Source organism: Stegodyphus dumicola, chromosome 11 (genome assembly GCF_044657685.1).
Source record: "Stegodyphus dumicola isolate Sdum_Otavi_A_Nest chromosome 11, ASM4465768v1".
NCBI classification, from domain to species: domain Eukaryota; kingdom Metazoa; phylum Arthropoda; class Arachnida; order Araneae; family Eresidae; genus Stegodyphus; species Stegodyphus dumicola.
The window spans coordinates 82,402,490-82,529,115 of NC_140778.1; the positions used below are offsets into that span (position 1 = coordinate 82,402,490).

General features: G+C 31.4%; 1 protein-coding gene across 1 annotated transcript; it reads right to left on the reverse strand.

Annotated features, from left to right (window-relative positions):
- Nucleotides 1-3,973: 3,973 nt before the first annotated feature.
- On the reverse strand, nucleotides 3,974-90,437 carry l(1)G0020 (RNA cytidine acetyltransferase l(1)G0020). The gene is made up of 17 exons (XM_085826926.1): nucleotides 90,163-90,437; nucleotides 78,048-78,142; nucleotides 77,272-77,394; nucleotides 62,013-62,184; nucleotides 58,230-58,406; nucleotides 53,137-53,472; nucleotides 52,459-52,694; nucleotides 49,193-49,338; nucleotides 43,413-43,567; nucleotides 35,906-36,106; nucleotides 28,932-29,033; nucleotides 26,447-26,521; nucleotides 16,648-16,901; nucleotides 10,411-10,459; nucleotides 8,422-8,617; nucleotides 6,571-6,743; nucleotides 3,974-4,222 (listed from the first exon to the last, which is right to left on the reverse strand). Exons 1-17 carry the CDS (start codon nucleotides 90,268-90,270, stop codon nucleotides 4,076-4,078), a joined length of 2,745 nt encoding a protein of 914 aa, XP_085683052.1. The 5' UTR covers nucleotides 90,271-90,437; the 3' UTR covers nucleotides 3,974-4,075.
- Nucleotides 90,438-126,626: the final 36,189 nt, after the last annotated feature.

Consider the following 126,626-nt stretch of genomic DNA (forward strand, 5'->3'; position numbering starts at 1 on the left):
TCTATTAGCAAGATTTTAAAATTTCATTACATTACATTGATATTTTTAACACCCATAATTCTGTGAAAGGTAAAATATTTTACTTTTATCTTTAACTGCCTTCTGTCATGTAATTAAAATAGGTTATTTAAAATAAAAGTTAAATAACATCCATATAGGTTTTTATTATATATAAAACAACAGAAACTAAACCTATAAAAATGAAGGAATAAAATGTATCACAGGTGGTATTACATACCCATTATAAAAGGTCTGAAATTTTATTGTTTCTAAAAGATTATGCAATTAAATATTTCTTGACCTATTGGTCATTCATTTGTGGTTCCACTTTCAAAAATGAATAAAATAAGCTAAACTTTTGGACAATTCTGGCAATGTGAATTTATTTAATTAAACAAAAAATTCTAATTTTTATACATCTCTTCTACAAAGTTTCAATCAGCAAATCATCTTTTATCCTATCAAAAATCCTTTTCTGGAAAATAAAATTAACTACCTATTCACTAAATAAAATAATACTCTTTATTGAAGGCATCTGATCAACAGCATGCATGTAACATACCAACAATCACTGAATTTTTAAAGGTCTACAAAAAACTGGTTCTTGAAATGCATGAAGTCTATTAATATTTTCCATATTTATTTATTTTTAATTCTGCCAACAGGTGGCACCTTTATATTTACTTGTTGCAACATATATAAATAAACATTAATCACTTTACCTTCACTTGCATCATTCTCACTTTTAAGCAATCAAAAATATCCCCCCCCCCACATATAAACTAACATATGAATCACTTATGGCCTATGCGCTCAACCAATTGAAATAAAATTATAGATATTGTTACTTGTGTGCTCGAGATTGAGAGGATTTAAAACACTAGAGCTCTCACAATAAAGGTTACAGTGAAGAAAATTACAAAATTTTTGAATGGCAACACCTACTTTTTTTTTTTTTTTTTTCTTTCTTTCTTTTTTGTGCAAATTGATCAGAACATTAAAAAACTACAAATGGCATTGAAATGATACATGCATGACAAAAATTCCCAGCATAAAAAATTTGCAAAGAGCACCACTATAAAAGACTGACGATCATATAAGAGAGGAAAGGGAAAAAACTTTTATTGGAATTACGAGTTTTCAATGTGCCCATCTTCACAGACAATAACGCATTACATATGGGATATTGTTGACAACAATAGTAAACGTGACATCACAAAAGGAATATATAGCTTCATGTTTTATGAAATTTTTCAACTCTGACAAATCTCATGGATTTGATGTATACACCTTCAGGTAAGAACCAGAATCCATCAGGAGATTACAGTGGCCACAAAACTCAAAGTTCATATCTTTCGAAGTGCTGTTGCAGCACTTACCAATCACATAGAGGGACATGTGGAGAGGCACCATCTGCATTCATCTAACTAACGATAGTTTGTTGCTGAAATTGCATAATTCTGCAACACTACTGTATACAGAGCACTTGTGCTGGAGCATGTTTTCATACCTATGGAAGTGACCTCTTCAAAGAAGTACGGACCAAGAATGAATGTGCTTGTGATGCCGCACCACAGTCATTTTAACTGCATGTAAAAGCACTGATGCCATATCATGGAGATTTTCATCAGCCCAGTGAATGCAGTTCTTGGAGTTTATGCTCTCCGCTAAGGAGAAATGCACCTTATCCAGCCATAATATCGGCCACCTGATAGTTTCACAATATCTGATGAAGAAGGTATTTGCAAAACAGTTGCTTGTCTCCTGGTTGCAACATCTGAATGCACTGGAACTGATAAGGAAACATCCACAGAACAGAGTGCTGAAGCTTGAGAAGCTGAGAGGGCTTTTCGGTACATCTGGAACTACGAGTAATACTTTTTTCAGTGTGCAATGTACCTACAATAATCGTTTTAAGGAATTTTGGAACAACTTCAACAGAACTGTATGGTAGTCTGGATTGTGGTCTATCTATGTGTGCATCCAGTTTCTTCATAATTTTTTTTTGGGGGGGGTTATTTTAATTATGGCTAAGCACACTAGGGCTCTTTTTTTTTTTTTTTTACCAACACGTTATGATTTTGTCAATAAAACTGCACCATTTTGGCAGCATTTCCCCCTTCAGATAAAACAGCTTTATCAATTTACCTCATTGTTTCCCTGAAAATATCATCTTGTTTAGCAGATTCAAACACCTGATTGTAGAAACAATCTTCCCACTCTGCTTATTAAAGTTTTTCCTGAAATAATGCTTTTACACATGGTGTTCTGTGAATGGTGCTTCTACTGTCTAGCACTGTGAATTATGCAAAGTGCATTTTATGCATCTCCTTTCTATGTTGTCATCGGTCCTTTACAATGCTCGTCTCTGCAAATGTTTTATACTCACAATTTTTGCCATACATTATACATTTAGGTTTTCAGTGTGGTGACTGATTTGCACAGGGAAAAAAGTGAGCATTGCTATTTGAAATTTTTGAATTTTTTTTTACTTATTGTAACCATGAGAGTTCTATTGTTTTAAATCATCACAATCTCAAGTGCATACCTTCAAATAACAATATCTGAAATTTCATTTTGATAGTTTTGAGCATATATTGTGAATACATTGAGCATTAGAGGTTCATATATTGGGAAAGTTTTTTTATGACCACCCTGTATATACTAATTCCCCTCTCACAATGTACTAATCAAAACTGTTTTCATAAGAAAAAGAAATTGAATATGGTAAAAATATAACAATATTTATCATGCCCATCCTCTCTTTTCCAACAGTAAGTATCAATAAGCTACATCCAGCATGCACTCTTTAACTTCTAAATAATGATTTCTCCAAACTGATTGAACTAAGCACATACAATGCACAAAATGTTTAATTATCAATGAAAGCAGACTTATGTCAAATTATCTCTCAAAGTACAGAGAGCCTTTTCTTTTAAAATCAAAGACAAATTCAAGCTGAATTTTCTTCATTTTAAAAAACTTCAAGTATGAGGGCAATCCCAAAAAAAAAGGTCTCCTATATTTTTAGATATACAAAGAACAGTTTATTTTCTATAATTGCTACATCACTTTAAGGATTGAAGAATGCTTTATTTTTCAACATAATCGCCATTTCGGTCGATGCATTTTTGTAGACGCTGTGGCAGTTTTACGATGCCCATGTCATACCAGCTTGCCGCCATGCCCTTCAGGAAGTGTTGAGGAGCTTCAGGAGCATCCAGATGATCCTCCGATCTTTACGCATTTTACGAACTCAACAATCGCGAAACTCAAAGAATACGAACTCACTCGTCGGCAATTGACGGCCTCCCGCTCCTTTCTTTGTCATGAATTTCATTACGACCGGCTGTAAACTCTCTACACCACTTGCGAACGCTTTTGACATCCATGCATGACTGTCCATACACTTCCGTCAATAGGCGGTGAATTTCAACTGTTTTTAACGCCTTTTGCGTTCAAAATCGAATAACTGCGCGCACTTCGCACTTGGCGGTAACGTTTATCCGAAGCTCCATTTCGAATGGCTGCCAAGCCAAGACTGAGAATCCGAGCGAAGCGCCTGTGCGTGCTTATCTGGTAGCGGAGAAGGCACCACTCACAACAGTGTTGCCAACAACCGTATTAAAACTATCTCTATGTCCCCAAAAAATAGGAGACCTTTTTTTTTTTTTTTTTTTTTTTTTTTTTGGGGGGGGGGGGATTGCCCTCGTACATGAGCACAAGCTTTTAAAAGTCCCAATGTTTGTTAAATTATTTTAATTTAAAGTTTAAATTTATTTGTTTTTTCCATATTTAAAATACTTTAAAAAAAGCATGTAATATTTTTAAACTTCAAGTTCATGTAAATGAGCACGAACATTTAAAAGTCCCAATATTTGTTAAATTAGTTTTTTCCATATTTAAAGTACTTTAAAAAAACATTAAGAAAGCATGCTTATATAAAATATTGTATTATGAATGAAATAAAAACTGTGGTCCAAAAATAGTTTATTGGCAGTTCTACTATACATATAAAACATTTTACAAAATTTACAGCATAAAATATTCAAAATTATATACATAGCTCAATTTATTATTCTTCACATAAATGAAGAATAGAGTCTGCTACTTTTTTTATTGCTGAACCAAAATTTTCTTTTACTTGTTTTACAGTTAAGTTCAGATCCATTGCTACTTCTTCATAACTTCTGTGCACAATTCCAATAGAAAACAATGAAATCTGAAACATTTTAAAGAAACAGCAATTTAATAATGTGTCAGATATATAGAATATTTTTTACAATATGTTATTTTCATTGTAATTTCCACTAGCTAAGCCCACATTTCAGTCATTCTGTTATAAATGTTCTGAAATAATTACATCGCAGCACAAATATAAGTTACTGAAAAGATAAGTTCTAAACCTGAAAGAAATTCATTATCACTGCCTCTAGTGGAAGCAATAATTTATAATTGGAGGGAGAACACATATTAAGTGACTATGGAATGTTAATTAATAAATATCAGAATCTAGCAATTAAAGCATATTTCTTAAGATCAATCACTGAACAGAAGATGAAAAGCATCATGTCTAGATTTCACTTTGAATATAAAAATATGAATGGAATATTTCATTGCAGGCCATGCAACATTAAGTAGCAAGATATAAATCCCATGAAAAGTTATATTAAAAGAATTTCTTGATCCTCTAAAAAAATTACATTGTTTTAATAGCATGGTGTAATAAAGATCATAAGTGCAGCGAAACCTTTTTAAGCCATCATACAAATAATATATATGCAGGGTTGCCACTTAAAAAGGAAAATGAAATTCTCTGACTTTTCCTGGTGTGTTTTAAGAAAATTGCAGTCCAGTAGTGCACACTGGCTGTGCTGAGAGTAAATTAATTATGGTACCACTTGAAAACACAAAAATGTAATGTTAATTATGTATGACTTTGATTTAAAAAAAAAAGCTTTTGAATCTCCAGAGCATTACTATTATAACTATAATACAGTCAAAAGTCTTTAATCCGGACTCGTCGGGACTTCGGCGATTCCGGATTAGAGATCATCAGTTTAAATCTGGTAAGATGGCATGCAGAAATTATAAAATTAAAAATATGAAAGCGTAATTTATAAAATAATGAGCAATTATGATCAAAAGGGTATCAAAATTTACAAAAAAAAAGAAGCTTAATATTTATTTGTTTACTTTATTAAACATTTCTTTCAATGCGCGCATGCGTGCCTTACGCATAGCCGAAATTAGAAAATTGCAACCAGAAAACTATTTGATTTGTATTCGTGATATTTATAATGACGAGGAATTTGATTTAAATCATATCAAAGACGGAGTACATCGAAATTAAATACTACATTTAGTAAGGAATTATAAGCCGAATAAAATAAAAACATCTGCCCTGAAGATAACGATAGTGCTGACAGATCAAATTCCAGTTCATTGCGCGCCACATTTCTTTTAAGCAATCAATTATATCACAAAATTAGTTAAACCCAAATAAATTCCCTTTTTAATTACATGAAAAGTGTTTATAATACCGGATGTCATTGTTACCGCATCTGAAATATCTGCAGTCACAGACATTGAAATACATTCATAAAATGTCAGCATAAATATAATTAGTTAAAAGTATTCCCTGACTTTTTTTGGTCAATTTTTGAATTCCATGACTTTTCCTGGTAGCAAGGCAACCCTATATACAGCCTCAAAATCCTAATTATTTGAATTCATTCACATAATTACTCACAGAAGATCCCTGCTTATTATGTCACTTGGAGCTCCTACTCCATTTTATTTTCCTTTATAGCAAAACAATTCAGTTTTTAAACTTTATTCACTCAACACATTTCAACATCATATGAAATAATCTTTGAATCTGAATTTTCTTTTTTTCTCTTTCCAATGTCCTATGCAGCTGCAAGAAAATTGAATTTTAAGAACATTATTTTAAGAAATTTGAGAAGGATTTTAATTACTGTGGTAAGAAAATGTTGATTTGGTTATATTTTTAAGCTTTTAATATTTAATCTAATCCTATATTTTTCTCTATTAAACACTAAAAATACCTTAAAAGTTATGTCTAAGAAGATGAAAGCAACATGGAAATTAACAGAAAAAGCAAATATAATTCACATTTTTTAAAAGCTTCATTAACAGAAGTTAATATGCTAAGCCATGCTGCATACCAAGGACTTCTTTAAGCACTGTTTTTATTCTTAAACACGAATCTTTCAATTCACTGAAAATTTAGAATAAGGGGCAAAATGCATATTTTTAAACAAATTGAAAGCATTATTCCTTCAAAGGTTTAAACAAGAAAAATCAACAATAGTCCAATTTTCTAAAAATGCTTCATGTAACTAAAATCAAACTGATTAAAAATGATAGCTATGCAAAAGAAATATTATTATTCTACAGATCAAATATGAAATTAATGAAAAATCCTAAATAAGACCCAGCTGTTAAATTATTTTTCAATCAATCTTGAAAGTTACATACAAGAAAGGTTTTAATACAGTACAAATTTATTTTCAGTCTACAATTAGTAAATAAAATACCACTTACTGTTTCACATTTGTTAAGATGGCACTCTCTTATACGATGGGTAAAATAAAATTGTGCAAGTACAGCTGTAATGTAATTGGGAGGAATTCCAAAATTCATGTCATCAGAGAACTTTTTCAAGAGATCAAAATCAGGAGGCCTCAAGTATGCAAATAATTCAGCTTTACTTATACCTTAAAAATGAAAGAATATATTAAACAATAGGCCAAAAGTTTAATAGAAAGCATTCATAACATAGGTAAAGCCTATCAGTAAAATATATCTGAGAATTTCACACATCAGTTACACTTATTTTTTTAAACATTTATATCATTAATATACTTAGAACATATTTTTAATATTACTTTCCTACATAAGTTTTGCCTTAAAGTTTAATATGATGTATTTTGGGGGAGGACAAGTCTTCTGAAGTACAAAGATTATTCTCATTAAATGTATTTTGAGAAAGTTGTACAACTTTCAGTTTTTGATTTAATATAAACCTTTTAAACAGTTTTTTAACTGTAGCTTCTTACAAAGAAGTTTATTAAAACCATTAATATTAAAATATCTACAGTTATTGATACAGCATGTCCAAATTCCTTTAGAAAAAGATATGAACACCTGTAGGAGGCAGCACTTATGATTGCATCATAAGTATCTGCTCACTTGATATCAATATTTTTGCACAAACCCATGTACCTCTTTTTTTTTACTGTTATAAAGCAATACACACCACACAGTTTTCTTTCATTAAAAACTCAAATTGCAGAAATTGAATCATTAACACATTTCAAAACTGGTTTAAATATATTTAACTATTTGTTCACAAAATAAAATCAACTTTAGTTAAATATAAAAATATACATAACTGTCATTGATAGCATACACAAAAAGAATATAGAATATTTACACACGTAATAATGTAAACACAAAATTTTCTGAAAAAATGACATCCTTTTTTTATGATGAAGAGGGCAATAAAGTGTTTTAATTTCAGTTTTTAAGCATACAAATAAGTTTTTTAAAAACATCAAATTCAAATGTTATTTCCCCCCTTGTATCTATTTTCTTCAGAAAGGCATGACCTTCCCTAAAAACAAAAATACAGTAAGCTTGAATTCTTCGCCTTATGTCATTTAAGGCACATTCATATTTAGGTATCACAAGTGGCAAAAATGCATATTTACTGCAAAGCAATGACACAGCATTAATTTTCTAGTCAAAGCACAAGGTATATGACTTAAGCATTAAAAAAATTCAATTTTACACTTCTTATGTAAAACACACAATCGCAATAAAGTACATGATGCTATCTTTAAGTCTTTTAGGACTGTTCTCATTGACAGCTTGATTATCTTTCATAATTTGTGTTACTTTTATAAAGTTTGATGGTTTTTTTTGGGGGGGGTGGAGGGAAAACATATGTGTGTATAAATTAAGGAATTTTTGAATGTTTGACTATGGAAGCAGTGCATTTTGTTTATTACAAATTGTTAAACAAACAATGAAAATTTAGAATTAGTGTGGAAAGGATACAGTAGATTTGTGCAGAAATCTGTCACAAGCAAGTTTACATTTCTGCGACTGTCTATGATGTAAATTCCATTAATCATGTCATTAGAATTAAAATTAATGCTACACTGTAAATACACCTTAACAACCTTTCTCATAATGAGTGAAATTACTTACCTTTAATTAAGAATATTTTACTTGACCACATTAGACTGAAATATATATTTCTATATCACACTGTTATTCAAAATAATATTTTATCATAAATTATAATAGTATAAAAATTGCTAATATACAACCCAAAGTAATTGAAATAATTTTAAATATTCCACTTATACTGAAATTAAGATATAGTACCTGCAGGTCTCTCATTGTTAAAAATGTCAATGGAGATAAGATCCAATGCAAGTGAATCTGCCAGTTTGGGATATGGTAAACACTGAATAATCTTTTCACAGAAATCAAACCAAAACGAAGGCAACCACTTCGACTTTGTAGCAAGTCCTTTTAGCTGTTTCAGCATTATGCAAGAATGCTCTCCAGTAAGTTGGTTCTGAAGTAAAGGGGAAATTTTAAATGTTAATGCTATTGAAAAACAAAATAACTATAGAAACAGAATTAAATACTTGCAAACATCTAAGTACAAAGCTATCATAATATATTATTTTAAAATTCAAATATATATCACGATCTTTCAGAATTAGAAAATTAATATTATCACTACCAGTTACATTAACACATTATGAAAATGAATGATTTCATAAGATTTGTGTCTAGCAAAGGTATCAAAAGAAAAAAAAAAAAAAACTGCAAAGCTATTCATCTCATGCTAATTTAACAAACTGTGCATAAATAAAATGTTCCTAGCAAAGGAATTGGAAACTATATTGTTCATCACAATCTAATGGATAAAAAAATTAAAATAACAGCAAAAAAAGGAGTGTGATTTAAATAGGGCACAATGTACAAAAAAAGTGGACCTCAGTGGGTACACACCACTAAACACTGGTAGTTGAACTTAGGTATAAATCCTGGTTAAAGGTTTGGTTGCATGGACATTTGCATTGTTTGTACTATGTGAAATATGAATATGAGCCAGGTTTCCTAAGAAAGGCCTCTGCAATGGCATCTCTTCTTTTATGTTTATAGTGTTTGAATGCTTTGCCATAATCAATTAAACAATTAATATGACTGTTTTCTCTCTCTATTTAGAATAAAAAACTAAACATTTGTCTTATTGCATTATCATCAATGAATATTAAAACAATTATTAGCCAATGTAAAGCTAAAATAAACATTCTAAATACATCTAAGTGGCTAAAGCAGCAAGAGGCTACAAAGCTATTGTCTTTACATATACTTTACACAAAAGCAAAAAACACCTATAAGGTGAATTATAACTTGAATGGATGGTATGGATTATATATAACTATTATAACTTGAATGGATGGTTAACATGTCCAACACAGTCATGTGTTTAATGATATATTCAGATGCTATAATTAATTTTATATACTATTTCTTATTTATACAGTTCTTAAATAAACAAATAATTATTTTGTTATGCACTATTTACTGCACTTTTATGAATATCAATTGGCTACTGAAGTAAGTAAAAAATAGAACACTAAGTTAAAAATTTGGCATTTTTTGTTGCATTTGAGATTTATATTTAATAGCATACTTTTATGCTATACATGATAGAAAGCAAATTAAAGAGCTATGTGACTAAATTTCAATTCTACTTTTCATTTATATCTGTAAATATATACTGTATTTATACTTTGAATGTATTTTCGTTATTGACTGCCCATATACATGTAAGAGATGGTAAGGGGAGTTTCAATTATTCATTTGACTATGATCTCAAGACTGACACATAATCTGAATTCTACCATATGATAATAAAAATATTTTCTTTAATTGTTCATTATTCAACTGATTCATTTTATTATCACATATTAAATTTTAGAATTTACATCTTTTCCATACCTGGCTAGAGAGATACAGGATCTCTTTGGGATTTGAAATAATACTAGGCTTTGAGTTAAGTCATCTTCCTTTGCACCAATTTAATCGTTAGAATTGCACTGTATTTTAAATCTTTCAGTTTTATCAATTCAATTAATCTGTTAGAATTCAGATGAAAAAAAATTTCTTATATTAAATGGAATATTAAGAAAATTAAATGGCTGTTCAATAATTCATATATGAAAATTTTACCCTCTGTATGTCTTAAAACATTCAGTTGAAGATTAGTATGTTAATGCAGCAGAAACATATGATGAGAAAAATAGGTTTACAAGAATATAGAATTAACTAGTTAAATATTTTTTAAAAACTTACTGGTGTGTGGCCTAGATAAACAGCACAAAAACGAGCCTTTTTCCAAAATCTGGAAGGAAAAAGTTCAATTATTTGCATCATTTAATTACAAAATAATAATACTAATAATGCAATCAAAACTCCATCAGACAGCTAAAGGAAATAATGAATGCAGCGACTTACAAAGAAAATATGCAAACCATGTCTTTAAACTTCAACATAATACATAGGATGATGAAAACTTGAATAAGCCTTTATAGGCTGAGCATCGGAATGGCTATTTGTATGTGTTTGAGCAGTTAAAGTCGTTAGGTGGGTTGCCTAAAATAAAAGAACCACAGCAGCTGAGTTGTCCCATGCTTTATTAAATAGCCCTTACGATAAATTAGAGAAGTGTGCCCGTCTGTATTACACAATGAATAATTATAAAGTTCCTGATCTGTGAAAATGTGAAACCAGCCGAAATTTACCACAAACTGCATCCTTAGTTTGGGGAAGTTACCCTTCCAGGAGTAAAGATTTGGTGCAATGAATTCAAGCAAGACCATGAACATGCTGCGAATCAAGGTCGTCCTCACACCAGTGCGACTAATGAAAGCACTGAACGTGTTTGTGACCTTATTGAACAGGATTGATGCTGCGTAGTGCTTCAGATTTCGCAAAACCTTCGTGTCAGGTATGGAATTGTCCAATCAATCATCAGAAAGTAGCTGAACTTCAGAAAATATATCAGTTCATTCGGTTCCAAATGTGCTGAATGATGATCAAAAAGCTGCACGAGTTCAAATTCTCAATTGCTTCAAACTCATTTTGAAGAAGAAGAGAAAGCTTTCTTGAATAAAACTGTCACCTGTGATGAAACATGGTTGCATCCTTACATCCTCTAATCAAAGCATGCAGGCATGGAGTGGAGGAGAAAAGGCGAAGAAATTCCCATGAAAGCCAAAACTCAATTGTCCTGCTGAGAGAGTGTTGGCCACAGTTTTCTGGGATTGGAGTGGTGACCTACTGGTGGATTTCTTACATGGACATCAGAATATCAATGCAACTTACCACTGTGATCTCTTGGCTCAAGTTAGGCTTCACTATCGATGCAAAAGACGACATTGTCTCATGTGCAAGATACTAATCCTTCACGACATAACCAGGCCCTATACACTAAATGTAATGCAGCAGAAACCGAAGGAAATGCAATAAAAACGTTTGATCATCCATTTTACAGCCCAGATTTATTGCCATGCGATTTTCCATGTTTGGACCTCTCAAAAAATCACTTGGAGGCAAGCGACTTGAGACCAAAGATAAAATGCAAACATTCGTGTGCAACAAGTTAGATATCAATCCAACTTCATTCTACGAAAATGGAATGAAAAAATTACCAAAATGCTGGGGAACATGTATCACAAAAGGTGGAGATTATTTAGAAAAATAATTATTTGCAGAAATGTAGATGTTCCCTATAAAATAAATTTCATTTAAACAAAAGGCTCATTTATATTTGATTTACCTTCATACAATTATACTGAGAAATATTTTATAATTACAGGAATTTTGGAACAGATTACGATTAACTAAGCGCATATCCATGACGATGAAAATAAACTTACATGTAATTCCAAAAACACTGTTATTGGAAAATGAAGAACAATCAGTCTTCCCATTTAGAAATATTTTACCTAAATGGCTTATACTTGCTGGTTGAGCATTCATTGGAAATTATGAGCAAACCCATTATTCATTCAGCCATCTCATGATCATGAAAAAGGCCCACCAATTAGCTGAGCGATAAAGTCGTTGAACACTGGTAGTTTGGTCCATGGTTCAAATTCTGGTGAACAGAATGCATCGGCATTTCCATGGTTTTCCCACATTTAATGTGTATACGGGGCAGTTTCCTTTAAGACGTCCTCCATGAAGGCACCCCCCTTCTTAGATAGCCCTTGAATGCTTTGCCATAATCAAATAAACCAAGCCATTGTTATCAAAAAAGTTCAGCATGCATCACAAGTCTATTTACTTTGCTTTTGATATACAGAATACGTTTTAAAAAACCCATAAACCAATACTACAAAGAATAACAATACTCTGATTTATCAGATTTTAAACATTATGAATACCGATGCATTATATTTCAACAGTGTTAAATAATTCTTTTTGTAATACAGAGAAAGCACAAAACATTTCTTCAAAACTGAGTATTAACTCCAGCTTTCTTGTACAATTGCAATGAGATCTGCTGTTAATTAAACGTGTTCAGGTTTGATGGCCTACCTTAGCAAATGATAAGACACTATATAGATTGTTGCGAACAATGATGAGCATAACATCACAGGAAGAATCTGTATTAACTTCACCTTTTATAGCATCTTTCAATTCTGATCAGTTTCATGGACTTGATGTGTACACCTTAAATTTCAGATAATTGCACAACCGCAAATTCATTGAAATGAAGTCGGGAGATTGCTGTGGCCACAAAATTGCAAAGTTACAGGAAATGATGCTATAATGAAACACTGTACCGATTGAAAATTTGTAATTCTAGTAAAAGTTTTGTCCCTCTCTCATGCCTTATGCAGTCATTGGTCTTTCATAATGCTCTTCTTTGCAAAAGTTTTATACTGCAAATTATCATCATGTACACTGCTCAAAAAAAAAAAAAAAAAAAAAAAATGGGGCAGTGCTATATCTCCTGTTCTACTGGGGCGATTCACGAAATTCAAATTGCGTTCTTCATATCTCGAAAGTGCGACTTAGGATATATATTAGATTTATATATAGCACTATTCTAACATAGGTATTTTGACACAAAATCGGACTTTTTCTGAAATAACATACCAATTTTTTTACATATTTCGATTCTACGAATCAAATTATGCCAGAATACCAAGTTTTGTAAAAATCGTATGAGTAGTTTTTGAAATATTAGCTCTCAAAATTTTAGCTCCTCGATGTTAATTGAATTTGGCAAATATTTATTTATATCTCTTTTTTTATTAAATTTTTTTGATTTTTTCTCTCACATTTAGAAATTTAGGTTCATTCCAAATAAAATTTACCCATTTTTTGTGTTTTATTTTTTAAATTTCTATTTTTAAATAATTTTTATAAATTTTTCAAAAAAAATTTGTATTATAACCTATAAAATTTTTACCATCATCTTAAAGTAGTTATATTTTTAAGCATATCTGCAAAAAATTAGACTTTTTTATTCAAAATTTTCTAAGATATACACAAATTTACATATTTTTGAGTTTTGAAATTTGGCATCTTTTTTCTGAGCGATAATAACGCCAAATGTGGTCTATGGATTTTTGTTACACTGTATTGCCACAGCTATTTTTAACCTTAAATTTCAAGTAAAATTTTACGGAGAATTAATTATATGACATTTTTTCCCTCAATGATGCGTAATAAATATTTATTAATACTAGATGAAAAGCTATTTTTTTAATAAATTTGTTAATATTTTTTTTAAATTTCTCTCTATCTTTTTTTTTTTTTTTTTTAAATAAGAGTAAATTTTTCTAAGAGTAAATTTTTACCTTCGGCGTTTTATCATCTGCTACTTTACTTCGTTTAAATCGAATTGTTTAAAACTGAGAATTTTCGTTTGATGTTTATTTGAATTTTATGACATTAACTGCACAATTTATTTCTAAACAAACTGATGCTTTTGAAGTGGCTGAAAGAGCGGCTGGTACTATCATCCATATTTTTAAAGCACAGTATATTTTTATAGAAACATAAGATTTAGAATAATCATTTTTATAAAAGTCAAATTATGATATAAATATACAACCCTCTAGAGACTGAATTAATGGAAGTTCAATGGTTATGTAGAAATAATCTGCAGCTACTTAATCGCTGGATAAGTCAGCAGATTCCGTGGACAAGTAAGAATAATTATATAAACGACACCCAACATTCTGAATTCAATTAACAACGAGGATACGATGTTTATTAAATGAATTCAAGAAGTTTTAAAACATAAAAAATCAACTCATTTTTTATCCTAAAATGTATTTTTGTGCGTAGCGTATTTTCATTATTCTAATTTAAAATTCTAATAATTCTTAAAATTCTAATTTAGAATGTAATTGTCAATAATTATTACGGTTATTAATAAATCCTTCTTATAAAGTAATTGCAAATGTTTCAAAAAACATTCTGTCTGAATGCAAATATTTTTCTGTGCAAATAATTTAAATTTTATATTAATCAAGACTGCACACAATATTATTTATTTGCACTTCAATTCTTAACGTCAGTTCTAGTAGAAGTTACAAATCAATTATATTTAATTAAGGATTGGATTGGATTATTTAATTATGGCAAAGCACACGAGGGCTATCTGCCTAAAGGAAGGGATGCCTTCGTGGAGGACTTTCTAAGGGAAACTGGCTCGTATACATGTTACACATCGGAAAAAACACGAAAACACCCATGCAACCAGCCCGTTCACGGGATTCGAACCTCGGACCGAACTACCAGTGATCAGCATCTTTACCGCTCGGCCGTTTGTGGGCCTTTATGAAATGGAAGGCGATAACTTTATTTAAAATGATTGTCAGAAATACCAAAATGTTTCGAAACGTTGGATACTTTTTAATATACTTTCAGAATGCTTAAAGAAAAAGAGAAGAAAAATTAATTTTTTCGTAAAATTTAGTATTTGTATTTTTTTTAATTTAAAACTTTTCAATGTTATGATATTTGATTCTTGCAATTTCAAAAATAAAATGTTTGACTACAACATGAATAACATTTTAAAAAACCAAATGTAGGATAAAATTGTGTAAAGCAATGGGCACAATGAAAAAACTGTTTAAAGCAGTGTATGCAAGTCATCCTAAGTTAAAATGTCGGTTATACATCTCTCTTATTTATATATATCTTCTCTGAACGGAACATTGAAAGGCGTGTAAAACTGTGCTTTACTGTATTTTCTCTTTTAATATAGTATGCAGTTTTCAAACTCATCGTAGTCTGAGTTACAAAGTATTCTTCCGAAAGAAACGCAATTCAAATAAATAAAATCAAATTCTGGAAAATTGATATTAATAAATATATTTAAAATGCTCAGTTCGAAAAAATAAATAGAAAATTTTAAAACAATTATCTGAAGAGACAATGCAACACAAACAATTAAAATAAAAGTATAAAAATTTTAAAATTACCTAAAATAATAACTATGACGAAAAATATATATAAAGAAAAGTATTTGAAAAAAAATAAACGCTGCACCTTTATTTACGCAGTTCGAATAGGTAAATAGAAATTTTTAAAACAGTTATTCGGGGGGGGAAACGTGCAACTTAAACAATTAAAATGAAATTCGAAAAAGAAAAAATTACTTAAAATAATAAGTTATAATTAAAAATATAATATAAAGAATATTATTTGGAAAAAAGGAACGATGGTGACTTTTTTCCTCTCACGGGAAAGGAAACTAGGTTGCCATATATTAAGAAGTTTGCCAAGTGAAGTATTCTTGGCGCAAACTGACAAAAAAGTGCCAACATAAATTTGTGAATTTCTCCGTAAATTTCGCACCAAATTTTACAAAATTTCATATTTAGGCGTAATTTGAGTCGTAGAATCGAAATATGTAAAAAAATTGGTATGTTATTTCAGAAAAAAGTCCGATTTTGTGTCAAAATACCTATGTTAGAATAGTGCTATATATAAATCTAATATATATCCTAAGTTGCGCTTTCGAGACATGAAGAACGCAATTTGAATTTTGTCAATCGGCCCAGTAGATCGGGAGATATAGGACTGTCCCTTTTTTTTTTTTTTTTTTTTGAGCAGTGTACATATTGTTGCAACACTATTTATACTTTTTCAATGCACCAATCCATTCGTGCACGAAAAAGTGGTCATTCGAAAATTTCAAAATGTTTTCAATGTAACCTTTAACCATGACAGCTCTAATGTTTTAAATCATTACAATTTTAAGCATATGCCTTCAAATAACAATTGATGAAATTTCACTTTGATTGATTGAGTGGATAGGCCACTACAGATTCAAAAATTGGGGAAGATTCTTTTTATGACTGCCCTGTACACATTACGCATAGCATTCAGAATAATCCGTTTTTTATTATAGCCATGAAACATACAATTCGTTAATACAGTGGCCATTATTTTACCAGCCTCAAAAATTGGCAACATGTATTAACACAGAACAGAACAAAAGCTAATATTTCATGATATTATTACTAGGAAAAAAAAATAAATACTAGTGAATCAGTTTACCTCAACAGATCATTAGATAAGCCATACGATACACCAATATAATCCAAAATATCTGGATTTAACTGATTAAGTTCAAAAAGTAATGGTGGCAATGAAGTTCGGGGTTCTAATCTTTCTTCTAGAGCATTTTCGATTATTTCAGCATCATTTTCTACAAGCTTTGGAGTCATGCTTACAGGAGCAACAGAATGAGAAACATGTTTTCCTTCATAAAATTCTTGTAGCAATTTCAGGGCTTGCAAGCCATAGCCTTTCTGAAATTTAAAGATACTGTTATGTATTTGTATACATGTTATTATTACAAATGATTGATTATTTATCAGAACAAACTTTTTCATTTCTCATATTATGTCTACAAAACTACAATCAATTAAAATTATAACTACTCCATAATCTCAGTTTACCAAGGAAAAATTTTAAGTATTTTATTTCAATAATTTGCATAGTCTTTAGGAAAATTCTACAGGAAATTTGAATAGAAATGCGTTTTTCCCCCATGACATTTTTAGAATGAGTAGAATTTTCTGCTATACTTTATATAAAATTCCTTATGCATAGCAGATCTCTGTTTGATTAATAAATTTGAAAATTATGCCAATTTACTAAAATTAGATAGTTCAGTTACGTACATTTTATTTAATTCCTACATCCAATTATACACTCTGTCTCTGAAAGTCCTTACACAGTCTTGATTTTTCAATCATTGGTCGTAGATATATACTTCCAGTAATAAAAATGTTTTAAATAATGCAATGATTCAAGTTCTGGCACTTTTAAATAGAAAGATATCCATTTTGTAAAAAACATACAATTTAACATTTCACATGCCTCTGCGGTACCTATACTTACATTTTAGGTATTATTAAAAAAAAAAAAAAGGTAATGTGTTGTGTCATTTAGAAAAAGATTCCTTGTATTAAAAGATTACATGATGAGGATTTGTATGCAGATTACAGTGAAAAACATTGATCAATATACTTTTTTTCTTTCCTTTAGAACAAAGATCTCATTTATGTAATCTTACAGAATTTGTGTTCTAGAAAACAGCAGCAAGCTTCAGTATTGGCACATAGCCAAATTGTAACAATATTTGCATTAACTAAAAATGAAAAATATTTGTATTTAATAAATTTTTTTGTGGTTATCAGAATATGATTCTAAAATAATAAAGCTTCACGAGAATATCAATAACATATTTTTAAACTTTAGAAATTCATAAATTGCCTTTGTAAAAATAGTTTTGGCACATAAATTTAACAAAATTATAAATAAAGAAAGTAGTAAATCACTTACTGAACGGAATTTAAGTGGGAATCAACCTCCAATTATTCCAATTTATTTATTAACTGACCCCTCAAATGCAAATTCAAGATACCATTAAATGTTGCAAATTTTGAAATAAAATATCTTCATCAATTTTTTTTGTCTACGAGTCAAACATTTTGTATTTTGTTTTTTATAACGGGTACAAAGTTTTCCTAATTATAAATATAGGGATCGGAGGAAAAGTGTAAAAAGTTACATTTCATATTTTAAAAAATATAATTTATTATTATTATTTTAAATTTAAAAATATGAAAACACGAATCTTTGCATTATTTAAAACATTTTTTAACTGAAAGTATACATCTACAATCAATGGTTCTGAAAATATAGGCTGGGGAAGATTTTTGTAAACATAATGTATACATAAAGGTGATCATATCTGAAATCAAGTCATTAACACCTGAAAGCTTCAACATTATATTAAATTATTACACTGAACATCAGATAATATCTTTACAAAACAAATCAATTTTTAAAATAATATGTGCCTAGTTTTTAAAAGAATTTTACATTACTTTATTCTTACCTCCTCCTACCAAAAAAAATCAGAAATACTATTCATTTACAGATTTATTAACATTTATATTCAAATCATATATGCTCTTTCTTTTATCTTTTATTCTTTAGAACACTATTTCAAATTCACTTTTTTCTTCTCCCACATATTCTTTATGTACATAATCTTATGAACACAAATGACTTTCTTTAGTTTTTTCCCTTCTTTTCTTTTCTTTCTCTCTCTATTTTTTAGGGGGAGGGGGGGCATTTATCGTAGTTACCTATATATATATATATATATATATGTATATATATATATATATATATATATATATATATATATATTAGTTATAGTAGTAATTTTGTTACCAAACAAGAAATTAAAAAAGATAAGAAAAGCACATCATACTATTTCCCAAAAAATTTGATTTTACAAAAAAAGTCATCGAAAAAAAAAAATTTGAATTTACAAACTAAGTCTGCAATTATTTCAGAAATGCCAATATCACTAGAAAAATACAGCTATACAAAGTGAAAAATGACAGATTTCTCACATAAAAAGCAGTAACATGTATATTATTAAATTATGGTATACCATAAATATTCAGAACGACTTTCTATCATTTCACAATAAACTGCTGAACACAGTAATAGCCTGGAAGTTTTTTAGCATTTTTGATAAATTTTTTGTCTTAAAAACTGGTTTAGTTATCATTTTATATGGAAGTTTAATTTTAAAAATTAACTTTAAAGATGATGTTAATTGTCAATAATGTTCCTAGCCATGCTCTCGGATTTTGAAATTTTTACCTAAAAATGAAATTCCCCCTCCCCCCTTTCATCATCTGTCAACTTTAGCTGATGGATCAAGTAGTAATCAAAACATTGAAAGCATATTACATGCATCTGACATTTTTTGCATGTTTGAATGCAGTTAGACAACAGCATATAAACTGATAGCAAAGAACTTTTGGAAACGCACCAGTGTCTTGCATGCAATCACAATCGCTGCACCCAAAACAATAAAAGTTGCTGGGATGTACAAAAGTGCTTCCCCACTACACATATCTCTGTGGGGGGGGGGGGAATTAAAGGAGTCATTAATGTTAAAATGAAAATGAAATGAGCTTCTATGGTAGTTAATTCCATGGCTACCACAGAAGCTCATTCTATTCCAACAGGTGACTTGCTATTGGAAAAGACCTTTATTGGAAACCTGATTCTGAACATGGTCATTCTGAACGTGTCATGAATTCCCAAGAACAAAAACTCACGTTCAGTAATTTTCTGGAATTTAAGGGTCAAGATGTTTTACAAGAAACTGAGTAATCAAACTCTGAACATGTAAAAAAAACCACGACAGCTTCAAAATTAAGTGAAAGATAAAATTTTATCAAATCTGGAGCAAAGATCATTGAAGTAACTGATTTGAATAAGCTATGAATAAACAAAACAAAAATAAATAAATAAATAAATAAAAATAAAATAAAAATTATTCTCACAGTTATCAAAAGCTTTAAAAAAACTGTAGCACAAGATTTCTGCCAAAAACTTACAACAAAATCACTTCAGTTTGAATTATAGTCCAACACCTTCCCGAAATAGCTACAGAAAAAGTTACAAAGAACTAAAATCTTATAATCAAAGGTTACAAACAATAAAACTAAGAACAAAAAGACCAAAGTGCTTGCTTAAAGCACGCTCTTGCCTCCCAGTACCTTAATTCTTCTGTAAGACCATAAAGAGCCCTACATCGGAGCAGGTGGTCTCTGTTAATTTCTTCCCCAGAATCACAAAGAGGGAAACAGAATCGGTAGTTTGAATTATAGTACAACTATGTATTTCTGTGAGTATTAATAACTTTTATATCAACCACAGTTACCATAAATTTGAATTTTATTCATATTAGAAATTATACTAAGTATATAAATCAGTATGATTTCTATTTTCGTGATCATGATGCAGTTATTTGTCCGATATGAGTCTTCCTATTTTTTCTATGAATTTATAGGAAAAATTATTTGGCCTTAAATGTAGCCTCAACTTCAAATGTAATTTGTATGCAACTACAGAATATTATTATATTACACAAAATACTATACAGAACATTCATTTAATTATATTACATACAACATCAAAATAAAGAAGGAGAAAAGTGCCTGGGATAACAATAATAGCATATGATGCCCTGGTATTTGGCAGCTGTTTTTATCCACACTATATAATTCAATTGTATATAATCTGAAATATATTGTTAAATCATTGGCTAAAAGTACACTGGTAATTAAAATTAAACTCTTAAACTTAGGATTCCAATACTTTGGCCACACATGTCTGGGTGGTTACAGAACCACCTTGAAAGATATGCAACTCAAGAAGCCATTTGTCATGAAGCCTCCCCAAACTATTAAACTGCAGTCATGGAAATGAAATTTTCACAGATAAAGTTAGGCAAGTTCCTTCCTCTCTTCTGAACAAAATATGTCTAGAGTCACTGTTCAGATTGCATCTGGACTCATCAGTAAATAATATTCGGGTCTTGGCTCCACTGAACATGACAATGGCACCAATTTAAACAGGCGTCTCTGGAAGCTGAAGTGAACGGAGCACAAACAATTGGTTTTCTCACACAGAGTCCAACTTCGTTAAGCCTTCATGCAGAAGCAAAACAGCTAATTCGAGTTCCTGTGGCACCTGAAGGTCTAAAACCAAATCTCGTGTAGTTTTGTGTTGTTTTGTGGTTTCTTCAAGCCGACAAGGATAGAAAACAGTCTTCTGATGCAATTGTTGCTCTTGATCGCCTTTAACACTTTTCGACACACCCAAAAAATTCCCTCAGTACACACAGAAAAATTGAATGAAAAGGCTTTATAGGTTTCTTTTAACCTTCTTTATTAATATTATAAGGCAACACTACACAAAAAATCCATACATCTAATGTATCCAGAGTGGAATCACTGAAATACCAGACCAACAACTGAGTCGCTGTTTCACTGCAGAACTTTCTTCGGTAAGCCGATTCATAATAGAAAGGTGGCTGCACAACTGTGTTTCAGTTCCTGTTTGTCATTTGTTTTGTATTTTAGGGGGTTATAAACTAAGAAATTGTTGGGGTGATTTTCTGAAGGTCAGGGGTAGTTTTATCAGTTAGCTCTTTGTTTTTCACTACAGCAGTTCTCTTTTTTTCTCTCGCTTTCATTGAAAGAAGTTTTCTTGGTTTTAAGTTGCGAGTGTTTAATAAATTGTATTTTATAGTTTATATTTTCTTAATAGTAGATATATATATATATATATATATATATATATATATATATATCTACTATTAAGAAAATATATATATATATATATATATCTTATATTGAAGAGGGCTGACCATTTCAGAAGTGCTGAAAATGGTAAATAATTGCTTTCAGATAAGGAATCCAATATGGAAATCAGAGAGATACTTTTTTGGGGGGTTGGGTAGAGTAACAGGCCTCCCCATGGGGTGCCCGCCGATAACATCGCGGGTGAAAACGTCGTGCTACAAAACATCGCAGTTCTAAAACATCGTGGTACAAAATATCGTCACCGAAAATAAAGCGCTTCAAAAACTTCGCAGTTTAACCGCTTCCCTTACACATTTTTTTGAAAAAAATTGCAAAAAATCATCACATTTTTTAATTTTATTATTAAATACAAGGAAATGAAACAAAACAAAATATATAGGTTTTGAGTTGAATTTTTAATTTTTTACAGGTGTAAAAGCATTTAGTTTTAATATTAGTTTACTATCCCGAGTTATCTCAGGCAAATAAAAAAATTAAATATTAGTCATTATATGAGAATTTTTGAAACAAGGGACAACACAAAGTGATACCTGACATTCTTTACACTGGTTAGTCTCTTTTCTTACTGGCTTACCTCTGGAATCTCTTTTACGGGAACACAGAGAACACTGTCTCATTGGATTTGATTTTTTTTCAGTAGAAGGAATAACATCTGGAAAATGAGTTGAGATTATAATCACTATCTGAAAAATCATCGCTTTCGCTATCTTGCATCATCGCCATTATTTTACTTTTTTCAACGCAACTTTCATTCTTTATACATTACTAATTCACAAGCCGACGTATACTAGACAATAGGGAAAACGGTTGACCAGTCACGCCAAAAGAATCACGAAAACAACAAAACTTGGCGAACTGCTAATAAAAGCTGAATATTTCTTTCCATTTCCTCCAGACTGAGTAAAACCATGATAAAACAAATCGTACTGACAAATTCTGCTTTGCCCGAGTTTTCTCGGGATAATAATTAACTGCAGTATGTACGAAACTGGGATAACTCGGGATAATCAGGCAAGCGGTTAAAAACATCGTCGTCAAAAATATCATGGTAAAAAATAAAGTATCAACGAATCATGGCAGGATGATAACATCGCAGACCTGCTTTTTTCAGGCTTTAATAATTGTAAATGGATATTCCCATAATAATTTGTGAGTGTGAGATGGAAAGAAAGATAATTTTTACTTTCATATTTTTTATTAACTAATAACTTTTTGCTGAAAACGTAAGAAGGAAACTTAATACTTGAGAATAAACTGAAGCAGAACAAGAAATAATTTTCAATATAAGAGTATTAGATTGACAAAAGTGAAGAAAATAATCTCATAATTAGCAATTTTTTATAGATAAGGTCATGCAGTTAGGTAGCTTCCTTTTTCTAAACTTTTTTAGATTATACTTCTAATGAAAAATTACCAGTAAATTTTTTATGAAAAATGATTTATTAATGACCTTTGTTAGCTAACTAAGCAGTTTAAAATTCTATTAAGTGCTATAAGTTGCCTTAATTTTCTATGCTTAAATTTCCTTCTTGCTTTAAAAGAAAAAAATTATTAGTTAATAAAAATATGAAAGTAAAAATTATCCTTCTTTCCATCTTGCGCTCACAAGTCATTATGGAAATATCCATTTACAATTATTAAAGCCTGAAAAAAGCATGTCTGAGATGTTATTGTCATGCAATGATTTGTAGATACTTTATTTTTTACCACGATATTTTTAAACTGCGAAGTTTTTTAACCTCTTTATTTTGGACGACGCTCTTTTGTAGCAAAACAGCCTTGCGCTGTTTTCTCCACGATGTTTTCGGCTGTAACCCCCATGGTGCCCTCTGGGTAATGCTAAATTTGCTACGATAATCAGAATCTAGTGATTTTTAATCACAGGCAAAATCTTTTACTCTGTTACACACTTGCTAGCAATGCTCGCTTCATTCAACACTCTTTTCGAAGCTCCATTCATTCAGTGAACCTGCCTCTGGCACACCCACAAAAGTAAAACAGTAAGTGATATTTTTACAAAATTTTACATGTGTATTCCTCTAGGCCTGATTAGATTGCCTATCATTTCTTTGTTGAAATTCTGACTTTAAAAGATAGCATGCCAGAATGAGTTAACCAGGCTGTCTATCAACTGATCTAGTGCTTAAAAAGTGAATCCAAACTCTTAATATGACACTTATTATTATAATATTCAAATCTTGAACAACCTCCATTTGTGTTTGATCTTCCTTGATTCTACCAATTATGTGCCGTTTTTGGCCTTTGCTTAAATGATGCCTTTGGGCCATAACTACTGAATGCTAATCACTCTAAGAGAACACATTCACTTTAAACAACACTACAGGTCAGAATTCCTGCAAGTGTCGATTGCACACAACATTGTCAGTCACTGAATTTGCATATTTCTTAACACTAACATATGAACTGAAGTGCAATTCTGCATTCAACTGTATTTAATTAACATAAATAATTACAGCATAGGGCATTAGTTACATTAACTTAGTAAGCATAGTTTTTCTCATTATCCTTTTATTTTGACAACCAGTGCAAACTGCTTTATCTTGAAAATATAACAAGAGTAGAAGATCAAGACTCCTATCAAAATAAAATAGTAATATAAACATGAAGAATGAGAAAGAAAATGCATGCACACACTTAAGAATTTAAAATTTCTAAATAATCTTCTCTCCTGTGTACTTCAACTGCCATCAGATTAATAGTAATTTTGGTTAATCATGGATATCATCCTCAGTACAGACTCCAGTTAATTGAAGTTGACTAATTTGAAAAAGGTAAAAATATATAGGCTATTGTTGCATTTTTATATACTTTTGCCCCTAAAAGTTATTCTAAAATATTATAATATAGCTTGACTCTTCATATTTATTTTAATGTTTCCCTGGGTGTAGTGGCAGACTTAATCCAAACCCTAGGATTAAATTCTGCACAAGAATTGGTTGTTTCTGTGTATCTTCCACATTCTTTGCATGTTATATTGGTTCAACCGCTGTGGTGCACCCTCGGTAATGATATCTGGAATGAAATGGCTAAATGATTGATGGGTTTGGCCATTCTCTGTGAATAATTGAAAAAAAAAATGACAATTACTTTCCTTACATTCTATATTATCAGTAACATGAATTAACTGCAAATTTACTAGCAGACAAAAGTCTTCAAAACTTAAATATGAAAATCCTACTCTGCCACTTTAATAAATTTATAACCTTATTTTTATATTTGCTTTTTGCAGACTTCTGTTGAAGAAAAATTCATCAAGCATTCCAAAATATACATTTGAATTTCACTGAAATTTGCTTTATGCTAGTAACATACTTTTAAGTAATTTAAATATATAAATATCTACTTCATATAAATAATACTTTAATATAAACTTTGGAGACCCCAAAAAATCAAAATACTGAGTAAAAGAAACAGTTATATATATATATATAAATTTAAAAAGGCTGTATTATCACCATATAGGAGCAATAAACAAAAAAAACTAATAAGAATTATTCTTTTTCTCTTAAAATGAACATATTCTAAAATTATTAATACAGTCAAAAGTCTTTAATCCGAGCGTCCATAATCCAGAATGATCTATAATCCGGACCTCAAAAGCTACAAACTTTCTGCGCATGCGTAAACGCATTGCATGCACATATGTGTTTACGCATGCACATTTAATGTATAACGGATGGTATAAGGTAAGCTAAAATTATCTAATTATCTATTTCAATTAATGTTGCAGATTGCGTTATTCCTTAATTTTCTAATTGGATCCGGCTTATTATTTTTTGCAGGCTGTTAGAGCAATTTTATAAAAGTAAACTTTAACTTTCGATTATGTCAAAAAGAATTTCCGATTCTATAGCTGCCAAAGGATCTAAGCTTGAACTTTCGATTATGTCAATAAGAATTTCCGATTCTAGAGCTGACAAAGGATCTACAAAGCGATGTCCAGCAAACAAAAAGTGGAATTGCTGCAAAAAATGGATAAAGGCATATCGTTTGTTTCTCGAACCATTCCGAAATCTGTTTATCAATTTCACATTGCTCTGCGGGGAAGGGGGGGTGTAGTGAACTGGAAGTTGATCTGTCAGCACTATCCTTATCTTCAGGGCAGATGTTTTTAGTTTATTCGGCTTATAATTCCTTACTAAATGTAATATTTCATCTTGATGTACTCCGTCTTTGATATGATTTAAATCAAATTCCCTGTCATTATAAATATCACGAATACACATCAAATAGTTTTCTGGTTGCAATTTTCTAATTTCGACTATGAGTAATGTATGCTTTACACATGCACGCGTTGAAAGAAATGTTTAATAAAGTAAACAAATAAATATTAAGCCCTTTTTTTTTTTTTTTTGGTAAATTTTGATACCCTTTAGATCATAATTGCTCTTTATTTCATAAATCACGGTTTCATGTTTTTAATTTTATAATTTCTACATGCCATCTTACCAGATCTAAACTGATAATCTATAATCTGGAAAAACTGATAATCCGGAATCGCTGAAGTCCCGACGAGTCCGGATTAAAGACTTTTGACTGTATTATTATATTACAATTAAGTCCAACAAAAATACCCAAAGTTTGCATTTTAAATTTTTATTTATACAACAGTTAAGCAGATTTACCCTCTGATATTCAGGATGAGTAGCTATTCGAACAATACGAGCGCCAGCAAGAGCAGGAAAATCTTCTTCTGAAAACTAAACATGCAATAAAAATTTGTAAAGATAAATAATAATTTAATAAACTTATGAAATCAAAACTCGTTTTTCACACATGTTGAAAAAGTATATAAATTTCACATATCATTAACTATTTATCACAATATTTTTTGTGTCATCTGATAATATTCCCTTAAATAAATGTTTCATTCATGACAAGTATACTTAAATAGTTTGGTACCATTCGTTTTTGAGGGCCGTAAAACATCGCCAAACTATTGTTGATGCCAGTGCTGCCAAAAATAATTGCGGCAACCCTAATGCAAGAAAGGAAGTTATAATAGTAAATAACTAAGATTGATCTTTTAATTTAGATGAAAGGTTAATTTCATATAATACATTTTTATTATTATAATTTATATAAAAAAGGCTACACATGATTGAATGGAAGTATAAGAGTAAATAACTATTTCAGATCATTATTATAATTTATATAAAGATTGCTAAATATAACTGAATGGATGCCTGCATTGCTATTTCGCTACCAAGTTATTGCTGAAGCATAGTTTCATTTCGTTGGTTGTTCAAACATAATATTTTATAATGAATGATGCCTTTTCTTTGAAAAAATTCTATTGCAGACTTTTCGTCATGGGCAATTCCCAAATTGTTAAATCCATAGGATATCAAAAAAGAATTTAAAAATTAAACTAGTATTTCAATCGCGTCTGAAGAAATATAGAAATACAGTTACGCAATCTGAAATCAGCACGTACGCTAGATTTGGCGCTTTTGCACATACATTTTCGCTGCAATTTTTTTACGGTCCTCAAAACAGAATAGTACTAATAGTTTTTACACCTTTCCCAAAAGTATATACAGGGACTACTTAGGCATAGCATTTTCGAGGTCTCTTTTTGCAGCTTATGAAAAGAAATTTTGGTTTTCCTGATTACCTGCAATCCCCTCCCCAAAAGTTTTCAGCCACTGGCGATTGATTTTCCACCAAGCTCATATATGAAAGGTGGCAACAAAGAAGTCTATAAAAAGTGACCAATCAATAAAATTAAAAAAAATAAGAATCATCTGCAATAAAACATAGTTTAAAAAAATACTTTTATCACTTTTTGCACCTTCTCCCTGTGTACATCAATTATTTTTTTTTTTTTTTTTTTTTTTTTTTTTTTGCTTAAAGAAATCAGAGAATAGCATGATTTCAGTAATCCTTTCATTTTTATCAGTAATCAAACTCCATAGTCCCATTACAACTCATTACAAGAAAAAAATGTACTCGATGCAAAAAGATCAGAAAAATGACCACTGGAATTTGGAGAGAAGTGTGAGGCTGTGCATACCTGAGATCATTTTGGCAATACAGTGCATTTCCTCATGAATACACTGGTGGGGAGGGGGGAGGGCAGATAACAAAAATGAACTGAAATTTTTAATATACTTTTTATTAGTTTGTAATTTTTCTTACTATTCATTTTTATAAATAAAAAGGCATATAATCTTGCATGAATATTTAGGACTTTAATGAGCAGTATTTTACATAGTTCATTTTAGAAATTATATATACATTTCTAGAAATACATAATGCAGCTGAGCTCCATGCTGCTTAGCACAGAAAATATTTTAAGTCCAAAATAAAAATCTGATAGTACATTACATGGAAACTCTATATATTACTATCTCCTAAGCTAGATTAAAAATATTTCTAGCTTAAAGGCCACATGTGGCCAATCCTGGGAGGGTACAAACTGATTCACTTTACCAAAAGACAGCTATTTGCACTGTAATATCCATTTATATATCTATTAAGTTGCTTTCAACTGAAAAACACTGGCTGATTGGTTGAAATGTAATGATATATAATAAATTATTCCCTTGCAATCTAATCAGTCATATAACATCCAGTGCCCAAGTAGTTTTAATAACAACAACAACAAATCAAAACAAAACAAAAAAAAATGAAGTTTATTCTAGATTGATTTCTCTTGGTGTACAGAATTCCACAGTTTGTTGTAAGTGCAGCATTAACATGAGTCAGTATATCCCTGAATATTCTTTGTAGTTCTTTTTTCTTGAATATTTTGCTGCAATTAATTGCATCTCCCCGTTTTTGTAAGAGTAGATTTGGACACCATATGCTTTCATCCAATACATTTTAAAAATATTATTATTTTATAGTAAAAAATATAAACTATTACTGGCAGTTTTAATATAAAAATAAATATATAAATAAAACTCATTCACATCTCAAAACTTTAGGAAACCTAGAGCTCACATGGACAATCTGCTTGCTTCATTACTTAAAATCTGAATGATAACAAATGATTCAGCTGTATTTATTTATTTAGTAATATTCATTCATTTATTTATTTTGTGAAATTAATTTGCTTTCCATACCAATAAAAACATTTAACATATAAAGTTTTAAACTGGATACCTCTTGTGAAATAGTCCAAGGTATAAGATCTCCAGCCCCCCGCCTACCACGATTGAGTTCTTGCTTCACTGTGTTTTGAGATAATTTACCTTCCATGCAAACCTGCAAGCAAAATAAAAACTTAATACAACATATAAATTATTAGAAATAATATAAATTTGACAAAAATTCATTAAGAAAATAAACTATTCGCTGAAAATTTTACTTCCACCTGCGAAAAACAGTATTAATAATGTTGGAGGTTAAAACAGTACTGCACATTTAGTATCTTCTGAGCAGTTGACCAAACACACAGTTCCAATTTAAAATGAGTCAATTAAGTTACTCTTTCAGAGTATAATATTTTGCTGACATCTTTTAATAAACATATATTAAATTTCAATTTTTAAAATGGTCTACAGATAAAGATATTCATAAGTATTTCCTCATCTCATTATGTATGTTTTAAAAAATGAATGAAGTCAAATCTCTAATATCTAGCCTCTATTTATAGCTTTTTTCAGTATCAATGGCCCTGATACTAGCCAATTTTTTGTTTCTAGTTGTGGTCAGCCATTTTAACTTTGCTTCGTCAATGTCTTCATAAATGCATGTTTTTCTTACTTTCAGCACTTGGATTGGTAGAATCAAAGCTTGACGAAATTTTGTCCCAATATTTTAGGCTGTTAATAAATTATTTTGCAGAATACAAAATTTTATGGTGAAGCCTTTCTTTTCCCTTTTGTCCACTATGTTGAGAATTCTATTTATTTTTTTAAGGGCATTAGAAATTTTTGTTTCAAAATGTTTATCATTCATGCACAACTAACTTTAAAAATGATTTGCAGTACAAAACCATGAAAAGCAGAAATAAAATAACATGTAGCTGCTACTTAACCTTAAGCTAGTTTGCAAAACAGGATTGGTAAGGGAATTTTCAACAGAAGCGTGAGTAAATACTTTCTCTTTGAGCATCTCCCTCCCCCCACTTTTCCCCTCATTTTTAATAGAATGTGACAACAGGTAAAACGAGCCACTTGCTTTTTGTCAGGACCACAGCGGTGCACACACATACATACCTGCCACAGCAAATGAATACATAATTTTAGAGTAGAAAAAAAGTTCTTTCAAAAAATGTGTTAAACAGAGAGTGGATATTCACACCTTGGGCAGAATCCTGCTTGCTAAACAGAGGAAACAAACAACAGTGTGTTTCATTAAACAGAGGTTTGACTGTATTTCTGTAATATGCAAAATTGGTCTTTTAAAATAGTGAAAATCATATGAATCATATGATCTAATTTTATTGAATGATGAAAATAAAGAGTTCACAGATTCTACAAAATTTTATTTTATTTCATGCAAAATTTCAAATTTTATTCCTGTTGTTAATAGGAGTTAAAATTGAAAGCCTTTACTTCCCAACAAAAAATCATTTTTAGAACATTGCATTTTTAGAACATTTTGAAAACTTCTATGTGTCTTTACTGTCCAGAATGCTATCCAGAATTTTGACTGACGACTTCTCAGGTGATTTTGATTACTGATGGATTTCTCTTACCTGACTAATTCGATCATAGAAATTACTTCTGTTAACAATACTTTTCCCTACAGACCCTGTGTAAAAATTTAATTTATTTCCATTTTCATTAAAAGTGTCCTGTGATTCAAATTACTGTCTTAAATTTTGTCATATTGATTCATTTTTTTAAACTCATTCATTGTTATGACTATAGTATGTTACTTTAGAACACAAACTTCAAAGTAATTTTCCACCACACAATTAGCCTTGTAACCATGGGAAATGGAAGTTCCAGCTGATTGTTCAGAATGGCAATGGCCTTGAAGTACTTTAACCTTCCAGAACGCATGCGTGTGCAAAATTTATGACAAATTCAGTTTTCAATGCACATTTTTCACATATCGAAGTTGAGGCGTCTGATGGCCATTTCTATTCCACCTTTCTACCCTTCCCCACATCATGGAATGTGCCAACAGGAAGTCATTTGACTTTTTTTTTTTTTTTTTTAACTGGGCACTACGTGGCAGTTTTTATTACGTGGCAGTTTTTTCATAAAAGTTACGTGGTTGTGTTTTAAAAAATTCGGAAAATACTTTTTTTTTCCTCAAATACTTTATAATTTTGTGTTATTATTTTAATTTGAATACATTTGGCTCTGTAAATTTTATATCAGTTTTCATGGCTAAAAAAAAAAAAAAAAAAAAAATGTGCAACCAGCTGATTTTGCTTGGATTCTTCAAGAATTATCTGATGAAGAAAAGGAAGACAAGGAAACCTTTAGATGGGAGAGCAATAGCGATTCCCATTCCTTATTTTCTTTTATTTCTGTTTTTTAGAAATAAATAAAAACATTAAAGTTTGTTAAAAATGCATTTTTGTAACCAGTAAGAAGTAAATTTCTTTGTAGAAGTAAGTAATGCTAAACTCCCTTTTTTTTCTACCAAGGTGTTTTCCTTTTTTATTCTCCATACTTATCTTTGATGAATATTAAAATTAGCTTCAATTTTAAAACATAATTATTAAATAACAAATTTAAAATTTTCTATAATGAAATACATCATTGCATTTCCATCTCACTAACATAAGAACTTAAAAATAATTTACCTATTTCTGAATGTGATATCATTTGTATTTTGCAATAATAAGATTAATATTTTATTTCTTTACAAATTTATTATCAATATTAGCTCATATATGTTGTTTTTCATGCCAAAAATGGTAAAATAATGGATGTCATAAAAAATAGGACGTGCACGTGCTCATTTAAAATTGCCAAGCACACATGTTGGAAAGTTAAACAGGCTATAGTAGTCAGCATTCTTTTTCTTATTAAGAAGAAAATACATTTAAGTTGTTATTTTCATGGACCTCTATTTTAATTCGCAAAATATAAGTGTACTTACGGAAAAGTAGCTTCCGCAACAACATAAAAGGGAAAGCTGGCTAAAAGCTTCGTCTTCGTCATGTTTTTTTTTTTTTTTTTTTTTTTTTTTGTTTGTTCGTTTGTTAGGATAAATATTTGGTAAAAATGAAGCTCTCCCAATCTAATATTTTTTAATTTTAATTCCAATATAATTAGAGTTTTATGTGATATCTATAATACAGGTAAATCAAATTGGTCTCTAAAGTTGGAATCCTGAAACTTGCCATAATAATCATAGCATTAAAGGTGGACTATGGGTATGTAAAAACTGCAGATATATCATTAGCTCGAATGTAATGTGATATTTTTTATTAATAACGTCCCATTGTGCTAAATTCAAGGTCTAGGTAATGGAATGTAACAACTCTTCTTATTGGTTCTATGGTGAAGATGACATTTTGTGGGAGAGTGAAAGCATGGACAAGCATACTCACGATACCAATGCTACATCAAAAAGTTCTAATTCTGAAAATAGGTCATATTCTGAATAAACATTTCTATGTTTTGATTTACTTCTTTTTACTTCCCTAATAATGTCTCACATTACTTAATTTATTGTCATGAATGTATAGCATCTAGTATGCTTAAGAAGCATACACTAAATGAGCTCTAAAAAGACTGTAGAAGAATTATCTTCAAGTCTTATGATATAAACAAAAGCTAGAAGAAGGGTGTGTAAGACCCTTTTATTCAAATACAAAGATTTTCACAGAGGGCTCCACTTAAGCTTACATAAGACACAGGAACAGTCTGGTTTGTAGAAAACAGGCGAGACAAGCTAAGCCAACACTTCTGGCTAAGTAATGTTGAACTACATTTAATGCTCACAGGAAAAGGTAATGCACAGGAACAGTCTGGTTTGTAGAAAACAGGCGAGACAAGCTTGCTATTTAATGTTTAATTCATAAAATTGCTATTTAACAACATTGCCACAAATAGGCAGAACATGCTCTAAAATCAACTTGCAAAAACGTTGTTTAAATAACACTTTTTTCTTCCTCAACCTGAATAAGCACTTGTTATCTCATTTATATTCTGGCATGAAAAGCATAGGTGAAAAGGAAGTCAACAGAAAAGTTAACTCAAAATTAACTATTAGTCAAAGATAAATAGATAAATCATCACAAATGTAACCAGTGTTATTAAATAAATGCTTATCTAACTGAATTTTATTTTATTTGAATTCTTTTATGAAATTAATCACATTAAATTTATAATATCATATTATAATATTAAAGTCAAAAACAGAACCATTTATACATGACATATTTAGTCTTGCAATTATTTTGAAATACTCTGTATATTCATTATACCATAATGAATATAAAAGAGTAGTTCCCAGAAACAATGTCATGTGAAATGCTTGATTAGTATGCTTATGATTATTTGGTATGTAAATTACAAGAACTGATGCATTTATGTAAATTACATTAATACCTCAATGTAATTAAATAAATAAATGTATCAGTATCGTAAATGTATCAGCTCCTTAAATTACATCCTTTTAAAAATTTAATATTTAATAAAAAAACTGAATTATTACATAATAATTATCAACTGCAACCATATACTCTCATCAATGAGATATAACAAAATAAAGATATTTTATAGAATCTCCTAAATATAGTCTTTCACAGAACATAAAGATTATTTGTCAATTAAAATAAGACATAAATTACATTATCAAAATTAGAAAAACTTATTGAGAAACAAAGCACTTGAATAGAAATACAGGCTGTAAACCCTTCAAACAGTAATGTATACTTTATTCAGTTAGCTGGACATGTTTAAATTTTATTTTGATTTATTCCTCCATTTTTAAAAAAATTTTCTTGAATCCTAGTGCAAATATGATACAGAATGCAATATTTTATATTATCATGTATATTTCAGTTGAAGTCATTCAATAATTAATCAGTTTCTTCAGTTTCAATTTCTTCAAAATCATAAATATTTTCATATTTGTTTTGTAATACAGTCAAATACCGAAAATTCGCCGACCTGAAATCCGCCAACTCCTGAAATCCACGCTGCCTCTCAAAATATAAACATTTAGCTTATAGGTTCTGGAAACTGCAACATGGAGTACGGAATATCAAAGAAAAAATACTTACTGGATAATGACGTCATAATTACCGAATAATAATGAGTCATAACGGAAATGCCAAATTATTGACATCATGATAAGAGTTTTTTCCCCTCCAATCTGTATCGAGGTAAAAAAGCAGACGATTAACTCAACTCTTCTTTCAAGTTCACACTTCACGTTGTTGTACTTTCTGATGAAGGCAGGTGCTACTGCTCGGTTTATAGCAGAATCGTATGGAATTGCGACACAGACTGTGTATGATATATGGAACAATAAAGAAAAGCTTTTGAAATTTTATAGCAACAGTGATTCTAATACCGGAATCTGAAACTGAAAATCTTTACGAGGCGAAATTGGCAAACCTCGATGCTGTCTTGTATGAGTGGTTCGGCAGCGACGAAGTGATGGGGTACCTCTTTCAGGACTACACCTGAGCAAAAAGGGGAAGCAGATTCATGCTGATTTAACAATTTATATATGTAATAATAATTTAATGCATATAATTAATTTTTGTATTGATGTATATAATAATTTAATTAAATGTATTTAATATGCCTTATTTATTTTGCACTTTTAGTCTGAATATTATCTTTTCTGTCCTGAAATCCGCAAAATCCTAAAATCTGCACAACTTCTGGTCCCAAGCATTGCAGATTTCTGCACTTCTACTGTAATATTTTTTCATTTATCATACAGAACTATGACATAAGAATAATTTAATGAAAAACAAATAAGCAACTGCTTTTCATTGAATGCATAAATTTGTATCCTGAATTTATTTGGACACTGAATATGATAAATAAGTGTATTTAGTGCTAAATTTAGCAGCATAAACAGTCGAATCCTGATTTAACAGACTTTTTGCAAACGGCGAAGATTTTTATTAAATCAAAGGACATTAAAATAGATATGCAAATACATAAAGGACACAAAATTACATACTCATATTAATATAAAAATCATAGAAGTAAATAAAAATTTTTATATAAATAGTTTTTAATTTTTTTAAATTTATTTTCTGAATTTTTTTAAAATTTCATTTTAAAGCTTTTGTTTTGAATACTTCTCAATCTTAATTCCTTTATCAGTTTTATTTATTTATTTTTTTTTAAGTAATGAAATATACTGTGTTCTACATGAATTTTAAATATATAATATTTCTTAATAAAGCTTACTTTTGTAAAACAGATGTAGAAATCTGAAGTAAATACCACATAAAATCATGTTTAGAGATGCTTTTTAGGACTAGACACTTTTCAAGATAAAATCAGATAAAGCATCTGTGGATGATGATAATCAAATTATTTTTTGCATAAGCAAAAGTTCTGTTGCTGAACATAACAAATGCCACACATTATACCAATTTATACCAACTTTCCAAATTTCTAACTATTCATAGTATATCTGTCAAATTTAAATATGAAAAAGGGGAAATTATCACATGCCAAAAAAAGGGGGGCTTCTTGGAGGTTTTCATCCTGTGCCACAATTTCAAAAGAACTTAAAATTGACTTAAATTCACTTTATAATGCATGACTCAGATGACTGAACTATTTATGGTGTGATTCTAATGTTAAATATTTAACTATATATTCTAAATTGTATGCCTTTTACGTAATTTTATTTTGTACTTCAGTTACACTTTTATGATGAGAAAATTTTGAGTAAGGATGCAAACTTTTATATATATACACATATTTTAAGCATTAGCTGAAGCTTCATGATAAGTTCTACAAATGTCTACAGCAGACTAGACAATCCAGATTAAGTAAAATTTAATAAGAAAAATTATGCTGAAAATTATTAATGGCATTTCCGTAATTTTGATTCAATAAATTTCCTTTATTGCTAGAAAATATTTTTTAATAAATTTTTGAGAGATTCAATAGGAAATGTGATGAAAAACCAGGAATGTTGGCAACTATGTCATAGACATCACACATTTTATAGAAATTTCTTACCTGTACAACACAAAGAATTTCAGGCAATTTTTTGGTAGAAGGAGCACATAAACAAAATATATGATGAGCAGGAGCATCTGACATTATCAGCAAATCATTCGGAGAATTTTTGTAATGAGAAGCTACAAATATAGCAACCAGTTTGCGAAGAAAACGTTCAGCAAATTTATTGTGGCTGAAAAGAGTGTCACGACTGACGTAATATGTAATTTTTGGATTAAGGAAGAAAACACTTTCAACTATATCACATCATGCAAAATCTTAAAATTATATATCTTGGGGCATTAAGAACTAGACTGCAAGATAATATATTATACTTACTTTAATAACTAACACTATTAAAATAATAAACTCACTTTAAAATACAAATACAAAAAAAAAAAAAAAAAAGTCTTAGAATTGCAATTTAAATCAGAAAATAGAAATATAAAGGTTGTTCAGGCATTTTTTGAATGAATTTGATTACACAAATAAGTAAAATTAATAAACCATACAAAAAAAATTGGCTACAGTTTTTACATTGAAGGATAAATTACTGTCAGCTGCAGTCAACATTTTTGTGCAAATACATTTAGATAGAAGGCTATGTTTCTATACTGCTTGGAGAAAAACAGACTCATTTTTCAATAAAAAAAAAAGATGCAAGACTTTTGAAATCAAAATATTTAAAGGTATAATAAGCAATATTATTAATTATGCCTTTAAATGATTTGATTTAATAAATAATACACAGAAAAAAATCAACAATCAACATTTCTCACAGAAAACAGAAGGCAAATATTTATGTAATATAAAAGTATATTGTGTTCTATGAGTTTGTGGATCCAGAGTAACTGACAAGTAACACTTGATGAATTAAAACGTAAATTTATTTGCCAGTAAGCATTATTACACAGGACAGTTCGAAAGATATGTTTACAATGATAAAAAACTATGATAAGCACACTGAAACAATCAGCAGCACAGCCTTCAAGCTATGATGGTGAAGACAGCATCTAGACAGCACTAAAGTACAGCTCCTGACCTGGTCGACTGCCCTCAAGCTGATCTCTGAACTCAAGTCACTATTACTGCAAATACAGGCAGGATATATATAGCTTCAACCTATGCCTCAGAATATTATTCTGAAGAAAACCACTAAGAATGCATTCTAGAATGTTTTCTGTCTATGGCATACCATCAATTTTGTCCCTAAATGTTGCCAAATGCAGCAATCCTACCTTTCCCTGCCACTTTCTGGCAACGTAACCTCACTTTGCTGGGAGGCTATCTCATCACAGCTTGGCATTTTGCAACAATATATTTCAAAGACCACTTCAAAATTAAATTTATGGTCCTCAAAGAGAATCCACCAACTCACTGTGGTTATCATCAGATTTAAAATGCCTGGCTTTTGTTGATAAAATAATAAATAATAATTGTTGTGACTTATCTCATTTGTCTGACAGTAATATCAGAACAAGCCCATGAATTTCATCAAGCCTAGATGTGCAGAACTGCATCTGGTTCGACATGGGTCTTGAGCACCGTATAGATAACAGCATGACATCTAGTTTTATTGCAGTTTTGAAGCAGAATCCCCCAAAGGATGTATCTGTGGTTCTTCCACACCTCTTTCTCATTCACCAAATAATTCAAGAGGATGTTTGACTCACTGCATATTTTAAGTGCACCCTGCCACGAAACACTACATATTTAGAGACATTCAAGTTCCTACAGGATTTAAATCTGAGCCCAACAATACAACAGACAGCAATGCTAACTATACCTATCAGGGTGGCAATAAAAAATAATATAAAAAAGGATATTTGAATGATTTTAAAAGAAAGTGGTCAATTTATTACTGTAAAAGTCGATTTTAAAATTTGGTTTCAGGAGTTTCAATAAAAGTTTTATTATAATAGTTTTACAGACAACAGGAAAACAAAATTAAACACACAAAGAAATGTTGAAAAGAAAAGAGTTATGGGTTATTAAAACAAACTTTTCACTTCCCTATCTAAGTAAGGAATTCAGTTCCATTATCAAAATAATGTATATAAAAAAAAGTGAACTCCATCAGAATAAAGATACTAGTTATAAATAGTACAGAATGTATGACTTTTTTCCAGCAAAATCTTCTGTTGTAGCATCACTGGACTACTGAACCTCAAATTTGCTAGAAAACACACTCTTTACACATTAACCAAATACAAATTGTAGACTTTGTTCACAGAATTCAAGATATAGTTAAATTAAAGAAGATACAATACAGAGTTTAAAAAAAGTATATTATAATTATTTTGCTACATAAGAAATATTAAAAAATTTTTGAAAACATCCTATGCATATGTAATAAATAATACACTGTTGGCCACCCAAATTGCAACACCAAGAAAGACAAGAGATATCACATGAAAATTTATTTAGTAGATAACATGTTGACCAAGTATCAAATGATTAAATTTATAGACTTCTGTGAAATGCGGTTCCTTCCGGAATCAGTAGCCAGAGTAGCCACCATTGTAGGAGATCACTACAGCCACACGCCTCGGCACTGATTCAAAGAGACTTTAAATGTGTTCTTGGGGTACAGCAGACAGTGGCATAGCTAGGGTGGGGCAAGGGGGACATCTGTCCCCGGGCACAGCATTCAGGGGGCGCCAAATTGATGTTACGAAATTTTAGAATGAAATGTTTTCCATTCTTGGCACAGAGAAAGGTTGTCCCCGAGTGCCGAAAACCCTAGCTACGCCGCTGACAGCAGACCAAGTAGCTTCCACATGTTGCCACAGTTGATCTGGTGTGGCAGCTTGGAATGTAATCTGGGTCAATCGTTCAGCAACCATCGACCAGAAGTTTTCTATTGGCGAAAGATCCGGAGAGCGAGCCGGCCAGGGAAGCAATTCAATCTGGCAATTGACGAAGAACCCTTGGACAATGCGTGCCACATGTGGTCGTGCATTATTCTGTTGAAATATGACTGTGGGCAAGCCCTGAAGTAAGGAAGGACAATTGGCTCCAACACCTCGGAGATGTAGTGCTGGCTGTTTAAAGTACCAACAATGTGTACTAGAGGAGTGCAAGAGTGATATCCAATATTGCCCCATACCATAATACCCAGTGCAGGACCAGTGTGGTGGTGCATAATGCAACTGTTCAGCATCCTCTCTCCATGGTGTCTCCAGACTCGAATCCGACCATCGTGGTGTTGCAGACAAAAGCGTGACTCATCAGTAAAGACAATTTCATTTCATTCTGAAGTCCACATCCTTCTTTCATCATACCATTGACGGTGGAGATGTCTGTGGTTCTGCGTCAAGGGTAGACAAAGCAATGCATGTCTTGTGGACAGACCACTCTGCTGTAAACGGTGCCGAATGGTACGCGCAGACACTGGATGATGCGTTACAGACTGAATGTGTTGTGACTGAGTGATCCTTCACTGCCATGTGCACAATGTTCCTGTCATCACAAGAAGTTGTGCACTGAGGTGGATGCAATCGAACACGTTGGTCCGTCGTACCCTCCTGCATCCAATGGTCACATATCCGCATTACAGTTGTTTAGTTTCTTCCAACACGACTACCAGTTTCCCTGAAAGATAAATCCACACTCTCGGTAGGCCACTATTCTTTCTCTGTTGAACTCGGATACTTATTCAAACTTTGAACGCTTTTTACTATGAGGCATAATTGATCTTTTTTTTTTTTTTTTTTTTTTTTTTTGAAAAAACCACAAGAAAAACACAACTGTCGAACTTGAAATCGTCGAAAACTCCAAGCCTTAAATAGTGTTTTGAAGTGGCGCCACGGGCGCACGTTATGTGCGCCTGTGCTAAAATTCTAATCATTTGCATATCTCACCTCTGCTAACGCATGTTGTAAATTTCATGTTATTTGCATGCTTCCTTCAGGGTGTTACATTTACGGTGGCCAGCAGTGTATATATAACATACTACAAGCAGTGTTGTAGTACCTAAAAGGCAAACCTTAAATTGTTTCCTAGCAAGGTGTTTTAGTTCAGACTGATTTATCAGTTTTGATTGATTTATCAATTACCTATACTTAACACTTATTATGAAACCTTGGTAGATTAGAAATCCCCTCCTTTCTCTCGTTTTAGCCCAAATGGGCATTAGCCCAGATTAGTCTTGAAACAGCATTTTGTATCGAATCACACTATAAACGGCTGTATCACTTTTAAAATTGTTGCCGCCAAATATTTCACCCTGTATTATATTTAAAGAAACTACATGAATGTATGTATGTTTCTCACATTGGGAAAAAAACAACGGCACCTAGAGTCATCAAATTTTCAATAACATAATCCTTACCTGAACATGGGCCCCTGGAAGGCCAAATTTGGAATTTGTTTTACTATCTATTTCATATTTTGTAAAACTTAAATGAATTTTTGATTAAAAAACTCAACAATTCCTATCTATCGGAAATTCTAAGAATATGCTGTTTTTAAATATTTTAATATGTGGCATTAGTCCAAATGCTCTCAGAATATGTCCATGTATGTAAATGAAAAAAAAAAAAAAAAAAAATTGCCTGTTTGGGTGTAATATAGAATCTTAAGGCTTTCAGATTTTCTTTTTTCATTCATAAACATTCATAAGAAGTTTGACAGAAAACTGGATTCATTTCATTAAATGCCTTATATTTCTGAAACATAATTTCTGTTATTTTAATCAGTTACAATAAATTTGCATTCAAACATACTTTTCAAATTTGCTTTCAAAATGCTTTTATAAATTTCCTTTAAATCAAATAACAGAATTATTACCTTCTGAAAGAATATAATTAATCCATTAATATATCTGTTCTCAAACTACATTTTTAAATTGATATTTTTAATTAAAAATTACTAAAAATAAAATTTTTATCCAAAATATAAATCTAAACATTTCCATATTACATACTTGATACCTAACAGAGTTACTGAAATTAACATCCGTAATGAATTGAAAAAGGTGGTTGCTTAAATTAACACAATACAATAGTTTGCACTAATTACATGATTCTCCCTCTCTGTTGTATTAAGTAACTGAAAAACATGTCATTTTTGAGATCTACTCTGGTATTATACTAAACATGTCATTTGTATAATACTAAACTAATTTATTTTAATGGTATGATTCCTAAAGCATTTCCTTAATTTTTAAATTATGAAAATAAATAAACCTAATAATGAGATATCTTAACTTTTTTAGAAATGACCAAACAAACATAGAGTAACACACCCGTATCCATTGTTCACAACAAATTCCTTTAAAGTTTTCAAAACATATGCCAAGTGATAAACAGTCTATTGCCAAATGTGGAATACAGCAGCTTAAGCAAGTCAAGCATTTTACACTCACAGTAATGTCAACTATATGTGCATGCATGCAGTTTCTTAACATATGTAACTAAATGCGACAGAGAGTAAAAAATGGTAATTTTCAGAACCTTATGCATGTTCTCAGGTTACAGATCACTTCTCAGAATTGATCTCTCTTCCATAAGGGCTAAAAAATGTCAGCAGGAGACCATGGATATCAGTGGTCAAAACATCCAACCCCTTTCCGTCCTTCACATATACGGATTTTCACATTATGTTTTTTGCACCTCTGTTTTTAGCAATCTTATTGTTCTCATTAACAACATTCTACCACAGCTCCTGTGATCAGAAGTTTTTTTACTCAGGTTTACAATAGCTTCTAAGCGTAAGAGTAGGGAAACTACCAATGCTTCTACAATTAAAAGAAGCTGTATTGTCTTATCTGTTAGTTAGAAAGCAAACATTTTGAAAAGTAAACTTTGCATATTATTTTATTAGCAAATAGTATATGAAGTGATATAGAGTACAGTACATTTTAATATTATTAATACTGATAATGCCTTAGGGCGCATCAATTAAACTAATTAAACCCTCAATATTACTTGTGAAAGTATAAGTTACTCAATTATATACTGTATTTTCTGACCTATAGCATACACCTCTGTATAACAAGCATGCATAATTTCAAGCTACACTTTTTAATTTTGAAGTATATTCACTGTATAACGTGCACCCAATTTTTCACGAAGAAACTTAAAATATACTTGTGCAATGTTCTTATCTTTTGCGGTCACTTATTCGAACATTTGTCCTACACTTTTGAATAATGGTAAACCACACTAACAAGTGATAAGAGGAATAATATGTGTGTGGGTTAAATGCTTGAGGGAGTAAATATTCCGAAAAAGAGGATGGATTCTATTCAATGCAGATGTCCAAGAGATTGCTATTGTAGAGCACTTCCAACCTGAATGAATTTGTGGAATTAGGAGTCAGATGTTTTCTATTTCTCTAGCCATTTTATTCTGAAGTGAAAATTAAAGGCATTAATACATCGCATTTAGTTGAAATACAGTTCATCTAAACATCACTGCTCCTTTTAGTAGCAAACATGGCTCCCACAAAAAGAAACAAACACAGTGCTGGTTTCAAATGCATCATTTTGCAAAAATTGTGCCACAACAAGGATGGTGTTGATGAAAGATGGAATGGATAATGATTATTTATTTATGGATCAAAATAACAATGATGATGAAGTTGAATCAAAATTCAATGATATGCCTGAAGATATAATGGAAGACGAACATAGCAAAATTTTTATGCTAACCGATTGTGAAAACGTTTAATTGCATAAGGTATGTCATTTCTTTTCAGATAAGCAGCATTTTACTGCATGTAAAAGCCTAATTGTTTCCTTATTTTTAAGCTGCCATTTCAAATCCAGCATATGATGCACATCCGTAAATTTTGGCCCTATTTTTTCATATTAAAATTGTGCCTTATATCACTGTTATACGGCAAAATATATGTACATATCTTACATGGATATCTTGTTTTACATAGAATTCACTGTTATTTGGAGTACATCTTGGAATGAATGACCAGTAGATATACTATTATAATACTAAGACAATGGATTCACAAAAAATAATTGAGATACCTAATAATAACAAAGAAGCAAATAAAAAGGTAATATAGGTAACACTTCTTACTTTTTCTGAAAATAAAACTTGTAGTTTAGAAAAGGCCTTCATTAAAACTTTAAACAAATTTGCAAGTCAAAAGTCTTTTCCCACCTATAAGATTTTTATTACTGAAAAACTGTTGGAAAAAAAAAAAAAAAAAAAAAAAAAAAAAAAAAAAAACTTTCTTGCTCTCAATTACAGAGCAACCAGTTTCTACCCTTGCAAAATTAATATAAATTTTTAATAAATTCTACATTGGTTACATAGAAAAAATTTTTGTGAAAATAAAACTTGTAATTTAGACAAGGCTTTCATCAAAACCTTAAATAAGTTTACAATCCAAAAATCTTTGCCCAACCATGAAATTTTTCATTACTGAAAAACTTAATTGAAAATTTACTTCCTAGTTCTCAATTAGACAACAGTCAATTCTAAACAGTTTTACACAAAATAACATCTACAAAATAAAAAGCTATAACAAAACATAATTTAAGCCAATGCCAAGTTAAAGGATATAATTTGCATTCTGTAGCAGGAGGTGGAGTAAGCAATTTTGAAGCATGTATAGTAGCATCTAGACATAACAAACGATTTAACCAATCTTCAACTTTGTCTCCATTTCTGTATCGAATGGACTCATTCAATGTTATCTCATGCAAAACACGTTCTAGAAAAGGTAAAATTTTAAATAAGCTAATGAATGCCTTCAGAACTTTAACAAATAACATTTAAATGGAATGCAGCATATATTTTTAATGACTATGTTAAAAAAGTACTTACAGTTTTTAACACAATTAATCTAGGTAGTTTGAAATACACAAATATTAACCAAATTTAAAAAAAAAGAAATTTTTTTAAAGATTTTCAGACAACATTGAACAGAAGAATTAATTAGAATAATTAAACTACAGAAAACTGTCTTTCTAACTGATGTGAGAACCTTTTATCAAAAACAAATATTTGCATTACACAAGGAAATGCTAAAATTACAGCCCATATTGGCACCTGCTGCTGTCAGAAATCAAACCTAGGCTACAAATATTACAACTTGATGACTTCAACAAGTACACGTTTTTTTGAAGGCACTGGTTTTATACTTATATTACAAATGGCATAAAACACTAAAATGTCTTTGCAGAGTCATGCTAACTTGAGAAATAGAACACAGGATAAAACTTAACAGTAATATGCAGTTTTAACATTCCTCACATTGATAAGCATTGTCCTGTATTTTTAGATGAAAAAATGAAAACAGTAATATTGTTTACATTGTTCAATGCAAAGAAATGCAGGGCACTTTCAAAAGTACCTTCCCTTGTGATTTGTTGGAAAAAAAAAGGTATTAATAAAGTCTATGCACATTCTTGAGAAATATGTTCTAATTGCAATATGTTCTAACTGCAGGTGATTTGAAAGAATGCTATCAACAGAGGAAGGAATAGCCATTCTTTGTACCTGTGCACATGGATTAACGTATCAAAAGGTGCAGGGGGACTTCACCGGCAAATTCAGAAAACAAGCTACTTACCAGACCAGCTATTAAAACCTTAATAAACAAATTCAAGCGATCTGGTAGTGTTAAAGGCGAAGACTATTCTGGGTTGCCTCAAGTTGTGCAAAGTATACAAGAAGTGATTACACGTAGCCTCCAGGCATCTACATGAAGACTCAGCTGCGAACTCTGTATTTTGCATATTACTGTTTGAAAAACTCTATGCTATCATTTAAACAAGCCTGCCTAACACATTCAAACTGTGCATAAGCTTGAAGCCAAGGACCATGCAGCTCAGCAAGCCATGTGCTATGACTTGTTGGAAGCTGTGAAGAACGAGAACTTATTGGAGAATGTTCTCTTCAGCAACAAAACTACATTCCATCTCAGCAGTCATGTTAATAGGCTAACTGCCGAATCTGGGCTGATGAACAACCAAATGTGTTATACAAATCTCAGCGAGACACACCTAAAGTTAACGTATGGATTGGAATAACTAAGCTCCATGGACTTTTCATGTTTGCAGAAAGGACCATCACCGGAGATATTTATCCAGATATGTTGCAACAATATCTTGAGCCACAACTAGTATCAGAAGGCATTATTGACACTGTTGTCTACCAACAGGATGGGGTACACCCCCATTTTGCCATTACTGTATGTAATTACCTTAATGAAACTTTTCCTGAAAGGTGGATTGATTATGGTTCTCAACGGTTTTGGGCTCCATGACCATCAGATTTACGCTGCGTTTTCATGTAAATAATTTATATTTCAGAATAAAGTCTGTTTAAGCAGAAATGTATAGAAACTTCATAAACACTCTGTATTAAAAAATTAATAATCAATTTCACTTCCAAATCTGTCAACACACGGCATTTCTTGAAACGCAACCTAGTTGCATAACATAGCAGAATTTTAATAATCCAGATACAGTGAGAATAAGGATTATGTGGATTAGAAAATTTTGTAGATTATAATCTACTGAAAATGTCTTGAGTTTTGCTCAATTCCCGCTTTCCTTTTTAACTTTTCCCATTAAATTTGGATTATTTACACATAAATAACCAACCAAAACATACTCATTGCAAAAGAATCATTTAATCAAGGTTTACTAATATAAAACTATTATGTTTTTAAATACAATTATATGCAAAGAAAATAATGTCATTATATGAGGGGAAAAGGATAAAGGATAAAAACATCTTTTCAGCAAGCAAAGAACTCTTTTATAAACACGCAACAAAGTTTTTTTACACAAGAAAGATGTACAGAGTGAGCACTAGCAGTCTATCTGCTCAATCAATAAAAATGAAATTTCAGATATGGTTATTTGAAGGTATGTACTAAAGATTTTGATGATTTGAAACAACAGAGCTCATACTGTTACAGTGACAATGAAAAAATTTTGAAATATTTTAATGGAAGCACCCACTTTTTCCATACTCAAATTGATTGCTGCATTGAAAAGCCATAAATGTTGGAACACATATATGATGAAACTGCTACCATAAAACATTTGTATAGAGAAAAATTGTAAAGAACCAATGTAAACACAGAGAGGAGGGTCCACTGATGCACTTTGCATAATTCACATTGAATAGACAGTAAAAACGTTTCTTGGGCTGACAAAAATCCTCAAAATGTGGCTCCGGCATTTTTACAAGAAGCTCAAGTGGAAGTGTGGTGCAGCACTGCAAGCACATTTGTTCTTCAGAGAGTCTCTTCCACAGGTATGAAAATATATCCCATCACAAGTGGTCTGTATATAATACTTTTGCAGTATTATATAATTTCAGAATTACAGCAGTGAAATGTCATTAATGACGTTGCATGGCTGCAACATGGTGCCCTCAACACATTGTCACATATGTGCGGCAAGTACTGCAACAGCACACTTTGGAGATATGAGTCATCTTCCGTAATTTTCCAATTTTGCGGCCACCATGATCACTGATTTCACTCTGACAGACTTCTAGCTCTGGAATTATCTGAAATCTAAGGTGTACACATTAAATTTGTTACAGTTGAAAGATGCCAGAAAGCAGATTCCTCCTTTGATGTTATGTCTACCATTGTTGTTAACAATCTTTGACATACAATGCTTTATTGTCTGCAAAAGTGGGCACATTGAAAACTTGCAATTCCAATAAAAGCTTTTTTCCCCTCTCCTCTCTAGTGTTGTTCTCAGTCCTTTACAATGCTGTTTTTTGCAAATGTTTTATAGTAGCAGTTTTTATCATACGTTTATGACAGAAACTACTACTATAAAACATTCAAATGCCACTTACGTTTTTCAATGTGGCAATCAATTTGTGTAGGAAAAGTTTGTATTGCCATTTAAAAACTTCAAAATTTTAACACTGTAACTGTAATTGTTAGAGTTCTAGTGTTTGAAATCTTCAAATAACAATATCTGAAATTTCATTTTGATTGTTTAAGCAAACAGGCCACTGGAAGTACATAAATCAGGGAAGTTTTTGTATGACTACACTGTACATACACCAATGGAATTGCTTTTGGTGTAGTTTTACTGCTCTTAAACAAGAGAGAAACTAAATATATTGTTTACAAAAAACTCAGCAATAAAGTTACGCTACTGAAGGGAATATGCTTCATGCCTGCACCATTGGATTAATAACAATATTAGCAGATACCAAAATTGCTAGAATTATTTTATTTATTTATTGACTGATTAATTTTTTCTTTGGGTTAAATAACCCAAAGCCTCTTTTCATTATTGTCCACACAGGACTTGCAATAAAGAAGCAACTATGTGCAGAAATCCAGATGATATGGCGCTCTCTCTCATTATTTTATTCATTTATTTATTTTTTAAATTTTTCCTTTGGATTATTTAGCCTCTTTTCATTATTGTCCACATGCAATAAAGAAGAAACTATGTGCAGAAATCCAGATGATATGGCCCTTTCTCTCTGGGAGACTTCCATACAACGATGACACACTGCACTTTGTTCATCTAAAAGGTGGAAGGCCTTACATAATGTTATGTACCTGCTGAATTTTGTCATTTGTGTGTATGTATTATTAGTACTTTTGAGCAATCAAAATGCACTTGAAAGCTAAAAAAAGACTGTTAATATTTCAAAAACTTTTATTTTTGCAGCACCCTGATCCTTGACCTGACAAATATCAAGGGATGCCTGTAACTGAAATAACATATATGCATATAATGCAAAATAATAAATAAAATAAAACAAAAAGTAATTGTCTTAAATCTTGGTCAAAAATACATTAATCTGCTTAAATGCCTTTAAAAAGAGCTGCAATTTTTTTTAATAATCACCTGGAACAATACTAAATAAATTAAAGGCTGGTCAAAATATCAGTTAGAAGATTTGCATAGCAATTGCAGAAAGTGATTAATTAACTTTCAGGCATTCAACTTAATCATCACCTTCAACCCCATTATGCAAATTGATAATAATCAAAGTAATGCAAAATAATACTAAGACATATACAGGTAACATGCTCACTACAGGTAATTATTAAGTGAATACAAAATAAAATCTTGTGCTCCTTCTCTGGTGGAAATCATGAAAAGTGGTAAAAATTTTTGATTATAGATGATTTATTTTTCCTACTGAGATGACTTTCCTCCAGCTCTGCATTTTAAGATGACTTTGATGATGCTGTTTTTTATCCAAATCCTGTTTATCCAATTATCGCACAGTTAAGTCGATAAATAATCAATAACTATTATCCCACAACCTAGACAAGCTTTTTAAATATCCATAAATTGGTAAAATTGTATCTGATATTGGTTATGGACACCGAGTATGAGTACTGACACTATAACGTCAGTTCCATCTCCTTCAAACATAAATATCCCACGCAAAGAAATTAAAGGATCATGCCCCCTTCTTTTTCTGCCAACTTTTCAAGATAACTTTAAGAACCATCAGTTTTAAGTACTCCTTATTCCACAGACATTATAATTATAAACATCCATAACCTTATCTCAGTTCTGAATGCTCAGCTAAGCACTATACTAGTTGAGTGGCCTACTTTTCATCTCACACTATCAAGAACCAACTAAACAAAGATCCACAAAAATTGGGCAAAAAACCTTGTATTTAGTAGAGATTTTAACCAAGATTCTATCAATTTAAAAGCAAACTGGTACAAGTCCATTCATCAGAAGCGAAGAAGGGAGAAGCCACAACCGCAAAGAGACGATTAAAGGATCGTGGCCCTTTCTTTCTCTGCCAACTTTTCAAATTAACTTTTCGAACAAGTTTTAAATACTTCTTATTCCACAAACATTATAATCATAAACATCCATAACCTTTATCTTAGCATATCACAGTAATCTCAGCAAACTTATCTCAGTGGCATAATTTTCATCACAGCACCGTCAAATGGCACTACCTTTTTGTTTACTTTCCTTTACTTCATGTTTGCTTTTGGCATAAATATGGCTGCGGCTCTACCCTTCTTTGCTCCAATGAACAGAGACCTGTACCTATTCACACTCAAAATCAACAGAGTCTTGGTTAAAACCTATGCCAAATACATGATTGTTGCCTTGCCTAACTGTATGTTTTACTTTGGCGTGTTTCTCTTCTTTCTTAAATAGAGTTAAATTTTTAAAGACGATAAGAAATATGGTAACATGACAGGTAAAAAACATAGAAACTTAGGAAAAAAAACAGTTTAACGATGCAAAAGTTTTCTAGAAAAGGAGATAGAAGAAAATGATAAATTTATTTTTACCATGTTACCTTGTTTCTTAAGAAAGTAAATTTTAAAATAATTTATTAAAAAATAATGTCATACCTGTTACAGAACATCGTTTTAAAGATGCCTTTGCAAGTTTATTTTTGCTTGACTCTAAATCATCATCTTTAACTTGGTTATTGCTTGACTGTTTTCGTAATTGATTGATTAGTTTAAGTGAAAGAGATCTGCCAGTTCCTTCATAACTAATAAATTAAAATATATATATATACATTTCTTGAATATCATCACATTTAGGTTAAATCATCATCACATTTTATATTTCTATACATAGTACAACAGAATTAAAACAAAGATGTACAATTTTGACAATACTTTTTTTTTTTTTTTTTTTTTTTTTGTATATAGTTAAAAAATTATCACTCTGAAAAATTCTTTATTTACAGAATAGTGTTTTTAATCATACGAAGAGTTGTATTCTATAAGTATCTATAAGTGAGTGATTTCAATATTATTATGCTTATACTTCTCCCGTAAAACAACTTTCAGCTAATTCGGAAATGCATCATTAATTAACAAATATGTAATTAATGGAGATAAAAACATATTCCTTTTTTTTTTTTTTTTTTTTGTTATAAAATTTTTATTTTTGTTATTTAAAAGAGCTCACATTTTTTAACCAAGAATAAGAAATATGACACTGACTTCTTTCAGTTCCCTTATATGTTACAATTCTCTCAATAAACTTTCTATTAGCACAATATGAATTATATAAAGCAAGAATGCGGTTTCCACAATCAATAATAATAAAAGAATTTTTTTTTTTTTTTTTTACCATATTACTCACAATTTTTTTTCTCTTTTTATTAATTTTACTTTTTGAATATTAAAAGGGGAAAATTACATATCATGTTTATATCATGGAATATCATGTTTGAGGGAAGGGGTTAAAAACATCTATAAAAAGTGTATACAAACAGATGTATTAATATTAATGCTTTTCCTATTTTAAAATTACAGATTAATTATTAAATTTAATAATGTTCTTTTTACTAAAACAGTTTGCTTTTCTATCTATGTATATAATTTAATTGTTTCAATAAATGAAAAGTTATGCTGTAAATCGTATACTGAAAAAGACAAGCAGAAATATGCAAGATGCTAGAAGTAAAGAATGCAACTAAATAATTTTTTTCACTCGTGATTTACTACAGAGCCACACTTTTAGTTAATATTAAATTAAACTATCTGCTTGTTCAATTATCTTCTCATTCTATGCTCTTCTTCACTGCAAACTATATTCAAGTTACTCCTGAATCATAAAATGATTTTGAATTATCTATTAAATATTATAAGCAAATTACTTTTCAAATGTAGTGCTCAAGTTAATTAATCTTTATAAATTTTTGTGTCTAAGTGTAGAATTATGCACCTAGAAATTAAATGAAAACTGTAAATGATAATTAAGTGATAGACAGTGAGACTGAGAATAATAACCGAAACTAAGAATGACATATAAAAAACGGAAATGTTTCTTTTATGGATATTTACTTAGCAGATCATTTGAGAGCAAAGTTTTCAATCTTGTGAACAGAAAACCTATACATATTAACAGATATCTAGACTTTTAATATGTTCTGACTTAAATGCAACTTCCATGACTCTATGATAAATTTAGTGATAAAGATGACATCATTACAAACTTATCACAAAATTCCGGTTCTCAAAAAAACCATAAATTATAGTTTACTCTCAGAAGGTCTGCAAATGAATATTTTCATAAAATAAAAATTGTCACCATCTCCTAGTCTCAGAAATCACCAACGATCATTAACCAACTGTTTTCATTTAAATTTTAAGTACACAGTTCTATATTTAGCTAAACAAACTTGCAACTAAAAGGCATAGTGAATTTGCTCATTCTTAACTTCTGAGTCTTACTGTGTAAAATATCACTTTAGAATTAATATGCAACAAAATCAGTTCCTTTTTAAAAATTATGTGCTAATTTTACTTAGTTTAGCAGAAATTTTTGAAATAATTTTGCCTTATGATTAAAATTTTTCTTATCCGTATCTTCAAGCTAATGAACTCTTGCACTGGTCATTTCCTTTTTCTCTCTCCTTAAGCTGTATGAAAGAGCTTGAGAAAAAAGGAAATGAGTAATCATAGAGCTAATCCAGAATTTTAGATAACAAAAATATCTGCATTGTTTGCCAGAAAGCAAGAAGGCATGCGGAAAGGAAGGAGAAAATACCTTACATACTCCCAACTTTTAAAAGGCAACTGTGGATGACAGGACCCAGTTGCCAAATCCTGGTGGTGATAAATTATCTTTTTTTAGTTTGGGTGCCACTTGCAAAGTCATTAAGATTTTTTGATTCTGGAGACATAAAAAAATGTGCAATGCTCTTGCCGCCACATGAACCGTGGACCTTTCAAATACATATCGAGTGTGCTTCCAGTTATATTATTACGGCATGCAAAAAGGAGGGAAAAAATAACTTAGAATGCATATCATGAACATTTCCCTATTCACAATTGTCTCATTATTGATAAAGGCATGTGAGTAAATAAGTGGTGCATGAATCGATAAACTTCTCACTCTTGAACATGTACTTAATATCAAATTAATATCACAAATATTTCAATATATTCATATTAATCACATTTTGCCTTTCAACTTAAGTTGATATAATTTCTTCTACGACGAAAGGATGAAAACTGGCTTTGTTACTTTAAAATACAAGTGGCATCTCACTACTGATAATGTATCTAAAGCTCATGATTTGTCACCACCTATCTGCTACCACCACACTTAATTCAATGCATTTGTATTAACTATACTTTATCTTTCAACTTAAGGTAATAAATTTTTTCCTAGAATGGACAAAATAAAAGTTCTAACATGCTTTAACATTATTTTAGAAGTCACACAACAAAAATCAGCATTATATCTTCAAATTTTCACAGGACTAGGTTTGATGGTTTTACTGAACCATCATCCTCAGCTGCAAAAGCGCGAATGAACGAGATAAGATATAATAATTAGATAAGATAAGAAAGCCTGGACAGGAGATAAGCCACTGGCGCCATCTGTTGATGAAACCAGAACTAAAACATAATTTCTTTAAAGGCTGAAGGCAAAGATGGATTGGAATTAGCTTTAACATATTCAGGAAAACAGTTCAAATTAATAAAATATAAAATTGTTGAGTGCAGTCTGTCTCACACAGCAAAATACTTTAATTATTTATACTGAATAAAAAGGCTAATAAACAAAGAGAAAAATAACTTAGATGATTTTTTCCTAAACTTCAGATAATTAACATAAAAATATAAAATTTCACAGCTTTTGTAATTACCCGTTAATAGTAGAAGCCATAAAAACTAAATATGGACCTAGTAAACTTTTTACGAAAGGAAGAGGAATAGCAGCTGCTTCATCTATTACAACCAGTTCAACAAGCCCAATTTTTAAGTTAGAAGATGGACTAATATATTTAACAGTCTGTCGATGCTTCTGATTCACAGTGACTTGAACTATAGCTTTGTTAAATTCAGGGTTTGTAGACCTTGTTTCTTCATAGTCTGTTGTTTTCTGAAACAAATAAATTAATTAATTGAAATAAATGTTAATTAATATTATTTTCAAAAGAATATAAAACAATTTATAACAATTTTAAAAGTAACGCAGTCATCACAATCACAAAAAATACTTTGCTTTTTATTTTAATAAAAAAACTTAGTTGCCCCATCATACTATTTCTGTTATCATAAGTAACTCATTCAAAGTAAGGGTTAATAACAAATGTCTTTTATATTTTACTCATGACTTGAATTATAAAAACACTTTACACTTTTTACATTACTCATTTACACATACACACACACACACACACACACACAAAAAAAAAAAAAAAAAAATCAATCAATGAAACAGCAAATCCTACAAAAACTTTAAATGGTGTGGAAAAGAGAAACATAATAAATAATGATAAAAACTACATTAATATTACACAAATAAGTGTTTAAATACATACCTCATATCCCAATGCATCCAAACCCTCTAACAAAAATTTAAAAAGAGTTTTTAAGTTTTCAGGATGTGGTGATGTTACAAAAATATTTGTGTATTTGAAAGCAATTGCTCCAGCAATGGCAAGTCCCAAAGCAGCAGATTTTCCTCTACCTCTTGCAGAAGTGAGCGTTACAGTGCTTCGAAGAGTTTTTTCTGACAATGATTCTACGAATTTTATTACAGCTTTTGCTTGATCAAGTGTTTTGCACAATTTAACAAGCACACCCACAGGTTGTGAAGAATCTACTGAAGATTTCAAACTAATTAGTTCTTCTTCTTCAAGAGATTTTGGGCCATCCTGAAAGAAAAAAAAAAAATTCTAGAATAAAAGTGCTATTTCAAAAATAAAAATTTTGTGCATAATTGTAGAATTTAATGAATATTGCCTTTACAGTTATAGCAGAGAAGAATAAAAATGCTAAATGAATAAGTATTAACATTTGTCAGAATAATAAACATATTAAATTAACACAATTTGTTTTAATAAAGCTGAAGCATTATTGAAGAATGGCCTATTGTTACAAATTATAAGCCATTTTAGACTAAAATCAAAGTACTAATTTATTTAAATATACTAGCCCCTTGCACAGTCAACTGTCTAAAAGAGTTATCATAAAAAAGAAAAAAATATATTCTTACATAGCATAATTATTTTGACGAGTCCAGCTAGTCCAATTTCAAAAAAATACTTGGTAATCTTGTAGTATGCAATCTACCTCCTTTTTATTTATTTGTCATTTCTGTTTGCCATTACTGTATCACCCATTCGAATGAAAGCTACTCAATATTTTATTTTATGACACAATTATTATTATTATTATTATTGAATTATAAAACTCCTGAAATTTAGATTGGCTAAAGTGAAGAATAAGGGGCATGATAAATTTAGCAACTTTCGTGTGAAGCAATGCCTATCCTGGTAATCCTACTCTTTTATAGTTTCTTAATGATTTTATTTTTTAAACATTTTTTTATAACCAGAATTGATGGGACTGCAGAATATTTCTACATTGTGGGATATTAGAACAGGAATGCATCTATATAATGTTTGACATTGTACAATGCCAAGTTTGTGCAATTCTTTGATATTTTTCAAGTGAAAACAAATCGCTGTGCACATGTGCAGACGACAGTGATGGATGTAATATTACACATAAGTATAACATTTAGCATATACAAAGACAAGTTTGTGCAATTCTCTAACATTTTTGTAAATGAAACACATCGCTATGCACATGGGAAGATAACAATAATGCATATAATATTATATATAATAAACAATTTCATTAATCATAATAAATTGCCTAATACTTGTGGTAAAGCTACAAAGCAATAAAATAATAATTTCCTAATAGATTATTTAATATATTATCTCCTTTGACAAAGAACTTAAATTGAAATTATGTAATTCATTAGCATATTTAAAAATTGAATCCGGAATAAATTTAAAATGGAAAAATATGCTAATGAGTTACATAATTTCAACAGAATTTTCACTTTTGTTAAAGAAGATAATTTACTAAAAAATCTTTTAGAAAATAAATTATATAGTTTATAATTATATATTAGGAAAGTTATAGTTATATATTAGAAAATAAATTATATAGTTATATATTATAATCAAAGAGTAAAACCCTTTAAATTTATATTATTTAATTATATTCATAAATGAAACTTTTACATTACAATAAAATATAAATAAGTATACTATGATATATATATATACTCAAAATATACTCATAGTAATACATACATACATACTCAAAATTTCTTAATTAAATTTTTAATTTATATTATCTTTTTACAAACAGAGAATATTTGTTACATACTTATAGTATATATACTATGAGTATATAATAATATAGCTGTACAAAGCAAAAAAAACACATGAGTCATGGGGCCAACATGGACATAATACGTTTAAAACAATATATACATTCTGTCTTTCTGACATTTTAGATATCACAAGGTTTAAAAAAATGGTGAATGTTGTGAAATTTAGTAAATTTTCTAGGAAAAGTTGTCATTTCAACATTAAACCTAGAGATGTAAAAGTCAAAAACTTGAAAAATACAGTACAAAGTCTTTAATCCGGACTCGTTGGGACTTCGGCAATTCCGGATTAGGCGTTTTTCCAGATTATAGATCATCAATTTAAATCTGGTAAGTTGTCATGCAGAAATTATAAAATTAAAAATATGAAACCATAATTTATGAAATAAAGAGCAATTATGATCTAAAGGGTATCAAAATTTACCAAAAAAAAAGCTTAATATTTATTTGTTTACTTTATTAAACATTTTTTTCAATGTAAGTTGTTTCGTTTTATGTGCTAATACTTTCTCTTTAATTCTATAAACAGATGTAACAGATATAATTATCTTCTTCAGTTACAAAGTTCCGCTGTTCAAGTACTGTAATTGTTGTGCCGAGAATACCGACTAACTTGTCAATCAAAATTTTTTCGTTTTCACTAACATCTCTGTCACTTTATTCATGCCTTTATCCATTTTTTGCAGCAATTCCACTTTCTGTTTGATGAACATCGAAACATGCTTTCGCTTTGTAGATCCTTTGGCAGCTCCAGAATCGGAAACTCTTTTTGACATAATCGAAAAAGCAAGCTTACTTTTTATAAAATTGCTCTAACAGTCTGCAAAAAATAATAAGCCGGATCCAATTAGAAGATTAAGGAACAATGCAATCTGCAATATTAACTGAAATAGATAATTAGATAATTTTAGCCTAGCTTATACTGTCCATTATACTTTAAACGTGCATGAGTAAACGTATTATGCACATACGTAAATGCTACGCATGCGCAGAAAGTTTGTAGCTTTGAGGTTCGGATTATAGATCATTACAGATTATAGACGTCTGGATTAAAGACTTTGTACTGTATGTGTTTCTGAATAATAAAGATTAAAATAAAATAATAAAATAATAAGTAAAAATTGTACCACTAAAAATATTGTAATGCACCACAGTTTGAGAACCACCTGTGGACTACAGGATCTAGTATGCTTCGCCAAACTCCTACATGGCAAGATTGCCTTATATTACTACTGAAAGGATCCAGCTGCTGCATGAGATGATTTTCCATACCATTAGCGCTGAGAATCATAAAGGTTTGCCACTTGAAACTTTGTACTTTTTTTTGTAAGGTTTGCCAATGTGAATGAAAGCATTGTAAAAGCCCCCCACACACACACACACACAAAAACAAAAAAAACAAAAAAAAAAAAAAAAACTCATTTATCTGCACAAAGGTAGAAGCAGAATTCTTCATTAAAGATGATACACCTTTAATATTCAGCACCTTTCAATAAACTTTGGGCACAGTATCATTCTAGATATAGCTTATACAGAATTTTTACCTTTCCCACATCGTGGTGCTGTATTATAACTGGTTGCACATCTGACTAACAACTGGAAGATCCAGAATTCAAATCCCAGTGAGAGCACAAAATATTTCTCCAGTTTCCTGCCTTCTAAAAATTCTGATGCCTCTACAGCACCCAACTAAATTCTGATGGATAATAATTTGTCACCACCAACACTTGGCTAATGAGATCGTGTGTCCTTTTCCCCAGTGACCCTTTAAATGAGAAAATACAAAGAATTTCTACTTCTTCACTGTATATTCTTATTGCACAACTAGTAGCACATCCAACTAGCAACCAAAAGATTGAGAGTTTATTTCCCAGTGGGGGCACAGCTAATTATCTCATGCCTTATATCTGAAATAATCTAACAGTTTTACAAACTGATGACATCCAAGTAATGACAAGTATATTAATGGGTGGCATGTTTCCCTCAATAGTCTGTTAATGATTCAGGAAGTAAAATGCCAAACCACTGACAATATGCCTAATTATACTGAAAATAATAAGGTGTTTGATCAGTTACAACTTGTCAGATTATCAGTTTATACCCTCTATTCATTGCCAATCCTTCCATAGCCTACCCTTCTATTCTTATTAAGCACTCCATTCTGAATCAGATAAGATTCACAAGTTTATTCACCTACATGACTTACAACATCAGATTAGGTCTTTTCAGCAGATCTTAAAGCATGAAGGCAACACAACTAAATAAATGTTGCTCAGTAGCTTCATGTTTTATACTTGGTACAAATTGGAAAAGTTTTAGTATCACAGAAAAATCTGAAGGTCCTTGAATGTCCTGAAGTCAAATGAGTCGGAGCCGTTTGGCCCTTCCTGTCCCCCTTGAAACCAACAGCAGTACCAGGACCTGCACTACAATCACGAAATTACCAGTGGTTGTCCCCAAAATGTGTTAATTAACACCTTTCTTCTCAAGTACAGCTGAAGGTTGGTCAAAAGTGTAGCATAGACCTGAGGCATGGAAGTACCTCCTCTGTCTCTCAACTACGTTATTATATTTTAGATTTACACGAGATGGTATCCATATTAAACGGGGGGTAGAAAACATGGACAATGTTCTGAGAATTCAATATTCTTCCTAACATTTAGTCATCAATATTTGTTAAAGACATTGTAGTTACTTTCTGGAAATAACAAAGTGCAAGATGATAGCAGTTTATCAAATAGCCCAACTACTTTTCCTTAGCCCATTACACAAACTTCTTTTAAAATTGCTCAGTTACATATATACTGTTTTAGTGCATTATACGGTTTTTTGGTAATAAATGATAACAACACATCCTAAACAATAAAAAACAATTTTGGAAAGTACCGAGACCTCTTAAATAAATCTCTCAATACAAATTTTAGAAATGTCCTTTACATTTCCTGGCATCAAATTTTAATCATTTGTATTACACTATCGAGCAATTTACATTGCAAGCTTCATTTGGATCAGACAATGACTTCCAGAACTTTCTGATTTCTTATTACAGATCAGTTTAATATAGGCAAATGTTAAATAACTTAAAATTTAAACATTCATTCTAAGCATTTTACTCTTAAAGTGTAATCTAACTTTGAATTTAAGATAACTTTCATTTCAAATCACAAACATATTCAGTTGTATATGCAAAACTAATGTCGACAAATAGCATTAAAACTATACCAGAGATTTTGGTGGCAAAGGTTTGATACTCAAAGCATTAGATGATATTGGCAATATGTTGAGCTTATCATCTAAAACTAAACAGTCAGAACACGTAGGCAAAGACAGAATAAAACGTTCATTAAATCTGCACACAACATCTTGGTGAGCTTCTGTTCTGTAGCGTGCATGTACATCCTAAAATAAAAATAAATGTATGTTAGAAAAACAAAAGTAACACATACACAAAGACACATATATAAAAATAAGTCTTAATATCTCAATATTTCATTTTAAGCAATCAGCGATTAGTTCGTGAGTAATGGTTTAACTAAATATCAATAAGTACAGTATAGCTTGTAGTATACAATTAAATACAATTATATTACATGTATATTATATTACATGTATAATAAACAAAAACTAAACAAAAAATAAACATATATAATTTAATATAATGAGAAGCACAAGATTTTTATTATATTACCTGATGTGATTTTTATTTTTAGATATTAAGTTTTATTTCCACCAGCTTAAAAGGATGAATAAGTCATAATCGCTTCTAAATTTTACTATCACTTAAATGGATACTGAAAATTCTTCTTTTGTAATACATCATTACTATGCATAACACATCTGGTCATTCTTATGAACAAAAGTTTGATCATGTTATTATATAACTAATTTAGTGTATAAAGAGTAGATAGAAATATATCAGTTTCATTCCCGAAAAATATCACAAGACTGCATGCATTAATTTGTTCCCTTTTCTTTGTCTGCAACAGATTTACCCACGTAACAGCAAAAAATTATTCAATGAAAGCAACTAGTGAAATGTGTTATGGCCTCTCAGGAGCCCTGATATATATTTTTAAGTGTGATGTATATGGCTGGAATGCCACTGAAGATTTTAAAACAATAACATTTTTTAGAGGGTCTTTTTTTTTTTTTTTTTTTTTTTTTTTACAATATTTCTTTGCTATCTTCATCTTTGGAATAAAATGAAACACAGTCAAAAGTCTTTAATCCAGACTTGTCAGGACTTCGGCGATTCCGGATTATTGGTTTTTCCGAATTATAGATCTTCAATTTAAATCTGGTACGATGGCATGCAGAAATCATAAAATTAAAAATATCAAACTGTAATTTATGAAATAAAGAGCAATTATGATCTAAAGGGTATCAAAATTTACAAAAAAAAAAAAAAGCTTAATATTTATTTGTTTACTTTATTAATCATTTCTTTCAACGCGCGCATGCGTAAAGCATACATTACACATAGTCGAAATTAGAAAATTGCAACCAGAAAACTATTTGATGTGTATTCGTGATATTTATAATGACAAAGAATTTGATTTAAATTATATCAAAGGAGTACATCGAGATGAAATACTACATTTAGTAAGGAATCATACGATGAATAAAATAAAAACATCTGTCCTGAAGATAAGGAGAGTGCTGACAGACTTCCAGTTCATTGCGCGCCGTGACGTCCCCCCCCTCCCCGCAGAGCAGCGTGAAATTGATAAACAGGTTTCGGAATGGTTAGAGAAACAAAGGATATGCCTTTATCCATTTTTTGCAGCAATTCCACTTTTTGTTTGATGGTCATCAAAACATGCTTTCGCTTTGTAGATCCTTTGGCAGCTCCAGAATCGGAAATTCTTTTTGACATAAACGAAAGTTCAAGCTTACTTTTATAAAATTGCTCTAACAGTTTGCAAAAAATAATAAGCAGGATTCAATTCAAAGATTAAGGAACATCACAATCTGCAACATTAACTGAAATAGATAATTACATAATTTTAGCTTAGCTTATACTGTCCGTTATACATTAAACGCTCATGCGTAAATGTATTATGCGCATGCGTAAAGGTATTATGCGCAGAAAGTTTGTAGCTTTGAGGTCCGAATTATAGATCATTCCGCAATATGGACGTCCAGATTAAAGACTTTTGACTGTATATATATATCACCACAGGAGCGATGACATTGTGAACTCATACATTGAGGAACCATTATTGCATCCCCAAAAGGTGTTGATATTACCAAGCTGGACAAGCAACTCATCAAAGCTTCAGATACAAAGTTAGCACCAGAAATTGTTTTCTAAATTAGCATCAGAAAAATATCAAATCAGAATTCTTTATTGCACCTCCAATTAAAACCATAACAAATTAGCCATAAATTCACAATTTGGGGAGACTTCTTATGCTTCATGGGTTCTGGGTAATCCTAAAATTCGCCATCATGCGAAACTTCTTTTTTCATGGGAGGTGGGAACTCCAAAGTGACTGCAAACTGGATAGCAAAATGAATGTCCCTTACAGTGAACATATTTGACACTCATCTCATAAAAGGGGGGGGGTATGAATAATTCAGAAGTGCAAATTCAGCACTTCTGCAAGGAAGAGTAAAAAATTATATGAAATTTGAGGGGAGAGGAGCACAATAAATGTTCGGTATGATATCAATTGCTGCTAGTGCCTTTTATGACGAAAAACACTTGTTTGTAACACCCTGTCTTTATATGTAATAATTTTGAATTTATGCCATTTTGGATGATGCTGATGAAGTTTTACCAATATTTACAAAGAAGCAATATAGTAATCTCCCTTTCACTAATCTGAAACAAAATGATTGATTCACATTACTAAATTTTATTTTATATTCCAGAGCATTGATTTATATAAAGAAATATTATTTCCACAGAAATATTGTACAATATGAAAAATAATGTGTACTTTTTCATGCTTTTTTTAATCTCCTATCCCATCACAGTTTTTGCAAAAATTAAAAATAATAATTTATAGTTATTTGGTTCTAAGCACACTTTCAAAACATCAAATTTGTAAAAAATTACAACATTTTATATTAGATGCAATTTAGAGCAGACATCCCAGTGCTATTTTTAAAATGCACCGTTTCCCTTTTTTGTTCTCAGCAGGAGTAAACAACAGGATTTTTAATATGCAGCTAATTAGTTAACAGCAAGATTATGGCCTGTACATTTGAATCTATCTGAAACACACTTTTTTTTAGATATCTTTTTTCAGATGATCTCTCCCCTCCCTTTCCATAGAATATACCAAATAAATAAGGGAAAGACTGTTAAAGCTTCAATGAATATAATGCTTTCTGTAATTGATTTTCATGCAACTACTTTTTGTTAAAAATACATTCATACATAATTATTCAAATGCATTATTTATACTTGTATAATTATTCAATTCCAAATTATTTAATAAAATTTAAAAAGTTTTTAAAATTATAATGCATACATTCCTCTTATCTGATGTTTTAAAAAAAATAACATATTCTAAAACCTACACTACTAACATTTCACACTATCTTTTATTTCATCCTCAACGCTGCCAAGGTTTTGGCCCCAAAACTCTCAACTTCCCAAAAAGGCAAGATTAAGATGGTGTTTCCCTAATTATAATTCAAATTTGACCCTCCAATTTTGTACCATGCCTTTTTTCCTTCTAATACTTATGCTAGCTTAACTATCTGAACACATTTCAAGATGTGTGTCTGTGTACTTAAATTTACCATGACAAATATTTTTTAATGCATATGGCTACGGCTTGGCTGCTTGGAGGGTTAGTAATTATACACAAAAGATTTATACGCTGTTAACATATTCATAAAAACAAATTCACATAATTTTTTAAATAAAGCATACCATATTACTGCAAAATGTATTTTTGAATGTTATCTCCTTCTCTGAAATTAATATACCAGTAATGGACAGAAAAAAGGAAAAGTATGGTAATTTCTGATAAAAAAAAAAAATAATACCATAGTCATTGTGTAGAGCTGTTTTAAAGATGTTAATGTCTGCAGAAGAATAAGAATCATTCCACCGCCTTCTACAGTCTCTACAGTGCGAGCAAGTAAATTAGGTGTCAAAGCTTCAAAGTCTTGCAAAATTGTCATTCCAAACGTCTGACCTAATATTGAATGAGTCTCACTGAAAAAGAATTACAATATCGTTCATAATAAATTAAAAAAACAACACAGAAGCATTAAATTTAAGAAATTATAAATACCTTATAAATTATGTGAATTTTCAAAATGCATGTCAATTTATCAAGCAATATTTGTGCAGCATTGACACTGAAACAACTGCTTAAATTCTATGCCATACAAAAAATTCTGATATGTGTTTATATCAAACAATAATTAACAGAAAGCCTGCAGGAATGGCAATTTAAGAATGACACTCGTACAAATGCCACTAGTTAATGCATTATGTCATGGAAATCTAAATTTTTTTCATTTCTCCCCCTGGAAGGAATTTTAAGGAAAATATACTTTATGTCCTGAAAGCAAAACACAAGAATTTTTGTAAATTTTGAAAATGTGCTGAAATTAGAGAAATGATTCAGATTTTTGGAAGTTCAATCTTTACAGCAGACATATGCAGAATACCTTAAAAAAAAAAAAAAAAAAGTGTTCCTTTTATATCTGTATGAATCTATAAATGCTAATTTATTATATGGACAGACTTCTCTATGCTCATCTTCTGAATGATCCAAAATTCCTCGTGACAATTTTTATGGTTTTAATATTATTGTACATAATTATTTTCATCACTGTTTTTAGTTCAGGAATTAAAAAAAAAATATCCTAGTGGCAAGTATGGTGAATAGAATAAATGTTAAATAACAGAAGCTTGTTTCTTTGCTTAAAATTCACACACTGCAATAGACAATGAATGACACTCGTACAAATGCCACTAGTTAATGCATTATGTCATGGAAATCTAAATTTTTTTCATTTCTCCCCCTGGAAGGAATTTTAAGGAAAATATACTTTATGTCCTGAAAGCAAAACACAAGAATTTTTGTAAATTTTGAAAATGTGCTGAAATTAGAGAAATGATTCAGATTTTTGGAAGTTCAATCTTTACAGCAGACATATGCAGAATACCTTAAAAAAAAAAAAAAAAAAAAAAAAAAAAAAAAAAGTGTTCCTTTTATATCTGTATGAATCTATAAATGCTAATTTATTATATGGACAGACTTCTCTATGCTCATCTTCTGAATGATCCAAAATTCCTCGTGACAATTTTTATGGTTTTAATATTATTGTACATAATTATTTTCATCACTGTTTTTAGTTCAGGAATTAAAAAAAAAATATCCTAGTGGCAAGTATGGTGAATAGAATAAATGTTAAATAACAGAAGCTTGTTTCTTTGCTTAAAATTCACACACTGCAATAGATTTTTGAGGCAAAGAAATCTTATGTAACATACGAAATTTTCAGATTGATGAATTGAAGCCTTATTCTAAGAACTCTTTTTACAACAATAACACTCAACAAGTGATTTTTAATTTAATTCGCTCTCCTGGAATGAGTTTGTAATTAAAATACCTTTCGAAAATCATATTAACATTTTTTTCATTCATATGGCTTCTGAAAATGCCAATCCCCTTACCACTTACTCTATATTTTTTGAAAGGTTTTGAAACTTTATCTCTAATGCCTTTAAAACATCATATCAAATCACCAATAGGAATATTTAATTGGTTATTCAAACATGACAAAGCACATGAGGGCTATCTGCCTAAAAGAAAAGATGCTTTTGTAGAGGATTTTCTAAGGAAATGAGGGAAGTATCCATGTGACACATGAGAGAGACCACAAAAGCCAACCATATAGCCAGTTGGTTTGTCTGAGATCAAACCCAAGTTACTCTTAGCCTTCAATGGTCTTAATTACTCAGTTCCTGATTGGGCCCCAATGGTAATAAAATCTACAAATTTGGGCATTCTTTTCTCAGTCTCTTATTGCTCTATTTTGATTTTGTAATGATTTGCAAATCAGTGTTGCAATTTTGGGCCACATTTTTAGTAGTTCCAGGTTTACCCAAATTTTCGGCATAAAAAAAAAGCCATAATGCTAGATTAAAGGCAAGGTGTATAAAAAATAGTTTTAAATTTATGCAATTCCTCTTATTAGCAGAATAAAAATATACACCATCTACTATGTACATTACAAGTACATGGGCACCTTTTGTTACAACAGCATACATCCAAATAGTAACCAGGTTCTAGTTTGATCAGTATCCCTAGACATCCATGCCAAAAAGTCAGATGTGCTCCCAAGTAGTCATGGAAGATAAACCAGATCATTTTATAACTCCACAAAAACAAATCATGATGAACAATAGCCACAGAACTTGAAACACTACATGAGCATAGTCCAGTGGCCATGAAAAAATGATATATAGTAAATTTCCAATTGACCGGGGTTAATACTAGAGATGGCATTTACAGGTTAATGCATAGTTAATCTGACAGTTAAAATAAAAAAGCAAAAAAGTTCAGGAATAATGAATAACCTATAATATTAATTAACAGAAAATACTAGTAACAATTTACCTGCATCTTTATGCAGTTTAATTTGGAGAATAAGTTCCCTTGATTATGCAAATTAAATCAGTCTTTAAAACTACAACACATTTCAAAATTGAAAAAAATAATGTTTTTTTTTTAAATATTATTGTTGTATTTTGATAGGAGTCACTGAAAAATATATGATTAATGGTTGTATACTATTTTTATTTTCCTGTGAACTAGGAATTTAATTTTAGTGGATGATTTAACAATATTTAAATACTCATATAATATAGTACAGTTAAATTACATATTGTTGTAGATAAAAAGAATGCTTAATACTATTATATCATCTGCTATTACTGCTGCTATTTCATGCATTTTCTTCTCCTCTTTGCTCTTCTCCTAAAACATTTGCTGTATTCTGATGGGCTGCAACTTAATTTTTCTATCCCTCTGCAATAAATAAACATAACTTTTTGTTGTTGTAGTTGGTGGTGGTGGTGGTATTTGTTCATGATATTCATCACTATGGTACAAACTTTGCCATTGACTTTCAAACTATTGTCTAATAATCTATTCAGCTCACATTTAGCACACACACCAGGGTTGCCACTCAAACAGGAGAATGAAATTCCCTGACTTTTCCAGGTTTTCCAGGTGTGTTTCAAGAAAATTCCAGTCTATCCGCATAATGTACGTTGGCTGTGCTAAGAGGTAAATTAATTATGGTATTACTTGTATTGTGTAGCAAATTCACTTAATTATTCAATAAATCCCAGGACATTTATTCTTAATTATTCTTGGTATACTTTGATAATTTTGTCTAGTTTTCCACTTAAGAAACTTAATAAAATTTAAGATATATACATTGGATAACAAATGTATGTTTTATTTAATTAATACTCATGATCATCACCAGTTCAACACGAGGCTAATCCGGTCCTTATAAATCACAACGCAATGCTAAATAGTTAGGTTAGATTTTAGGTAAATTTAATTTGTGTGAGGTATGTTCTTAAAAGGCACCTTAACACTTGAAAACACAAATATAATAGTTTTTGTTTTCTCCACTGAAGATTGAGATTAGAATCTTCCCAATCTGGAATAAAATAAGGCTTTTTTTGCAGACATTCTGCAGCTAAACGAAAGAAATCTATTTTAATAAATTGAGGTATTTTATATTAATTTCGCAGCATACATAAGGAAAAAATATGTGCATTAAATTTCGTGATGGTATGTCATCATACTGCTATAATTAATTTCAGGATTATGCCAGAGAAAATATCCTGAAATTTGGAAATATTATTTACTAATAATAAATAAATTTAGAGGAAGAAGCAACATTAAATTATATGAATAACATAAAAATAATTACTTAAAAATTGAATTATAATAATCAACGATATTTTAGCGAATATAGTTATATTACATGGCTAGCCTAGATGACTGATTACTATTTTTTTATTTTACTGCAAAATGGCAAGGTATTTATTAAAAAGAAAAAAAAAAGGTTTTAAAAAGATTTTGCGGTAAAATTCTAGTATACGGTAAGGCTTTGGCACGATTTTGAAAATTGTCGCCAAGACCAAAATGACCCGTTTAATGCGCATCATGATGTCGCCAAATCTTATTATTATTCTAACCAAAGAACGTCTATGTAAAGAAGAAAAGGTTCCATACAAGTAAAATGCTATTACGCCGCTAGAATGCGGAGGGAAAATTTGCCAAGGGATTTGCGACGGAACCTGGCGGCCAGAATTTCCCTCTCCACGATGTGTACAGGAAATTGAGAAACACGTGTTAAGAAGAAACGCTCTTTGACAAAAAGAAAACTACGAAAATCCGTTTTTAAATTATTGCGAAAAATCCAAGAAGAAACGTTTTATCAAAGGGCGTTTCTTCTTGGATTTTTCGCAATAATTTTAAAAACGGATTTTCGTAGTTTTTTTTTTTCCTGAAAATAACTAATCCATGAATTAATTTACTTGCACCAAAAAATATTTTCTTTTCCTTTACAGTTTAACCACTTGCGCTAAGACTAAACTTCACGGTTGCGGTGCCATGCGCTACAATATAACAAGCGGTAAAGTGTCTCATTTACGCCGCTCCGCATCTGCGAGTGCAATCCAGAGCTGTAACTCGAGAAATAAACAATCTCGTTGTTAAGCGACGTGTGCACCACGTTACTTTCATTTTCGCGATAAATGCTTATCGACGTAGTGTTCACGTCGCTCGCGGTTTGAGACAAAAGCATCTCAACGTGCGTGGCACGTCTTTTTTGCGCAAGTGGTTAAAGAAATTTTAAACGATATTCATTTTATGAACTCTTGATAACGTGACCTTCGAACTTCGACACCGGTTTCAAGCTTTGGCAACAGATATATCAGACATGCACAGCTGTTTCCCTCTATGATGGAACGGAGCCACAGCCACGTCTGTTGCAGAGAGGTTTTCCTTCTTTACAATACATATTCTTTGATTCTAACCTCCATGGTACCGTATACTAGGATTAAACCCATTTTGTTTTATACGAGAACAGGTACTTTCTTTAATTCATGCACTGCACATGCGATTCTCGAGAATACTGGAAACCAAAACTTGCAGGAAAGTTGCTTTGCCTTTCTAAAAGACAATCAAATTGGAGCTGCGAAAATTGGCTCTATGCCAGCTACCCGAATGACACTCACGTGATACATAACTCGCCAAAAAAGTTATCTCTTCCGACGTCGGCGCAAAAATCACTTTTTTTGGCGGGATCGTTGTATGAACTTCCCTGACTTTTCCAGATTTTGACAAAAATACTTAAATTCCCTGAATATTTTGGTCAATTTTCGAATTCCCTGACTTTTCCCGGTTTTCCAGGTAGCGAGGCAACCCTGACACACTCATTGTGGATTGCAATACAATGTGGTTCAGCAATATGTTTTTCTAAATTCGATTTACATTTTTGAAAATTTAAGGATTGATAAGCATTCAAAATTATTTGCAATGAAATCTCCAATGCTGTTTTTAATTTTTCCATGGCATAAGTTTACATAAATTTTCCCTGGCATTTCATTTTAGATGATTTTCTTAATTTTATTATGGTAATGCAATATTATATTCTTTTATGGGACTTTATGGCACACAATATTACATTCTTTTATGGAAAATGCTAACATCCAGAAATATATCTGTTGTAAAGATTTTAAATTTTCAAACTTTAAAACAAATTCTTTCTCTTTTAAAACAAAAATAATAAAACAGTAATAATTATGCAACTTTCTGATTTTTTTTTTTTTTTTTTTTTTTTTTTTTTTTTTTAACTAGACATGTTTTTAAAAACTTTTATTTAATTCCCTCATGCTGTTTGTCAATGCGGACAAATATTTGAAACTGATTTTTAAACTATTTCATGGCAAGCTAAATTTGCTTACACACTCATTGTGAATAAGTATATATTGAAGTAATGTTTTTTAATTTTGATTTAGATGCTTTAAAATTAATCTTAAAACAATTTTTTTGCATATATCTTTGTTTAATGAGAAAATTAAAATTCACATAATTTTATTTTTTGCACCAACAGATAGGAGTAAAAAAATCTTTCAAATGTAGTTCACATGAGATTTTTAGCATCATTTCTTACTTATTTGAAAAAAATCTCTGCAAGATTATTAACAGAATTATTGGAAGTAAAAGAGAGGTTAGTTATTGTTGAAAAACAATTTTTCAATTCAATAATATGACTGCATGTCATTGAGACTAAAAATATAAAAATTAAAAATACAAAATAATAAAATGAACTAAAAAGAGAAAAATAATTTGTTATATAGTTTAAAGGTAGCATTAAAGCCTAATGGTGCAGTGGCTAACGCATCGTGCAGCAGCACCACAGGTCCGGGGTTCGATCTCTGAGCTGGGCAAGGTTGACTTAGCTTTTCATCCCTTGAGTGAGTCGATAAAATGAGTATTGAGTTCACTTGAAGACTAAGAACCAGGAATCTTGCAACAAGCTGATCGCTTGCCCAGGGCCCATTGTCAAGAAAGCAGATATCAGGGCACTGTAGGGCATTGCTCAATAAGGGCTGTTGCACCACCAAGTACGGCAGCAATAGTTTAAATAATTCTATTTACAGATTTCGTCGATGATTTTATATCACAAATAATAAAAGGTTGGGCACCTAAATAATGGAATTTAATCATTTAACCTGGGAGAACATGTCCTCCCTTCTCACAAACAAGGATGCATGTGAGGTATATTTGACCCCATGATCAATATATCCTTTTCTCAAATTAGAAATTTGAAATATCCTGAGAGCAGAACAGTGCAACTAAAGTATTTCAAGAGATGCTTCTACCACTTCCTGAAGAGCCAACCATTGACCCCACCCCCCAAATTTAGTTTTTATAACCACTAAATTTTCATTAATCTTGGAAAAATCAGATGCAATAATTTGAGACTAATGTCTGTGCCTAATAATACCTGAATGTCAGAAAGATCATCCTATATGCTTGAAAAGTTTGTTAAAGAGATTCCTGTTTCCTTCAAACTTGTACAAAAAGCCACATCACTAATTTTAGGAACATAACTACAGTAAAAATCTTGATGAAGTACATTTACTTCACACTGAAAATCAGAGTCTAAACTTGCCAATAAAAGCTTATAAACACTTATGATATATGGTATAAGCTTATGATGTAAGTGCAGTCTTACCCCAAAATAATTCTTGTTGAGTATATACTGCAACTGTAGGTTTCAACTTTAATTTTCTGGCACAGTTCTTGGTAATATAATTTCTTTGTGAGCTGGAATCACATAATACTAACTTTCTTGGTAATATTTTCACCAACTACATTAACAAGTAAAGTTTGTAAATAAGTAGTCTCTTTCTGAGACTTTGTTAACACATTATGGGTATTTTCTTTCAAAATAGTTTCTTCATCTTCATTCAGTATCTGGAATAATATTGGATAATGTTTCTTTTGCATGCAGAACACTTCACAAAAACTTTACACTTAGAACTAATATGGCCTTGTTTCAGACAGCGAAAACATGCATTTTTTTCTTGACAATCAGCTGCCTTTCTTTCAGAGAAGAATTAATAATAGCTTCAGAGTCCTGTGAAGAATGTGTCGAATTATTACAAAAGAATACACAATGTATCTTGATTTACATTATTATTAAGTGAAGAAACTAATGCTGCAGCATTCAGTAAAGTATTTGACAGCTTATTTTTACATGCAACCCATTAACTAGATTTATGTTTGTTAGATTCAACAGAAATATTTCTTAATTTTACCTGTTCCTCTCCTACTTTCACAATTTTCAATAACTCACATAAGCAATCACCAGAGGTTTTGGTAGAAGCCTTTCTAGTTACCTGGTATCTTTCCTAGACTTTAAAAATGTTTTCTAGAATCACTGACTCAACTAGTGGAAAAAGGATTACTACATATTTTTAGTTATGAAAAAAGATTATAAAGTATGCAATTGTAATTTTAGTTTGTCATAAAGTTGAGAAATTAGAATATTTTTTTTCCTCTTTTGTAGAACTAGAGAGAATAATTCATGAGCATAGAATTCTATTAAAAATTCTTCCTTCTCATATCTGGATTTTAAAAGTTCTATAGCTTTCTCATAATTGGTGGTGGGATTAATTTATATGTTGATGACTCAGGTTGCATACTAAGTATCAAATATTCAAATTTATTATCAGTGAATAAAGAATAATCACTATGAATTTTTGTAGACTGGCCACAGTAACCAATCCAGTTTCTTAAATCTCTGTCAAAGTTTGTTAATTCTATCTTAGGTAACTTTAGCTGGGTTTTGAACCCAATCTGAGATTCATTTTCAAAATTTGAAGATACTGTTTCAACAGAAATTGGTTCTTTAATCATAAGAAACCTTAATTCATACTCACTGCATATCGCCATTTCTTCTTCCACTTTAGCGTTTTTATCTTTCATAAATTCTTCTAAGTGAGTGGAATTTAGAACAATAATTTTTTCCTACTTTATTTTCAATGCTTCAAATCTTGCTTTGAGTTCTGTTTTATCCCCTCTTCTGGAAATAAGTTCTTCTAAACTCTTTCCCTCAATTGTAAATAATCAGTGAAGAATTTTTTGTTCAATTGTATTTATTGTTTATCTTTGATTTGAAATAGTCTTGTCAATGAATGCTAACCATAAAATCAAGCTCTGAATAGCATAAAATTAAAAATAAACATCTATTTACAAATAATAAAGAAATTTAGCATAATAAAAAGCAAATTATAAAAATAGCCAGTGGCAATCTCCACGTACTTAGCTAGAACAGAACTACAAAATTTGTGAACATGATTTCTATTGCCAAATTTCTACAGATGAATAAGTTAAGGCTCAGAAATAGCATTTTTAACAATAACACAGTTTCTGTAATCTGCAGCACAATGATCACATATTTGTCTGAAATTGTTCCAAATACATTCAAAATAAACCAGCATATTAATTAAAAAAACTAAAAAAATACTGCAAGCAGATACTTTTAATTTTAATTTTAACTACTTAACTTTCAAATTATCAAATTTTCATATTTTAAATATATATCAGACATTACAAGCATTTTACAAAATTCAGCACTTTTGCCATGCTAATCAAATGTTATGCACTGATGAAATATACTACTAAAGATCTTTTCATTTTAGGGGATTAGCCAAGGCAAAAAGCACACAAAACAGAATTTGCTTGTGATTTTTAAAGTCATGTGAAATTCAATTGTAATAAGTAAAGTAATGATAATAAATAAAAAGTTATTGATTTCAAGAAAATCTGATATTGCCTTCTTCTCAAAAAACAAAAATATAAAAATACTTTTGCAGCGTAAAACAGACTGAACTTCAAATTTTCTTAAAATGCACAGTTTTCATTACGATTAATCACAATCTAAAAGTAAATTTTATTTAATGTTCAAAGTTAGCATACTTCGTTATACTTAATCTCTTTTATATGTCAAGACAGTTTATACAAATATTTTAAACAGATGCATAGCACAAATTAACACACACATAAAAAATATGCAGTACTAACTTAATACGATACTACACTAGAGAATAGAAACATTATGATCCAAGCCATGAAGAAACCATACATGGAGTAATGCTTCAACCTCTAGAAGTAATTTGAATTCCTCTATAAATATTAAGAAAAATCTCTGAAAGTAATGCTTAGAAAAACTGTTAGAATGAGGTCCGTGACACTCGGCCAACAATCACATAGCTGACAAGACACTCAACCGACAGTTGTTAGTTGGCAAATCAATTATCCAACATGGACAGTTAGCAGACAGAACATTTAGCCAACAAGACATTTAGCTAACACAAACATTTAGACGACAAAACATTTAACTATCAGCTGGTTTGACTGACAACACATTTAGCCAGCAATATGTTTAACTGACAATGCCTGCACTTAGAAAACAGTATGCCCCAAGTACTATGTCTTCAAAAAATATGAAATATTTCTAACAATCACAAATTTCATCAAATTCTACATTAATTCACTTTTTAAGTCTTTTTTTTTCCCCTCCTGTCATGAAAAATTCAATTCTTAAAGATCCCATCTCTGTGAGTATGTTTATATGCGTATGTACTGAATTTACTCGCATAATAGTTGCCTTCATGTAATAGTAGCACCTTCGTTTTAAAGAAAAAATCATCTAAAATGTACAATATTATACAGTTGATTTCCCTGCACAATAGTCGCACCTAGACTTTCACAATGAAAAATTGGCAAAAAAAAAAAAAAAAAAATGCTACTACAGTCAAACACCAAAAATCCGCCAACCTGAAATCTGCGTTGCCTCTCAAAATATAAACATTCAGTTTATAGGTTCCAGAAACTGCAACATTGAGTACGAAACATCTAATAAAAAATACTTACCAAATAAATGACGTCAAAATCACCAAATAATAATGAGTCATAATCGAAATACCAAATTATTGACATAAAAAAAGTTTAAAAAAATAAGATAAAAGTTTCTTCCCTCTAAGCTATGCATCAAGGTGAAAAAGCAGACGATTCACTCAACTCTTCGTTCAAGTTTACGATTCACGTTGTTATATTTTCTGAGCTTTGTTATTTCACGAGATTGTTTAGTGCTGCCTTTTTTTTTTTTTTAATCCTGATATTTTGTGGATAAATTAAGAATATTTTAAATTTCAGCCCTTTTTAATACAATGACAGATAAGAAATGCACTCATTTTAATGCTTGCAACACTGAAAAACGTATACACGTTGCATTGACAGTAACGCAAAAAGTGCAAATTCTGCAAAAGACGAAGGCAGATGCTACTCCTCGATTTATAGCAGAATGGTATGGAATTGCGACACAATTGTGTATGATATACGGAAAAATAAAGAAAAGCTGTTGAAATTTTACAGCAAGAGTGATTCTAACACCGGAATCCGAAACCAGAAATCTTTGCATGATGCGAAATCGGCAAACCTCGATGCTGTGTACATATAATGCAATGAATAATATAATCAATTTATATATGTAATAATAATTTAATGCATATAAAAAATTATTGCAATAATGTATATAATAATTTAATTAAATGTATCTAATACGCCTTATTTATTTTGCACTTTTAGTCCAAATATTATGCTTTATCTTTTCTGTCCTGAAATCCACAAAATCCTAAAATCTGCACAACCTCTGGTCCCAAGCTGTGCGGATTTCTGGAATTCTACTGTATTAGGTGAGTAAATACAGTATATATATTATGCAGCTTGAAGCAAAACAAATATTACGTAGCAAAAGGAGCAAAAATAAAATTTATGCTCCTTTTGCCTCGAAAGAAGGGGTAAGACATCAAACTCTAGTCACAAGTCATTTTATTTCTAAACATATTACTAAATTATATGAAGTAGGTTCTCATATTAACAGACTTCTTTGTGTGCACTAAAACTTAAGGAGTCACCTCATTCTGCTATTTATATGCTAAATAACGCAAGTCTTCGTCACCTTTGTGGGACTGAAAGTCTTGGAATTAATCACATGATTCTGTAACATTTTTTTTTTTAATCGACCATGCCTCTTGCTTTAAATACTTATTTAGGCTAGTTTTTATAACTGTTGCATAATGCTATTTAAAAGCAGAATATTTTTTAAAGTTTTGTTTCATTCAGATATGAATACATTTTTGCAAAAACTAAATTTTCCCTCTTCGCATTTCATAAAAGGAGCTGAGATCAGGATCATTACTTTTGATGATAGCATCAATTACTTCCAATTTAACAAGAAATTTCAATAATTTTGCCCCGAAGCCACTCGTGGTAATTTAAAGTCATTTAAGCTACCTCAAAAGAAGATATCTAACTCTAACAGAAATTCATTTAATTTCTAAAAGTAGGTATTTCTAAAGTAGGTGCTTTAATTTCCGCCTATTAACAAACTTCATTGTATGCAGTAGCACCTCTGTAATAAGGAGATGTATTCATTCTGCTATTTTTAGGGTAAATATAAGGAAATCTTCATCACCTTTGTAGGATTTAAAGTCTTGGAATTAAATGCAAGATTCTGTAACATATTTTTTATTGGACACGCCTCTTACTTAAAATGCTTGCTTAATGTTTATAGAAATAAATTGTTACATAATGTTAATTTAAAAGTAAAATATTTTCAAAAGTTTTGTTTCATTTAGATCTGAATATATTTTTGCAAAAACTAAATTTTCATTCTTTGTATTTCGAAAAAGATGCTGACATCCAACTGCAGCTATACTTACTTTGATTTTCTAAGCCTGCCCACTAAAACAATTTGGATCAGGTTGCACGGACACATTTTGAGTATTATTTACTGATATGTGATGGTGCACATTTCTGCAACCTGTAAAATATATGTGTAATTCTTCTTTTCTTAATTATTTGTATATAATATTATGTATTATGTATCCCCATGGTGATCCTGGAAATGGCCTCTGGTCAGCAAAGTACAGATACCTTTTTGTTCAAACAGTTTCATAAATTAGTTTAGATATATTTTTAGCTAAATGGCAGTATCTGCTAAATTGACATGTCTTTTAAATGTCCAGTAGGTTGAATATTTAATAAAGAAAAATTTGCCAGTAATAAAAATTTGATGCAATAATATCCATTTCAGTTAATGGATAAATATCATCAGTACTTAAGATTGTTGCTAGTGGAGAAAATCCTTTTTGGAATATTGCACCATTTGCAATTAATATGTTAATTTTGCTGATTGAAATGCAGAAATGGAAGGTTTATTTAACAGAATAAATATAATCAAATCAAAACTCTGAAATAAAATGCTACTCCCTATGTTTCAAGATGCACTATTTGTAAAATATAACCTAAAAAGGGAAAGAAATTAGCTCAAAATCAAGCTTGTACTACCAATTTTAGATTTGTTGGTAGCAAATTCTCCACTTTGTTTACTTTCAAAACATATTTTTTGCTGTTAAAGTGCATGAATAGTTATAAATTTTTAAAACATATTGACAAAAGTGAAAAAATTAATACACCTGATTATATTAAAAAATACACATCAGGACTTGCAAAATGTAACACGCAATATTATATTAATTAATAATAATATTTTTAGCACCATCGAATTGATCCAAGTTGTTTAGTGGGTGCAGTTAGAAAATAAAAGTAATTCTAGCTGGAGTTGGATGTCAGTACCATTTTCGAAGTACGAAGAGTGAAAATATATTGTTTGCAAAAACTAATTCAATTCTGAACAACAATAATAAAAAAAAGACTTAATTAATATTATACATCAGTTTGTTTCTCTAAACTTTAACCTTTCTAGGTAATGTTTTAAGAGAGAGGCATGGTAAATAAAAATGATGTTACAGAATGGAGTATTTAATTCCAAGATTTTTAGTCCCACAAAGATGAGACAATTTGCTTATCCTTAGCTTAAAAATAGTGGAATGAAGCATTGCTCTATTACAGTGGTTAAGAAAACAGAACAAGAAACAGCAAAGTGTGTTAATAGGTGGAACCTAATACATCAGCTCTAGGATATATATATATCCTAGAGTTGATGAATGATTTTATATATCAAAATCATTTCCTGATTCCAACACTTTAATGGAGTTGCTAATTTTTGTCTTAAAGACAGCAGAATGAACTGTCTTGTGACAATGTGGTGACAAGAAAATCTAACCTAAAATGCAATTTTCATTTGAGAAAATGGGTTATGGGTTAATTAAAACAGACACTCTACTTCATGACAGGGAAAGAAAATTTCAGTAGTGGGAGGAGAGAAACGATTTTATATGGAAAAGAATTGTAGCGTGCGAGGGAAAAAATAATGAAATGTGAAAAGCTTAGATAACAAACATTTGAAAGCATTTTGATTAAATTAATGTCATTAAGTAAACAAGAAAAATTATTGATAATGTGAAAGTGTTCAAAAGAATTCAGTTGATTGAATGAAGAAGCTTTACAAATAATTATTGCACATCGAAAATAAAAATGAAATTAGTGACCTATTATAACTACCTACCAAAATTTCCTTATTCCTTTTAAACAAACAATTCACATTCCTTGACAAGAAATTTAAGACCTTTTACAATTTGGCTGATATGATATATATTAAACTATGCTAAATTCCACGAGAATAAAAAGCACATTGAAGAATCGAAAAATGTGTTTTACTGATAGGTGAAAAAATGCCTTAAATATTGAGAGAATCAGCAGGAACTTTATAACTGATAGTAAGTTAAAATAATTATTGGGTATGTGTCGGCTGAATGTCCTGTTGGCTAAGTGTTCATGTCAACTAAATGTCTTGTCAGGTAAATGTCCGTGATGGCTTTTTCCTGTCAGAGAACTGCTATCAGTTAAGTGTCCATGTCAGCTAAATGACCTGTCAGCTAACAGCTGTCGGTGTCCACAACTGGTCAGAATTGTCAATCCTCTCACCCAAAACTGTGGATTTTCTGAAATCCCCCTCTTTCAAAAAAATTTATATGATTCTATACAGCCTCCGACACTTTTTACCCAGACTCCTCTCAATATACAGTTTTGAACACAGTTCAAAAATCACATTTATGTACTTGCTTAGAGATATTCAGAAAAATACAGTAGAATGTATATACAGTACAAAGTCTGCAATCCGGACTCGTCGGGACTTCGGCGATTCCGGATTATAGATTATCAATTTAAATCTGGTAAGATGGCATGCAGAAATTATACAATTAAAAACATGAAACCGTAATTTATGTAATAAAGAGCAATTATGATCTAAAGGGTAACAAAATTTACAAAAAAAAAAGCTTAATATTTATTTGTTTACCTTATTAAACATTTCTTTCAATGTAAGTTGTTTCAGTTGCTTTGTTTTTTTGTGCTAATACTTTCTCTTTAATTCTATAAACAGACATAATTTCTTGTTCAGTTACAAAGTTCCACTGTTCAAGGTTCTGTAATTGCTCTGTCAAGAATATCAACTAACTTGTCAATCGAAATTTTTTTGTTTTCAATAACCTCTCCTTCACTTTCTATCGAAAGCGTGCATGGGTAAACGCTTTACGCACATGTGTAGCGGATGCGCGCATTAAACACGCATGCATAAGCTTGTGGCTTTGAGGTCCGGATTATAGATCATTCCGGATAATGGACATCCGAATTACAGACTTTGTACTGTATGCTGCTTGCACTACTAGAAAGTTAAAACATATTAAAACAGTTAATAAAATCATAATTTTTAAAATTACCTATAATAACAATATCGTATATTAGTAGATGCTAAAAAATATTCAAATGAATCATTCTCATCAAGATGCTGCTTTCCATGCAGTGCCTGAGCTTTCTTCAAGCGTTTTCTCTTTTTTTTATTCCTATAACATAAAATTCAAAAGCATAAACATCATTTTCATAAAAAAAACTCTGGAGTTAATAAATAACACTGAACAAAAATATTTAACTTATTTTTACTTCAAAGATGGGTTCCTAAATTATATCACTTTCACAATATCAAATAAAAATGAACATAAATATTTAACATAGTTATACTCCAAAATCTGAAATATAAAGTTCAATAATTTATAACATGTGTAAAAATATAGAGTTTAAGAATTATAAAAAATCTCAAGATTTAACAAAATTTTCCCATCACCGCAAATATCATCTGCGCAAACAGTTCATGTTGGCTTGTTTAATCTTATTTTGCCAAATGCAAACATGAATACACATATACATGCATACATCTCTGAATATCTTCATGATAACAGAAAAGTAACCAAAATTCTTAGAAAAGTTGCAGCTAGTTCGCAGTTACCAAAAATGATTGTTTTTATATTATTTTACCCATTAACACTACATCTGCAAAATGAGAAATGATGAAATATATGAGTAGAAAAAAATTGCATACATATTTTTTAATTTTTCAACAAATCACAAAATCTTTAAAAATTATGCAAATCATATTATATTTTTATGTTTTATATATATAAAAACTAATTTAAAATTAGAAAATTTATAAAATACATACGTAGAAAATCCCAGATCTTTCTTATAACACCACAAGACAGTTGATGCCCTAGCTCTTACTTCAGCTTTAGAAAGCATTTCATGTAATATGATAACCTATATGAAAACAAAAATATACATTTCACACTAAATTACATACAAGAAGAGATTTTAAAAGATAACTACAAATTTCATATGATCTTCTAACTGATGTTTTCAATACTTAAAGATGACAAAATAATAGAATGGTAGAAATATTTTTATAAAAAAAATATTCAAATATATTAATACATTAAGTGCTTGTTAACATGAATTTCAAGACACTGAAAAATCTAAAGTTCATGTAAAAAAAAATTTGTGTTAACTGGGAACTAAAATTTTATTTTTGGAATAATTTTTTGGTGCTTACGTATTAACACTATCCCGTTGGCACAATATCATGATTTTTTATATATAAAATGCTAAAAGCTACTTATAAGGTGCAAGCTGGTGGTTTTTGTAACTTTTTTTTTAAAAGATTCCCAAACTACTGATATTGGTAAAGAATATCAATATATGAAAGGAAAACATGCTCTAGCAATTTAAAATAGAATTTCAAATTATTAAATAAGGACTACACGATACATTTAAAAAATAAAACATATTTTTCTTCGTATCTTTCTGAATTTTTTTTTTTTTTTTTTTTTTAATTCTTCCCCAAAGTACACAGTGATATGTTTCTGCTTACAAAAAAATCACAGAATTGTGGAGACTTGGGTTCATGCAACCCTTGGTAACAGCAACTATCTAGGAAACACATTTTCTCTTTGTTCTCCATTGAAAATTTTTATCAAAATCCTGTAAACTAAGTTTAAGGGAAAAATATGATTATCTGCATACAAAAAACATTTCAACTTGGAATACAATTAAAAAGAACGCATAAGAAAATGGTGGCACTGAAATGACTATTATGAGCAGTTATTTATTATGTTGCCACAGTCTGGCAAATTTTGAAAATTTGGCAATTTCCACTGGGTGCATTAATACGTAAAATCCCACAAACTCGACTCCCGATATCTTCACATTTCTTATAACTCTACCACTTTTTAGGAACTCTTTTAAGATATCTCTAGACCAAACAGAAAAAATATTACATATTCCTGTTTTGTTCAAAGATTTGAGTGTTCTTTTTCTGTAATTTTCTTAATTTCATAAAAGCAGAGAAGAAACAGAAAATTGTGAAATATTTGACTTATTAAGAAATTTCCAAGCTGCGAAGAAGTTACTGATGGTGACATTGAAGAATGGATGGGACAAGATGAAAATTGTGAAATTTAGGACATGCAGAAATAGTTGCACTGGTGAAAGACAACGTAAATAAAAATGAATCAGAAAACGAAGTGATTGAAGACAATGGAAAAGCTAAAATGATGAAGCCCATAATGAAGAACTGAAGGCCACTGAAGAAATGCTCCATTGTATGGAGGAGCAAGGTACATCTAGTATGGACATTTTGTTCCTCTGTCGCCTATGAGATAAATCTACACGACGACGGAATGAGTGTGAGTAACAATCTACCATCACACGATATTTTTCTACCAAGAACTACAAATGGTTTTTCTTCATTTTTGTACGTAAGTTTTCTTACTCAATTACCTTACATTATTTGTTCTTTTTATGACTCCTATTGTGATAGAACTTGACATAAAAAAATCAACATTAATTTAATTGTATGCTCTACTTTTTCATGTCCAGTATTGTGCTAAAAATGTCTAGAGTAAATTACAGTTAAATATTAAATGAGTTCTGAAAAACCTCATTCTGTAAAACTCGACTTTTCAGAAATTCGAGAGTATCTCGGTTCATAACAAGTCAAGTTTGCAGGACTCTACAGTACCATTTATTCTACTCATTAACCATCTACAGTATATAATTACATAAATATTATATATTAAGCATGTCATCATAGAAAACTTTACAGTGCTACATAAATTAGTGTACTAAATTGGAGAAAAGGCATTCATGGATCATTTTGTAATGAAACATTCCTACTTATTGCGTTGTCACAGATGGGAATGAAAACTTCTTGTAATTTCATGGCCAACTGAGCTTATGGCTTCTGCAAAACTAGCTGTCAATTTGGATGTTAGAACAAAATGTTCTGCAGTATTTGTGTTACATTTCCTGGTGGGAAGAATGATGTTGTCCTTCTCACTTTCCTTTGCACCTCACTGATATTTCTTGCATCTCAGACACAACTGCTTATCTTCAGATTCCACTGAAGTACATAAGGCAATGTCGTTAACTGCACTAACAAACTCCTCAAAATTAATACCAGGGTTTGCAACATCTAGTAGACTATTCCATTCATCAGGTGAAGTGATATTGTTGTCACCATCTAACTCGTCAACAGGATTAACATCTTTATGTCTTCACGCATAACACATATTTTCAGGCTACCACAATAGGTTTTATTGCATCAAACACACTCCAAATTGGTGTTTCTTTTTTCTTTCCAGCAGTGCCAAGTGCAGCTCTCGCAAGTTACTTGCGATAAGATTTCTTGGGTAGAGTAGACTTTAAGGTACCCCTTGTATTATGGCGAAGTTGTTGTTTGATTTATCGCCAAGTTGTTGTTTCATTTATGGTAGCCTGAGTAGTTGAATGTTATGGAAACCCTATTGTGACATAATCGGGTGCATGATTCTGGGAAATTTTGAATCATGGGATGTTTTGTAAGCGTTTTTGTGGTGTTGTGGTGTGTGTTGGTTTGATTCTTTAGACAGTAGAATTACCGAATGTAGTAAGATTAATTTGAAGTTTCTGTACAATTTGGAGCGAAAGGGGAAAAGAGCTTTACTTGACTGGTGTATAAATGAAGGTTTACTTAGTAGCTATTATAAATGTCCTGTATGTAGGAAGGATATGCCTCTAGTCGAACGTAAAAACCGTTTAGATGAATTTGAATGGGTTTGTAGGAAGAAAGGATAAGATGGTCACTATGTGAAGCATTCGATCAGAAAGAGAACCTGGTTTGAAAAAAGTCATTTGAATATGATTGATATTTTAATTTTTACGTGGCTTTGGTTGTACGAAGCAAACTCAAAAATCATGGTAAGTGAATATTTGCTTTTGGTAGTGCTTAAATGTATAACATGTTTTTCCTTTTTTATGTTATTTTATTGTTTGGTTTAAAATTTATTTTATTGAGATTATGTACTTTTTGTTTGCCTATATTGTAGAATTTGGTGCTCCTTAGACTTTTTAAGTGAAAATATATCGATGTGTACATGGACAAAGTAAAGGGAGTGCACAATGCAAGTTTGTGCAATTCTGGGATTTTTTTTCAAGTGAAAATAGGTCAACGTGTACATGGATAAAGTTAAAAGAGGTAGCAATGCCATTTTTGTGCAATTTGGGAATTTTTTTTTTTTTTTAAGTGAAAATAAGTCGATGTGTACATGGATACCGAGTTTGTGCAATTGTTTGTCTTGTTATTTTGGCTTTGTATAGCAGAGATTTTTGTGCCAAAAATCGCCGCTTTGCTAGCCAAAATAACTAGTCAAAGAATTGCACAAAATCGGTATCCATGTATTGCAAATTTTGCCAAGGGGTACCCTAAACTATACTTTTTACCGATTTCTTCATAACTGCAATAATGCATTGGCAAGAAGTTATATCTTAATTCTTTTTAGAAGCTCACTAATTAGCTTTTGGTTCTTTTTAACTGCCTATAAGCAGAGATGCACATGATGCTGGAAAACAAGACATATTAAAAAAGGCTAAATCGCCAAGAGAGTTAAATGTGTAAATTGCAAAAAGGCAAATCAAGAGTTTATACAGTTAGAAACACATCACAGTAGTATGGATAACATTTGCACATGCAAACTAATAGAGTTCAAATTAATACAACAGAAAAAATATGAATAAGCTCAGAATAACCCAAATCAATCTAGAAATGTAAGTCTGCAACTTCAAAAAGACTTAGAAGAATTAAAGAAAATAAAAATAGCATGTGTTCAAGAATGATTCTTAATTAAAAATAAAAATCTGCAGGTTCCAGCTAAATTACAGGCTGCACTATAACCCAGTGGCCTAAAACCGGCATTAATAATTAAGGGCAAGGGTATTCTAACTCTTGAACTATGCACAACGATTGAAATAGTTGCAGTACAAATAGACAGACCTCCCCGTTCATTCTCATATACATTTACTGTTCCCTATCCCTACATAACGACACTGGAGATAGAAATATTAGAATCACAAGTAAATGGTATGGAGAGAATACACAGTAACATACTACATCGGAAGGGATACAGTGACGAAGTGGAGCAAAATTAGTCCAAATGGTGCAAGTTCGCACAAGAAGCAGCAATGTTATTACACATTTACATGGACCTACAGGAAATGCCAGTCAAACAAAATCAGAAACTGAACGCATTCAGAAGATCCTATTATAAGAATAATAACAAAATCAAATAATACATACAAGGTATTCAGCACCGATTTGATAGCATTAAAGATGCTAGATTTACTGATGGAAAAGAAAAAAGTGCTTTGATTGGAATATTGTTTTTGATAGGAACTCTAAGAAGCTCCAGAAAAAATGCTGCTCAGCTTTGGGATAACTGAAAAGGCAGTGGTATTGAGGCTTGTTACCTTTCAATGAATGAAAAAGGTTTCGCTTTTTTACTAAAATGTCTAAGATTTGATAATATAACAGACTGTATTGCAAGGAAGAAAACTGACAAACTTGCACCAATAAGGGAAATTTTGTAGCTGTTTCTGACAAATTTTCAAAACAACTTTATTGCGAGTGAATATCTTTCAATTGATGAACAACTTTTAGCATTCAAAGACACTATTATATATATCCCCAGTAACCAGCTAAAGTATGGACTAAAAATATTCGTGTTGGTTGATGCAAGACATGGAATCTTAAGACATACATAGCAAAACAACCCATAGGGCCATACAATTTCAAGAATACTGCCCAAGAAATTGTTCTCCGACTAGTCCAGCCAGTTGAAGGCACTGACCACAATATTACAACTGATAACTGATTTACACGTTTTCCACTAGCAGAAACCTTGAAAAAGGGGGAAAATAAAAATTAGTAGGTACCTTGAAGAAGGACAAGTGGGAAATACCTCCCAAATTTTTACAAAAGAAAAAAAAAGAAAGAGAATAATTCTCTTTTTGGATTTCAATAAGAATGCAATTTGGTGTCTTATTGTCCAGGAAAATAAAGCTACATTAATTGCATCAAGTATGCACCACGGTGATGCTTTTTATCCAGAAGCAAAAGAAATGGCAAATCCAGAAATGATAATGTTTTACAATAGAACAAAAATAGGCAAAGATTTAATAGATCAAATGTGCCAAAGCTACAATGTTGTAAAGAATTCTAGACAATGGGCAATGACGGTTTTCTACTTCTTATTTAACATCTCTGCAATAAATGCATTTTATGTTTACAAGGTAAATAACACTTGAGAAAACAACTAAAATTCGAAAATTTATTGAAGCCTTGATAACATTAACACAGCCATGAATAGAATTTAAATCTACAATGGAAGAATTACCTGTGGAAATTAGAAGATGTGCAAAGATTTTCTTAGATCTTAAAAGTTCAGCAATGCTATGGAGAAACCTAAACAGGAAAATTATGTCGATGTTGTCGTATATGCCCATAAAATCGAAATAATTCTTCCAGATGAGACTGCTGCAAAAGGCACCAACTCACATGTAAAGAAAACATGGCTGACGTGTGTATTGCGTTTGAATAACTGAAATTCCAAAACTTTGTGTGATGATGCAGAATACTCTATTTTGTAAAATAGAAATGATATTTGTAAGTACTATTTGTTTATATAAATTCCGTACTCGAAAATTTAGTTTTTGTTTACTTTTGTTGTTTTTATTTTAGATTTGCCTTTGCATGTAAAATAATCATTAAAAAATAAGAACAAATTTTCACTGTTCCTAGCAACTGCTAGATACGTAATTAAATTTTCTTAAATTATATTATTACTGTTTAAAATACCTAAAAGAAAGAAATGGAACAGTTTTTATTGAAGAATTTTTTGCTGTATATTTTAAACAGTAATAAATCTTGGTCTACAAATGTGGACCACGTGAATAAATATGTTAGTAATTGTCCCGTGTCTAGCGGAGGGTTAATCAGCAGCATCAGAATCCTCACTGATCTGCTGTTTGCTGTGAACATGTTTTCGATGAAGACAATCTTTCTGAAGCGCGTCACCAGGGCTGATCCTAGTGGGGAACAAGATGAAGACATGTGGCCAGGCAAATTTAAGGGTGGCAAAATGATTATCCAACTTACTCTATTTCTGTAAAAAATGGCTGCCAATTTTAATTTGTACATGGTTATCCAATAGTATAGGATAAGTACTGCACACCACTACAGATAACTTCCTTACTTGAATGAAATAATTTCATCTATTCATTGTTAAAAAATTCAGGAAAGATAACATGGTAATCAAACAAAATAATAGTGAATAAGTGAAGAATTACACATGCAAAGGCGAACAATGAGGTTGATGTTACAACATGCAAAATTTAAGGTAAGAAACCAAAAAACAATGTAAGACGAATGGTTGCTATCTCCGAACACGCGAAAACAGATTTGAACTATTATTGCCTTTGTTGGAGGTGTTTACATTTACTGAATTTTTTACATATGTGCTACCTAGCATAGGATGTTGTACATAAAATCGCTGTCTGAAACTTTCAGATTAATAACAAGTAGACACTTTGTCATTCACATCTCAAATACATATTCCACCTGCCGAGCTATCTTAAAGAGTGTCCCACAGGGGTCCTTATTAGGTCCCACCATCTTCAACATCTATATGAACGAAATCGCTTGCTCTCTCAACACTACACTTGCAATGCATACTGGTGACACAGCGATCCTTGCATAAAATGCATTTCTTAGTACATTCATAGAAGACCTTCAAAATCAAACACAAGCATTAGAGACCTGGCTAAAAAAATGGAAAATACAGGTTGTCAGTAAAACAACTGCAGTCATGTTTATAAAAATTAAAATTCATATAAATCTTTAATTCTTTGGTACCACTCTGCCCTGGGCTAAGCCAGTCACTCAAATTGTGGTGATCCTCACAAAGTCTCTTACATGGTTCACACATATACAGGATATTATTAAGAACTTTGGAGCATGTAATGCAAAACTCAACCCCTTAAGTACTCGAAACAACACACAACAAGTAAATCATTTATAAATCCATTTTGTGCCATGAATTGTTAGCCTATTCAGTATGGGTTGTGCCTTGATACATGCACGATAACAGAATTCATGAGGAACTTAATAGTTGTCCAATTCTGCACTTATTATTATCATTTTGCCAAATATTTTTATACCAAGATGAGAACTCTATACAATACCAAACTAAATATTATCAACAACTACGATTACAGGAGTACTGCAAATAGCAAAAGGCTTATGGTAATATTGAACGCTAGCATAGTTTTACAGGATAGCTATTCTTTTTACGATTGAAATTTACTGTACAGTTCCGCTTGGTTTCTGCCTGAAAAAAATCGCCAAGTGGTATGGATTGTTCGTGAAATCTGGAAGCCCGCTACGTGAAGCAGGTTTTTTAACCTTAATGTTGATAATGTTGGAAAAACTAGTCTTGGGGAAAATTGTGAATATTGCCAAATATGTTGTGATAAGTTGCGATTTTGGCTATTTTTGGTAATAGTAACCCTTTCGTATGACCGAGATTTTGAATTGCTGTGTTTGGTTGCACGTGCGTAATATTTTATGAAAGTGGTGCCTGAAAGTTTGCTTAGTGTTATAAATGAGTATATTGTTCCAGATACAACTAGTAATTTCCGGAAGGAGTACATAAAATAGACAGAATGGATTTATGGCTTTCTTGAATGCTATTATATGTATTTATCCGCCATTCACAGGTGATGAGCCAATACGACCAGATATTTAATTGAATTGCTTAAGTAGACGAGATGCTGGTGGGAGGGGATTTTCATCTGCAGAGAACCCGTTGGCGTTGCATTTTACTTGCCAAGCTCGTGGTTCGGCGACGATGAGCCAAGCCGTAAACGTGATTTTTAGTGCATGTAAATTCAAGTTAGCAGACAAAGCAATATATTAAGCATATGGTAGCAAAAATTCACAGATAAAAAGCATATAGATGTAAAACTAACTGGTTAAATGTGATATACGAAAATAAATTTGTATTGAATTCAAGTTAGCAGAGAAAAGAATAAATTAAGCATAAGACAATATACAGTCAAAAGTCGTTAATCCGGACTCGTCGGGACTTCGGCGATTCCGGCTTATCGATTTTTCAAGATTATAGATCATCAGTTTAAATCTGGTAAAATGGCATGCAGAAATTATAAAATTAAAAATATGAAACCGTAATTTACGAAATAAAGAACAATTATGATTTAAAGGATATCAAAATTTACAAAAAAAAAAAAAAAAAAAGCTTAATATTTATTTTACTTTATTAAACATTTCTTTCAATGTAAGTTGTTTAAGTTGCTTTGTTTTTTACGTGATAATACATTCCCTTTAATTCCAAAAACAGACATAATTTCTTGTTCAGTTACAAAGTTCCGCTGTTCAAGTCCTATAATTGCTGTGTCGAGAATACTGAATAATTTGTCAATCGAAATTTTTTCGTTTTCAATAACCTCTGTCACTTTCTTCGCTATCGGAAGTGAATTATAATGATGAGGCATTTGATTTAAATCATATCAAAGACGGAGTACATCGAGAGGAAATACCACATTTAGTAAGCAATTATAAGCCAAATAAAATAAAAACATCTGCCCTTAAGATAAGGATAGTGTTGACAGATCAACTTCCAATTCATTGCGCTCCGCGGCGTTAAAGATAAACAAAGTTTAGATAAACAAACGTTAAAGTTTAGATAAACAAAGGATATGCCTTTATCCATTTTTTGCAGCAATTCTACTTTTTGTTTAATGGACTCCGAAAGATACTTTCGCTTTGTATATCCTTTACATATTAGTAAATATATATCGGAAATTCTATTTGAAATAATCGAAAGTTCAAGCTTACTTTTATAAAATTGCTCTAACAGTCGACAAAAAATAATAAGCCGGATCCAATTCGAAGATTAAGGAACAACGCAATCTGCAACATTAACTGAAATAGATAATTAGATAATTTTAGCTTAGCTTATCCCGTCCGGTATACATTAAACGCGCATTCGTAAACATATTTTCTGCACGCGCACACGCAAATTCGCAGCCGTAAAGGTCTTACGCACATGCGTCAATGCAACGCATGCGCAGAAAGTTTTTAGCTTTGAGGTCTGGATTATAGATCATTCCGGATTATGTGTGTCCGAATTAATGACTTTTGACTGTATAAGCATTTATAACGGAAATAAAAATTCATTTAAAAAATATAAATTAGTATTAATATACTGAAATTAACCGGTTAAACGTGATAAACGAAAAAAATTTGTCTTAAATTCCATTTAACACAGAAAACAATATATCCCTTACACCAGCAGTGGTTTGCTGATTTTGATGACTATGGTAATGCATCAAACTATTCTGTCATCTTAGATAATCAATAATATTTTTTATTTCAATTTAATCACCTATTTATGTCACACTTGCCATCCTCTGAAAGGTTATTGTTAGAAAAGCATTAACAATATATTACCTTGTTAAAATTTTACACCATAAAAATTGATTTATTCTCATAATTTTAGATGACAATAACCAATAATAAAAATAAAAGCATTACTTTATTATTTAAAATGCACATACACATTTTTGCGGAAACCTCTTGGTTCTTTCAGCTGTTAATAATTAAGAACACAACGTAAACAGCCGTGTTACAAATTAGCAGCTGATCTTTGGAATATGGTAACAGGTAGTTTGGCGAAATTTTGGAGGCGATAAAGGTTACTACCTAGGACTTTGGTAATAATGTGAGAAGTACTGTTCCGATTACGCATTATTTTGTGTGAAGGACATGAGAGATCATGAGATATGTCATGTGACATTAATGGACGAATTACAGTTCTTTAATCAGAAAAGGGGATTAATTTGGAAAAATTATTTTGTATTAAGCTTCATTGTGTGTTGTGTGAAATAGTGTTGATTAATTTTCTGATTGCATGGCGCTATGTAAAGTGAATTCTAAATTTTTAATGCGTTTATCTGATAATAATAATAATAAGTTGAGACTGTGTGAAAGGAAGGATATTACAGTTAAGTTTAAATGGCGGTGCATGAAATCTGGGGTATAGGTGAAATTTTATTAATTTCTTATTACTTGGTCAATAGACTTCCAGTTGACTACTGGATTTCGGATTTAGAAATTAGCAGTAGTACTGATGCCACGTAATGAAGGTTCTGAAGAAGATTAGGTAAGTTAGTATTTTTAATCATTTGAGGATATTATTTTTATGCATTGTACTAAATGTAAGCAGTAAATAAATTAATGTGGTATTATTGGAAAATTGTTATTAGCAATGATTTAGTTTAAAGTAATTAGGATTGTAATCTAATTTTTATTCATTTAATGTATGTGGTTAATTATATTTTAAGTAGTGTTTTTTAATTTAATTATATTTTAATTTAATGATCGTGATTTTGTGAGTCATATATTTGTAGTATTTTGGAATACATTTGAATAGTATGGATATAGTGAAGAGTGTGCGCAATGCCATTTTTGTGCAATTCTGGGATGTTTTTTTAAGTAAAAATAAGTCGACGTGTATATGGTTTAGTGATATTTTAATTAAATGATAGTTATTTTGTGAATTTTATGTTTGTAGGAATTTGGTATACATTTCAGTTGAAGTAAACATGTATGGAAATAATTTAAATATTTGACACTAAGTACTTGTAACTATTTTTAATGTTTGCGTATAAATTCGTTAGTGACGTTTATAATATAATAAGAGGTAAAAGCTTTTGGATATTTTATTTATTTTATACGTGGAAATGTTCATCCTTGGAAAGGGTATGTACTTTTTCGCGATCAGGTAATTTCATATATGTGCTTTTTATCGAGTTTAAAGATTCACAAAATTTTCCTGCATTTTCGTGCAAAATTTTGTAATTTATGAGAAAATAGCAGTGTAGATGGATAAAGTTAAGAGTGTGTGCAATGCCACTTTTGTGCAATTCTGGGATTTTTTTTAAGTAAAAATAAGTCGATGTGTAAATGGTTTATGTGTATGTGCTATTCTGAAAAACGCGCAAGGAGTTTGCGATTCTGCACTTTTTCCCAATTTTGCAGTTAATATTTGTCATGATTAAGCAGTTTTGTTACATAAAATTTCTAGCATAAGTGTAATTCGGCTACTAGATTGTTGGAAAAAGTGTTGAGTAAATAAAAAGAAAAGAAACATGTCTTTACTCCGTGAAGACAAAATGGCGGCGAAAAAAAAATAGAGGGTTGCTGTAGCAGAGTTGGTCGCCAAATTTTCGCCAAGTTACCATAATCCAAAGATCAACCCAAATTAGCTTTCACCCCTTCCACCGTATTTTCTTCCTTTCATCCCGAACTGAGAACCGGCACCTATCTACGAAAATATTTCTATCTATTCGTTGTTAAAAAATTCAGAAAAAATAATAATAAATAAGAGAAGAATAATATATAAATCTGCAAATGCGAACAATGACAGTGATAATTCAACAAAATGAACGCAAGAGGAATGGTTGCAAACTTCGAATAAGCGAATAGGATAAATCTGCTGGGTTACCATATTTGAAATATTATCGCCAAAGTTGGCGATGTTTACATTTACCAGGTTCTCTCTGCGCTTCCGTGGGAAGTGTTAACGTATGCACGTAAAGAAAAGGTATGTTAAAGAATTGATGTTTTATTAGTCCAAGGGGGCTTTGTCCCTGAAGGACTATTGTTTTCGTTTTGCGATTTTGCGTTGAAAATTGCTAAGCAAATTTCTGATGGGCAATTTTGCGTTGAAAATTGCCAAGGAAATTTCTGATGGTTAAAAGATTACAAACGACCAAGTTCGAATTTAAAAAAAGAATGAAAATTTTATACTTTGAAACTTTAATGATTAATAACAAACAGTACTCTCTACTTTTTTTTTTTTAGCAAAGTGAGAAAAATAAATACATACGCTATCACGTGCTTTTTCCCCAACAATAACAATCAAGGATCGATGGTGAGATGAAACACAATTCTCTATCAAAATACGAATCCTATTATCGATTTTTTTGCGAACCATTTTATTTTTGTAAAAAAATTAATAAACGTTTAATGGAAACAACACTACGTAACTTTCTCAGGGTCCCTGACTAATAACGTAAAATTCAACCATTAATATAAGTAAATTGACATGTTTCTCTTCCAGCACATCAAACATGTGCGCCGATGTCTTGTTTTGCACCTTTAAGGCTTTTTTACGCAGGGTAAAAAATCTAGCTTCGGAGGGAAGTAAAGCCAAGGAATCTAGAGAGTGCCAAAGAATCTCCTTACAGATTCTTTGTAAAGAATCCTTACAGATTCTTTGGTAAAGCAACGGAAATAAGAAATTTTTAAAACCAGCGGAAAGGGTGGGTTACAAGAAAAGAAATATAATGAGGCTCATACAATGTTAAAAATATTATGGGGCTGAAAGAATAAAGAAGATGAAAGTTCATAACGAAGGAGCTTAACTAAAGTCCGTTACAATTATGCGACTACAAACGCTGACGGTTTACGGAAGTTAGCGGGTCTCACGTGACTGGTGGCAACAATACGTCACAAACTATTTGTCTGGGTTACTATAATTGGCTGTTTTCCACTTTTTTATGTGAATTTCGAGAAGTTTAGTTTATAGAAAATCCTTAATATCATGATGTAAACAAACACCGATGGCAAAAAATTATTTGGTAACTACATCCATTACGTATTGATAAATGTTTCGACATGATTACATATAACTGCATTAATAACCAAATAAAACAAACTTAGATTACAAATGCGTTATGTAATGGAGCATGTAACTAAAACTTCAGAATTGTAGAATCCGGAAGATTTTTTTTTTCCAAGTTAGAAGTATAACAAAATACGAGCAGTGTTCTAATAATTTTTAAATCTTCATATTCTTTAATATTACTGCTGTTTTTGATAACATGATCATAACATAACTGATGATCATAACATCATTTAAAATGAAAGCACGAGAATATTTTAATGGGATTATTAAAGTATCTGTAATAAAGAAAAAAAAAAAAAAAAAGTAGGTTAGGAATAAACAGTAAGTAGAAGGAAGATTACTAATAATATATATTAACTATTGTATATATGTGTAATTTTGTGAATTGTGAAATAATGATATTTGTTCATTTTATAATTTAATAAATAAAAATTGTGAAAAAATTATATTTGTTCATTTTATAATTTAATAAATATTATGAAAAGCTACGTACTTTTTAAAAAATCATTTGCACTTGTTTTTCATTATTGTATTTAAGTTTTATTCATTATTTGAATCAATATATATAAGAATATAAGAGAATCGTATACATTTTACGAGTAAAATATTATACGCAGTATAAATGGAGATATGTTACTGTAAGATCCTAAAGTCTGGTAAATCCTAGGTTTTACCAGTAAAACCTAGCTTTTACCAAAGTAGCTTGTTAAAAGCTCAAAGTATGCTTTAATATGATTCCACTTCAGCCTTTGAGGTAAAACCGAGGAGTTACCAATGCCTTCTGGTAAAATCCTGAAACGAGGGATTTAAATCAACCTTGAATAAGCCTCCGCACACAAATTCTGTCATGACACTTTTCTGTTCCTGCCTCTCCTTATTTGCACCATTCGCAGTCTAACTTGGACGTAATTTAAACAAGTGTAAGCAGCTACGATCTAAAAAAGAAGAAGTTTGGGCGCAAGTGCAGAATCGCCCACTTATCGATGTTCACATGGACAAAGTCAAGGGAGTGCGTAGTGCCGAGTTTGTGTAATTCTCTGATGTTATTTTAAGCAAAAATAGGTCGTTGTGTACATGGACACTGAGTTTGTGCAATTCTTAGACTTGTTATTTTCAAGTTGGCGATTTTGAGAAATGCACTAAACAGGGGTGATTCTGCACTTTCCCTGAAGTTTGTTTCCATTTTTACATACTTTGCTTTTTTTATTTTGCTGATGGGAAATGAGTGATGTTATGCGGAAAAAGATTATGACATTTTGTCTGAATTTGTAAAAAATAAGCCTGATAACTGCTTTTATTTAACAAGTGAGAAATATGTGATGGAGAAACAAACAGTTCATTACAGAAGGTTGAAACGTTGTCGTATTCTAATTGGAGGAAAGGACAAACTTATAATATCACTATTTGCAAAAATCCTATATTATGTTACAACTGATGAAGTATTCAACACAGCACTCATATTGCAATTGGCCATGGTGAAAGAACTTGCATGATTAAAGAACTGAATCGTAAGTACAAGAATGTAACAGTAGAACCTATTTTCACATATTTAAGACTATGCGAACCATGTCAGAAGAAACAAAAAACTGTGAAAGATGGGATTGTAATTAAATCAGTTGTGCATAGTGAAATGAATTCTCGATGCCAAGAATATTCTCGATGCCTAATAGATATGCAGTCCAATACTGATCATGATATGAAATTCATTTGAGTGCATCAAGATCATCTTGCACAATTTGTCCTACTCCGATGTTTACACAGTAAAAGAATTGTTGAAGTAGCATATCACTTTCTGGATATTTTCATAGCTTTTGGAGCCCTGAGCATTCTTCACTCTGATAATAGGAGGGAATTTTGCAACCAAATCAAATCATAAACAGTTTATGTGAAATGTGGAGTGATATAAAAATAGCTCACTGAAAACCGAGACACAGTCAGTCACAAAGTTCTGTCGAACGGGTGAACCAAGATGTTGAGAACATGTTGGAAACAAATAAGATAGGAAATTGGTCAGAAGGATTAAAATTTGTTCAAAAATAAAAAACAAAGCATATCAGGAAGGATTCAAATGTTCATCTTAATGAAGCTATCCTGTGATGTCCTGCAAAGTTGTCTTATGAAGCTAGGACTTGCTAACTCAGTTTTGCCACATAATTTGATTAGTAACATGACCACTGAACAGGATTTAGAAAAAAGTTATAAGTATGTATTACTAATGAATGTGTGATTAATACAGAAAATGGGAAAACTAATCTCGAATCAACAGTTGATTTAGAATTGCAAGATAATAATAATGCATATGAAAAATAATCAGACATAACAATGGAAGCAGATACTAAAGTTTGAATTGAAATGAAAGAACCAGATATATGCTCTGACACAACGGGTGCAATTATCAAGAAAACTCAAAATGTGAAAGTGTTTCGAGAGACAGTTAAGGAAGGACTTCAGAAGCAGGCAAAGAAGATGAAGACTGTGTCTACTAAAAACTTTCCGAAACCTACATTTGGACAAATACTTTTGGAAAAATGTTAAAATAAAAGTACCTGATATTGATAGATCAAAAATGGATCCAAAATCAATAATAGCCGTTATTAGAGATATTTAAGATGATGAGTTTTTATGTTTTTGATAGTAAGTTCGGTAAATTAAAATCGTTGTAAACAGGAAAGCAGTTTATTTTTTGTAAAGAAAAATTTTTTGAACATTGAAGAAGTTGGTATAGAAGAAGTAAGTGTATGTGAAATAGTAAAAAAAAAAAAATTTCTTTAGTTGGGGTACAAGGACTTAGAAAATGCAGCTGTTAAAAAAAGTGTACTACGAACATCTGTTTGTGCAAATCAGCTGATCTACTTTGTAAATCCAAATGCCATAACAATCAAACTTGTTGTAACAGGTAATAAAATGTATTAAAGTAGTAGTACTAAAGAAAAACATGCTACAGTTTTCTTATTTTTTTAGTTATGTGCTTATTTAACTCTCCCTTATATGTTGTGGTATTTCAATTCCTAGGTTTTTAATCTTTTTTTTTTTTTTTTTTTTTTTTTTTTTTTTTTTTTTTTTCTCCTTGTTTTCAATCTTAGAACTTTGTATTTATCAAGTAATAAAACAGAAGCTGCTTACAGTATCATCTGTATTCAGGCTTACAGTACTGGATATTAAGATCCTTCAAGATTCAGTGTTATTCAAGTTTGACATGTTTGATAGTGAATACAAGTAAAATATGTTACGAATAAGAAATATTTGAATTTCAGTTATTATTCTTGATACTCAAGTCATAAAAATGTTATTTATTCCTTGTTAGTTGAAATCATATTTTAGGATATTATGAGTTAAATTTCGTAAACTATATACTTGAAAAAGAAAACCTTTGAAAATTTGTCCTTAGGTGATAAAACAATATTAAAATATAGCATATAAGCATAAAATTAGAATTCAATAGCCAAGCCAGAATTTAAATTACTAAAGTTTAAAATGCTAAATTTAAATTACTAAAGTTTAAAATAGTGTGAAAAAAGTCTCATGTTATTTCGAGCTTCCCAATTATGTTTAAGTAGAGAATTCTTTATTAGAGCAGGACAAAGAAGGAAGTGATCACTATCCATAAAGCCAGAATGCAGAGATAATCAAGACTATTAAAAATTCCAGTCTTACTCATGTGGACAGCCCAGCAATGATATTCCACTGCTAATCAAAACACAACTATTGTATCTTCACAAGGGCACCAGTCTAGTAAATCATCAAAATCCTTGAGTTTTTCCCTCAATGTAAATTAAACAAAACCCTGCTGAATTTCAAGCTTTGTGGCTCAAAGTTTATCCGAGACATCTATGAAAGTCTAAGAATGTTGTTGAAACTTGGGTTGGAAATTTGTATCTCATGAGACATGCACAGTTGTCCAGTTAAGTATAAAAGTAACTCTTAGGGTTGTTTTTTTCAATGCCAGTCAAGGTGAAGAATCTGATTTTGCATTTGTTCCAATTTGTTCTTCAAATCCTCAAAGGCAGTTATTAATTGAGTGCTGGAATATTTCATAACAGTAAGTAGGTTTGTAAGTTGTAAATAAAGTGGAAGTCGCATATCCCCACCTTACTCCTGTTGTTTAATTACATTGAAAAAATTATTTATCTTTAACGTTAGTTCCTCCACCCATTAATTCCAAGACCAATTCCTATTTAAGACAATTACCATGTAGTTAAAAGTTTAGAAACAATTATTTCAATGATAATTCCTCCAATCCATTAATTCCAAGACAAATTTCTATTTAAGACAATTCCCATTTAGTTAAAAGTTTAGTATTGAGGCACATGGATATTATTATATAAAACTCCAAGTCAAAAGGCTTGTGACACAATACAAAAGTTATACAGGCAGGCTTTTCTGTTTCTATGCATGTTATTTAATTGGCACCAAGTACTCAAGTCTTCATGACATCATTTAATTAACTATTTCTGTGTACCATTTTTTAGGATGGAAGACCATGTCACCAAATTTTCAGCATACATCAATACATTTACATCCCTATCTTCTAACATAAATAAATATAAGGTTGTTGACATGTATATTACAAAGAAACAGCTGAACATAGTATCCTAGAGAAGACGGGACTGAAGTTGCTTGTGATAAGATATGAGTAAAGTGTAATGCAATATGTTGTGTTATTCATAACACAGTGCATTTATTATAAGACAGATCATTTAAAAAAATCATTATTTGAGTTTTGCATTTCTATTTTTTATTTTATTTTCTATTACTTGATTCTCCCTTTAAAACAACTGTAATAATAGAGATACAAGACTGAAATAATGATTTTGTTTCTTATCTGCTTTAAAATGAACACAATGTATGTCAGTGTTAGACTAATATCAAATTATATGGAACTAGAAGCATATCTTCTGTCCTTCATTTCTTTCCAAATTCATTACCAAGCATCATTTCATCATGTGGTGGAATATGCAAATTAAACTGTTGGTAATACAGGTATAATTCCACTACGTTAATGTTGCAGCCATCCAAATTTTGATAGAGAACACCCCTGGGGATACATCTGAGGGTCTTCCGTTCCTTCTTTCCAACAAGCTACTCTAATAATTTTGTGGTTCAAATGTTCGTTAAGTTCGTAAAAACGTTATTGATGCTTCTTCTAGCTTTTCCACCAAAATTTGCATTAGTGTTATCTTCACAATAGGCAATGATTTTATAGTTTAAATTATTATTTTTTTAAATAGTACTTATTGAATCAAAAATTATTTCTGAAGTTTCACCCGGCAGTGAAATAAAATCTAATATTCTAATTTTAATTTCTGTTTCTAGATCAAAAAGTTTAACAATTGTGGAAAATAATTTAAAATTTTTGTGGTTGGAAGCATCATAATATATGGATATAAATGTGCATTTAAAATCTAATTGTTTCTGCAATTGTGAAAACGAATATAGTGAAAAAACATTACAAATAATTGCTTCAGTTTTTGTCGTTGCCTCTGCAAATTTTTTGTCGTACAATGTTTTGATCATTTACGATGTACAATCAATTGATCTGAAACTTTGATTTGGTTTATAGTGTAGAAAGCAAATAGCCCTTGAGCTAATGCTAGCTGTTCCTCCATTAACAATAGATATTCCTTGACGAGACGTAACGACAATGATCGAACACCACCGAGTAAATCTAACTCGTTACATCGCCTATTTTAGTGTACTCTGCATACATTTTATGTGTTTTTTTTATTTATGTATTTTTTATTTCTTTATATTTACTATAATAATTAATAAATAATAGGTAATATATTTTAACAGTACATTTAAAATAAGAAATGCAGATGTTTTCTAAAAAAGCGGGACATTTTTAAAAATCTGTGGGGCACGGGATAGTCCTCCAAAAAGCAGGACTGTCCCACCAAAATCAGGACGTGTTATCCTAGTAATTTTGACATTAGTAATAATGAGAGCAATAATTGCATTGCTTTAGCATTTTTCTCTTCATAAAAGAAATTGAGTAATGTACTTCAACATTGATGTGATAAGATAGAATCCTTTTGTAAGTGATGCCAAAGAACTGAAAGATCTGCTAGAGAAAGGGGATAATTATTTTATTTTAGAAAATATTCACCAAATCATTGCATCAGGGACTTGAACAATGGAGATCATAATTAATTAATCATAGTGAAGAAAAAGACCATGCACTTTGCTTCTGTTTTAGCTGTTTTTCAGTAATAAAAAATCACTCTCTTATGATGCATATAAGGACTTGGAGCATTTACATCTGCCTCTGAAAGGAAATAAAAGACGTCTATAAACCACCTGAAACCTCATGAGAACTGGCACTAGAATCTGTGCGGTCACACCAGATGACATTATTTAGAAATAGGGGCCCACCAGCGGCCGAGCGGTAAAGTCTCTGAACACTGGTAGTTCGGTCCAAGGTTCGAATCCCGCAAATGGGTTGGCTGCATGGCCGTTTTCGTGGTTTTACCCATGTGTAACGTGTATACGAGCCAGTTTCCCTTAGAAAGTCCTCCACAAAGGCATCCGTCCCCTTAGGCAGATAGCCCTCAAGGCTTTGCCATAGTTAAATAACCTAACCTAACATTTAGAAATAGTTGAGATTACAACAAGTGGAAAAAAAAATCTAGTGTTGAAAAGGCCTAATCGTGAATCCCATAAGAAATGATTCACTTGTAATCTAAAATAAGAGACAGTAGATTCGATGCAATAAAATTATTAAATGTAGGCTTTAGTGTACAAAAGCATAGCAAAACATGTAATGGCCACTTCCCAAAGTTCAGCTGAACTTTTATATCCAAATTGTTACTGAAAATATCTAAAAGACTACTTTAAATTATTTCAGAAAAAACATTAAAGTAAGTTGGTTTATTTTATTTCTGGGACTAAATAAAAGAAAATAATTTATGCAGAAAAGCATTAAAATATAATGATTTATTTTGTTTCTGAGAAGATAAAACAGAAGAAAAGTTATGCAGTCAGGAATGCTAAGTAATGCGACATATTTTTAGATAATAGTCATTAAATGATGTAAGCAAAATACATTATAAGGTTTCTTAATGTGGATGAAGGTATGTTCCATGTATAAAAATTTCTGAAAATTTCACATATGAAAATATATTCTGAAAATTTAATTTAAACTGAATATTTATATTAACAAACATTTATCAGATGCAAATATTCTTGTCCCAAACATGTGTGCTCAAAGTCATGACAATAGATACCACATGAAAAGAATACATTTAGGAGTTCCATAAATAATGCATTAGGGATTTGAAGCACAGAGCTGACTTTTATATTATCTCTTTACGTTCTCTGAATCATAAGAACTGATTGAATTCGAAATAATGCCTCAACGTTTTCTGGTGAAAGGTCTAGAAATTATGTGTTTTTATAATTATAAATATCAATACATATTTTTGAGGTTACACTGAGGAATTTTTAAAACATATATTGCAATGCTGACTCTAACTAAGTAGAGCATTACATAGATATTTTTTTGCCTTAAGCAGAGGCATACCCCTATGTTTATTGAAATTAATGATATTTATACGCTTTCATATTCATTGAAGATAAATATTTCAAATCACAACATTCTATTACTTATAATATGTTCAATCATAGCTTTATATATTCACAAAAATTATGTTACAATTAATGATCTATATTTATAAACTGAGAAATGTTTAAAAAATAGCAAATATCAAAGAAACAGAATAGATAGCAATGTAAAAAATGCTGTACTAATTGTGTAATTTTATATACAGTCAAAAGTTGTTAATTCGGACACCCATAATCCGGAATGATATATAATCCGGACCTCAAATCTACAAAATTTCTGCGCATGCGTCAAAGCGACGCATGCGCATATCTTTACGGCTGCGAATATGCGTGTGCGCATGCGCATAATACGTTTACGCAAGCGCGTTTAATGTATAACGGACGGTATAAGCTAAGCTGAAATTATCTAATTCAGATAATGTTGCAGATTGCGTTGTTCCTTAATCTTCGAATTGGATCCGGCTTATTATTTTTTGCAGACTGTTACAGCAATTTTATAAAAGTAAGCTTGAACTTTCGATTATGTCAAAAAGAATTTCCGATATATATTTACTAATATGTAAAGGATCTACAAAGCGAAAGTATGTTTCGAAGTCCATTAAACCAAAAGTGGAATTGCTGCAAAAAATGGATAAAGGCATATCCTTTGATTATCTAATCATTCCGAAATATGTTTATCAATTTCACGCTGCTCTGCGGGGAAGGGAACGACACGGCGCGCAATGAATTGGAAGTTGATCTGTCAGCACTATCCTTATCTTCAGGGCAGATGTTTTTATTTTATTTGTCTTATAATTCCTTACTAAATGCAGTATTTTATCTCCATGTACTCCGTCTTTGATATGATTTAAATCAAATTCCTCCTCATTATAATTCGCTTCCGATAGTGAAGAAAGTGACACAGAGGTTATTGAAAACGGAAAAATTTCGATTGACAAATTAGTCGGTATTCTCGACACAGCAATTATAGGACTTGACCAGCGGAACTTTGTAACTGAAGAAGAAATTATGTCTGTTTATAGAATTAAAGAGAAAGTATTATCACATAAAACAAAGCAACTTAAACAACTTACATTGAAAGAAATGTTTAATAAAAAAAACAAATAAATATTAAGCTTTTTTTTTTTTTTTTTTTTTTTTTTTTTTTGTCAATTTTGATATCCTTTAGATCATAATTGTTCTTTATTTCATAAATTACGGTTTCATATTTTTAATTTTATAACTTCTGCATGCCATCTTACCAGATTTAAACTGATGATCTATAATCTGGAAAAATCGATAATTCGGAATCGCCGAAGTCCCGACGAGTCCGGATTAAAGACTTTTGACTGTATATAATTTAATTCTCCTTACCTTTATAGAACAAAATCATCAATTTTTTTTTTCCAGAAGAAATTTGATAGCTTAATTCATATTCTATACAGAGAATAGATGAAGATGTTTCATAATTTTTTCTTATTTTAAGATTATAGAAGCTTCTCTTACCATCAGCAACAGTAACTGGGAATATTAGCCTTGTTTCAGCTTCAAATTTCATTATGATTGAACTAGGCTGTATTTAGAGAATTATCTTCAAAATATTTAAAGCAGTCTTACTGTTCAAATAACTGGTTTTTAAAGCTAGAAAGTTGTGATGAAATTTTTATTTGTATATCATTTAGGTATTTAAATGCTAAATTATAAGCTTCTTCATTTGGATAGCTTAAATTTTATTAATGTTAATTTTTCACTTATTAGAAAGTGAAAGTCAAAAGATAACTCGTTAAATTTACATATCTCAGTTTTTTTTTTTTGTTTGTTTGTTTGTTTGTTGTTGTTGTAAGATTAAAACGTATATTACTTCTTTCATTTCTACTACGAGAATTCCCCCCCCCTACAAAATTAGTTCTTTTATTAATTTATTACATTTTCACCTTCTCTTCAGATTAGGTTACTTATTTAAAGCTAATTATCAAATTTCTAAAAAATGTTTTCAGAAATAATTTTATGTCTTCATTCTAATCAATGACAATCCCTCTTTTTTATATTTATATAAATAATTCAATTCAGTTGTAGATTGTCAGGATTTCTTTGATATGGGAGATGTGAAAAATTAGCAATGCCTTCGCCGGGACTCGAACCTAGACCTCTCGAATACGCACCGAGTGTACTACCATTACACCTCGAAAGCATGCAGAAAGGAGGGGGGAAAATACCTTAGGCTGCTATCACACGTCGGTTTGTTTCGAAAGAACAACTGTTTGGAACAATTTTTCTGCTTTGTCACAACAGCCAATCACCACAGCTCGCTTTGGGGTTAACACAGGGAAAACTGGTTCTCCATTGCAAACAAGATAGCAGCGTTCGGCGCTGATAGCTGATTGGTTGAAAACGAACAACTTGCAACTTTTTTCGAAAGGAAGGAAAAAGTCGCACGTCTTTCTTTCAATAGTAAAACAGGCATAAAAATTGTCCGAAACAGTTGTTCATGTGAAACAAACGTCGTGTGATATGGGCTTTAGGGAACCCAATCGCCAAATCCTGATCGAAGAATCATCATCCACCATCTTTTAGGTCGGGGCCACTGTAGAGTCATTAGGTTATTTTCGAGCAAGAGGATATGGAAAATGAGAAACACCCTCGTCCTTTCGAATACGAAACGAGTGTGCTAACCGTTACATCACGAAGGCAAGCTGAAAGGAGGGAGAATAACAAAGCAAAATAAAAGAAATTTTCTCCTGGGAAATTCGAAATGAAATTTAGAATGCAAAAGTGGGCTATTGTGGTAATAATTGGCAATTAAGAAAGCATTTTTAGATTTGAATATAAGCTACCAGATTATAAATAAAGGTACAGCAGTGTAAATAAAAACTAAATAATAGAGTAAAGCAGAAGAATTATTGCTGATTCCATGGACAAATCCCGACTTTTTAAGGGGAATCAATAACATACATCAATATTGGGTTTTAACGAAACTTTCCCGCCACCGCAAATAACGTCTTCGCAAACATAATACGCTGGCGTGTTTAATCATATTTTGTCAAATGATTTTTGGCATTTGAAAGAAAGAGATTTGTTTTAGAACACTCATAGAGATATTAGGTATTTTTTGGAAGCAGAACAAGGGAAAAATTAGCAAACACCTTGGCCGGGAATCGAACCACAGACCTCTAGAATACTCGCCGAGTGTGCTGACCACTACACTACAAAGGCAGGAGAAATTCTTTATATACTCTCCCTTTTAAAGGGCGTCTGGGGTTTTAGGGGACCCAATCGCCAAATCCTGGGTGTGGAGAATCATCATCAACCACCATTTTAGTTCGGGCGCCACTGTAGAGATATTAGGTATGTTTTGGGAGCAGGAGAAGTTAAAAATGAGCAACACCTTCCCCGGTAATCGAACCACGGACCTATGGAATACGCGCCCAGGGTGCTGACCACTAAACTGCGAATGCATGCTAATAAGGCGGGAAAACTAGCTTATACACTGTGTTGTGAAATTTGTAAAAAATTATCGTTACTATTAAGTACAAGGTGTCTGAAATAGAACTATCACGCTACCAGATTAGAACCATCATTTACTTCCAATTCTGTTTCAAAAAATCAGCTACAAAATGTCACCAAATCATGTGCTACAGCTTTAGGTACTAATGTCGTAACATATGACACTAAAAAGATTTGGAACCGAAAGTTCAAAAACAAGGACTGGGCTCAAAAGCAGAGCGCTCTGGCAGGCCTACTGACGTTGATGAGGCCTGCTTGCGAGAACTTGTAGAAGAAAATCAGTATAGAACTCATCGAGAACTTGCTAAGGAGTTAGACGTTAGTCCCATATCCATTAGCCGCGCTATACGTCGCATAAACTTGACGTATACGTTCAATCGCTGGGTGCCACATGAGCTGTCTAAAAAAGATAAGGATATACGTGTTCGGGCCTGCATTAATCTGCTCGAATATCAACGCAAGGACAAAATTCTGGACCGGATCGTCACTTGTGATGAAAAGTGGATTTACTTCAATAACACAGGCCGAAAAGAGGGTTGTTCTGTGGCCTGTGAGCCCGTTGGCAGCGTCGCAAAGCGCAATTTGACTAACAAAAAGATACCTTCCAGAATACGTTGGCTCATGCGAGCAGTGTGTGGTCGGGCGTTGTACTGCTGATAGAGGGCATTGGCCCTGAAGGTACAGAAGTGTCAGCAACCGCAGCACATGATCCACGTATCATTGGGCCGTCATAGTGCTTTGAATACGAACTAGAGGTGACCTGGAATCGTAAGCAGTTGGCCTCCAAACCATGATGTCGCGCAGTGGAGCGTTCCACAATTGCTGCCGGGATTGAACCTGTCTCCACATCGACGCCACACTCGTACGCGGAGACTATCATTGGAGAAACAGAAGCTTGTGTCATCCTGAGAACACGAGATTCCGTCGTCCACATCGCTCGAGCACGGCACTATTGCAGACGTTGGAGTGTATGATGTGGGGTCAATTGCAGTTTCTTAGCGGACGCCACGAATGCAGGCCACTAGCCACCAATCGACGGCAAATAGCTCTGGTCGATATTGGAGCATGCAGGTTGTCTTGAACATGCTGCAGAATGGAGGTAGAAGTGACTTGCGAGTGCACCACCTCCTGTCGTCGAATGCGTCGGTCCATACGTGCTGACGTCATTCTGGCTGCACCGGCACCCGTCGAACTTGGCACATTTCCTTGTTCCAACCATCGTTGCCACAGCTGGTACTGTGGACGCATCAAGGTGTGTGTCAGCTGAGATTTGCCGTATGGACCAACCTGCCTTTCTCAGTCCGATCACCATGCCCCTCTTAAATTCTGCTGTAACTGCCTCCGTTGACGGCCTGGCATTCTCTGCTATTAGACACGTCCTCTAAGATAAGAACAGATTTTGTACGATGATTTCCCTAGCAGAAATAACGGCACTAAATTTGAACATTCTGCAGGTTCCTTCCCTTATATCTTTTTCAACGTGCGTTGGAGAGCTGCACATATCACATCATTCGCATAATTCGGTGAGGTGCGTCTACCCTGAAATTTGCGTAATTTTTAGGCCTGTCCTGCTTGGTGCTGCATTTTCCAATGTTGGGTAATGTATTTTCTCTCATATCCATGTTTTAAACAGTGCAGAATTTCGATTTTTGTACCGTTAGATAGGACGAAAAATAATATTCCAAATCAAAAGTTTTTGGAACTTCTAAAGTAATTTACCAAATTTGTACTTTTTAAAAAAAAAATCATTCAGTTTTTTTTTATTATGGCGTTATTCTTGATTGTGACGAATTTATGATTCGAAATATTTGATCCTTCGTTTTTAGCAACGTACAGTTTTAAGTGATGGGCATTTAATTTGCACACACATGTAGATTTCAGCAGGTAAATTAGGTACTAATTATGTTAACAGATGCGGGCTTGGAAGAGTTTGCGGCGTTTTAAAATATTTTGAATTTTTGGAGAGAGATTATGTTGCAATAGGACATTTTGAATCATCAAAGCGTTCCCTTAAAGCTATCGGCAAATAATTTTTACTTCTTAAATTATATTTGAAATAAAACAGAGCCTGGTGTATAACGCAATTCAAAAAGGAAGAATTTCCATATTAAAAATTAAAGGGCCTGAAATAAAAATAGAATTTTTATCTTATACAAACATACACATATACAAAGTGATTAAAAAATATCAGCCAAAAATGAAAGGCAGATAGAGGGGATGAAATAAAAAGATTTTGTAATGGAATATGTGTGCTTTGAGGGGATACAGGCCGTTGTTGAGCAGTAAGTAAAAGCGTTTAGCTGGCGAAAATCATCGTTACTCTTGCAGATTTGGAGCGGCATGCATCCCTAAAAAAACACGAAATTCGGCGGTAAAGCTCAGAACCAAGGATACTGCCTTGCGGGATACTGGATCTTATAGGTCTTGGAGTTGACTTTTCATTTCCTTGTGCAACGAAGAATGTACAGTTTTGCAAAAAGGAGAAGATCAGAAGAATAAGTTCTCTAGGAAGTCCTAGTTCTCACGAGTTGGCAAGTCATGCTAAGATTTTTTCTGAAGCCTTATTGATCGTTAGGTAAAAGATGAAAATATGGCTCGATTCTTGTAAGTATAATTCGTTCGTAAATTTTTCCTAGGCTGGATAACAGACTGATAGGTCGATATCCGTCAGATTTGGGGAGAAGAAAGGTCTTTGCTTGATAACAGAGATCAGGAAAGTAATTTAGTATGAAACAGGCGTTAAGTATGCTGGCAAATTTACTGATAATATTTCTGGGCAAGTTACGAAGCATTTTGTTGGTATCTTATAATGTCGTGAAAGAAAGGAGTGGCACTTAAAAACAAAGGCCATAAATTATTGATGGGTAATTTCTTTTCATCCCCCAAACTTTTTTTAAAATTTATTAAATGAAAATAAAACAAATGCATATTGAACTATTATTCTGTATAGGAAGCATATCCAAAATGATATAAGGGAAAAAATATCTGAATAGAGGAGAAACGAACAGTACGTTTCACAAATGGGATGACAACTCTACGCTGGAAAAATAAGCTTGACATTTTCATGTTGATTCATATGCATAATCTAGTGGTTATACACTGACTACCAATAAGTATTTGGACACCTATGCAAATGATGATATCTGTGGTCCTAAGGTACGTCACGGACTCCGCAGGTATATATCGTGTAGGAAACAGCATCGGCTTTAGTCGCGTGCAAGATGCCTCGCAGTTCGGAGCTCTCTGATTTCGAGAAAGGTATAATTATCGGGTATCACAAATGTGGCCGATCCTTAAGGGACATATCTAATGATCTGAAGTACATCGACAGTGGCCTATGTGATTAAGAAGTGCAAGGTGTGCAATGATTGTCGGAATGTGCCCCGAGTCGGCAGACCAACGAAACTGGAAGATAGAGACCGACGAGTGCTGTCCAGAGAAATTCGGAAGAACCACACCCAACCAATGTCCCTCATCCGCGAGGAGTTTCTACAGGCATCCGGGAGTATTGTTTCAATGAATACCATCCGTAAGGAAGCACATTTGCTTGGTTTTAATGGTCGTGCTGCTGCCCATAAGCCTTTGATCACAAAGTCCAACTGCGCTGTTCGGTTAATGTGGTGCAAAGCACATCGAAATTGGACCGTAGATCAGTGGAAACGGGTTCTTTGGAGTGACGAATCAAGGTTCACCCTTTACCGTTCGGATGGCAGGGTCTGGGTCTGGCGTCTACCTGGAGAACGTGTCCTGCCAGAATGCATTGTGCCAACAGTCAAGTTCGGCGGAGGTGGAATTATGGTCTGGGGGTGTTTCTCCTGGTATGGGCTGGGACCCTTGGTCCCCATTCATGGTAAGCTCAACTCCGATGCCTACTGCACTATTTTGGATGATAATGTGCTTCCTACGTTGTGGCAGTTTTACGGGTTGGACCCCTGTTACTTTCAGGACGACAATACCAGTTGTCATGTTTCGACGTTAACCAAGGCTTGGTATGGTGCCAATGGAGTTCATCGAATGGACTGGCCTGCCAAGAGTCCAGACCTGAACCCTATCGAAAACCTCTGGGACGAGTTGCATCGCCGAATTCAGGGGTGCAATACCCGTGCAAAATTGGCGAAGGAACTTCTATGTCTTCTCCAAGCCGAGTGGAAGAATATACCACTAGCTGTCATACAAAGACTTGTGAAAAGTATGCCCTGGAGGTTCCACGCTGTAATTACCTCTCGTGGAGGCTCTACCAATTATTGATTTTGAATAAAATTATTTTTTCTTTTCTATCACAGGTGTCCAAATACTTATTGGTAGTCAGTGTAGCTGCTGGGAAGTCAAAACTCGAAATTGCAGCTTGTTGCTTTTCCCTCGTGTCTAACGTGATTTATAAGCCGCTTTCTCTCGAAGTCTTCGACGAACTTAAAAGTTAAATTAATTAATTAAAGAAATTCGAGGACTATCTGTGGGGGAAGAGATGCCATCGTAGAAGACTTCCTAAGGAAAGCAGGCACACATTCACGTTTTATATGAGGAAAGCCATGAAACCTTTCATGTTCGCCTGAATTTTAACCCCGGTTGACCTACCAGTGTTCAGCGATCTTACCACTCTTTCGCTGGTGGGTTCCTCCACAAAAGTATCCATATTTTAGGCAACTAGCAATGAACTTCTGAAAACTAATGAGCAGATTTTAACGAAATTTGCTATGAATATACATTTATAACAGAGAAAGAGATGTACTATTCAAAAATCATATCATATATGCGCGATTGTCAATAAAGTTCACGATGCAAGGATGTCGAAAATCCACGTTGTGATATCGAACTAAAAATAAGTGTAATATGGGCTATGTGTCCCTCTCACAGCCAGACAGGTCGCGCAAGGTAACGCCATACTGGACATGAGGCAGTTAAGGAATCCCTGTGTCAGGCGATCCAACTTCTACAGCAAGGCAGTTTTCAACTTCGCTTTAGTTCTTGGAGGGGGAAATGGCGAGATTAAACTGGACTACCAAAAGCGTCGTCGAAGACATGTTTTATAGGATTAAGGTGAGGACATCTAGCTGGCCAGTCTATGTTGACAAATATACTTACTTTACTTTACAAGTAATGGTTGACTAGCTGAGCCCTTTATAGACGACCGTTATCGTTTATTAACAGGAACCCACCACCAACTGCGCTCCTGGAAAGTCGAAAAGAGAGCTCTAAGGTCTCTCTGTACCTTGTATTAGTCTGGAAGCATTTCTCAAACACATGCAGGGTGTGTGGCTATACAACATAATGCCTGTTCAAACCATTACACTTCCACAACCATAATGATCTTTTTTCTGATGAAGAGGGGGTGGTATCTTGTTGCATACTCTCTCCAGATAAAGATACGCTAAGAATCAGTGCCCCAGGATGAATTGCGGCTCACCTGTGAAAAAGCACGCTGCTCCGCTGAAATCTGGCTCAAGGCACGTGTCATCTATACTATGCTAAACATGCTCTCTTCCGTGCTGCAGTGAGCAGAACGCAACCAGAGATTTTCCTGGCATACAGCCCTATCTCACGAAGCTTTGAGGCAACTGTAGACCGTAAACCTCGAGTTACATTGACGGCACACATCTCACGTGACAGCTGTAGCGGTCCTGTGTCGCCACCCTGAATGTGCTAAATTATGATTCTTTCATCGTTTTAAATGTTTGTGGACCTTGTCCAGGTCTTCTTGATATAGATCCATTGTGTACTTCTCGGAAGTGCATATAAAATAGGAACGATATAGATCCATTGTACTGAAACTACTTCCGGAAATTGCAAATGACACTGGACTTTACATTGGAGCCATCTGCGCTTTTGACTGTCCTATCTCCAATCTACTGATAATCCGCCCCTTATTCCATCATCTATACATTCTTGGCTACTAATTTTACCTGATACGTCATAAAATTTACCCCCACTCTTGCGAGAAACACAGCAAATGTTGTGAAGAAGTACAAGTACACAAATCGCCGAAAACCCTTCGTGCGGCCTATATACCCTCCGCAGATATGCGTACGCTTTATATTCGACATGTTTCATCATAATTCTTTAGAGCCATAATTAGTATCTTTGGTTCAATACTTTTGTAAAAATAGACATAATTTGCAAATTTTCTTAATTTTGCACTTCAGTGTAGTTATGCCAAGGCCGTCTTAACGCATGTGTCCGCTGAGGAACACATGCGTAACCTCAAGTGCATACGCCCTATAGCCCCAAGTGCGTACGGGCCCTATGCTTATGCGTTTATATTTCACTTACATTTCATTTTTCTGAGCAGTGGCTAGCTACATATCTCTTCAGGTGTCAAACTGATGTTATGAAATTTTAGAATGTTTTTCATTCTGTAAATTTTACTACTTTCATGGGGAGGGCACAAATAACCACTATAATGGTTTGGTTTATTAGATTACGGCAAAGCACTCGAGGGCTATCTGCCTTAAGGGAGGGATGCCTTCATGGAGGACTTTTTATGGGAAACTAGCTCGTATACACGTTATACATGGGGAAAATCACGAAAACGCCCATGCAGCCAGCCCGTTCGCGGGATTCGAACCTCGGACCGAACTACCAGTGTTCAGCGGCGTTAGCGCTCGGCCGCTGGTGGGCCCCTATAATAACTCTTCTCATTAGGGAACAGTAATAAAGGAGGGCAGAAAAGTGATTTGGATCGTGCCTTTCTAAAGGGCTTTACAACCTTTTTTTTCGCTGTTCTAAAGGATGTTTTCCACGAAAAAGCGCGAATTAGGGAACTCAACAGCATGTTTCAGCTGTTTTTAGAATGATGTCTGTTTGTGTGTGAAAATTTTTCCATCAACAATAACGCTTGCTGGAACTTCCAAAAATTCCCATTTTCCATATTTAAGCTTTCTACATTCGTACATAAAGAGTTGATTAGATTTTGGGCAAAATTGGACAACTAGAAGTGGTACTTTGCTTGAAGCTCATAAGGCCTGTTTACACTACTTATACTCCAACCAAGAGCAAAACTTGTCAGCAGTCAATGTGTGAATGACATTTTTACAAATTTGAAAATGTGCATATAAAGCATATTTTTATTACCCATTTATTAATTTTTAATTAAATCATTAATTGTAATCCATTTAATTAGATTAGCTTAAAATATCTCTCTATATAAAATTGAATAAATAAAAATCTTATAAATTATATGTATATTTTATTAGAAATTTTCCTTTTATTAAAGCAGAAATATCAAAATTTACCAAAACATTATTGATGCAAATATTTTAAATCAAAAATAATCATAGAGAAAATTAGAATCCATAAATCATATATATTTAGGTTTCTGAATTCTGATTTCTACAGAAAAATAAAATTAAAAAAAAAAATTGAATTTTAGATACAAAAGAATAGTACATATAATGATCATAAAATTACTTATAATTTCTTTACAAATAATGAATATAAATATTTATAGGTAGCATGCTTAGTAAGATTAAGCTCTAAATTATGGAATTTTTTAAATAAAGTTTCTTTTCCCATTATATTTAACCTTTTAACTGTCATGCCCGAGAGCACTGGTGTTCAAAAATGTCATGCCCGAGTATTTCTTAGGGTAAATTTTTTTTTTTTTTTTTTGAGTGCATCCTATTGTCATACCCGAATATATATCGGGAGATGTTTATTTCGGGTACATTTGGTTTTTCCAATAAAAAAATTTGAGAATTTGTGTACCCAAATAATCAAAATAACTTGACAGTTAAAGGGTTAACTTTTCAATTAGAACTGCTTCAAGAGTTTTATGCCTAAATATGGTTAAAATTCGGTCTTATCTTTTTTTTTTCTTTTAATGGAAAAAAATTCTTTTGCAAGCTGTATTGGAACTTAGTATAAAAAAAGATAAATTTAAAAAAAGATATAAATGGATGCATTAAATACATAGTAATGCTTTTTGCTTTAATAATAAGCAAAAACCACTACTTTGTATTTAATGCACCCATTCATATCTTTTTTAATTTTACAGTTTTTCTCCATACTATATCAAATCTGCATCTTCTTACTTTCCAGTTTTGGTATTTAAGACTTTTATATCAATGGGAACAACTAGATTTTTCTTAATATACACTGGAAGTGATACTTTTAACACTTGGAACAAGCTTTTGTAAAAAGACAAGAGAAACTTCTGAAATTTGGTATTTAAAATAGGTACGTGATTGAGAACAACATATTATATTTACAAGCGTTAAATGTATTTTGGAATTGTGCTAAAAGCTATGAGAATAAATTCATTATGAAGCAATTAAATGTATTAGCCTTAGTCCATAATTTCATATTTATTTCACTTTTCCAATAAAAATGCTTCCACCAAATGTTACTGTTATGTGTTATTTTTAAGGATACAATTTACTAACTACACAAAGAAATGGACTGACATAGTTGACACTATATTGAGAATTCTAAAGATTTAAAAAAATATATGATTAAGTCATTGATTTGTGAATCCGAAACCATATATGACCACATGATGACTTCATGTATTATTATTTTTTTTTTTATATTTGATGGGAGGAATGAATACTAAAAAATGACTAGTGTTTATAATTAAGACTGAGCCATAAAGTTAACAAATTAATTAGATTTCATTTATAAATGATCAACTAGATACTGATAGTTCACTTAAAGCTCGTTATTATTCTGTCAATTCCACGTCTCAAAATGGTTAGAGATGTGCTGGCCACATTTCTTAAATCTGAGGAATATTTATAGTTGCAATATTTGAAAATAACAGAAATCTGGAATAAAAACAAGTGAAACATATCATCCATCTTCTGTGAAATATACCATCTGCTTTTTTAACAATTAACAAGAATTCAAATGTAACTTTACCAGATGTTCTTTAAATTCTATATGGGGAACATATTTTTATATGTCCTAAAAGCAATTATTTTCTGAAAGCTTTACAAATATATTGCACAGTCAATCACAAAAACAATTGCCATTGGGACTTAATCTCTTCTTATACTGGCATGGCATCCATCCATATAAGAGATCATTCAGCTACCATGCAACTAAAAAAAAATTATTTCAACAAAAAAGTGTTTTAAAGCATAAAAAAATATGTTACATAAAGATAATAAAACTTAAATTTATAATTTCACTTTTAATGTTACACAAAATTTAAATCCTTAATAACAGCACAATCAAGATTAAATATCCTGTTACATTAAAAACTTCATTAATATCTAATTCATCAATCATCTGTATATAATCAGCCTTTATGAAACCAAATTAAAAACTTCATTAATATCTAATTCATCAATCATCTGTATATTTTGTATGTAATCAGCCTTTATGAAACCACTCATACAAGAAGAAATTCCCAATAAGTTACCGAAAAATAGAAATCTGGTTTTCATATAAAAAGCAGGAAATTATGCTTAATTCTTTTCAGTCATTTCCTAAAATATATTTGAAAATTCCAGAACAAGTTAAAATAGGTTCCCGGATAAAAGACCACTGGACAAATCCCATTGTGATACTTGCTGGTGCAACAAATACCTATGTGGATAGCAGCCAGTGACACACTTATGAATATAATTTACTTAAATAATTATTAAATACAGCAGTAAATAAAGCAGGGACAGGCCTCCAGAAACCCTGCTGATAACTTCTAAATTGTGAACAGATTTACATTTACACACCTTTCTTACATTCCCTCTTCCCCACTGTTATATCCATCATACTGTTCTAAAAGGCTAACAGTAACTATAATAGTCCTTATTGTTAGCTCTGATTCTTCTCACCAGTTGTGGGAAGTTACATAGTTCAGTTCCCATTAGAAGTCCTTTGTTACTACTAGAGGGGAACATAGATTTCTTGTGGTGAGCAAAAAGGACCAAGGTCACTGCATAGAGTGGAATTTGGAAGTGCACTTGAACACAGGTGTTCTATCAGAAATTGTTTTCACCTGTTTTACTAACAGATTTTTCATTAAATTGGTCCTCAAGTTGAATAGGCTATAGGTAACAATTTCTAAACATCTTTTAGTGTGACAGGAAATTAATATTGTATCTATTTTGATTAATTATCTATCTACTGACTGAAAATCTTTGCCAGAACTTGACTGCAAAAATGGAAGATTCTTCAACATATAAAAAACAAAATAATTAAGTTTTGAAAAAGGTGAAAACAAGCAAAATTTAATGAAAGACTTTAGCATCGGATTAATTATAATTTATGACATTAAACTGGGAAAAAATGAATGAACAATGGTGATACAAAGTGCAAAATTATCATACAAAATTTAAGTTTTTGATATGCTATATCCTTAACTTGAATCATGATATTAAATAAAAATTGGCCATTTTCTTTAAGCTCCCACTGGAATGAATGGTGCAAATTTGGCAACATCTCCTTTAATTTTCATGATGACATTTAATAAGAAGATATTTTAATTTCATATGCCAAAAGCATAGCAAATACATACAAATTTATGTGTGAAGGTTTTTTTAAACGTTACATAATTAATTGTAGGCTTTTGATTAGAAGCTGATAACAAATAAGAAGACAGTTTTTATAGTATTAGACCTGAAATTTCTTTCTCCATTAACAGGACTTTTTGCCAATTGCATTTTATATATTATTATCCGGAAATTTTATTTATCAAGAATTTGCATATCCCAAGCATTTCATAGTCCATCTCTTACTGTGTAATATATACGAGAGTCAAAATATGTATTATTATAGTAGTAAATGTGCTAATGAAATAGCAATAAAATCATAAACTTAATTACTGCAGTTAAACCGATTTTTACAATTTCATTGAAATTTTATCATCATTTTCACATATTCCTTTAGTTAGGGATAGATTTTTTTTGTTCCTTAGTTAGGGATAGATAAAAGAGAAATCTTAAAAATTGCATCCCTGACGCTTACTGAATATACAAATTTTTAGTAAATGTGCAAAATAAAATAGCAATAAAATCATACAAACTTAATTACTGCAGTTAAACCAAATTTTACTATTTCATTGAAATTTAATTATTTTCACATATTCCTTTAGTTAGGGATAGATTTTTTTTTTTGTTGCCTACATAAAAGAGAAAGCTTAAAAATTACATCCCTGATGCTTACTGAATATACAAATTTTATTTCATTTATGTACTGAATTTTTTGATATTTCAATCTTCACTTAAGTTACATGCTCAGATTTATTTTGAAAGGAAGAATGCCTGGAAGTAAATAATTTTACATTTTATTCAAGTTGGCTCAATCTTGAAGGAAATAATTCTTAATATTTCTTCTTTATTACCTATTGCTATGTAACACTTCAAGAAGTGTTTTTTTTTTTTTTTGTGATTCTTATTTTAAAGTTATTTGGGAAAATGCTTTCAGTTTACTTACACAGAGCATATTTCTTCATACCCTATGTATACATTCTTCCACTTATGGAATTTTTCAAAATAAGATGAAGACTGACTCCAAGACATTGAGGATTTTGATTAAAAAAATAACTTTTTCTATAGCTCCCAGAGAGGAAAATCTCCAATCAGCAAAATATGCACTGATCTGTTTAAAAAAATTCTATCTATGTTTGAACTTTGCAAAAGTTAATGTTTAATTGATTAACAGAACAGGGCATTGCAACGGCTTAAGCTATTGTATCGACCACCACAACATTCTGAGAAAAAGAATGGCGGCTTTGAAAGTTCCCATGGACAGAGCATTTCTTAACGAATTCTCAGAAAGAAAGTGACCAGCAGCCACAAAACAAACTCAAGTTTTTGTTCCTCTTATAGTTGTCCGAAGGGAGACATTGTTCTGTTCCCTTTCATCAGTTTATAGGTGCGTTGTCTCAGACCACCTGGTTTGAGTCCCCAGGGTGTCTTCATTATATCCGGTTTTTAATCAAGGTCCTCTTGCCAGTCAAGAGGCACTTTTAAAATTACGAACAAATGAGGATCCTCAATATTTTTTCAACATACCCAGGACAAATGGAACAAAATCACGGAACACAGTTTTAGAGAAGGAGTGAGAGTGAGTTACAGTAAGTGAAGAGAGAAACATTATCTTGGTTTTTCCAGCTTGGCCATGCACAAATTTTATTTCGCTCTGCGTAGTTAGTACTACGCATTAGTATCTGCCAAGAGTTTACAGTGAGGTAGCCGGGCTCGCGTTACCTTACCAGACAGTATCCAACTCAGTCCGGGAACCACTGACTTGGAGAGACGATTAATTCTAAACAGCCTCGTCTTGAATTATTTTGAAACAGGAGCTTTTATCTACAATCAGTGCTAAATGGAAACTTTATTCACAATGTCTGGTTGTTATAGTTCTCCCCCCTCACCCTGCAGTGAGTTTATTTATTTTTGCATATAGCCTAGAAAGAACCCCAATAAATTTATTTACACTACCTCTTGCCTTCTGAATTCGTCACAGCATGGAGGACTTCATAAAGACTGGCTCATATTTACATACACAGTATGAGCAAAGCTATAAAAGCAGTGTGAAACTAGCCTCTTTGCCAGCATTCAAACCTTTGTTAAGTGATAAAAGTTTAGAGCTGTTTTATTCACTTAGCCACAGGTAAAACTGATAGGGTCAACTACCCTCAGGATGTTTGTGACAGCAGTCGTATGCTTTTTTTTAATCAATTAACTGAATATTAAGAAGTTTTTATTGTGAAAATAGTACTTATTACAAACTAAGAGTCATCCTTTTTGAAAGTCGAATTCCTTGAACTAAAATTTTTGGTAAGCTAGCCCTTTCTTGAATTGCTTTATAACTGTTTTCTTACCTTCCTTTCTTGCTAAGTTAAAATCAGACAATATCCTTTTGCATTAGAGGTCATATAATGTCCTTTGTGAAATTTTGAAATACGAAATAGTGATCTTTTAAGAGAAGCTGCATGCCTTCTTGTGGCAATTCAAAAATGTATTAAAAGGTAGTTTTATAAATACAATCTACATTTCCTCCATTTGGAACACCATGAAAATTAACTATTTTAAATCTGCATTTTTATCCTAAGCTCTAAAACATTAATGCCCTAATTGCCAAATTTTTTATCTTGATGATAATCCCCAACTCTGCAAATACGAATACCTTATTGTATTTTATTAAAATTAAAACATTTAAAAGTTGTGTTTTAGCTTCACACGCAGTTACTGTTTCACTCTACAGATAGCTACTGATAAACATATATTCGATTACCTGCTGGGTTTTAATGGTTCATAAAAAAAAAAAAAAAAAAAAAATTTTTTTTTTTGAAACTAGTATATGCACTTCTGATATATAGCTATAAATAATAGATTTGATTAACAACTTGTCTTAATTTAAAAATGTCAACAAAATAACATCTGCTAATGAGTAAAGAAAGTATATCTGACAAGTGAAAAATTAAGACTACTCAGTCAGTTTAGGACCACCGCTAACTCTCCCAATATTAGTAATAATAAAAATTAAATTGAGATATTACAAATTTTCTCAGGGGTATTATTGAATACATTTTCTTCTTTGAAAAATAAAAATAGAATTCTATTAAAAGGAATGAATTTACTCATTAACATATTTAAAATGGAATTAAAAGCGAAGTGCAATCAACAAACCAAGTAATTATTGTCCTGACCAGAAATTAGTTGACTTTTATAATTAATAGATGCGAAAGTGTTTCGTCTTTTTCTCCAGTAAAAATCAAGATTTAAAAAGCTGTTTAATAAAATTATTCAAATTGCTCATAAAAAAAAACAGAAACTGGTCATTCTATCAAACTTGAAATGCAATCTTCAAATCGGAATATATAATTCTTATAAGAGCAAGTTTTATTTTCTTACCTGAAAAAATTGCTTTATGACACTTCTGCCTTTGATTATTTAAAAACAATGCAAACTTTGTAAAAACAAGTGTACAAAAACATCTTCTCATAAGACAAAAATGAAAATTTAACATTAAGAATGTATGAAAAAGAAATTTTACATGTACATTAAATATATTTATGTAAATAAAATTTAAAAAGTAAATTCTTCTAGCTATTGCCTATGAGCTAAAGTGATACTTTGGTTCCTTTGCTAAGTAGTATAAACACAATGTAAAGATTCACTTGTAATTCAAAAAGTAAAAACATAAAATATATGAAATAATAGTTAGGAAAATTAGAAAGCTTAACTTGATTTAAACTTAAAAGTTAATATGTAGAATAAAGTTTAAGCTATCTCAAAACATATTAGAAAAAAATACTACCCTCCCAAAAAAACTACAGCTAAGCAGCGTCGCCTTGCATTTTCCCATTTACCGCTGCTTTAGTAGTAGTTTTTGTTTTTTAACATTTTTTGTAGTATTTTTTCTAATATGTTTTGAGATAGCTTAAACTTTATTCTACATACATATAAACTTTTAACTTTGAATCAAGTTAAGCTTTCACCATTTTCTAACTTTCTTAATTAGTATTTCATATATTTTGAGTTTTTACTTTTTGAATTACAATTGGATCTTTACTTTGTGTTTATACTACTTTGCAAAGGAACCGAAGTATCACTTTAGATCATAGGCAATAGCTAGAAGAATTTACTTTTGTCGCATAGGCAATAACCACAGTGGGTTTATTTTTGGTGCTTTTATCCTCCTGTCACTGTTAAAAGGTTATAGTATTAGAAAAGCATAAAAACAGTATTTTAACACATAACACATTGTGAAAATCTAACTTAAGCATTAACTATAAAGAATACTTAAATTTTTTTTTTCAAATCCATTGAGACAATATAAAAATACACAGGTTTCCATGCCACCCAAGAGGTACTGTGCAAGCTCGTTACCATGCTGGTTCCCCTAAACTAACATTTTTACATAGCTGCTCTTTTGGTAACGTCAATTCTGAACATTCAAAGAAAATTATATCAGCTAGTTGAAAGAAAAATGATAATTTAAGGCCTATATAAAAACTATGTTACAAGGCTTTAAACAGCCAATTTTGAAGCTAAGTACCATCAAGTGTTACTAAAAATAACAAGACAAGACCAATTTAATACGGGAAATACATTTCGGAATTAAATTTTACAAACACTCAATTCAAGGTTTAAAGCAAGAAAAAAGAAAATTCATACTAAATGCAGTCTTTGAATTTACAAGTTACAACAGTAAAATATATAAAAAAGCTTAGGGCACAGGAAACACAAGATAAAATACTACCTACGTGAGTTTAATGCTATATCAATAGGTCAGAAAACAAAAATTAAATAATATTTAAAACAAATGAATTATATATTTAACATCTATATTTTCACAATCTCTCCACCTAATTGTGTAAAAATGAACTTCCTAAATTCATATGAATTGAAAGCCTGTTTAACATCTAAATTTCTGCTAATCTGATAGGCATAATAACAAATGAATACTCCACAACTCATGCCATCATTCTGAATAGCGTGATTGGGAAACGAACAATACCAATTATCACATATATCTAAAACATTATTAAGGATAATCAAAACCGTGAAAAACAACCTTATATTTAGCGTAGTCTATAATAAAACACTCAATCGATTTCGAGGGCAGCTAAAGGTCCCTCCTCATCAGGAGAAAGAAATACATAGAAAGAAGAAAATAGGAATCACAGAAACACGTGGTGCTTATCAGCACTGCACGTCGTTATAACTAGATTTTTAATCAGAGTTGCACTGGCCGCCTACTTTTACTGAGCCAGGCTGTCTGATCAAGCATAAAGAAATATTAGCGAAGTTAAAATAGGGAGCGAGGGGCAAATGCACATTACGCTCAAAATCTGAACTTCAAATAATGGAAAGCAACCACTGAACGGATTTTTATACCCTCTGGTAGTACCAAGTGCGAGGAGGTAACGCCATCTATCGGCAAAAATAATTGAATTAAGACAGTAGAATTTTAAAGGCATTAGGAAGGACTGGATTGGACTTCAAATCATTAACTAAACTTTCTAAATCTTTGTGAATGTGAAAAGCCTCAAGAAAATCCAATTCGCCTATGGAAGAAGCCTTTTGGATGATTTTTGCAGACCCAAAATCAAAATTATGGTTAAAAGTCCAGCTATGATACGCTATTGAAGACTTGTTAATTTCCCCTTTTTTGACATAAGATTCATGTTCCTTGATACGAAACTTCAACGCTCTTTTTGTTTGGCCAATATATCTTAAACCACACTGACATGATATACTATAAATTCCCCAAGAATTCAAGACAGAAACGCAATCTTTTAGAATCGAAGGGTGAATTTTATTAATAGGGGAGAAACCGACTTGAAAATTGAATTTCTGGAGAATCCGTGCAATTTTATAGCTAACAGAAGGATAAAATGGAAGCACGACAAGGTCATTGATATTATTTCTAACAGTGGAATGTCTTCTTTGATGGGAATCTGAAAATTTTTTGACGGCTTTATCAATAATCACGGGAGAAAATCCACGGTCAATCGCAACTGCTCTCAAATAATTAAGTTCATTGGTAAGCAAAGATTCAGAGGAACAAACTTTTAGCGCGCGGAAAACATAATAGTAAAAAGAAGCCATTTTTTGCTTAACAGGGTGGCATGACTTGGCATGGGGTGGTAAACAAACTGCAAAGGGTTTACGGTACACAGTGGTGCTAAAATCGGTTTCATTGCGGATTATAAGAATATCGAGGAAGGGGAGGGAATTGTTGGATTCAATTTCAAGAGTGAATTGGATGGCTGGATCAATTGAATTCATAATAGATAGAATCTCGGATAAATCCTCTTTATAACCGTCAAAAAGTGCGAAAGTGTCGTCAACATACCGAATCCAAAGACGAAAAGATAATTTATCAAATAATTTCATCTCAAAATAGTGCATATAAATGTCAGCAAGTACCGGACTGAGAGGATTACCCATAGCCAATCCTTCAACTTGACGAAAATATGCATTTTGGAAAACAAAGTGGGTTTGACTTAGAGAAACTTTAGTAAGCGAAACCAACTCATTAATTTCAGTATGTGTGAAGTGAAATTCCCGAAGCCTAGTTTCAAGACAATTTAGTGCTCCTTCGACCGGAACATTAGTAAACAATGATTTGACATCAAATGAAACCATAATGGAATATTTCCCCATTTAAAACCCCCCAAACATTTAAACATTCCCCCCCAAACATTTAAAAGTTGTGTTTTAGCTTCACACGCAGTTACTGTTTCACTCTACAGATAGCTACTGATAAACATATATTCGATTACCTGCTGGGTTTTAATGGTTCATAAAAAAAAAAAAAAAAAAAAAAAAATTTTTTTTTTTGAAACTAGTATATGCACTTCTGATATATAGCTATAAATAATAGATTTGATTAACAACTTGTCTTAATTTAAAAATGTCAACAAAATAACATCTGCTAATGAGTAAAGAAAGTATATCTGACAAGTGAAAAATTAAGACTACTCAGTCAGTTTAGGACCACCGCTAACTCTCCCAATATTAGTAATAATAAAAATTAAATTGAGATATTACAAATTTTCTCAGGGGTATTATTGAATACATTTTCTTCTTTGAAAAATAAAAATAGAATTCTATTAAAAGGAATGAATTTACTCATTAACATATTTAAAATGGAATTAAAAGCGAAGTGCAATCAACAAACCAAGTAATTATTGTCCTGACCAGAAATTAGTTGACTTTTATAATTAATAGATGCGAAAGTGTTTCGTCTTTTTCTCCAGTAAAAATCAAGATTTAAAAAGCTGTTTAATAAAATTATTCAAATTGCTCATAAAAAAAAACAGAAACTGGTCATTCTATCAAACTTGAAATGCAATCTTCAAATCGGAATATATAATTCTTATAAGAGCAAGTTTTATTTTCTTACCTGAAAAAATTGCTTTATGACACTTCTGCCTTTGATTATTTAAAAACAATGCAAACTTTGTAAAAACAAGTGTACAAAAACATCTTCTCATAAGACAAAAATGAAAATTTAACATTAAGAATGTATGAAAAAGAAATTTTACATGTACATTAAATATATTTATGTAAATAAAATTTAAAAAGTAAATTCTTCTAGCTATTGCCTATGAGCTAAAGTGATACTTTGGTTCCTTTGCTAAGTAGTATAAACACAATGTAAAGATTCACTTGTAATTCAAAAAGTAAAAACATAAAATATATGAAATAATAGTTAGGAAAATTAGAAAGCTTAACTTGATTTAAACTTAAAAGTTAATATGTAGAATAAAGTTTAAGCTATCTCAAAACATATTAGAAAAAAATACTACCCTCCCAAAAAAACTACAGCTAAGCAGCGTCGCCTTGCATTTTCCCATTTACCGCTGCTTTAGTAGTAGTTTTTGTTTTTTAACATTTTTTGTAGTATTTTTTCTAATATGTTTTGAGATAGCTTAAACTTTATTCTACATACATATAAACTTTTAACTTTGAATCAAGTTAAGCTTTCACCATTTTCTAACTTTCTTAATTAGTATTTCATATATTTTGAGTTTTTACTTTTTGAATTACAATTGGATCTTTACTTTGTGTTTATACTACTTTGCAAAGGAACCGAAGTATCACTTTAGATCATAGGCAATAGCTAGAAGAATTTACTTTTGTCGCATAGGCAATAACCACAGTGGGTTTATTTTTGGTGCTTTTATCCTCCTGTCACTGTTAAAAGGTTATAGTATTAGAAAAGCATAAAAACAGTATTTTAACACATAACACATTGTGAAAATCTAACTTAAGCATTAACTATAAAGAATACTTAAATTTTTTTTTTCAAATCCATTGAGACAATATAAAAATACACAGGTTTCCATGCCACCCAAGAGGTACTGTGCAAGCTCGTTACCATGCTGGTTCCCCTAAACTAACATTTTTACATAGCTGCTCTTTTGGTAACGTCAATTCTGAACATTCAAAGAAAATTATATCAGCTAGTTGAAAGAAAAATGATAATTTAAGGCCTATATAAAAACTATGTTACAAGGCTTTAAACAGCCAATTTTGAAGCTAAGTACCATCAAGTGTTACTAAAAATAACAAGACAAGACCAATTTAATACGGGAAATACATTTCGGAATTAAATTTTACAAACACTCAATTCAAGGTTTAAAGCAAGAAAAAAGAAAATTCATACTAAATGCAGTCTTTGAATTTACAAGTTACAACAGTAAAATATATAAAAAAGCTTAGGGCACAGGAAACACAAGATAAAATACTACCTACGTGAGTTTAATGCTATATCAATAGGTCAGAAAACAAAAATTAAATAATATTTAAAACAAATGAATTATATATTTAACATCTATATTTTCACAATCTCTCCACCTAATTGTGTAAAAATGAACTTCCTAAATTCATATGAATTGAAAGCCTGTTTAACATCTAAATTTCTGCTAATCTGATAGGCATAATAACAAATGAATACTCCACAACTCATGCCATCATTCTGAATAGCGTGATTGGGAAACGAACAATACCAATTATCACATATATCTAAAACATTATTAAGGATAATCAAAACCGTGAAAAACAACCTTATATTTAGCGTAGTCTATAATAAAACACTCAATCGATTTCGAGGGCAGCTAAAGGTCCCTCCTCATCAGGAGAAAGAAATACATAGAAAGAAGAAAATAGGAATCACAGAAACACGTGGTGCTTATCAGCACTGCACGTCGTTATAACTAGATTTTTAATCAGAGTTGCACTGGCCGCCTACTTTTACTGAGCCAGGCTGTCTGATCAAGCATAAAGAAATATTAGCGAAGTTAAAATAGGGAGCGAGGGGCAAATGCACATTACGCTCAAAATCTGAACTTCAAATAATGGAAAGCAACCACTGAACGGATTTTTATACCCTCTGGTAGTACCAAGTGCGAGGAGGTAACGCCATCTATCGGCAAAAATAATTGAATTAAGACAGTAGAATTTTAAAGGCATTAGGAAGGACTGGATTGGACTTCAAATCATTAACTAAACTTTCTAAATCTTTGTGAATGTGAAAAGCCTCAAGAAAATCCAATTCGCCTATGGAAGAAGCCTTTTGGATGATTTTTGCAGACCCAAAATCAAAATTATGGTTAAAAGTCCAGCTATGATACGCTATTGAAGACTTGTTAATTTCCCCTTTTTTGACATAAGATTCATGTTCCTTGATACGAAACTTCAACGCTCTTTTTGTTTGGCCAATATATCTTAAACCACACTGACATGATATACTATAAATTCCCCAAGAATTCAAGACAGAAACGCAATCTTTTAGAATCGAAGGGTGAATTTTATTAATAGGGGAGAAACCGACTTGAAAATTGAATTTCTGGAGAATCCGTGCAATTTTATAGCTAACAGAAGGATAAAATGGAAGCACGACAAGGTCATTGATATTATTTCTAACAGTGGAATGTCTTCTTTGATGGGAATCTGAAAATTTTTTGACGGCTTTATCAATAATCACGGGAGAAAATCCACGGTCAATCGCAACTGCTCTCAAATAATTAAGTTCATTGGTAAGCAAAGATTCAGAGGAACAAACTTTTAGCGCGCGGAAAACATAATAGTAAAAAGAAGCCATTTTTTGCTTAACAGGGTGGCATGACTTGGCATGGGGTGGTAAACAAACTGCAAAGGGTTTACGGTACACAGTGGTGCTAAAATCGGTTTCATTGCGGATTATAAGAATATAGAGGAAGGGGAGGGAATTGTTGGATTCAATTTCAAGAGTGAATTGGATGGCTGGATCAATTGAATTCATAATAGATAGAATCTCGGATAAATCCTCTTTATAACCGTCAAAAAGTGCGAAAGTGTCGTCAACATACCGAATCCAAAGACGAAAAGATAATTTATCAAATAATTTCATCTCAAAATAGTGCATATAAATGTCAGCAAGTACCGGACTGAGAGGATTACCCATAGCCAATCCTTCAACTTGACGAAAATATGCATTTTGGAAAACAAAGTGGGTTTGACTTAGAGAAACTTTAGTAAGCGAAACCAACTCATTAATTTCAGTATGTGTGAAGTGAAATTCCCGAAGCCTAGTTTCAAGACAATTTAGTGCTCCTTCGACCGGAACATTAGTAAACAATGATTTGACATCAAATGAAACCATAATGGAATATTTCCCCACTTCGTTCCATTATGGTTTCATTTGACGCTGCTTAGCTGTAGTTTTTTTGGGAGGGTAGTATTTTTTTCTAATATGTTTTGAGATAGCTTAAACTTTATTCTACATATTAACTTTTAAGTTTAAATCAAGTTAAGCTTTCTAATTTTCCTAACTATTATTTCATATATTTTATGTTTTTACTTTTTGAATTACAAGTGAATCTTTACATTGTGTTTATACTACTTAGCAAAGGAACCAAAGTATCACTTTAGCTCATAGGCAATAGCTAGAAGAATTTACTTTTTAAATTTTATTTACATAAATATATTTAATGTACATGTAAAATTTCTTTTTCATACATTCTTAATGTTAAATTTTCATTTTTGTCTTATGAGAAGATGTTTTTGTACACTTGTTTTTACAAAGTTTGCATTGTTTTTAAATAATCAAAGGCAGAAGTGTCATAAAGCAATTTTTTCAGGTAAGAAAATAAAACTTGCTCTTATAAGAATTATATATTCCGATTTGAAGATTGCATTTCAAGTTTGATAGAATGACCAGTTTCTGTTTTTTTTATGAGCAATTTGAATAATTTTATTAAACAGCTTTTAAATCTTGATTTTTACTGGAGAAAAAGACGAAACACTTTCGCATCTATTAATTATAAAAGTCAACTAATTTCTGGTCAGGACAATAATTACTTGGTTTGTTGACTGCACTTCGCTTTTAATTCCATTTTAAATATGTTAATGAGTAAATTCATTCCTTTTAATAGAATTCTATTTTTATTTTTCAAAGAAGAAAATGTATTCAATAATACCCCTGAGAAAATTTGTAATATCTCAATTTAATTTTTATTATTACTAATATTGGGAGAGTTAGCGGTGGTCCTAAACTGACTGAGTAGTCTTAATTTTTCACTTGTCAGATATACTTTCTTTACTCATTAGCAGATGTTATTTTGTTGACATTTTTAAATTAAGACAAGTTGTTAATCAAATCTATTATTTATAGCTATATATCAGAAGTGCATATACTAGTTTCAAAAAAAAAAAAATTTTTTTTTTTTTTTTTTTTTTTTTTTTTTTTATGAACCATTAAAACCCAGCAGGTAATCGAATATATGTTTATCAGTAGCTATCTGTAGAGTGAAACAGTAACTGCGTGTGAAGCTAAAACACAACTTTTAAATGTTTTAATTTTAATAAAATACAATAAGGTATTCGTATTTGCAGAGTTGGGGATTATCATCAAGATAAAAAATTTGGCAATTAGGGCATTAATGTTTTAGAGCTTAGGATAAAAATGCAGATTTAAAATAGTTAATTTTCATGGTGTTCCAAATGGAGGAAATGTAGATTGTATTTATAAAACTACCTTTTAATACATTTTTGAATTGCCACAAGAAGGCATGCAGCTTCTCTTAAAAGATCACTATTTCGTATTTCAAAATTTCACAAAGGACATTATATGACCTCTAATGCAAAAGGATATTGTCTGATTTTAACTTAGCAAGAAAGGAAGGTAAGAAAACAGTTATAAAGCAATTCAAGAAAGGGCTAGCTTACCAAAAATTTTAGTTCAAGGAATTCGACTTTCAAAAAGGATGACTCTTAGTTTGTAATAAGTACTATTTTCACAATAAAAACTTCTTAATATTCAGTTAATTGATTAAAAAAAAGCATACGACTGCTGTCACAAACATCCTGAGGGTAGTTGACCCTATCAGTTTTACCTGTGGCTAAGTGAATAAAACAGCTCTAAACTTTTATCACTTAACAAAGGTTTGAATGCTGGCAAAGAGGCTAGTTTCACACTGCTTTTATAGCTTTGCTCATACTGTGTATGTAAATATGAGCCAGTCTTTATGAAGTCCTCCATGCTGTGACGAATTCAGAAGGCAAGAGGTAGTGTAAATAAATTTATTGGGGTTCTTTCTAGGGTATATGCAAAAATAAATAAACTCACTGCAGGGTGAGGGGGGAGAACTATAACAACCAGACATTGTGAATAAAGTTTCCATTTAGCACTGATTGTAGATAAAAGCTCCTGTTTCAAAATAATTCAAGACGAGGCTGTTTAGAATTAATCGTCTCTCCAAGTCAGTGGTTCCCGGACTGAGTTGGATACTGTCTGGTAAGGTAACGCGAGCCCGGCTACCTCACTGTAAACTCTTGGCAGATACTAATGCGTAGTACTAACTACGCAGAGCGAAATAAAATTTGTGCATGGCCAAGCTGGAAAAACCAAGATAATGTTTCTCTCTTCACTTACTGTAACTCACTCTCACTCCTTCTCTAAAACTGTGTTCCGTGATTTTGTTCCATTTGTCCTGGGTATGTTGAAAAAATATTGAGGATCCTCATTTGTTCGTAATTTTAAAAGTGCCTCTTGACTGGCAAGAGGACCTTGATTAAAAACCGGATATAATGAAGACACCCTGGGGACTCAAACCAGGCAAAAAATGGCTCACATAAGTGATGGGACACTTACTTTTCCATCAAACAACTATCCAAAAATTTTACTTTTTAAAAGGTTTTAATATTTTGTTGGATTTCCTTTTACTTTTAAAACATGATTTAATCTTCTTGGGATGGATTCGATTAATTTTTTTGTGATTTCTGGAGTGATTTTATACCATTTTTCTTGAAGAATCGATTTTAATTGTTGTTTTGAAGAAATGGTGTGTTTGCGAATTCTTGATTCCAATTCTCGCCAAATATTCTCTATGGGATTTAAGTCTGGAGATTGTAGTGATGTTTTTATTATTTCAGGACAGTTATACAGCAGCCAGAGTCTAATGTTCAAAGCAGTGTGAGTGGGGTCATTGTCCCGGTAGAATTTAAAATCGTTATGAAAGTTCAATTTTCGCGCTGAAGATTTCAAATTTTGATTTAAAATGTCAATATATTTGTACTGATCCATTATAGTGTCAATAAAAACAAGATTACTAACTCCAGCGGACGACATACACCCCCATACCATAACTCCTCCTCCACCATGTTTTACTGTTGGCACCAAGTTCTGTTTACGAAATTATTACCTTTGTTTTCTCCACACCAAGATTCTACCGTCAGAACCAAATATATTAAACTTACTCTCATCAGCAAATATATCTTCATTCCAGTAATCAGAATTCTTATTTATGTTGGATTTTGCGAAAGCCAGTGAGTTTTCTATTCTTTTCACTTACGAAGAATTTTTTCCTGGCTGCCTACCGTGATATCCAGAAGATCGAATTACTCTTCTAATAGTCTCAGGATTAACAATTTCTCCATATAATGCTTGTAAATCAGCAGCAACTTTAGAAGCACTCATTCTTGCATTTTTTTTTTTTTTTTTTTTATTTCGAACGATAATTCGCTTTATTCCATTGGATAGCTTTGATGGTCGGCCAGGTCTTCTTTTATCCTGAATCATATGATTCTTTTTTATATCGTTTAATGATATTGAAAACTGTTGAATGACTCAAGTTAACTGTTTCAGCAGTTTTTCTTATAGATTTTCCACATTCAATATGCAAATTAATAACTTATTTTCGAACTTCAGGCAAAGTTTCTTTTCGTTTAGCATTCATGGCT